General features: G+C 39.1%; 2 protein-coding genes, 3 non-coding genes and 1 pseudogene across 5 annotated transcripts; 4 read left to right on the forward strand and 2 right to left on the reverse strand.

Annotated features, from left to right (window-relative positions):
* Positions 1-11,001: 11,001 nt before the first annotated feature.
* On the reverse strand, positions 11,002-63,257 carry LOC147347620 (placental prolactin-related protein 3-like). The gene is made up of 5 exons (XM_086370798.1): positions 63,203-63,257; positions 58,961-59,142; positions 56,671-56,775; positions 54,737-54,916; positions 11,002-11,193 (listed from the first exon to the last, which is right to left on the reverse strand). Exons 1-5 carry the CDS (start codon positions 63,255-63,257, stop codon positions 11,002-11,004), a joined length of 714 nt encoding a protein of 237 aa, XP_086226924.1.
* On the forward strand, positions 18,203-18,311 carry LOC147347621 (U6 spliceosomal RNA). Its single transcript, XR_015153319.1, has one exon. It is a non-coding gene; the product is annotated as a U6 spliceosomal RNA (small nuclear RNA).
* On the forward strand, positions 61,416-61,524 carry LOC147347622 (U6 spliceosomal RNA). Its single transcript, XR_015153321.1, has one exon. It is a non-coding gene; the product is annotated as a U6 spliceosomal RNA (small nuclear RNA).
* A 38,886-nt stretch (positions 63,258-102,143) lies between the features above and the next one.
* On the reverse strand, positions 102,144-114,674 carry LOC147347623 (placental prolactin-related protein 3-like). Its single transcript, XM_086370799.1, has 5 exons — positions 114,620-114,674; positions 107,863-108,044; positions 105,573-105,680; positions 102,957-103,136; positions 102,144-102,332 (listed from the first exon to the last, which is right to left on the reverse strand). The coding sequence occupies exons 1-5, from the start codon at positions 114,672-114,674 to the stop codon at positions 102,144-102,146; spliced, it is 714 nt and encodes a 237-aa protein (XP_086226925.1).
* LOC147347624 (U6 spliceosomal RNA) lies at positions 110,030-110,121 on the forward strand (annotated as a pseudogene).
* Positions 114,675-133,030: 18,356 nt separating the features above from the next.
* LOC147347625 (U6 spliceosomal RNA) lies at positions 133,031-133,139 on the forward strand. Its single transcript, XR_015153320.1, has one exon. It is a non-coding gene; the product is annotated as a U6 spliceosomal RNA (small nuclear RNA).
* Positions 133,140-144,179: the final 11,040 nt, after the last annotated feature.

A 144,179-nucleotide genomic window follows, 5' to 3' on the forward strand; every position in this document is an offset into this window, starting at 1 on the left:
GAGGAGGACATGGGAATCCGTATTCTTGCCTGGAGAATTCTATGGACAGAGGAACCTGGTGGGCTACAGTCCATGGGGTCACACAGAGTCAGGCACAGCTTAACAACTAAAGCACCACCTGGTGTTCCTTCACATGTATCCCTTGGGAGGAACAGCCCTACTCAGGCTGCCTTCTCATGCTAGGCTGGAGGTCAGGAATGCTGGGCCTGGCTTGTCCTCTCTTAGGTGCTGCTGTGTTGCTCTTCCATTCTTCAGGCACTTATCTAGTTCACCTTCTTCTTGCCAAATACACAAGGTCTCCTTTGGTGGTCTCTTTTTCCAGAACTGACAGAGGAGTGGGCACAAAGGGATCAATGTCATCTTGTCTGAACCAGAAGCCCAAGGTGTGTTTTATTATCTAGGGAAGAGATTTCATGGAGGGAAGCGGAGGAGGAAAATGGAAAGGAGTCCACAGTAGGCTGGAGATGAAAGTCTTGGAGTCCCCTTCTTTAGACGTCATCAGAAGCTGAGAAAGTATTTTTTCTAGGTGATATGTATATTCATCTCTGAGTGAGTACACTTTCTGTTTCAGCAAACTGTAAGTCTTCTGATTGTTTTCATTAATTTTCTTTACAAATGCATATATATGATAATATCCATGTGACATTTTATTCATTCTTCTAGGCCATTGCTCCACCTTTATTATGACTTGAGATTTAAACCCTGAAAAAAAGATATCTATTGTAGAGTTTGGATTACTTACTAGTAGATGAATTGACGGAATAACAAAAGAACTAAAGGTGATTACTTAATTGAGCTCACACAATTTTATATATGCATATGAAGAGAGTTATTCACATATAATTGTATTCTTGGCCCCTTGTGGTATTCCGAGAACTTTGATTGAAACTATATGTAAAAGAAATTACTTTATTATGATAGTTAACTCGTATAAACATGTGTGTACATTCAGAATCCATTAGTCCAGTGGCCATAAAGATGAGTGTCCTCATCCCCTGGGGAAGAAAATGTTAGTATTTCCATTTCCATTTATTTTTATCTCACTGTCATTTAATTTATATTTTGTATATATTTGTTAAATGTCATAATATATTAGAATAGCAATGCATATATAATATTTTTACATAATATAATTAGGTCACTGACACTGTGTTGAAAAATGGAAAAAAAATTGGAGATTAGCTATTCAGGAAACAGAAAATTATCAAAATTTGCTGCATAAAATGTTACTTAATTTGGGGGAGTTTACCAACAATTTTTTATGAAACCAGTTCAACTGAAGAGAGGCAGAATGTTCAGAACATCCATGTTTACATGAGTTTGCATAGAGCCTGAGAGATGGAAACAATTTTGAAGTTGGGTAGAAGACCAAGAGACCTGCCTGGACAGGGGAAAACTTGACTCTTGAATGAAAGAAAGCATGTTTGCTCCCCTCAGTGTGGTCTAAGTTGTATTTTTTTAAATCACCTCCCTTTCTTCACCTTTATTCCCTAAACCCCATCCTCTGCTTTACTAGTTCTTTTCCAATAGTACAGATCACCTGTTAAGATACCATATAATGTACTTGGATTCATGTTTATTGCAGATTATTTGAAGATAATGTTTTAGACCAAATATGATTGCCAACATGCACATTTGAAAAAAAAAAAAAACTATACAAGTTGATTTGTTTTCTTTATCCAAAATATAATTATATTCCTTTTCAAAAACTGTTCCTTACATAGGTGTGAGTACATATATGTTTATATATATAAATAAATTTCCATCTAGTCAAACCTATGGTTTTCCCAGTAATCAGTATGGATGTGAGAGCTGGATCATAAGGAAACTGAGGACTGAGAAATTGATGCTTTTGAACTGCGATGTTGGAGAAGACTCTTGATAGTCCCTTGGACTGCAAGGAGAGCAAACCAGTCAATACTAAAGGAAATCGGCCTTGAATATTCATTGAAAGGATTGATACTGAAGCTGGAAATCCAATATTTTGGCCACGTGATGATGCAAAGAACTCACTCATTGGCAAAGATCATGATGCTGGGAAAGATTGATGGCAGGAGGAGAAGGAGAAGGCAGAGGATGAAATAATTGGATGGCATCACCAACTCCATGGACATGAGTTTAAGCAAGCTCCAGGAGATGGTGAAGGACAGGGGAGCCTGATGTGCTGCAGTCTGTGGGGTCTCAAAGAGTTGGATATGACTGAGTGACTGAACTTAACTGAAGGTATACATATGTGTTATGTATATATCATAATGATTATATGATCATTATACATAGGTCACATTGACAAATATGCTATTTCAGTTTCAGGTATCATTATACATAAATAATATTGACATATAATGTTATTTTGGTTTCAGGTGTACAACATAATTGTTTGAAATATATTGCAAAATGATCACCTCAATAAGTCTGGTGAAAATCTGTCACTAGAAATAGTTATAATTTTCTTCTTGCAATGAGAACTTTTATAATCTCTTAGCAGTGTTCAAATAGGCAATGAGTATATTCCCTTTTTGAATTAGTGCAGTTAAATGAGACAAGTGGCTTTGAGTCTTAGAATCAAAGAATAATGTTGAAACAGTTGAGTTGAATCAAATTTCTCAGTGCCAACTCACATAGAGCTTTCTTGACAAATCCATTCCTGATTAGACCCACCTGGCTCCATCACACATGGTATGGTGTGCAGGCATAGATCAGTGTTTAAGGCTTGTGCTATCTTTTGCACTTGTCCATGCATTTTTTTCTCAACATCTTTCAGTGCTTCATCTGTCTCCTGTCTTCACTATCCAAACAGGTTATAATTATGGCAGAACACATCTAAGTAGCTAGACTCGCAATTGCTGCCCACTGGGCATTTTGGAAAGACACTGGAGAGGAGTCCTTCCAGTATTATGGTTTACTTTCAGGGGATTAGAAAGCTCTTCAGTTTGTAGAGTCCATCAATACAAATATATCTCAGGAGTGAATACTGTTTCTTTATTTGATTAGTGATTAGCTGATCATCTGCTGAGAGTAAGGCAATGAAGGGTTAGTAATCAAGGGAGGATTCAGGCAAAAGGAATGAGAAACTCTTGGAGAAAGTTGACACATGATTAAGGAGACTATTACCTCTATTTTATTTAGGTTTTAGGTTTTGTTTAGGCTGGCTCTGTAAAGGTATGGGTTGTTTCCATTATATTTCCATTCATCCTCCATGCTTTACAGTGTATGTCTAATTTAGGTATTGAAAGTGACTAGTGACTTACTGCTTGTTTTCACTGGGTAGTCGTGCTTTGGTTCTGGTATTCCATAGGGTCTAGCAGAGGCTCCGTAGAGTACTTATTTCTATCATTTGCTGCAGAACCTTAACATTTTTTGGTGATTTCTGGTACTAAGATGATGAAATACAGATAAATACAGCTCAGGTGCTTTTGGATAAAACCTTAATTTATCTCCTCCCTTCCCTCTGACTTTTCAGTCATTTATTGACTCAACTGGTCCCGTATTGTGGATGCCTTTTTTGACTCTAATATCTGCCTCATTCCTTGCATGTGGTCAAGGTCTATTTCATTTCCTGTATCTCTCACATCCTTTGCTACTTTTCACTTGGCAGAGCCCTCTTTGATTTTTAGTGTCTTAATATTCTTTCTGGTCTCTTTCTCTTTCTCTACCAGCCCCAACAGCCACAACTCCTCAATCCACATTGAAGTTTCTCTTTTCTAATTCTGGACATTCTGGTCTCTTGGACTAAATGTTCTTGGTTTTCTGTTGCTTTGTAGAATAAAGACAAACTCTCCAAATTGACATATATGATTCTCCCTAATGCATAAAAATCCATACAAGTATTTCTCCACTCTAACCCTACAATAATACATACAGTATATCATGGGAACATAGTCATGAGAGATACAACATGTATGGTAAAACATGAACATTTCTTGTGTTTTTGTCAGACTTGATTATTCACTAATACCTTATAATGCTATACATATTAATATCTCAGTTTCCTTGATCTAAGATGTCAGAGATCCTTTTTCATAAGATGATCCTAAATGAATTGACAGATATACCGCTTTCCTATTTTTCCACTCAATATCCCATCAAACTTTCAAAACTGTATCATAAAGCCATCCCATTTGTGTCACTCCTATGACACACTTAGATGGCTCCTAGCTTTACTTCAATCCACTGCAGCACCGTGTTCACATCACATCTTATTGTTTTTCACCCTACAATGTAATGTAGCAATTTGTGTGTTTATATCACCCTCTGCTTTTTCACAACTTGCGGGTCTACTACTGAAAAAAATAAATGTTTTTAAACCTCAGTTTAAGTCTCACTGTATCCATGACATGTGACTTACTAATCTATAAGGTCAGTGAACTTCAGAAGTTCTTCATTTATTTGTTTCCATTCGGTAACCACTGCTACTGAATTTAATATAGCAGGGCCATTTCTTCAAATGTAATCTTACATGGAAATCTGTAAAAGAGGGGGAAATCAATGCTTTCTGGATGGCAAGGGAGTGATTGTTAAATTCTGTCCAAATATCCCCTCTTTGGCTATTCCTGACTGACTCTATAGAGTATCTATGGATCTGTTAAATATTGTCTGAAATCTACAGTATTCACTTTAATTGTCACTGTCAAGCAAGCATAGAGCTCTCAATGTCACCACCTCTGTACTTGATGTAAAGTCCTAAATTTATGCTTGAAATAAATTTTATAAGAGACAAATACATGAAGATGTATGGTCTATTGGTGAGTGTATGTTTCCTCCAATTGCACTGTCCCCCTTATTGCCAAATTTTCCCTGTAATAAACACCATCCACTCTGCTGGAAATATCTAACACTGAAGGAAAGAAAGTTAAGCAAGTAACAAAATAGAATTAGATGTTTTGGGCAGTAAATGACTTAGAAAGTGCTTACAGGGCTTTTTCATGGTCTTTTACCTTTTGAAAAAAGAAAGTGAAAGTACAAGAAAGCTGACACTTTACATGCATGAAGGGGTCTAAGGAGGGATTGATAGATTGCTTTGGGGCAGAGTATTCTGTCATGTTCTAAAAGGTTTGGGTCATCCCAGGTAGAGGCAGGGGCAGGACTCAGGCAAGAATAACCCTGCCTATGAGAGAAGAGGTTGGTTTTGCTGGACAGTGTTCCTGTATGTAGGTGAAAGGTGTCTTCGCCTAAAAGAAGATAATTTGGCTGGATTCTGCCCTGAAGAGTTGCCAAGCTTTGCTCATTTCTAGAACTGTGGCCTTTAGTAACAACAAAAGAATACTCCTAATATAAAGAACAATTTCAGAAAAAAAGGAGAGAAGAGAAAATGGAAATAAAAGGGAATATGTATGAGATATTTGCTCCTAGGATATTAAAGCATATATATTTGGGTCTTTAAAAATAAAGTGTTCTAACAGCATTTCTGTGATTATGGTTTCATTGTGTCTGCCCTCTGGTGCCTCTCGCAACACCTACTATCTTACTTGGTTTTCTCTTACCTTGGACGTGGGGTATCTCTTCACGGCTGCTCCAGAAAAGCCCAGCACTTGCTCCTAACCTTGGACGAGGGGTATCTCCTCGGCCGCCCCTCCTGACCTTGAACGTGGAGTAGCTCCTCTCGGCCCTCCTGTGCCCACGCAGCCTCCACTCCTTGGACATGGGGTTGCTCCTCTAGGCCGCTGCCCCTGACCTTGGACGTGGGGTAGCTCCTCTCAGCCGCTCCTGTGCCACCGCCCCTGACCTCAGACGTGGGGTAGCTCCTCTCCGCCATGCTTCTGTGTGACCACAGCCGGCACGCTTCTGGGGGGTCTGCACATAAAATTACTCAATCTAATCAGACGGACCGCAGCCTTGTCTAACTCAGTGAAACTAAGCCATGCCGTGTGTGGCCAGCCAAGACAGACGTGTCATGGTGGAGAGGTCTGACTGTGGTCCACTGGAGAAGGGAATGGCAAACCACTTCAGTATTCTTGCCTTGAGAACCCCATGAACAGTATGAAAAAGGCAAAATGATAGAATACTGAAAGACGAACTCCCCAGGTTGGTGAGAGCCCAATATGCTACTGGAGATCAGTAGAGAAATATCTCTAGAAAGAATGAAGGCATGGAGCTAAAGCAAAAACAATACCCAGTTGTGGATGTGACTGGTGATAGAAGCAGGGTCCGATGCTGTAAAGAGCAATATTGCATAGGAACCTGGAATGTTAGGTCCATGAATCAAGGCAAATTGGAATTGGTCAAACAGGAGATGGCAAGAGTGAACATCGACATTCTAGGAATCAGTGAACTAAAATGGACTGGAATGGGTGAATTTAACTCAGATGACCATTATATCTACTAATGTGGGCAGGAATCCCTTAGAAGAAATGGAGTAGCCATCATGGTCAACAAAAGAGTCCAAAATGCAGTACTTGGATGCAATCTCAAAAATGACAGAAAGATCTCTGTTCATTTCCAGGGCAAACCATTCAATATCACAGTAATCCAAGTCTATGCCCCAACTAGTAATGCTGAAGAAGCTGAAGTTGAACAGTTCTATGAAGACCTACAAGATCTTTTAGAACTAACACCCTAAAAAGATGTCCTTTTCATTATAGGGGAGTGGAATGGAAAAGTAAAAAGTCAAGAAACACCTGGGGTAACAGGTTAACTTTGGCCTTGGAATACAGAATGAAGCAGGGCAAAGGCTAAAAGAGTTTTGCCAAGAGAATGCACTGGTTATACAAACACCGTCTTCCAACAACACAAGAGAAGACTCTACACATGGACATCACCAGATGGTCAACACTGAAATCAGATTGATTACATTCTTTGCAGCCAAAGATGGAGAAGCTCTTTACAGTCAGCAAAAACAAGCCTGGGAGCTGACTGTGGCTCAGATCATGAAATTCTTATTGCCAAATTCAGACTTAAAGTGAAGACAGTAGGGAAAACCACTAGACCATTCAGGTATGACCGAAATCAAATTCCTTATGATATACAGTGAAAGTGAGAAATAGATTTAAGGGACTAGATCTGATATATAGAGTGCCTGATGAACTATGGATGGAGGTTCATGACACAGTACAGGAGACAGGGATCAAGACCATCCCCATGGAAAAGAAATGCAAAAAAGCAAAATGGCTGTTTGGGGAGGCTTACAAATAGCTGTGAAAAGAATAGAAGTGAGAAGTAAAGGAGAAAAGGAAAGATATAAGCATCTAAATGAAGAGTTCCAAAGAATAGCAAGAAGAGATAAGAAAGCCTTCCTCAGCAATCAATGCAAAGAAATAGAGGAAAACAACGGAATAGGGAAGACTAGAGATCTCTTCAAGAAAATTAGAGATACCAAGGGAATATTTCATGCAAAGAAGGGCTCGATAAAGGATAGAAATGGTATAGACTTAACAGAAGCAGAAGATATTAAGAAGAGGTGGCAAGAATACACAGAAAAACTATGCAAAAAAGATCTTCATGACCCAGATAATCATGATGGTGTGATCACTCACCTAGAGCCAGATATCCTGGAATGTGAAGTCAAGTGGGCCTTAGAAAGCATCACTATGAACAAAGCTAGTAGAGGTGATGGAATTCCAGTTGAGCTATTTCAAATCCTGAAGGATGATGCTGTGAAAGTGCTGCACTCAATATGCCAGCAAATTTGGAAAACTCAGCAGTGGCCACAGGACTGGAAAAGTTCAGTTTTCATTCCAATCCCAAAGAAAGGCAATGCCAAAGAATGCTCAAACTACTGCACAATTGCACTCATCTCACATGCTAGTAAAGTAATGCTCAAAATTCTCCAAGCCAGGCTTCAGTAATACGTGAACCATGAAATTCCAGATGTTCAATTTGGTTTTAGAAAAGGCAGAGGAACCAGAGACCAAATTGCCAACATCCACTGGATCATGGAAAAAGGAAGAGAGTTTCAGAAAAACATCAATTTCTGCTTTATTGTCTATGCCAAAGCCTTTGACTGTGTGGATCACAATAAACTGTGGAAAATTCTGAAAGAGATGGAAATACCAGACCACCTGACCTGCCTCTTAGGAAACCTATATGCAGGTCAGGAAGCAACAGTTAAAACTGGACATGGAACAACAGACTGGTTCCAATTGGAAAAGGAGTACGTCAAGGATGTTTATTGTCACCCTGCTTATTTAACTTATATACAGAGTACATTATGAGAAATGCTGGGCTGGAAGAATCACAAGCTGGAATCAAGATTGCTAGGAGAAAATCAATAACCTCAGATATGCAGATGACACCACCCTTATGGCAGAAAGTGAAGAGGAACTAAAATGCCTCTTGATGAAAGTGAAACAGGAGAGTGAAAAAGTTGGCTTAAAGCTCAACATTCAGAAAACGAAGATCATGGCATCTGGATCCATCACTTCATGGGAAATAGATAGGGAAACAGTGGAAACAGTGTCAGACTTTATTTTTTGGGACTCCAAAATCACTGCTGATGGTGATTGCAGTCATGAAATTTAAAGATGCTTACTCCTTGGAAGGAAAGTTATGACCAACCTAGATAGCATATTCAAAAGCAGAGACATTACTTTGCCAACAAAGGTCCGTCTAGTCAAGGCTATGGTTTTTCCTGTGGTCATGTATGGATGTGAGAGTTGGACTCTGAAGATAACTGAGCACCGAAGAATTGATGCTTTTGAACTGTGGTGTTGGAGAAGACTCTTGAGAGTCCCTTGGACTGCAAGGAGATCCAACCAGTCCATTCTGAAGGAGATCAGCCCTGGGTATTCTTTGGAAGGACTGATCCTAAAGCTGAAACTCCAGTACTTTGGCCACCTCATGCGAAGAGTTGACTCTTTGGAAAAGACTCTGATGCTGGGAGGGATTGGGGGCAGGAGGAGAAGGGGACAACAGAGGATGAGATGGCTGGATGGCATCACTGACTTGATGGACGTGAGTCTGGGTGAACTCCAGGAGTTGATGATGGACAGGAGGCCTGGCATGCTGAAATTCATAGGTTCGCAGAGTCAGACATGACTGAGCAACTGAACTGAACTGAACAGCATTTCATCTTTTACTACCCAAGTCCTTGACTCACTTTCCCTTTGCTGCTCTTCCTTCCTTCTGTCTCTCTCTTCCTTCCCTCTTATTCATCCCACTTTTCCTTATACTTTTTGATTTCCCATTTTCTGTTTACTAAAAATTACTGCTAAAGCCCTAAAAATGCTGCAACATCAGTCCAGCAACATCACTGACTTCTTAGCAGAGCCAGTCAAGAAATTGGCCCTCATCCCAGGTTGTTTGGAGGCTGTTGAAGAGGCTGAGAAATGCTAATCCAGTCACACTGATCCAGTCTTAGTAGAGAATCACTCTATTTGGAGGATTTTATAATTCAGGGACCTTCTAGGGCAGGTATGTAAGGCCAAATAATTAATGACAAGGATAGTTACTCTAAAAGAAAGAGAGAATGGCATCTCACTTCTCAGATAAATGTGTTTTTAAATCCAGCGTTCTGATCTACTTGGTGTCTATGTGACCAGTTGGACAATTGTCCAGAGGCTCCTGGCAGTGGACAGATGCACACCAGTATCTGCCATTCAATTGTTCAGAGTGTTTATGATACATGAGTTTCTGTGGGTCAGTTAGTAGGTATCTAACTGTGGGCTACTTAATTTTCTCCAGATGGTGCTTGCAGAGTGAGGGAAACAGAGAGGCTCTGGTGAATACTGCAGGTGGGGAGTTGTGGGTTCCAGAATATATACCCTAATTAAAAAAGAAATATGAAGTTGGGGATCACCAACTTGTGAATGTCCTGGAAAATCAAAGGGATACACCAGAAGAGAAACACTTGTCAGTCAGGGGGAATTTCAGATCAGTCTATCTGGACCAAGAGAAGGCTACAACAGCACCATGTAAGTCAGTGATGTCAGAACTTTCCCATCTTGTTACCATTTACCCTGTTTCAACATGGCCCAAGGAAGAAGATCCAGAGAGGGAGAGAGAAGGAACCTTGCAAAAATGGACACATCTGCACTTCCTGGTAGGTCCCCTGGGCCTCAGCAGGGGAGAGGGAGGCATTGAATAGGCTGAATATGAGATGGAGATGACACTTGACTGACCTGGACTTGTGAAACCCAGAGTGATAGAATGTATGGAATGGCTGCAAGGTGATGCTGGAAATGAGGATGCAATGGAGTGTGGGTGACGACAGCCAGTGCAGGAGGATGAGCCAGTTCACCTTTGTATCCGCTATGGTCTCAGCCTTTGTGTCCCCCAGAAATATCATATGATGAAATCCTGAGTCCCATCCATAGGTGGTGCCTTTGTGAGGTGATGGAGTTATAAGGATGGAGCCTCTTCACTGAGATGACCACTTATATATATAAGAGACATACAGAGCTCCCAAGCCCTCTGCCATGTGAGGATATAGTAAGAAGTGTGTGACCAGAATGGACCCTGCATGACCACGCTGTGGAAATCCATTTTATTGTTTTAAAGCCTGTGATATTTTGTTATAGCAACCCAGAAGGACTACGACAGCATCCTAACAATCTTTAGACAGTTCAGTAAAGCTCATGCTATTTATACAAAGGTGCCAAGCATTTATATTGTCTGGTATAACACTGTGATAGTTGGCTGACAGATCATGGCTGGGTTTCATAAAGAATCCTGAGAATTCAGTCTTCTTGGTAGCATGACCAGAACCATGAACAATTGTCTAATTCTTTGATTCTAATAACTTGACCCACTTGAAGTGGCTGTGATTCTTAAGTAATTTTTAATGGTCTTCTTTGTAATGCCAGCTTCCTCTATTTGTAACTAATTTTAATAGGAGCTTCATTCTTTCAATTGTAGGCGTGGATTTTCTTTTGATTTTCTATTAAATGAAGATAGGAAATGTCAACAAATTGCCCTCTTAGATTTTGACATCTCTACAGAGTCTGTGTTTATTTTTTAAGAGAAGACCCATTTCACAGAGCATGCATTAAAGAGCTGTAAATTTCAAAGAAGCTTGCTATGGGATAGATCATTATGACCATCTCAGAGCTGGATGGGATGGATGTGGATTTAGCATGTTTTGTGGGTTCGGCACGCCAGGATCTTGGTGTACATGTCAACTTTATGTGAATCCCTGTGCAGGCACTGGGATAGGTTATAAAATTCAGAATGATGCCTATCTTCATCGCTGGACGTCAGGGATGGGAGTCCTGACCAGTAAATACGAGCCTTGTACATCTTCCACCTGACTGGAAAAATAATCTGGACACCCAAAAGATAATGGCATCTTATGCATTTTATTAGTTGCTTATTTTGTCCCTTCTAATTATCTAATTGTGATCTGGGGAAGACATACAAATATAAAACTCTCTAGATATGGATTTTGGAGCCAGCCTATGAGAAAACTATTAAGAATCTAAAAAGTAGAAACATAACTCAAGTTGTTTTAACTTTCTCTTTCCTTCCTTCCCACTCTCTTCCTTTGATTTGAGGAGAACAGAGAAAGAAGACAAGTGGAATTTGAATAGCAGATGTCCTGGGTTACTTTGAAGAAAATGCTGATCTTGGAAATTCTGTACTCTAGTTCTCTTACTCTTGAAAATATTTCAACCACCTGTGCCCAGGAAGAGGCAAGCTTTTGGTGGAATTGTATGCAATACAGGGAAGGCTGCACATGTCAAAAATTGCAGTGAAATTCTGATTCCTTTACAGTAGAATTTATCACTATGAATGACTAGGCTCCTGCTTTATGTAGTAGGAGTCTAGAATATAGAAGTCATGAATCTTTTTCTTACAAAATGAGATATTTCCAAACTCCTTACGCATTACAGAGGTCACTCTTTTATTCATGAAGAAAGCAAGAAAACCCTCTGCAGGACGCTCACCTGGCTGAATTGCCTCTCTATGAATCCTTGTAGTTTGTCTGAATTTTTCTCATTGTCTATGGCACTTGTAGGATAGCATCTCAGACTTCTTTCAAACTCAGCAGCTCTTTGACTAGATGGTACAGAGGTCTATTCCAGGAGTACAGTAACATGAGTGTCCACTTACTAAGGTCTTCATTCTAAGCAACCATAAGAAACAATCTCATTAAAATAATCACAATTCACTGGTTTTGGTAACATGTGATCTTTGCTCAGAGCAGCTGACCTAAAAAACTTTTGGTTATTCCTATGTGTATGCAGAGATTTTTGAAGGTAGTAAAAGTTGCAAAAGTATAAAATGTAAGCTATTAGTTCACACTTGGCTGAACTTTTAAACATCTAGGTTATTTTAGGAACTGATTCCTCTGATGTGTTCTAATTTATAACATAAAGAATTTTCCTTTTTCCTCTGAAATTCTACCACCACTCAGTGAGTTCTTTTGTGTTTGTATATTTCCGTGAGAGAATCTAAGTATTTACGCAAGTGAGTATGTGCTGCAGTGCCTGACCCAGGAAAGAGGGATTCCACCTGTGCCCACATCATTGTCATCCAGTGATTCATTCGTATTAATGAATCAGATGAGTCTTTCATATTGATTTTTGATCGATAATTGTTGTATGATATTAAAACAAAGAAACAATGAGGAAGACATGACATTCCTAAACAGGCTTCTCTCCTCAGCTGATCCGAACACCAGCCCCCTGCTGAAATCAGAACAGTCTGTTTTGTTGACATGTGTCCGGGCAGAAAATGGCACAGCGTTGTCTTTAGTAACAGCATCAGTGGGATTCACAGTGGAGGGTCCCCCCTAGTTCACTACTACTAGCAGAATTGAGCCTGAAAATCCCAGGGGCTGAAGATCTCTAGTTAATATGCTTGATTTCTTTACAGCCATGAACTGTTTTACTGGTAAAGAACAGAGAACTGAATAGGATTAAATATAGTAATGCACATAAAGTGCTTATAAAATGTATGTCCATGTAGTAACTCTCAATAAACTTTAAATTTAACCTTATTGAAAAATCCCTCCTCCTCCTCCACTTTGACATTTTTCCTTTACTTGATCATCCTCTTTATTAGTGAGCTTAACAGAGGAAAAGAATTTTGGTATCATTAAGAAAGTTGTAGAGAGAGAAGATAGTATTTTAAGGGGGGATGCATGTGAAAATATATTAAATAATGTTAGGATGAAGGATAATGCAGGAAATCAGAAAGGAGAGATTATAACAGTGAAAATTTGGAGCTGCCATAAATGATTGAGGCTTGACATGTAAACTGTGTTGTCCTCAGAACAGAGGCGATTGTTGTGGCCATGAGAAGCAAGGCAATGTTTATAGGCCATTTGGGGGAGACTTACAAATTAAGAATAAAAGGTGACAGAAGAGTCATTGAGAATGATGAGTGAAGGAGGTGTCAGAGAAGTAGAAGCAGAATCAGGAGAGCCTTGAAAGGAAGACGCGATGGCTCAGATGGTGCCATATAGGACCCCACGTAGCAGTCACTAGTAACATGGAGTACTCAAAACTGGGTGTGTTTCTTACATTTCATGAATTTTGCAATCTTATATTTTATACATGAAAATTCCCATTCATTTCCTGTTTTCATACAGTATAATAGCTGTAATCCTGTGTCTCATGCATTGTTTGAACTAAACATGTCTGCATGGACAATTTATAGATCTGTTATTTATGTTGCTTCTACATATCTTTAGTCATCCCTTGTTTCTGCTTATGCTTCATTAATTGCATAATGTAATTTATCTTCAGTTGCTTACAATTCCTTCAGCTTTTTCTGTATGTACACTTACCATTACCTCTGATAATCTGAAGCCTGGTAAGCTACATACTGTCTCATTTGATCTGGTAAAAAAAAACCCAGGTGAAAGACTCATGTTCATCTGTTGGGCTTTTTCTCTTTCTTCAGGAGTATGAAGGGAATTGGTGTGGCAGCTCTTGGTGGCATTGATATCATACTGTTTGCCCTGGGCATATTTTTCATCCTGAAAGTGATCATGCAATTAGTTAGTATTGTTGGGCATTCAGTAGATGAACCCATTAACAGAACACTAACATGCGTGATAGATGTGTAATTTTTTTAATAGGGGGGCATCACAAAATTTGAAAGTCATTCCTTTCCTACTTTTTCTATACATTGTCTCTATACATATGATTTACATAAAACTTTTCTAAGTTTAAACTTTCCCCTTCTCTGTTTTATCATTATCTTTTTTTTTTCTTAGTATTTGAACCAACTATAGTACATAAGTACCAATAATTGGTGCCCCCCAGGTGACGGTAGTGGGAAAGAACATTCCTGCCAATGCAGGAGATATAAGAAGACTCAGGTTTGATCCCTAGGTGAAGTGCATTCCTTGCAAGAGGGCACAGCAGCATACTCCAGTATTCTTGCCTGGCCAATCCTATGGACAGAGGAGCCTGTTGGGCTACAGTCAGTAGGGCCGCAAAGAGTTGGACACAACTGAAGTGGCTTAGAATGCATGCATGCACCTATATTTTACCATTTAACCTCTTGTTTACTGTGGGTTAGAACCAATATATTCCCTTATACGGTGTTATACAGTTATGACTCTGACTTATCTCTGAATCCGCACACCAAAAGCTTAGTGTTCATTCCAGGTGCAGAATACAATCTTTTTTATGCTGACAAAATAGTACGTCAGAAAAACATGGCATAAAGTAACAGGAAATACTAAGCAATGGACTAAGAATAATAAGAGTAGAAAAATCTAGCTAACATATTGATAGAGAAAAAGTAATCTTTAGTGAAAGTTATGAACATTTCAAGAGATTACTTGGAAGAGTTGGGAAAAAAAATGGACAGTCAAAAATGGAGGATGAAGCAAAAAGTAGTGAGAAAAAAGGACTACATGAACTTAGTAGAAACCTTTAACACCGCTTTTTATTAGCTGTCTGCTCTACTGTGTGCTCCTTGATTGACTAAAAGAATTAACACACAACTTTCAAATACCTTCCTCAGAAAGAGAATAATTGTTTCCAATTGTAAACTCTCCTTCTACTGTAGCTCTAAAGCTATTCACTGTAAATCTTAAAACAATAATTTGTAGCATTAAAAAAAACTACCAGTATTCGTTTTTGTGACCGGGATTCAGCTTTGTTTAACATGCTCCATCCACCCAGTTCACTGCAGAGCAGTTCTCATTTATTGGCTATTTACTCTGAGCCTGGATAAGAAAGCCCAGAGAGACACTGAAGGACCAGAAAATCAACACGCTTCCTTTTCCCCAGTCCCACCTGAAAGTGCTTTGTGTCAGGTAGTACTGTGGGCTGAATCTGTGTTCTTCAAATTCATGTGTTAGAGCCCTAAATGCCAAAGTACTGTGTTTTGAAAAAAGTTCTGACTTTTTGGGATCCATGGACTGTAGCCCACCAGACTCCTCTGTCCATGGGAGTTCTCAGGCAAGAATACTGGAGTGGCTTGCCGTTCCCTTCTCCAGGGAATCTTCCAGACCCAGGGATAGAACCCAAGTCTCTCACATTGCAGACAGATTCATTACCATCTGAGCCACCAGAGAAGTCCATTAACGTTAACTGAGCTCTTAGGGTGGAACACTGATCCAATAGGTTTAGTGTCTTCATGAAGCGAAACACCAGAGAATTTTCTCTGTGTCTCTGTGACTTTTCCTCTCTCTCTCTTCCCCACCCACCACTCAGTGTGAGGACTAACGGAGAAGCCAGCCTGGGAGGAAAGAGTTCTTATCAGAACCTCACCTTGCTGGCACCCTTATCTGGTACTTCTAGCCCCTAGAACTGTGAGGAAATAAATTTCTGTTGTTTATTTCACTGAGTTTATTGCATTATTTTATGGCATTCCTAGCTGACAAATACAAAATCATTTATTTTGGAAATTTAAAAAAGAAAATGAATAAAAGGAAATTGAAAAAGTTATTGCACTTCTTATGAATCTTTGAGATTTCACAAAACCGATCCTTTCTTCTATTTCCACATCTTATCAGCAGACAGCTTCTTTGACATAAAGACTGTGTTATTTGAAGTTTGCCTGATGCAGCCTTCTTGTTTAAAGGACAGTATAGCCCAGTCACTTATGCCAGGTTCCATCTCAGAGCCTGGTGGGCTACAGTCCATGGGGTTGCAAGAGTCGGACACGACTTAGCATCTAAACCACCACCACCACAGTACTTAAAACTCATTGAGCATTATGGTGGAAAGGTTATGGATATCATGGGACAGCCTGGCGGTATCAATAAACATCTGTAAGTGTTTTCAGGGGGAAGTCAAACACGTCATGATTGCAGGATAGGCATAAGTTGCCTTGGCACAAGAGCAGATTAGACATGACCAGCAGATGGAGCAAGCAGGACCCTGCTTAAATAAAAACATGAGCCATTCTGAGATGATATAGTCACCTTAGTTTATCAAACCCCTCCTGTGGAGGGAAGCCTTCTCCTTCCCTGTTGCTCTGAGCAAGAGTTGGTGCTGCAGTACCTGGGGTGGGGAAGAAGGAGTCCCTTCTGTGTAAATTTACATGGATGATGATATTTGCACAGATAGAGAGTTGGAGAATAGGTTACTCCCTGCATTTTTGTATTGCTCCCAGAAGTACTTCTGTGCTCTCCAAACATTTGGAACTTAATTCTGAGCCAGAGTTTTTAGGCCATTTTTTTTAAGACAGTTTAGTGTTGGGACTCTGCAGACTCTGAGCAGTGAGGCCCTCTAGGAGTGTGTAATTTTTTCACTCTACATTGACTAATGCCTGCATTTTAGACACTGAAATGACAAGAAAAGTCCAGTTGATCTGTGTGGTTTACCATCATGCTGGGGTAAGAGTAAACACATGACTGACTGATCGCTACTACAGAGTACAGAGAGAATATTAAGAGAATAAGGATATTGTACCTTGGATCTGCTCACTCACCTTAAACCCCATGCATGTCTTTGATACTTTCCCAAAAGCTTTAAAACATCTTAAAATTTGTGTTTCACAGTAACCCTGTGAGATAGCCTTAATCTTCACTATGATCATCAAGTTATGTTAATGAAGATGCAATGACTTAGAGAGGGCAAGTAATTTTCCCCAGGTCCCATTATTAGCATATGCAGGTGACTGGGCACCAATACACTCATCTATTCACTTCCTGATGTCACATCACACATGCCTGTGGCCCTCGGTCTGCATGTGTGTAACCAGGAACACATCAGGAGCTGTGATGACTCTGCTTAAAGAGAAAAATATTTTGTCTTTGACTGCAAAACAGCAGTGACCCTAGAACATTGGTTTTATCCACTTGTTCTGCTCTGTGTATAAAATACGCACTGTTACAGTCTTTGACAATTATCAGTGTGGGGGCCTGGTTCTCCTGGCTAGCCTTTCTTCTAGGCACCTTGACAGCTCTTCTACTTTTATGCATCTTTAATCTTCTCATTACATTTGTTTTTTTGAGAAAACAGAAAATAAATCTCCAAATGGTAATACAAGACTATTACCTGGTCAGCACCCAAGACAACGTCATTGGCTCTGCGAATAAGGCCTGCCCTTTCCTGACTTTTGACTATTTAGGGACAAAATTTATCAGTCTGGTCTGGAGTACATCCTGACAACCCATGGGGCTTAGTTTTTGAACCGGCTTCAAACATCTCCTCTTTGACAGTAGAACTAGACCTTCATGCTTTCACGATGTATTGTAATATTTCAGAAATTATTCCTGTCCCTACCTTTGGCCAACAGAAGCATAAAATCATAGACTCTTGCAAGCATGATTTTAATATTACTTTTCCTGTCTGACCTTTTTAAGTAAGCAGAATTTAAGACTAAAGTGAGCAAGAATTGAGTTTGGAAAAGATAACTGATAAAATAAAGATTTTATCATCCTGAATGAGATTTGAACATGATTCTTTTTTCAATTTACCAGAAGAGTGATCATTTAATTAAGGATAAGATATCAGCATTTACTAGGTTTTCTCTGCTCTTAGTTAGTTTAAAGGGGCATGGTATCTAATAATAAACTGGTCATTTAAAATTGGGTGATGAAAATAAAAGAAGTGGTTCTCAAAAAGGAGACATATAAGTTGGAGGAACTTGGGGCTACCTATCTCATCAACTAAAGAGCTTATTGTGACAGGTAAGGAGAATAATACCTTGTATAAAATAGACGTATTTGTATGCACATATTTCTGTGCATGTATACATGTGTTATATGCTTAATTTCTTCATGGAACTTTGAACCTCATAAAATTCGATTTTATAAGAGGCAGCAAATGTAGCAGAATACCCTAATTCCTAATGTAATTGATCATTTATTGGTAGATGACTAACTATATGATTTTTTTTCTGTTAAAATGTTAGATCTGTGTTTGCTTTGGTAGCACATATATTACATAATTGGAATAATACTGAGAAGATTAGCATAGCTCCTGCCCAAGGATGAAACACAAATTTGTGAAGCCTTCCATATTTTTCTGTTACAATTTTGAGGGGTGGGACAGGAAGCAAGGTGGAAAGGAGGTTGAAATTTGGGGGGACATAGGTATACCTATGGCTGATTCATGCTGATGTTTGGCCAAAAGCAGTACAGTATTGTAAAGCAATTCCCCTTCAGTTAAACATCTATAAATTTAATTATTAAAACTGTTACTGGGGATCATATAACAGGTTCAGATATCCACTGTATGATTAAAGAGGGTCTGACTGGAAACTGATAATTGATGGCATCAATTATCATTGGTTAGTAATTCATTAACTTTATAGTTGAATGAGAAAAATAAACTGACATACACTATTGTCTGTGATTCAGTGTCATAGCAAGCTATAATCCTTGTCTGCATTCACTTTTAGGTGGTATAGTGCCCAAACTTTGAAACAGGCTGTTCCCAGAAGCGCACAGTTGTGAGTCCTGCCCAGGGTTTTTGTTCCTGATGCTGGAGGCTTCTGTTCGCTGGTCACTAAGGCCAAAATTTTCTCTGCTGAGCATTCTCTGGGTCTATCACGTGCACAAGTCTTTATATTTTGGTTTTCTAATTTGATTCTCTTTTTCTTTTGATCAGACTACTAAGTCTCTTTGCGATTTATTTTTCAGACTGTTTTGTGCTTCAATTTTTCTGATGCTCATTAGTGTATTTGCTTCCATGTCTACCTCTCTGAGTAGTTTTCAACATCTACATAAAACCTACCCTATTCTCTTACTGTCTGGATTTTGGTGTTTAGCATCAGCATATTTTTATAAACTTCATTTTCCTTCTGTTGCAATTTCTCGTATACAGCTTAAGCTGGTTGGCCCACATCTGGCTTCTTCGCGTTTTCTCCAAAAATTAGAGAACTCTGCTTTCTTTCTAGGCAGTACTGCCACTTGTTTTGATACCATTGCTAATTTTCTGTGATTTCACTTCCTGCCTAATAAGCTCTGTCTTCTACTGTAACTGGAGTACTATGTGCCTCTATGTTGGTATTACTATTTTAAATAAATACCAACCTAGTATAGCAGAGAATTAAAGGGAATAAAATTACAGTAGTATTAGTAATAATACATTCCCCCAAATTATAATTAAGTAATGCTCCCAGTTTTAAATGACTTTCTATCCATGTATTGTTGAGGTCCCTACTCATTTTTCCTTACTAGATGTTTCAATTTTGAAACAGAATGTAGAAAACAATGGAGTGGAAAATTCTGAAAATCACCTTGGATTTTAGATGCTTCAAGATTAAGTATGTAATTGTTAGTTTTTTATACTTAGTAGGGCTATTCTTAGCACATACATCTCAGTGTACGGTGATTGCTAGTGAGTGAAGGATGTATACTGTGAACTGCAGTCACCGAACAGGTGATTGGAGATAAAGAAAGCAATGCCAGGAAGACACAGGCTTCCGCTGTGGAAGGGAAAACTTACAGTGTCTGTCATCTACAGTCTACTCTTCAGATTTTTCCAAAACACTTACTCTTCCTTTGCTCATTTAATAATTTGGGTTGTTTGATTTCTTTTCCTATGAGTTGCATGAGTCTCTTATATATATGTGGATATGAAGTCCTTATCAAATATGTGATTTGCAAATATTTTTTTTTAATTCCATAGGTTGCCATTTCATTTTACTGATGGCTTCTTTTACTATGCAGAAAGTTTTGAGTTTGATGTGGTCTCACTAGTTTATCTTTGCAGTTCTTGCCTTGTCTTTTGATGACTGAGTTGTTTGAGCAGCTTGTATTTTAGAAAGCAATCCTTTTTTAGTTGTTTTTTTGCTATTATCTTCTCCCATTCTTACCAAAAGACACAGACTGGCTTAATGGATACAAAAACAAAACCACTATATATGCTGTCTACAAGAGACCCACTTCAGTCCTTGAGACACATACAGACTGAAAGTGAGAGGATGGAAAAAGATATTCCATGCAAATGGAAAAAGAAAGAAAGCCGGATTGGCAATTCTCATATCAGAAAAAATAGACCTTAAAATAAAAACTGTTATAAGAGATAAAGAAGGACACTAACAAAGGGTCAAGGAATCAGTCCAAGAAAAAGACATAACAATTTTCAATATCCATGTACCCAACATAAGAACACCTCAATACATAAGGTAAACACTAACTGACATAAAAGGTGAAATTGACCATAACACAATAATAGTAGGCATGTTGACACCACATCTACACCAATGGACAGGTCAACAGAACAGAAAATTAATAAGGAAACATAAGCCTAAAAGGAAATATTAGAGCAAACAGACCTAACTGATATCTTCAGCACACTCCATCCAAACGCAGAAGAATACACTTTCTTCTCAAGTGCACATGGAACATTTTCCTCATCTTGGGTCACAAATCAAACCTCAGTAAATTTAAGGAAATTGAAATTATATCAAGCATTTTCTCTGACCTCAACACTATGAGACTAGATATCGATCATAGGAAAAAGACAACAACTGTAAAGAACACAAACACATGGAGATTAAGCAACACATTTCTAAATAATGAGCAGTTTACTGAAGAAATAAGGGAAATCAAAACATACCTAGAAACAAAGAACAATGAAAACACGATGATTTAAAACCTAGAGGATGCAACACAAGCAGTTCTAAGAAGGAAGTTTATAGAAATACAAATCCTACCTCAAGAAACACATTGAATAGACAACCTAACTTTATGTATCTTTTAACTCTTTTTAAATTTCTCTTATCAATTTCTTTAAGTTTTTGCATAAAACCTTTCAACACCTTGCTTAAGTTTATTTCTAAGTGTTTTATCTTTTTGTGATGCAATGGTAAATGGGATTGTTTTCTTTATTCCACTTTCTGATGGTTTGTTGTTGATATATAGGTCAGCAACTGAGTTTCGTATATTGGAATATAGTAAACATAATGTATGCTCCATCTTTAAAGAATAGACATTTTCCCACAAATAAGACATCTAGATGATCAAGAGGTATATGACAAGATGCTCAGCATCACTAATAAGCAAAGGAAATGCAGATCAAAAGCACAACAGGTATCACCTCATACCTTTTTGAAAGGCTAGTACCAAAAGGTAAGAAATGACAAATGTTATTGAGGCTGAGGAGAAAAAGGAGTGCTTATGCACTGTTGGCAGGGATGTATACCAGAGCAACTCCCATGGAAACTTATTGTGGAGGTTCCTCAAGAAATTTAAGAGAACTCTTATGTGATCCATTATCCCACTTCTGGATATATAGTCAAAGGAAATGAAGTCATTGTCTCAAAGAGAGATCTGTATTCCCATGTTTACTGAAGCATTATTCACAGTAGCCTTGGTATAGGAACAACCTGAGTATCTTTCAACAGGAGAATGGATTAAAACAATGTGATGTGACATATATAGGTAAATATTATTTAGCCATTAGAAAAAGAACGAAATCCTTCTATTTGTGGCAACATGGATGAAACTGAAGGGCATCACCCCAAGTGAACTAAGTCAGAGAAAGGCAAATACCATATGATCTCAATTACAAGGAATCTCAGTAGAAAAAAAAAAGATGGAAGTTGGAGTAGAAAAAATGATTGCCAAAGACTGGAGGGTAGGACAAATAAGGAGAGATTTTTAAAGGTTGCATATTTTCATGTATAAGAAATTAATAAAGTCTGAGGATCTAAGCTTGAGCTTCATGATCTAATCATGAGGTCTAATCATGAGATTGAACAAGCTCTGGGAGTTGGTTATAGACAGCAAAGCCTGTGTTGCCACAGTCCCTGGGGTCACAAAGAGTCGGACACCACTGAATAACTGACTGAACTGAAGAGAGTGGAACTTACCTGTGTTCTCCTCAAAATGCAAAAGTTAAACATGTGTGGTGATGACAGTGTTACTTAATAGAAAGGGAAACTCGTTTCTAATCCATGCACGAATGGGAGTGGACAAGATGAGGAGGGGTAGGTGGAAGTGGGGTACACGTCTCTCCACCGATGCATCAAGAACGTCTAAAGACGCAGCAGTTCCCACAGAAGACCGGGTGAATCCTGGCAGGACTCCCTGACTACTGAAGGAATATCCGGATTCATACAGAACTCAGTAGGACAAAGGAAAGAAGGGACAAGGAGGAAGGGGAAAGAAGGAGCAGAGCAAGTGGGACCAGCCTGCACCTGGGGATGAGGGAGCTGAAGCACAGGGGAGAGATCCCCGCGTCCATGGCCATCCACTGGGATGAGGGAGGCATTTAAAGCAGTTGGGGAGTGAACTCACTAATCTGTGACAGTCTGAACGGAGTGAGAACCACATAGACACGCCATGCTGCAGCCTCTCATACCTTGGACAGGGTTGTAAGTCCACTGGTGTCCATGGAAGCTGGGAGCTGGAGCCATGGGGATTGTGGAATGATCCCAAGGAGAGGACTCCTGTTGACCGTGGGGAGTCAGCCGGATGGAATGGGGTGGAGGAAATCTGCTGCATGGAATGCTTCTTAAGGAAAGCCATGAGGCCATAAAAGAGGGTTCAACTGCCTGTGGAGTAGAGCTATCTCTTTCTTCATGCTGGTACCTGTAGGGTGAGCAATAGAGAAAGACTTTAGGGAGGGTGGTCCTTGAGTGCCTGATGCACTAAGCAATGGAGATTTTTGAATGTCTATATACCCTACCCTACCCTATTCTCTGTCTAAATTTTGGTTTTAGCATAGTAATGTTCTTATGAATTTAAATTTCTTCTGGTAGAGCTTCTTGTTTACAAATTAAGCCAATTCATCACATCTGGCTCATTATAGGTGTTTCAAGAAACTTTGAGAACCTTCCTTCTTTCCTCAAGGCCATACTGCCCTTAACTATCATTGCTGACTTCCCATACTTTCACTATTTGCCTAATATATTCTATGTTTTTCTCTATTCACTATAACTTTAATAGTATGTGTCCCTGTGTTGCTATTAATATTTATAATATATTATTTATGGATGCAATAGAGAATCAAAAGGACTACAGTTAAAACAGTAGTAATAAATTACCCCCAAATTATAATCCATTAATGCTCCCATTTAAAACTGATTTTCTATCTATATATATATTATTGAGGTCTCTTAACTCATTTTCCTTACTAGGTGGCTCAATTTAGAAATGAAACATAGAAAACAATGGAGTGGTAAACTCTGGAAATTACCTTCCTTTTGATATTCCTCGTTAGTAAGTATGCAAACGTTAGTCCCCCCCCACCACCAGTGGGGCTGTTCTTAGTACACATTATAGCTCACTGTGGGGTGATTGCTATTGACTGGAGAACATACACTGTGAACTGTAATTGTCAAACAAGTGAGTGGAGATGAAGAAAGTAATGCCAGGAAGGCACAGGCTTTTGTTGTTCTAGAAGGAAAACTTTGCTGTGTCTCTCATCCACAGTATAATCTTTATTTATTTATTTTTAATTTTATTTTATTTTTAAACTTTACATAATTATATTAGTTTTGATTTACTGAAACTCTTACTTTTCTTATACTCCATTAAAAATTTGGGGTTTTTTGCCCTTGAGTTGTATGTCTCATGTATTTTGGATATTAAGCCCTTATCAAATATATGTTTTGGAAATATCTTCTGTCAATCTGTGAATTGCCATTTGATTTTGCTGATGTTCCTTTCTTTGGAGTTTAATGTGGCTCCACTTGTTTGTTTTTGCAGTTGTTGCCTTTGCTTTTGGTGTGAAACCCAAAAGTCGTTGCAAATACTGATGGCAAGAAGATTACCTCAGTGTTTTCTAGGGGTTTAGTCACTTCAAGTTTTATGTTCAACTTTTTAATCCCTTTTTAGTTGATTTTTGTACGGTAAAAGACAGGCATACAGTTTCATTTTTTCACAGGACTATCCAGTTTTCCCAGTGCCATTTTGTAAAGCTTGTCCTTCCCCACTGGATATTCTTGGCTCCTTTTTCATAAGCTAACCGACAATATACGGGTGTGTGTTTCTTTCTGGCTTCGCTGTTCTGCTCTGTTGATCTATGTGTCTGTGTTTGTGCCAGAAGCAAATCATTCTGTTTTGATTACTATAGTTTTCTAATACAATTTGAAATCAGCAACCATAGTCTTGTATTTTGTTCTTCTTTCTCAAGATCACTTTGACACTTTGGTATTTTGTGATTTAATACAGCAGAATAGACCAAGAAGAAATGGAAAAAGTACACAGAAGAAATATACAAAAAATAACTTAATGACCCAGATAATCACAATGGTGTAGTTTCTCACTCAGAGCCAGACATTCTAGAATGTAAAGTCAAGTGAGTCTTAAGAAGCACTGCTGCCATAAAGCTATTGGAGGTGATGGAATTCCAGCAGAGCTATTTAAAACCCTAAAAGGTGATGCTATTAAAGTGTCCCATTCAATGTGTCAGAAAATTTGGAAAAGCCAGCAGTGGCCAGAGGACAGGAAAAGGTCAATCCTCATCCCAGTTCCCAAGAAGGGCAGTACTAAAGAATGTTCAAGCCACTGAACAGGTGCAATCATCTCCACTGCTAGTAAGGTTATGCTCAAAATCCTCCAGGCTAGGCTTCAGCATTATGTGAACCTAGAACGTCCAGATGTTCAAGCTGGGTTTAGAAAAGGCAGAAGAACCAGAGATTAAACTGCCAACATTTGCTGGAACATAGAGAAAGCAAGGGAATTCCAGAAAAACATCTGCTTCATTGACCTCACCAGACTGTGTGGATCACAACAAAGTGGAAAATTCTTTAGGAGATGGGCATACCAGACCAACCTTACCCGTCTTATGAGAAACCTGTATGCTTTTAAAAAAAACCAGCAGTTAGAAGCAGACAAGGAACAATAAACTGATTCAAAATGAGTGAAGGAGTCCGACAAGGCTGAATATTGTCACCCTGCTGATTTAACTTATATGCAGTGCATGTCATGTGAAATGCTGGACTGGATGAGTCCTAAAAGCTGGAATCAAGATTGCTGGGATAAATATCAACAACCTCAGATATGTGGATGATACAATTCTAATTGCAGAAAGCGAAGAGGAACTAAAGAGCTTCTGATGAGGGTGAAAGAGGAGAGTGAAAAAGTTGGCTTAAAATTCAATATCAAAAAAGCTAAGATCATGGCATCTGGCCCCATCACTTACATGCAAATAGAAGGGGAAAAGGTGGAAGCAGTGACAGATTTCCACTTCCTGGGCTCTAAAATCACTGTGGATGGTGACTGAAGCCACGAAATTAGAAGACGATTGCTTCTTGGCAGCAAAGTTCTGAAAAACCTAGACAGTGTGTTAAAAGCAAAAACATCACTTTGCTGACAGAGGTCTGTATAGTCAAGGCTATGCTCTTTCCAGTAGTCATGTGCACATGTAAGAGCTGGACAGATAATAAAGAAGGCAGAGTGCTGAAGAACTGATCTTTTCAAACTGTGGTGCTGTAGAAGCCTCTTGAGAGTCCCTTGGGCACCAAGGAGATCAAAACCAGTCAACCTTAAAGGAAATCAACCCCAAATACTCTTCGGAAGGACTGATGCTGATGCTGAAGCTCCAATACATTGGCCACCTAATGTGAATGGCTGACTCATTGGAAAAGACCCTGATGCTGGGAAAGATTGAAGGAAGAAGAAAAAGAGGGTGATAGAGGATGAGATGGTTGGATGGCATCACCAATTCAAAGGGCATGAACTTGGGCAAATTCTAGGAGATGGTAAGGGACAGGGAAGTCTGGCGTGTTGCAGGCTGTGGAGTCACAAAGAGTCAGACATGACCTGGCAACTGAACAACAACAACAGTTTTATACAAGTTGTAGAATTTTTTTTTTCTGTTTTGTGAAAAATGCCTTGGAATTTTGAAAGAAACTGCAGTGAATATGTAGATAGCCTTGGGTAATATGGATTTATGAACAATATTATTTCTTTCAGTCAATAAATATGAAATATGTTTCCTTTACATAGATCTTTCAACACCCAGCTTTATTTATTTCTAAGTATTTTATTTTTTTGATGCAATTGTAAATGGGATTATTTGTATTTCTGTAATTTGTTTTGGTGTATGGATAGGTAACTGAGTTTTATATATTCAAATACAGTACGCAAAATTCATGTTATTTTTTTACAGAATAGACAATTTTCCCCCCAAATAAGACATACAGAATGCCCAGGAAGTATATGACAAGATGCTCAACATTACTATCAGGGAAGTGCAAATCAAAAGTACAACATACACCACCTTGTTCCTGTTTAAATGGCTTTTACCAAAAAGTAAGAAATAAGTGTGGTTGAGAATGTGTAGGAAATGGAGGTCTTGTATATTATTTGTAGGAATCTATATTGGTGCAACTCCCATGGAATACCTTCTGGAAGTTTCTCATGAAATTTCATAAAGAACTGTTATATGGCCATTAATCCCACTTCTGGATATATATTTATTTCTGAATATATATTCAAAGGAAATGAAATAATCATCTCAAAGAGAAATCTGTACTCCCATGTTCATTGCCTCAATATTCACAGTAGCCTCGCTCACTCACTCTCTTAGTCACTTCAGTCATGTCCGACTCTGTGCAACCCCATAGACAGAAGCCCACCAGGCTCCCCCGTCCCTGGGATTCTCCAGGCAAGAACACTGGAGTGGGTTGCCATTTCCTTCTCCAATGCATGAACATGAAAAGTGAAAGGGAAGTCCCTCAGTCATGTCCGCTTCTTAGCGACCCCAGGGACTATAGCCTACCAGGCTCCTCCGTCCATGGGATTTTCCAGGCAAGAGTACTGGAGTGGGGTGCCATTGCCTTCTCTGTCACAGTAGCCAAGAAACAACCTATTATGGGAACAATCTAAGTATCTGTCAGGAGGTGAAGAGATTAAGACATGTGAATTTTATTTAGCCATTTAAAAAGAAAGAAATTCTTCCATTTGTGGCAGCATGGTTGAATTTGGAGAGCCTTATGCTAAGTAAAATAAGTTAGAGAAAGACAGATACTGTATGATCTCAACTGTAAGGAATCTGAAAAAAAAAAAAAAATTGGAAGTCAGAAACCGAGTAGGAGAGTGATTGCCAAAGCTTGGAGAGTGGAGGAAATAGGGACGGGTTTGTAAAAGGTTATACATTTTAACATGTGAAAATGTTAAGGTCTGAGGATCTAATGTATAGCATGATTATTATAACTGATAAAATTGTGTTGTATAATTGATGCTAAGAGAGTGGAACTTACCTGTGTTCTCTTCAAAAAATAAAAGGTAAACAGGTCAGATGACAGCTAAGATACTTAAGTTAATAGAAAGGGCAAATCTTTTATAATACATATGTAAATGAAGGTCAGCATTATGGCAGAGGGGTAGGTGGAAATGGCAAGTATAGTGGAGTGGGTTGCCATTTCCTCCTCCAGAGGAGCTTCCTGACCTAGGGATTGAACCATCTCCTGTTACGCCTGCATTGCAGGCAGATTCTTTACCTGCTGAGCCATCAGGGAAGTTCTAACAAACCTACCATATGTCCTAGAAATTCCACTATTGGACATATACCCCGAGAAAACCATAATTCAAAAAGACACTTGTACCTCAAAATTCATTGCAACAGTGTTTACAATAGCCAGGACATGGAAGCAATCTAGATGTGCACTGAGAGAGGAATGGATAAAGAAATTGTGGTACATCTATATAAAGAAATTTTAATTAATGTTAAAAAGAAGTTAATTGGGTCACTTGAGCTGAGGTGGATGAACCTACAGCCTGTCATGTAGAGTGAAGTAAGTCAAAAAGAGAAAACCAAATATTGTATATTAATGCGTGCATATGGAATCTAGAAAAATGGCACTGGTTAACCTATTTTCAGGGCAGGAAGAGAGACAGAGAACATGCTTGTGGATACAATGGGGGAAGGAGAGGGCAAGTTGAATTGAGAGTAGCGTTGACACGTAGTACATTACCATATGTAAAATGTTAATAGATGCCAATGGGAAGTGGCTGTGACACAGGAAGCTTACCCAGTGCTCTGTGACAACCTGGAGAAGTGGGATGGGGTGCAGGTGGGGGATTCAAGAGGGAGGGGATATATGTATACTTACTGCTGATTCACATCGTTGTACAGAAGAAACCAACACATTGTAAAGAAATTATACTCCAATTAAAAGTATTTGGCAAAACTAATACAATATTGTAAAGTTTAAAAATAAAATAAAATTTTTAAAAAGTAAAAAAATAAATAAATAAATAAATGTTTACATAACAGCACACAGTATCTAGGAATTAATAAAATTTAAACCATTAACATCAAAAATAAATAAATAAAAGTAAATTTAAAAAATAATATATACATATATCAAATTATCATGTCCTTGGAAGGAAAGTTATGACCAACATAGATAGCACATTAAAAAGCAGAGACATTACTTTGCCAACAAAAGTCCATCTAGTCAAGGCTATGGTTTTCCCAGTGGTCATGTATGGATGTGAGAGTTGGACTGTGAAGAAAGCTGAGCGCCGAAGAAATGATGCTTTTGAACTGTGGTGTTGCAGAAGACTCTTGAGAGTCCTTTGGACTGCAAGGAGATGCAACCAGTCCATTTTAAAGGAGATCAGTCCTGGGTGTTCATTGGAACGACTGATGCTAAAGCTGAAACTCCAATACTTGGCCACCTCATGAGAAGATTTGACTCATTGGAAAAGACTCTGATGCTGGGAGGAATTGGGGGCAGGAGGAGAAGGGGACGACACAGAATGAGATGGATGGCATCACCAACTCAATGGGCATGAGTTTGAGTGAACTCCGGGAGTTGGTGATGGACAGGGAGGCCTGGTGTGCTGCAATTCATGGGGTCGCGAAGAGTTGGACATGACTGAGTGACTGAACTGAACTGATATTTTAAATATCTTATAGTTTTATTTGCCAATTCTGTCTCAAAAAATACTCTGCTTACTAGTCACTGTTCATGACATTTGATTTATATATGTTGGCTTCTACATAGTATGAAGAAAAAAAAAGAACTACAGTATCTACTGCTGCTGCTGCTGCTAAGTCGCTCAGTCGTGTCCAACTCTTACCGCCCCCATAGACTGCAGCCCACCAGGCTCCTCCGTCCATGGGATTTTCCAGGCAAGAGTACTGGAGTGGGGTGCCATTGCCTTCTCTGACAGTATCTACTAAGGCAAAATGGAGACTTTTGATGTTTAAATATCACTTAAGCAAAAGTATTAATAATTAAGTAGTTATCAGTGGATGAATAGCCCTTCAGCCTCTGGAATCACTTTTTTAAATTTAAATTTATTTATTTTAATTGGAGGATAATTATTTTACAATATTGTGTTGGTTTTGCCATACATCAACATGAATCTGCCACAGGTGAACACGTGTTCCCCATCCTGAACCCCCCTCCCACCTCCCTCCCCGTACCATCTCTCTGGGTCATCCCAGTGCACCAGCCCCAAGTATCCTGTATCCTGCATCAAACCTGGACTGGCACTTCATTTCTTATATGTTATTATACATGTTTCAATGCCATTCTCCTAAATCATCCCACCCTCTCCCTCTCCCACAGAGTCCAAAAGTGAAATCACTTTGAACTGGACCCTGCTTCTCCTCTTTCTAATGCTTTAGTGGGTTCCTTATCTTTGAGGGAAATTTTAACAAGTCCGTTTCCATACAAATGTTATAACTGGGTGCTTAGTCCCCAGAGGTGACAAAGTCCCTTATACTTGAACCTGCTTGTGTGAAATAAAAGCCTCCCCTGTATCATTCATGTTTTGAAGGAGATCCAAGAGGCTGAGGGTAGCACTGAAGGGGGAGGTTCTGTTTCCCAAGCTGAATACTCTTGTCAGGACTAGATTGGGGATGTGTGAAATTTTTCAGGCTGCTTGAGCAGCAGTGGCTGCCTTATGCTTGCATCCATATGCCCATCACACACACACACACACACACACACACACACACACAATAAATGACTGGCATGCAAAGGAAACTCAGGTTCCCATTTTCCAGTGACTGAAGATAAAAACTTTAGACTGATCTTGTTGCCCTAATTCTCTTTTTCAAAGTAAAATGTGAATGAAAAGAGTAAAAAATCCCACACTAAACCTTCAAATCAGAAGAGAATTTTAACATTCCTCCTTGATTTTCTTAAAAGAAAAATATTCAAAAAAATATAAATATATAGACATCAATATATTCATACTGATACACATAAAGGGTAGCTGAAGGATCTTCTAACAAAGAGGTCATTAACTTTGGTGTAGAAGGTCTGTGACAGTGTTATGATGACCAGTCATTGAAAGGTTAGACATTTTTCATGTGGCTGAAATATATTTTTTATTCTGGACACTTCAGATCATAAAGCCTTTGTGGGGCTACACACAAAAACCGAGAAACTTGCTGCATATTCTACCGGGTAGGATGTGGGAAATGGGTAGCTCAAAAGATGCTCAACATCACTCATTATCAGAGAAATGCAAATCAAAACCACTATGAGGTACCATTTCACACCAGTCAGAATGGCTGCGATCCAAAAGTCTACAAATAATAAATGCTGGAGAGGGTGTGGAGAAAAGGGAACCCTCTTACACTCTTGGTGGGAATGCAAACTAGTACAGCCACTATGGAGAACAGTGTGGAGATTCCTTAAAAAACTGGAAATAGAACTGCCTTATGATCCAGCAATTCCACTGCTGGGCATACACACTGAGGAAACCAGAAGGGAAAGAGACACGTGTACCCCAATGTTCATCGCAGCACTGTTTATAATAGCCAGGACATGGAAGCAACCTAGATGTCCATCAGCAGATGAATGGATAAGAAAGCAGTGGTACATATACACAATGGAGTATTACTCAGCCATTAAAAAGAATACATTTGAATCAATTCTAATGAGGTGGATGAAACTGGAGCCTATTATACAGAGTGAAGTAAGCCAGAAGGAAAAACACCAATACAGTATACTAACGCATATATATGGAATTTAGAAAGATGGTAACAATAACCCTGTGTACGAGACAGCAAAAGAGACACTGATGTGTAGAACAGTCTTATGGACTCTGTGGGAGAGGGAGAGGGTGGGAAGATTTGGGAGAAGGGCATTGAAACATGTAAAATATCATGTATGAAACGAGATGCCAGTCCAGGTTCGATGCACCATACTGGATGCTTGGGGCTGGTGCACTGGGACGACCCAGAGGGATGGTATGGGGAGGGAGAAGGGAGGAGGGTTCAGGATGGGGAACACATGTATACCTGTGGTGGATTCATTTTGATATTTGGCAAAACTAATACAATTATGTAAAGTTTAAAAATAAAATAAAATTAATTAAAAAAAAAGAAAAAAAAATAAAATAAAATTAATTAAAAAAAAAAGTTGTAGGGATAAAGTTGACTCCATTATGAATTACAGTTACACTGATGGTTCAGCAGTAAAGAACTCACCTGCCAATGCAGGAGACCTGGGTTCGAGTTCCTGAGTAGTGAAGAACCCCTGGACAAGGAAATGATGCCAGGGAAATCCCATGGACAGAGGAGCCTGGTTGGTTAAGGTCCAAGGGATTGCAAAAGAATAAGGCACAAATTAGTGACTAAATAACAAAGTCAGGGAAGTCTTTTCCCCATTATTTCCTCTTTCTGGCCACTGCTGAATATGATTTAAAAACTGGTGATTTGGAGATGTAATTGAAAATCAGAAATAGATACTAATTTTCCAATTGAAGGAAGAATCTGTGAACTCAGTCCATGAATGTTTAAAATCTTAGAACTTAACATTAAGTTGTGATGACTACAGTGAGACAGTCAAGGTTGAGGAAGCACTGCATAATTTAGGTTTTGTTCTAGCCGTTTGACCCCTCTCAGTAAACTGTTTAGACTGAGGAGGACTGAAAGAGCTTCTAGATGGGATATTTCCAACCTCTTCCAAGCTAGAGTAGTCTTCTTCTCGGCATAGCAAAGCCTGATATAGAAATGGTTTCCAGCCTCTGTAGAGTGTTCTGGTGGAGCAGCTCAGATCAAAGGCTTGATATTTGAAAAATGCACATTCACATTGCAGAGCAAAAAAAAAAAAATGTTATGCAAGTCAATAATATCACTTCAGAGTGACTCAAGTGTGTTCTTAATTTCAAAATAAAATGGAGAAAATGAGAACAGGGTGTATAAGTTTTCTCTGCCTAATTCTATTTGTAACAGATTAAATCTCAACTATGCCTTTACTGCTAGTGATGGGTCCCCAAGGACTCTGGGTGTAGGGCAATCTGCTTATTAATTGCCTGTACCTGTGATAATCTTGTACACTTAGATTAAAAGAGTGACAAACTTTTATCCACCTCACACTTTTGGAATGCAAATTAGTTGCACTTTATTAAAGGAATAGCATTTTAAGGAAGAATATAAAATGAGAAACAGATAATGTGGATTATTAGCCCTTTAGATAACTTTAGTCCCAGAAAATTAGTGGTAGTCATAGGATTTTTTTCTGTTGTTTTATAGTATTTGTGGATTACCCATTTTATGGGTGTCTGTCATTCTTCTACGTACTGTATAATTGTATCTTTAGATTACACAACAATTTAGGGATAGGGCTGTTTATTTTTTTTCTTTGCATGTTCAACATACTTTATGATAACATTAGAAAAAGTCTTACGTTCGCATCTATGCATGCAAATATTTTAGCGTATTATATCGGTACTTACTTGACATATATCTAGCACAAATTATCTGATTTGCTAGAAACTAAATATTAACCATATTGTGATAAAAATTAACTCTCCTGACAATTCTTTCTTTCCCCGTGTTCTTTCCTGAAATGATGATGGTGAACTATAATATTGTGGAAGTCTATGTTAAGAGTGTAAAGCTCAAAACATGAGACTCAGAGATTGAATCTTGAGGTCTGATCTGTTCCTTAACTTTGCCTCAGCCTGTTAGACATTATGTCAGTGGTTAGGCAACGCAATATTTTTCCTTCTACAACAGTAGCTCTTATTTTGCTTCTCAACCTCTGATAAATCTATTTGTTTGCATCCTCTTTCCAACACAGTGCTAACATGTCAAAGTTCATATGTAGACTGAGATGAAAACTGAACTGTGGATCTTAAATGATACTATACAGTCATTTGTTTGGAAAATGGGGAGACTCCAGATTGAACAGATACAATACAGAGATATTTTTCTAAAGTGGTACTGGTTCTGACTCATCTGTGACTGCATCTTGGTTACCAGACCTGCATTTCATTTCTACTTAAACTCCAAAAGTGCTTCAGAGATTTTGATCAGGTTCTTTTGAATTTACTTTTAGTTAATCTCTTAGACACAGTTTATAGACTAAGGGGAACCTCCCAAAATTTTACAGAATGAAATTGCATCCCCTAAAATGGTTACTTCTTGTATTGCTCAGTGACTAATTGGTGTAAGAAAGCAGGCTGACTTGGGCTGTTTTCTATCCTACTGTAAGATCCAGATGTGCTACAATTAAGACACAATGCAGCCAAGTAAATAAAAATGCTAAAAAAAGAAGTGCTGGGATCTTCGCCACATAGTGGCTTTAAGTATGAACCTTGGAGTCCTGTAGCCCTTGTACATACTCCCACTCCACCACTCACTAGCTCTGAATCTTCAGGCTAGCTTTAATTTACTTCTCTCCATAATCCCATTCAAACTAGTGTCTACTTCATGGAGTTGCATAAGAATTAATGAAGATAACGCAAGAAAAACATTTCAGAGAAAGACCAGAAGAAGATAAATGCTTGACCAATGTTTGTCACTTCACATTTTCTTATTGTGAAGTTACAACGAGGAAGCCTTGTCAAGCAAAACCAGCCACCGGGCTCTGTAGTGAAGGGCTCAGCCTCATCCAAAGGGAAGTCTGGACTTTGCCCTTGTTTCCTGGGAGCTCCTCTCTCAACCCTTAGGTTGTTTCCTCTGGGGAAGGGTGACTAAAGGTGTCAAAGGTTGACACTGAGAAAAGTGCTATTGTTTATGTGAGGGTCTTGGGCCAGCCTGATAGGGATGTAAACAGTGTGATTTAGAGTAAAAACTTTGGGCCACAAGAATGATGTGATTCAGGATGGGGGTTTTGGTCATGCAGTATCAGCTGCACCTCTAGAGAGGTTAGAGCCTGAGATCAGCTGTATGGAGCGTCAGTCATGCCTACAAGATGGAGCCCCAGTAAAAGCTCTGGACATGGAGCCTGGAGTGAGCTCCTGTGTCTGCAAGTGCTCACTGCTGGCACATCGGTGCTGGGAACACAAAGCTGCCCATGACACCCTGGGAAGAGGAAACCAAAGTTTCATGTTTCACACTTGCTTTTACTCTGCCCTATATGCCTACAATCCATGGGGTCGCAAGTAGTTGGACACGACTGAGTGAATAAGCACAGCAGTGTTCTTTGCAGCACTGTTCACAATAGCAAGAACATGGAAGCAACCTAAATGTCCATCAACAGAGAAATGGACAAAGAAGATGTAGTGCAAATATACAATGCAATGTTACTCAGCTATAAGAAGGAACAAAATAATGCTATCAGAAGCCATATGGATGGACCTGGATATTGTCATACCAAGTGAAGTAAGAGAGAGAAAGACAAATGCATCTGATATCACTGATATGTGGAATATTAAAAAATGGTGCAAAGGAACTTATTTACAAACAGAAAGAGAGTCACAATGTAGAAAATAATCTTACGGTTCCAGGGGGAAGAAGGGAGGGATGAATTGTGACATTGGGATTAATGTATACACACTAATATATATTTGTGTGTATATATATAAGGTATAATATATATAAGGTAGATAACTAATAAGGACCTACTATATAGAACAGGAAACTCTACTCAACTCTCTGTAATGAGCTACTGAGTTCAGTTCAGTTCAGTCTCTCAGTCGTGTCCCGCTCTTTGCAACCCCATGAACCGCCAGGCCTCCTTGTTCATCACCAACTCCTGGAGTCTACACAAACTCATGTCCATTGAGTCAGTGATGCCACCTAACAATATCATCCTCTGTTGTCCCCTTCTTCTCCTGCCTTCAATCTTTCCCATCATCAGAGTCTTTTCAAATGAGTCAGCTCTCGCATCAGGTGGCCAAAATATTGGAGTATCAGCTTCAACATTAGTCCTTCCAATGAACACCCAGGACTGATCTCCTTTAGGATGGACTTGTTGGATCTCCTTGCAGTCCAAGGGACTCTCAAGAGTCTTTTCCACTTGTTAAAGAGATTGTCTTTAATCCATTGTATATTCTTGCCTCCCTTGTCAAAGATAAGGTGTCCATATGTGCGTGGATTTATCTCTGGGCTTTCTATTTTGTTCCATGGATCTATATTTCTGTCTTTGTGCCAGTACCATACTGTCTTGATAACTGTGGCTTTGTAGTAGAGCCTGAAGTCAGGTAGGTTGATTCCTCCAGTTCCATTCTTCTTTCTCAAGATTGCTTTGGCTATTCGAGGTTTTTTGTATTTCCATACAAATTGTGAAATTATTTGTTCTAGCTCTGTGAAGAATACTGTTGGTAGCTTGATAGGGATTGCATTGAATCTATAAATTGTTTTGGGTAGTATACTCATTTTCACTATATTGATTCTTCCAATCCATGAACATGGTACATTTCTCCATCTATTAGTGTCCTCTTTGATTTCTTTCACCAGCGTTTTATAGTTTTCTATATATAGGTCTTTAGTTTCTTTAGGTAGATATATTCCTAAGTATTTTATTCTTTCTGTTGAAATGGTGAATGGAATTGTTTACTTAATTTCTCTTTCTGTTTTCTCATTCTTAGTGTATAGGAATGCAAGGGATTTCTGTGTGTTGATTTTATATCCTGCAACTTTACTATATTCATTGATTAGTTCTAGTAATTTTCTAGTGGAGTTTTTAGGGTTTTCTATGTAGAGGATCATGTCATCTGCAAATAGTGAGAGTTTTACTTCTTCTTTTCCAATTTGGATTCCTTTTATTTCTTTTTCTGCTCTGATTGCTGTGGCCAAAACTTCCAAAACTATGTTGAATAGTAATGGTGAAAGTGGGCATCCTTGTCTTGTCCCTGACTTTAGAGGAAATGCTTTCAATTTTTCACCATTGAGGATAATGTTTACTGTGGGTTTGTCATATATAGCTTTTATTATGTTGAGGTATGTTCCTTCTATTCCTGCTTTCTGGAGAGTTTTTATCATAAATGGGTGTTGAATTTTGTCAAAGGCTTTCTCTGCATCTATTGAGATAATCATATGGTTTTTATTTTTCAATTTGTTAATGTGGTGTATTACATTGATTGATTTGCGGATATTGAAGAATTCTTGCATCCCTGGGATAAAGCCCACTTGGTCATGGTGTATGATCTTTTTAATGTGTTGTTGGATTCTGATTGCTAGAATTTCTTTAACAAGTGGTGCTGGGAAATCTGGTCAACCACTTGTAAAAGAATGAAACTAGAACACTTTCTAACACCATACACAAAAATAAACTCAAAATGGATTAAAGATCTAAACGTAAGACCAGAAACTATAAAACTCCTAGAGGAGAACATAGGCAAAACACTCTCTGACATACATCACAGCAGGATCCTCTATGACCCACCTCCCAGAATATTGGAAATAAAAGCAAAAATAAACAAATGGGACCTAATTAACCTTAAAAGCTTCTGCACATCAAAGGAAACTATTAGCAAGGTGAAAAGACAGCCTTCAGAATGGGAGAAAATAATAGCAAATGAAGCAACTGACAAACAACTAATCTCAAAAATATACAAGCAACTCCTACAGCTCAACTCCAGAAAAATAAATGACCCAATCAAAAAATGGGCCAAAGAACTAAATAGACATTTCTCCAAAGAAGACATACAGATGGCTAGCAAACACATGAAAAGATGCTCAACATCACTCATTATCAGAGAAATGCAAATCAAAACCACTATGAGGTACCATTTCACACCAGTCAGAATGGCTGCGATCCAAAAGTCTACAAATAATAAATGCTGGAGAGGGTGTGGAGAAAAGGGAACCCTCTTACACTCTTGGTGGGAATGCAAACTAGTACAGCCACTATGGAGAACAGTGTGGATATTCCTTAAAAAACTGGAAATAGAACTGCCTTATGATCCAGCAATCCCACTGCTAGGCATACACACTGAGGAAACCAGAAGGGAAAGAGACACGTGTTCATCGCAGCACTGTTTATAATAGCCAGGACATGGAAGCAACCTAGATGTCCATCAGCAGATGAATGGATAAGAAAGCAGTGGTACATATACACAACGGAGTATTACTCAGCCATTAAAAAGAATACATTTGAATCAGTTCTAATGAGGTGGATGAAACTGGAGCCTATTATACAGAGTGAAGTAAGCCAGAAGGAAAAACTCAATACAGTATACTAACGCATATATATGGAATTTAGAAAGATGGTAACAATAACCCTGTGTACGAGACAGCAGAAGAGACACTGATGTATAAAACAGTCTTATGGACTCTGTGGGAAAGGGAGAGGGTGGGAAGATTTGGGAGAATGGCATTGAAACATGTAAAATATCATGTAAGAAACGAGTTGCCAGTCCAGGTTCCATGCACGATAATGGATGCTTGGGGCTAGTGCACTGGGACGACCCAGAGGGATGGTATGGGGAGGGAGGAGGGAGGAGGGTTCAGGATGGGGAACACATGTATACCTGTGGCGGATTCATTTTGATATTTGGCAAAACTAATACAATTATGTAAAGTTAAAAAAAAAAAAAAAGAGTCTTTTCCAACACCACAATTCAAAAACATCAATTCTTAGGCACTCAACTTTCTTTATAGTCCAGGTCTCACATCCACACAAGACTACTGAAAAAAATCATAGCTTTGGCTAGATGGACCTTTATTGACAAAGTAATGTCTCTGCTTTTTAATATGCTTTCTAGGTCGATCATAACTTTCCTTCCATGGAGTAAGCGTCTTTTAATTTCATGGCTGCAGTCACCATCTATAGTGATTTTGGAGCCCCAAAAAATAAAGTCAGCCACTGTTTCCACTGTTTCCCCATCTATTTGCCATGAAGTGATGGGACTGGATGCCATGATCTTAGTTTTCTGAATGTTGAGCTTTAAGCCAACTTTTTGCTCTCCTTTTTCACTTTCATCAAGAGGCTGTTTAGTTCTTCTTCACTTTATGCCATAAGTGTGGTGTCATCTGCATATCTGTGGTTATTGTTATTTTTCCCAGCAATCTTGATTCCAGCTTGTGCTTCATCCAACCCAGCGTTTCTCATGATGTACTCTGCATATAAGTTAAATAAGCAGGGTGACAATATACAACCTTGACATACTCCTTTTCCTTTTTGGAACCTGTCTGTTTCTCCATGAGAAAAGATTTTAAATAAGAGTGGATATACATATATGTATAACTTATTCACTGTTCAACAAAAACTGACATTTATAGCATTGTAAATCAATTTTACTGCACTAAAAACAAAAAAAATGAATTAAAAATAAATCAAAGATCTGGAATAAACTACAACCACATGTATAACAGGTTTCAGTTATATCATCAGAGTCTTTTCAAATGAGTCAGCTCAGTGAGCTCTTGCAGTTCTAGCTGATGATGGAACCCAAGAATGGTCTTGGGAGATCCCCAAACGTGTAATTGCTATCTGAAGTGAATAAAGTCTTGAGGACTTTCCACACTGAAATTTGTATCTGTCAAAAGCCCTTTTCTTCATATGCGTGGTCATGATGTTTCCATGTTGGTCTACTGGTACTTTATCTAAGAACTCAGTAATTAACTCATATTTCAAATAGGAACATGTATAGGAGGGGGTGGATTGCTCAATGACTTATAACCAAGGAAGACCCTGGAGACACTCTTATATTGTTGGGAAATCCATCAAGGAGTTTGCCATCTCAGAACTTCCACCTGGGGCTACTGGTCCTCATTCAGCTTCCTTAGTCCTTGGCTTCCTATCAGCACCACAGAGCATTCAGTATGGATGAGGCATTGGGTTACTTTAGTCAAGTCAGTCTCCTCATTGGGTACCATGGTCTAAATGCTTGTGTTCTCCCAAAATTCATATGTTGAAAACCTAATCACCAAGTGACGATTTTAGGAGGTGGGACCATTGGAAAATGATTAGGTCATGAGGGCAGAGGCCACATGAGGGGACTAGGGCTCTTGTGAAAGAGGCCTGAAATACTTGCTCATCCCTTCTATTTAGGGATATGTCCTGGAAGAGGCCCTCACTCAACCATGCTGGTACCCTGATCTTGGACTTCTAGCCTCCAGAACTGTGATAAATAACGTGGTTTATAAACCACCCAACCTCTGGCATTTTGTAACAGCATCCTGCATGCACTAAAACACTGGACATGATTAAATGGGGGAAAAAATCTGTGTCTCTCTTGCTGTCTCGCATACAGGGTTATCATTACCATCTTTCTAAATTAAGGAAACCTGGTTTATATTGCTACCATTGCATCGAGTTTTATAAGTTTAGATAAGTGACTTAATCATTCTTGGATTTACCTATATATCCTTAATATGAGAGGATTTTCTAGATAATTTCCAAGGTTTCTTCCTTTTCTGAATATCCAGTGAATCTCACTGGTTATTATCTGGAATAAAAAAAAAAAAAACAAAAAAAAAACCCTTTCACATACCAAAAGTAATGGCTGAAATATCTATAATATGATATGAAAAGTATTGAAATTCTTGTTTTTCTTCTTTTTTCAGGTTTTTAAAATATGATTTCCAGATAAAATGGGAAGATTTTTAAAGTATACATTACAATTTAAATAGGTATACATGATTAATGGAGTCCCTCATTAATTTAATTACCATGTCTATTAATATCGCCTCACATATTTATTTTTCAAGATATTTTTGGTGAGAACTTTTAAGTTTAACTCTCTTACATGTGTGCTAACTGACTTCAGTCATGTCCAACTCTTTGTGACCCCATGGACTATATAGCCTGCTAGGCTCCTCTGTCCATGGGGATTCTCCAGGAAAGAATACTAGAGTGGGTTGCCATGCCCTCCTCCAGGGGATCTTCCTGACCCAGGGATTCAACCCACATCTCTTATGCATCCTGCACTGACAGGAGGGGTCTTTACCACTAAGACCACCTGGGAAGCCCCACAAATGTCAATAACACTTTACAAACCTTAGTCACCATGTTACACATTAGATCCTCAGACCTTATTCATCATCTTACAGCTTAAAGTTTGTGCACTTTGACCAAATTCATTCTTAAATCATTGATTTCTCAGCACTTACTTTTACATGACCTGTGACACATTCTTGTATTTATGATTTTGGAGTCAGGGAAAAAGATGTCTCCCTCCTGTTGTAAGCAGTTTAGCATTAGATCTTTGAGGGACCATCTTTAATTAGCAGCTCTATAGCCACCCCTATCATTGTCAGAAATCAAGAAGATTTAAACAGATAAGGAAAATAAAGAAATCTGGCTTCCCTGGTGACTCAAAATGTATAGAATCTACCTGCCAAGTGGGAGACCTGGGTTGCACCCCTGGGGTAGGGAAGATCCACGCAGAAGGGAATGGTTACCCACTTTAGAATTCTTGTCTGAATAAGCCTTTGGACAGAGAAATCTTGTAGGCTACAGTCCATGGGGATCACAAAAAGTCAGACATGCCTGAGCGACTAACACACAATGAATTTTAAGGATTTGGAAGTTGTATCAGAGCTAAGGATAGCTTAAAAGGAAAAGCAAAACTCTTTGAGACAGGCAAGAACATAGATTCACAAACACTTATAAGCCAACAGGGCAAAGGAAGAGAATGGATATTGCAGTCTCTAAAGAGTCTTGTACATAGCTGCAGCTAAAAGTGAGGTTCTCTGACCAGAGCTCTGGGCTTTAGTGGAGAAATTTGGCCACTTCCCAGCAAGAAAGGAGTCAGAGGAAAGAATCAATCCATTAATTTTTCTCCACTGACTCATGAAACTCTTTTGTCCACCTCTAGCCAAACTCAAGTAGAAGTTAGAGGCAAAGAGAGCTAGAGGGATGAAGTCTGGTCTTCTCAGCCTCCAAAGGTTCATAACATAATAGAAAATGATCAACAGGTTTCCCCAGTTCAGTTCAGTTCAGTCGCTCAGTCGTGTCTGACTGTTTACCAGCCCATGAATGGCAGAGCGCCAGGCCTCCCTGTCCATCACCAACTCCCGGAGTTCACTTAAACTCATGTCCATCGAGTCGGTGATGCCATCCTGCCATCTCATCCTCTGTCTTTCCCTTCTCCTCCTGCCCCCAATCCCTCCCAGCATCAGAGTCTTTTCCAATGAGTCAACTCTTTGCATGAGGTGGTCAAACTATTAGAGTTTCAGCTTTAGCATCATTCCTTCCAAAGAACACCCAGGACTGATCTCCTTTAGAATGGACTAGTTGGATCTCCTGGAGAAGGCAATGGCAAGCCACTCCAGTACTCTTGCCTGGAAAATCCCATGGAAGGAGGAGCCTGGTAGGCTGCAGTCCATGGGGTCGCTACGAGTTGGACATGACTGAAAGACTTCACAGCATCATCTTCCAGGGTTTGAAATAGCTCAACTGGAGTTCCATCACCTCCACTAGCTTTGTTCATAGTGATGCTTTCTAAGGCCCACTTGACTTCACATTCCAGGATATCTGGCTCTAGGTCAGTGATCACACCATCGTGATTATCTTGTTCGTGAAGATCTTTTTTGTACAGTTCTTCTGTGTATTCTTGCCACCTCTTCTTAATATCTTCTGCTTCTGTTAGGTCCATACCATTTCTGTCCTTTATTGAGCCCATCTTTGCATGAAATGTTCCCTTGGTATCTCTGATTTTCTTGAAGACATCTCTAGTCTTTCCCATTCTGTTGTTTTCCTCTATTTCTTTGCATTGATTGCTGAGGAAGTCTTTCTTATCTCTTCTTGCTATTCTTTGGAACTCTGCATTCAGATGCTTATATTTTTCCTTTTTCTCCTTTCCTTTTCACTTCTCTTCTTTTCACAAAAATTTGTAAGGCCTCACAAGACAGCCATTTTGCTTTTTTGCATTTCTTTTCCATGGAGATGGTCTTGATCCCAGTCTCCTGTACAATGTCATGAACCTCATTTCATAGTTCATCAGGCACTCTATCTATCAGATCTAGTCCCCTAAATCTAGTTCTCACTTCCACTGTATAATCATAAGGGATTTGATTTAGGTCATACCTGAAAAGTCTAGTGGTTTTCCCTACTTTCTTCAATTTCAGTCTGAATTTGGCAATAAGGAGTTTATGATCTGAGCCACAGTCAGCTCCGGGTCTCGTTTTTGCTGATTGTATATAGCTTCTCTATCTTCGGCTGCAAAAAGTATAATCAATCTGATTTCGGTGTTGACCATCCAGTGATGTCCATGTGTAGAGTCTTCTCTTGTGTTGTTGGAAAAGTGTGTTTCCTATGACCAGTGCATTCTCTTGGCAATACTCTATTAGCCAGGGTTCTCCAGGGGCATTTAAAGAATATCAAACACACCCACCATTTCTATATAGTAGCTATGTTTTCTTTATCTTATGAATCTAGTTGTAGTTATTTTTGCTAGAAATTTAGGATGACTGGGTAGGGTTAACTTTAATGGGAGAAGTCAGTTTCTGATTTGACCTAGAGTATTTGTCGCTGTATTTCTGGTATCATAATATTATTACTGGGCCCCTAACTGACTGTATCCTTGGTTCACTTAAACCCTTTGAAGAGATAAGTAATGTGACCAGACTTAGGTAGGGACCAGAAACTATCAAGAGATGTTTTTATACATTGTTGAATTCATTTGGTTGATTTGTATGTGTGAGAGTGAAAACTTTTAATTCCAAATTTGTGATAGATGTTAGTCTGAAATTTCCTTTTTGTACTGCCTTTGTCTGATTTTCATACAGAGCGATATCAGCCCCATCTAATTAGTTGGGAATGGTTTCCTACCCTTTAATTTTTTTAAAGAGGTTATGTCAAACTGATCTTAATTTTTAAAATATAGGTGGGATGATTTGGGAGAATGGCATTGAAACATGTATAATATCATATATGAAATGAGTCACCAGTCCAGGTTCAATGCATGATACTGGATGCTTGGGGCTGGTGCACTGGGACGACCCAGAGGGATGGTATGGGGAGGGAGGAGGGAGGAGGGTTCAGGATGGGGAACACATGTATACCTGTGGTGGGTTCATGTTGATATATGGCAAAACCAATACAATATTGTAAAGTTAAAAATACCTGTGATGGATTCATTTTGATATTTGGCAAAACTAATACAATTATGTAAAGTTTAAAAATAAAATAAAATTAAAAAAAATAAAATAAATTAAAAAAAATGAAAAAAAAATTCTCTGGTCAAACTATCTTGGATTGATGATTTCTTTTACAAAAGTTTTATGTCACAGTTTCAATCTCATTAAAGTTTATAGGAGTATTCAGATGATGTATCTATTTTTGCTTCAAGTATATTGAGATTATGTTGTTTGGTATATACATATTTAGTATTATTATGTATCCTGCTGCATTGACTCTTTTTTCCTTATATAATGTCCTTGTATTCCTTTGTCCTTAGATATTTCCTTTGTTCTAAAGTCTACTTTATCTAATATTAACACATGTTTTTATCCTTTTATTTTCCAAATATCCATGTGATTATTGAGTTTCTTGGTCTTTCCTGGTGGCTCAGACAATAAGGAATCCACTTGCCTTGTGAAGACCTGGATTCAATCCCTGGGTTGGGAAGATGCCCTGGAGGAGGACATGGGAATCCGTATTCTTACCTGGAGAATTCCATGGACAGAGGAACCTGGTGAGCTACATTCCACGGATCACAAAGAGTCAGGCATAGCTTAGCAACTAAACCACCACCTGGTGTTCCTTCACATGTATTCCTTGGGAGGAACAGCCCTACTCAGGCTGCCTTCTGAGGCTAGGCTGGAGGTAGGAATGCTGGGCCTGGCTTGTCCTCTCTTAGGTGCTGCTGTGTTGCTCTTCCATTCTTCAGGCCCTAATCTAGTTCACCTTCTTCTTGCCAAATACACAAGGTCTCTTTTAGTGGTCTCTTCTTATTTCCAGAACAAACAGAGGAGTTGGCACAAAGAGATCAAGGTCATCTTCTCTGAACCAGAAGCCTAAGATGTGTTTTATAACTTAGGAAAGAGATTTTATGGAGGGAAGTTGAGGAGGAAAGTGGAAAGGGGTCCACAGCAGACTGGAGATAAAAGTCATGGAGTCCCCTTCTTTAGAAATCATCAGAAGCTGAGAAAGTATCTTTTCTAGGTTATATATATATTCAGCTCTGAGGGAGTACACTTTCTGTTTCAGCAAACTGTGAGTCTTCTGTATTTTTTCATTAATTTTCTTTACAAATGCATATATATATATATATATATATATATATCCATACGACATTTTATTTATTCTTCTAGGCCATTTCAGTTCAGTTCTGATCAGTCGCTTAGTCTAGTCTGACTCTTTGTGACCCCATGAACTGCAGCACGCCAGGCCTCCCTGTCCATTACCAACTCTCGGAGTTCACCTAAACCCATGTCCGTTGAGTTGGTGACGCCATTCATCTCATCCTCTGTCATCCCCTTCTCCTCATGCCCTCAATCTTTCCCAGCACCAGGGTCTTTTCAAATGAGTCAGCTCTTCGCATCAGGTGGCCAAAGTATTGAAGTTTCAGCTTCAACATCAGTCCTTCCAATGAACACCCAGGACTGATCTCCTTTAGGATGGACTGGTTGGATCTCCTTGCAGTCCAAGGGACTCAAGAGTCTTTTCCAAAACCACAGTTCAAGAGCATCAATTCTTCGGTGCTCAGCTTTCTTTGTAGTCCAACTCTCACATCCATACATGACCACTGGAAAAAGCATAGCCTTGACTAGACAGACATTTTTGACAAAGAAATGTCTCTGCTTTTTACTAGGTTGGTCATAACTTTCTTTTCAAGGAGTAAGCATCTTTTATTTCATGGCTGCAATCACCATCTGCAGTGATTTTGGAGCCCAGAAAAATAAAGTCAGCCACTGTTTCCACTGTTTCCACTGTTTCCCCATCTATTTGCCATGAAGTGATGGGACCAGATGCCATGATCTTACTTTTCTGAATGTTGAGCTTAAGCCAACTTTTTTCACCAGGCCATTTTTTTCAGGGTCATTGCTCTGCTTTTATTATGATTTGAGATTTAAATCCTGAAAAAAAGAAATCTATTGTAGAGTTTGGATTATTTACCAGTAGATGAATTGATGGAATAACAAAACAATTAAAGAGGATTCCTTAATTGAGCTCACAATATTTTATGTATGCATATGAAGAGAGTTATTGACATATAATTTTATTCTTGACCCCTTGTGGTATTCTGAGAACTTTGATTGAAGGTATATATAAAAGAAATTACTTTATTATGATAGTTAAACTACTGGTATAATTATGTGTGTACATTCAGAATCCATTAGTCCAGTGGCCATAAAGATGAGTATCCTCATCCCCCGGGGAAGAAAATGTTAGCATTTCCATTTCCATTTATTTTTATCTCACTGTCATTTAATTTGTATTTTGTGTATATTTTTAAATGTCATAATATATTAGAATGGCAGCACATATATAAAATATTTTTACATAATATAATTAGGTCACTGACAGTGTGTTGTAAAATGGAAAGTAATTTGGGGATTAGTTCTTCAGGAAACAGAAAATTATCAAAATTTGCTGCATAAAATGTTACTTAATTTGGGGGAGTTTACCAACAATTTTTTATGAAACCAGTTCAACTGAAGAGAGGCAGAATGTTCAGAACATCCATGTTTGCATGAGTTTACACAGAGCCTCAGAGATGGAAACATTTTTGCAGTTGGGTAGAAGACCAAGAGACCTGCCTGGACAGGGGAAAACCTGAATCTTGAATGAAAGAGAGCATGTTTGCTCCCCTCAGTGTGGTCTAAGTTGTTTTTCTTTAAATCACCTCCCTTTCTTCACCTTTATTCCCTAAACCCCATCCTCTGCTTTACTAGTTCTTTTCCCAGTGTACAGATTTCCTGTTAAGATACCATATAATGTACTTGGATTCATGTTTATTGCAGATTATCTGTTTTCCACCAGCTGTAATATTAGTTCCATGAGGACAAGTGTCTGCCTGCTTTTTTTTATTGATGTGAACTAAGCACCTATACGGAGAAGGCAATGGCACCCCACTCCAGTACTTTAGCCTGGAAAATCCCATGGACAGAGGAGCCTGGTAGGCTGCAGGCCATGGGGTCCCTAGAGTCGGACACGACTGAGCGACTTCACTTTTCACTTTCATGCATTGGAGAAGGAAATGGCAACCGACTCCAGTGTTCTTGCCTGGAGAATCCCACGGATGGGGAAGCCTGGTGGGATGCTGCCTATGGGGTCGCACAGAGTCGGACACGACTGAAGCGACTTAGCAGCAGCAGCAGCAAGCACCTATAAGAGTTTCTGAGTCAAGGAGAAATTAAGTCATTGATCAATTGGTTAAATCAATAGCAGAGTACTGGGCAGGCCTATAGATTTCAAAATTTTTTGGTTTTGATTAGCTATTGTAAATAAGCTGTTCTGCAGTTAATGTTATAGGTTAAGAAACGTTTTTTTTCTTTTATCAGCATAAACATAAACTACATTTGAAGATAAGGTTTTAGATCCAACATGATAACTAAAATGCAGGTTTAAAAAATATATATATACTAGTTGATTTGTTTTCTTTATCCAAAATATAATTTTATTTCTTTTCAAAAACATTTCCTTACCTAGGTGTGTCTATATATATGTTTATACATATAAATAAAATTCCATCTCGTCAAAGCTCTGGTTTTTGAGTAGTCAGTATGGATGTGAGAGCTGGACCATAAGGAAACTGAGCACCGAGGAACTGATGTTTTTGAACTGTGGTGTTGGAGAAGACTCTTGAGAGTCCCTTGGACTGCAAGGAGATCAATCAGGTCAATACTAAAGGAAATCAGCCCTGAATATCCATTGAAAGGACTGATACTGAAGCTGAAGCTCCAATACTTTTTCCACCTGATACAAAAAACTGATTCATTGGAAAAGACCCTGATGCTAGGAAAGACTGATGGCAGGAGGAGAAGGAGATGGCAGAGGATGAGATGGTTGGATGGCATCACCGAGTCAATGGACATGAGTTTGAGCAAGCTCCAGGAGATGGTGGAGGACAAGGGGAGCCTGATGTGCTGCAGTCCATGGGGTCTCAAAGAGTTGGATATGACTGAGTGACTGAACTTAACTGAAGGTATGCATTTGTGTTATGTATATAACATAATGATTATATGATCATTATACATAGGTCACATTGACAATAATGTTTCAGGTTAGTTTCAGGCATTAAGCTGGTTTTAGAAAAGGCAGAGGAACCAGAGATCAAATTGCCAACATCCGCTGGATCATGGAAAAAGCAAGAGAGTTCCAGAAAAACATCTATTTCTGCTTTATTGACTATGCCAAAGACTTTGACTGTGTGGATCACAAACAACTGTGGAAAATTCTGAAAGAGATGGGAATACCAGACCACCTGATCTGCCTCTTGAGAAATCTGTATGCAGGTCAGGAAGCAACAGTTAGAACTGGACATGGAACAACAGACTGGTTCCAAATAGGAAAAGGAGTACGTCAAGGCTGTATATTTAACTTATTTAATTTATATGCAGAGTACATCATGAGAAACGCTGGACTGGAAGAATCACAAGCTGGAATCAAGATTGCCAGGAGAAATATCAATAACCTCAGATATGCAGATGACACCACCCTTATGGCAGAAAGTGAAGAGGAACTCAAAAGCCTCTTGATGAAAGTGAAAGTGGAAAGTGAAAAAGTTGGCTTAAAGCTCAACATTCAGAAAATGAAAATCATGGCTTCTTGTCCCATCACTTCATGGGAAATAGATGGGGAAACAGTGGAAACAGTGTCAGACTTTATTTTTCTGGGCTCCAAAATCACTGCAGATGGTGACTGCAGCCATGAAATTAAAAGACGCTTACTCCTTGGAAGGAAAGTTATGACCAACCTAGATAGCATATTCAAAAGCAGAGACATTACTTTGCCAACAAAGGTCTGTCTAGTCAAGGCTATGGTTTTTCCTGTGGTCATATATGGATATGAGAGTTGGACTGTGAAGAAGGCTGAGCGCCGAAGAATTGATGCTTTTGAACTGTGGTGTTGGAGAAGACTCTTGAGAGTCCCTTGGACTGCAAGGAGGTCCAACCAGTCCATTCTAGAGGACATCAGCCCTGGCATTTCTTTGGAAGGAATGATGCTAAAGCTGAAACTCCAGTATGTTGGCCACCTCATGCGAAGAGTTGACTCATTGGAAAAGACTCTGATGCTGGGAGGGATTTGGGATAAGAGGAGAAGGGGACGACAGAGGATGAAATGGCTGGATGACATCACTGACTCGATGGATGTGAGTCTCAGTGAACTCCAGGATTTGGTGATGGACAGGGAGGCCTGGCGTGATGCGATTCATGGGGTCGCGAAGAGTCGGACACAACTGAGCTACTGATCTGATCTGATCATTATACGTAGATAATATTGACATACAATGTTATTTTCGGTTCAGGTATAGAACATAATTATTTGATATATATATTGCAAAAGGATCACCTCAGTACGTCTGGTGAATATCTGTAACTAGAAATAGTTACAATTTTCTTCTTGCAATGAGAACTTTTAAGATCTCTTGCTGTTGCTGCTAAGTCACTTCAGTCGTGTCCGACTTTGTGTGACCCCATAGACGGCAGCCCACCAGGCTCCCCCGTCCCTGGGATTCTCCAGGCAAGAACTCTTAACAATGTTCAAATAGCCAATAAGCATATTTCCTTTTTGACTTAGTGCAGTTAAATACGAAATTGGCTAGAGTCTTAAAATCAAAGAATTATGTTGCAACAGTTGAGTTGAATCAGGTTTCTCAGTGCCAACTCATGTAGAGCTTTCTTGAAAAATCCATCCCTCATTAGGCCCACCTGGCTCCCATCACACATGGTATGGTGTGCTGGCATAGATCGGTGTTTAAGGCTTGTGCTATCTTTTCCACTTGTCCATGCATTTCTTTCTCCACATCTTTCAGTGCTTCATCTGTCTTCTGTCTTCACTGTCCAAACAGGTTGTAATAATGGCAGAAGACATCTAAGTAGCTAGACTAGCAATTGCTGCCCACTGGGCATTTTGGAAAGAGGCTGGGAAGGAGTCCTTCCAGTTTTAGAGTTTTACGTTCAGAGGATTAGAAAACTTTCCAGTTTGAAGTGTCCATCAATACAAATATATCTCAGGAGTGAACACTGTTTAATTATTTATTTGATTAGTGATTAGCTGATCATCTGCTGAGAGTAAGGTAATGAAGCGTTAGTAAACAAGGGAGGATTCAGGCAAAAGGATGAGAACCTCTTGGAGAAAGTGGGCACATGATTAAGGAGACCATTACCTCTATTTGGTTTAGGTTTTAGGTTCTGTTTAGGCTGGCTCTGTAAAGGTATGGGTTGTTTCCATTTGATTTCTATTCATCCTCTATGCTTTACAATGTATGTCTTATTTAAGTGTTGAAAGTGACTAGTGACTTACTGCTTGTTATCACTGGGTGGTCCTGCTTTGGTTCTGGTATTCCAGAGTGTCTAGCAAAGCTTCATAGTGTGCTTATTTCTACCATTTGCTCAGAACCTTAACATTCTTTTTTGGTGATTCCTGGTACTAAGATGATGAAATACAGGAAAATAGAGCTAAGACAATTTTGGATAAAACCTTAGTTTATCTCCTCCCTTCTCTCGAACTTTTCAGTCATTGATAGACTCAACTAGTCCCATATTGCTGGATGTCTTTTTTGACTCTTATGTCTGCTTCATCCCTTCCATGTGGTCAAGGTCTCTTTCATTTCCTGTATCTCTCACATCCATTGCGTCTTTTCACTTGGCAGAGCCCTCTTTGATTTTTAGTGTCATAATATTCCCAGCTCTTTCTGGTCTCTTTCTTTTTCTCTACCAGCCCCAACGGCCACAACTCCTCAATCCACATTAAAGTTTCTCTTTTCTAATTCGGAACATTTTGCTCTCTTGGACTTAATGTTCTTGGTTTCCTGTTGCTTTGTAGAATAAAGACAAACTCTCCTAATTGGCATATATGATTCTCCCTAACACATAAAAATGCATACAAGTATTTCTCCATTCTAACCCTACAATAATATATACAGTATATCATGGGAGCATAATCATGAGAGATACAAATGTATGGTAAAAAATGAACATTTCTTGTGTTTTTGTCAGACTTGATTATTCACTGATACCTTTTAAGGCTATATGTATTAATATATCAGTTGCCTTGATCTAGGATGTCAGAGATCCTTACTTCATAAGATGATCCTAAATGAATTGACAGATATACTGTTTTCCTATTTTTCCACATCAATATCCCATCAACCTTTCAAAACTCCATCATAAAGCCATCCCATCTGCGTCACTCCTATGCCACACTCAGATGGCTCCTAGCTTTACTTCAATCCAGTGTAGCACCATGTTGGCATCACATCTTATTCTTCACTCTACCATGCAATAAAGCAATTTGTGTGTTTATATTACCCTTTCCATCTCCACAAGTGTGGGCCTGCTTCTGGAAAATAGAGACTTTTTTAAACCTCAGTTAAGTCTCACTGTATCCATGACATGTGACTTACTAATCTATAAGATCAGTGAACTTCAGTTCTTCATTTGTTTGTTTCCATTCGGAAACCACTGCTACTATTCTTGATATAGCAGGGCCATTTCTTCAAATGTAATCTTATATGGAAATCTGTAAAAGAGAGAAAAATTGATGCTTTCTGGATGGCAAGGGAATGATTGTTAAATCCTGTCCAAATATCCCTTCTTTGGCTATTCCTGACTGACTCTATAGAATATCTATGGCTCTGTTCAATATTGTCTGAAATCTACATTATTCACTTTATATGTCACAGTCAGCAAGTGGAGCACTCTCAGTGTTACCACCTCTGGGCTTGATGTAAAGTCCTAAATTTATGCTTGAAATAAATTTTATAACAGACAAATACATGAAGATGTGCGTGGTCTCTTGGTGAGTATAGGTTTCCTCAAATTGCATTGTCCCCTTTATTGCTGATTTTTCCCTCTAATAAATACCATGCTCTCTGTTGGAAAGGTCTAGACATTGAAGGAAAGAAAGTTAAGCAAGTAACAAAATAGAATTAGGTGTTTCGGGCAGTAAATGACTTAGAAAGTGCTTACAGAATTTTTTCATGGTCTTTTACCTTTGAAAGAAGAAAGTGAAAGTACAAGAAAGCTGACACTTTACATTCATGAAGGAGCCAAAGGAGGGATTGATAGTTTGCTTTGGGAGAGGGTATTCTGTCATAATTCTAAAGGTTTGGGTCATCCGAGGTAGAGGCAGGGGCAGGAATCAGGCAAGAATAACCCTGCCTATGAGGGAAGAGGTTGGTTTTGCTGGACAGTGTTCCTGTATGTGGGTGAAAGGTGTCTTTGCCTAAAAGAAGATAATTTGGCTGGATTCTGCCCTGAAGAGTTGCCAAGCTTTGTTCTCTCTAGAACTATGACCTTTAGTAACAACAAACGGATACTTCTAATATAAAGGACAATTTCAGAAAAAATAGGAGAGAAGAGAAAATGGAAATAAAAGAGAATATGAGATATTTGCTCTTAGGATATTAAAGAAGCATATATATTTGGGTCCTTAAAAATAAAGTGTTCTCACAGCACTTCATCCTTCACTACCCAAGTCCTTGACTCACTTTCCCTTTGCTGCTTTTCCTTCCTTCTGTCTTTCTCTTCCTTCTCTCTTATTCATCCCCCTTTCCCTTCTACTTTTTGATTTCCCATTTTCTGTATCAGGAATTACTGCTAAAGCCCTAAAGATGCTGTAAAACCAGACCAGGTACATCACTGAATTCTTAGGAGAGACAGTCAGAGATCGGCCCTCATCCCAGGTTGTTTGGAGGCTGTTGAACAAGCTAAGCAACCCTAATCCAGTCACACTGCTCCAGTCTCAGTAGAGACTCAGTTTATTTGGAGGATTTTATATTTCTGGAACTACTAGGTGAAATAATTAATGACTAGGATGGTTACTCTAAAAGGAAGAGAGAACGGTATCTCACTTATCAGATAAATGTGTTTTTAAATCCAGCTTTCTGATCTACTCTGTGTCTATGTGACCATTTGGACAATTGTCCAGAGGCCACAGGCGTTGGACAGATGCACACCAGTATTTCTGCCATTCAATTGTTCAGAGTGTTTATGATACATGGGTTTCCTGTGGGTCAGCTAGTAGGCAGCTCACTGTGGGCTGCTTAATTTTCTCCAGATGATGCTTGCAGATTCAGGGAAACAGAGAGGCTGTGGTGACTACTGCAGGTGGGGAGCTGTGGTTCCAGAACCTTTCCCCTTATTAAAAAGGAAACTATGAATTTGGGGATCCCCAACTTCTGAATGTCCTGGAAAATCACAAGGATACCCCACAAGGGAAACACTTGTCAGTCAGGGGGAATTTCAGATCAGTCTGCCTGGATCAAGAAAAGGCTTCAACAGCACCATGTAAGTCAGTGATATCAGAACTTTCCCATCTCGTTACCATTTCCCCTGATCCAACCTGGCCCAAGGAATGAAGATCCAGAGAGGGCGAGAGAAGGGACCTTGCAGAAATGGACATATCTGCATTTCGTGGTAGGTTCCCTGGGCCTCAGCAGGGGAGAGGGAAACACTGAATAGGCTGAATATGAGATGGAGCTGACACTTGACTGACCTGGACTTGTGAAACCCAGAGTGAATATGGAATGGCTGCATGGTGATGCAGGAAATGAGGATGCAGTGGAGTGTGGGTGACGACAGCCACTGCAAGAGGATGAGCCAGTTCACCTTTGTATCTGCTATGGTCTCAGCCTTTGTATCCCCCAGAAATTTCATATGATGAAATCCTGATTCTCATGGTTATGACATCCATAGGTGGGGCCTTTGTGAGATGATGGAGTTGTAAGGATGAAGCCTCTTCAATGAGATGAATGCTTTTATATATAAGAGACCCACAGAGCTCCCAAGCCCTCCCCCGTGTGAGGATATAGTAAGAAGTATGTGACCAGACAGGACCCTGCATGACCACGCTGTGGAAACCCATTTCCATTGTTTTTAAGCCTGAGATATATATATATATATATATTTTTTTTTTATAGCAACCCAGAAGGACTAAGACAGCATCCTAACAATCTTTAGACAGTTCAGTAAACCTCATGCTATTTATACAAAGGTGCAAAGCATTTATCTTGTCTGGTGTAACACTGTGATAGTTGGCTGAAAGTCGTGCCTGGCTTTCATAAAGAATCCTGAGAATTCAGCCTTCTTGGTAGCATGACCAGAACCACGAACAATTGTCTAATTCTTTGATTCTAATAACTTGACTCAGAAAATTGGCTGTGATTCTCACATAATCTCTTAATGGTCTTCGTTGTAATGCCAGCTTCTGCTATTTGTGACTAATTTTAATAGGAGCTTCGTTCTTTCAATTGTAGGTGTGGATTTTCTTTTGATTTTCTATTAAATGAAGATAAGAAATGTTAACAAATTGCCCTCTTAGATTTTGACATCTCTACAGAGTCTGTGTTTATTTTTTTTAGAGGAGACCCATTTCACAGAGCATGCATTAAAAAACTATAAATTTCTAAGAAGCTTGCTATGGGATAGAACATTACCACCACCTCAGAGCTGGATGGGATGCTTTGGATTTAGCACGTGTTGTTGATTCGGCACAACATGATCTTGGTGTACATGTCAACTTTATGTGAATCCCTCTGCAGGCACTTGAACAGGTTATAAAATGCAGAATGACGAATATCTTCATCGCTGGACACCAGGGATGGAAGTTCTGACCAGACTATTTCACCCTCGGTCAGCCGCCTTACTGGAAAAATAATCTGAATACCCAAAAGATAGTGACTTCTTATGTGTTTTATTAATATTTGCTCATTTTTTTTTTGGCTTCTAATTATCAAAATAAGATTTGGGGAAGATATACGAATATAAAACTCTCTAGATATGGATTTTGGAGCCAGCCTATGAGAAAACTATTAGGAATCTAAAAAGTAGAAACAGAACTCAAGTTTAGTTTTAACTTTCTCTTTTCTTCCTTCCCACTCTCATCCTTTGATTTGATGAGAACAGAGAAAGAAGACAAGTGGAATTTCAATAGCAGATGTCCTGGGTTTCTTTGAAGAAAATGCTGATCTTGGAAATTCTGTACTTTAGTTCTCTTACTCTTGAAAATATTTCAACCACCAGTGCCCAGGAAGAGGCAAGCTTTCGGTGGAATTGTGTGCAATGCAGGGAAGGCTGCACATGTCAAAAATTGCAGTGAAATTCTGATTCCTTTACAGTAGAATCTATCACTATGAATGACTAGGCTCCTGCTTTATATAGTAGCAGTCTAGAATATAGAAGTCATAAATTTTTTTCTTACAAAATGAGATATTTCAAAACACCTTACACATTACAGAAGTCACCTCTTTCATTCATGAACAAAGCAAGAAAGCCCTCTGCAGGACACTCACCTGGCTGAATTGCCTCTCTATGAATTCTTGAAGTTCTTGTACTTTTTTCAAATTTTGTCTGGCACTTGATAGGATAGTATCTGAGACTTCTTTCATATTCTGCAGCTCTGTGACTAGATGATACAGAGGTCTTTTCCAGGAGTACAGTAACATGATTATCCACTTACTCAGGTCTTCATTCTAAGCAACCAGAAGAAACAGTCTCATTAAAATAATCATAATTCAGTGGTTTTGGTAACATGTGATCTTTGCTCAGAGCAGCTGACCTAAAAAAACTTTTGGTTATTCCTATGTGCGTGCAGAGATATTTGAAGGTAGTAAAAGTTTCAAAATGATAAAATGTAAGCTATTAGTTCACACTTTTCTGAATTATTAAAAATCTAGGTTATGCTAGGAACTAATTCTTCTGATGAGTTCTAATTTATAACATGAAGAATTTTCTTTTTCCTCTGAAATTCTACCACCACTCAGTGAGTTCTTTTATCTTTGTATATTTGCCTGAGAGAATCTAAGTTTTTACGACAAGTCAGTATGTGCTGCAGTGCCTGACCCAGGAAAGAGGGATTCCACCTGTGCCCACATCATTGACACCCAGTGATTCATTCGTATTAATGAATCAGATGAGTCACTTGTATTAATTTTTGATTGGTAATTGCTTTATGATATTATAACAAAGAGATAAGGAAGAAGACATGACATTCCTAAACAGGCTTCTCTCCTCAGCTGATCCCACATCAGCCCCCTGCTGATATCAGAAGAGTCTGTTTTGTTGACATGTGTCCGGGCAGAAAATGGCACAGTCTTGTTTTTAGTAACAGCATCAGTGGGATTCACAATGGAGGGTTTTGCCCCCTACTTCACTACTATTACCAGAATTCAGCATGAAAATCCCGGGGGCTGAAGATCTCTAGTTAATATGCTTGATTTCTTTACAGCCATGAACTGTTTTACTGGTAAAGAACAGAGAACTGAATAGGATTAAATATAGTAATGCACATAAAGTGCTGAGTAAAATGTATGGCCGTGTAGTAACTCTCAATAAACTTTAAACAATAAGCTTATTGAAAAACCCCTCCTCTTCTTACTCTTTGACCTTTTCCTTTACTTGATCACCCTCATTATTAATGAGCTTAACAGGGGAAAATAATGCTGGTATCTTTAAGAAAGTTGTAGAGAGAGAAGATAGTATTTTAAGAGGGATGCATGTGAAAATATTTTGAATAATGTTAGGATGAAGGATAATGCAGGAAATCAGAAAGGAGAGATTATAACTGTGAAAATTTGGAGCTGCCATAAATGACTGAGGCTTGATATGTAAACTGTGCTGTCCTCAGAACAGAGGCAATTGTTGCGGCCATGAGAAGTAAAGCAATGTTTATAGGCCATTGTGGGGAGACTTACAAATTAAGAATAAAAGGTGACAGAGGAGTCATTGAGAATGACGAGTGAAGGAGGTGTCAGAGAAGTAGAAGCAGAATCAGGAGAGCCTTGAAAGGCAGATGCGGGGGCTCAGGTGGTGCAGTACAGGACTCCCACGTAGGAGTCACTAGTAACAGGGAGTACTCAAAACTGGGGTGTGTTCTTATATATTCATGAATTTTGCAATCTTATATTTTACACATGGAAGTTCCCATTCATTTCCTGTTTTCATACAGAATAATAGCTGCAATCCTGTGTCTAATGCATTGGTTGAGCTAAAGTTGTCTGCATGGACATTTTATAAATCTGTTATTTATTTTGCTACTACAGATCTTTAGTCATCCCTTGATTTCGCTCATGCTTAATCAAATGCATAATATAATTTCTTTTCAATTTCTTACCATTCCTCCACCTTTTTCTGCATGTACAGTTACCATAACCTCTAATAATCTGAAGTCTGGTAACATACTTCCTGTCTCATTTGACCCAGTGAAAAACCCAGGTGAAAGACTCACGTTTATCTTTAGGGCTTGTTCTCTTTCTTCGGGAGTAGGGAGGGGATCGGTATGGCAGCTCTCGTCATTGATATCGTACTGTTTGCCCTGGGCATATTTTTCATCCTGAAAGTGATCAGGCAATTAGTTACGGTTTTTGGGCATTCAGTAGATGAACCCATTACAGGAACATTAACATGTTTGACATTCGTGTAATTTTTATAACGTGGAGCATCACAAAAATTGAAAGTCATTCTTTTCCTATTTTTCTATACATTGTCTCTATAAAAATGATTTTACATCTAACTTTTCTAAATTCAACATTTTCCCCTTGTCTATTTTATTATTCTCTTTTCTTTTCATTTTTTATTATTTGACCCAAATATAGCACTTTTGTACCAATACTTGGTGCTTCCCAGGTGATGGTAGTGGTAAAGAACATTCCTGCCAATGCAGGAGATATAACAAGACTCAGGTTTGATGCCTAGGTGAGGAGCATCCCTTGCAAGAGGGCACAGCAGCCTACTCCAGTATTCTTGCCTGGCAAATCCTATGGCCAGAGGAGCCTGTTAGGCTACAGTCAGTAGGGTTGCAAAGAGTTGGACACAACTGAAGTGACTTAGAATGCATGCATGCACCTATATTTAACCATTTAATCTCTTGTTTACTGTGGGGTAGAGCCAATATATTCCCTTACAAAGAGTTATACACTTATGACTTTGACTTATCTCTGAATCCGCACACCATAAAGCTTAGTGTTCTTCCCAGGTGCAGAATACAATGTTGTTTACGGCGACAAAATGGTACTGCAGAAAAACATGGCATAAAGCTATAGGGAATACTAAGCATGGACTGAGAATAATAAGAGTAGAAAACTCTAGCTAACACATTGATAGAGAAAAACTAATCTTTAGTGAACGTTATGAACATTTAAAGAGATTACTTGGAAGAGTTGGAAAAAAAATGGACAGTCAAAAATGGAGGATGAAGCAAAACTAGTGAGTAAAAAGAACTATGTGAATTTAATAGAAATCTTCAGCACCGCTTTTTATTAGCTGTCTGCTCTACTATGTGCTCCTTTATTGACCTAAAAGAATTAACACACAACTTTGAAATACCTTCATCAAAAAGAGAATAATTGTTTCCAATTGTAAACATTCCTTCTACTGTAGTTCTACAACTGTTCACTGAAAAACTTAAAACAATAATTTGTAGCATTAAAAAAAACTACCATTATTTGTTTTTGTGACCGGATTTCAGCTTTGTTTAACATGTTCCGTCCACCCAGTTCACTGCAGAGCAGTTCTCATTTGTTGGCTATTTACTCTGAGCCTGGAGAAGAAAGCCCAGAGACACATTGAAGGACCAGAAAATCAACATGCTTCTTTTTCCCCCAGTCCCACCTAAAAGTGCTTTGTGTCAGGTAGTATTGTGGGCTGAATGTGTGTTCTTCAAATTCATGTGTTAGAGCCCTAACTGCCAAAGTGCTGTGTTTTGAAAAGGGTTCCAACATTTTGGGACCCCATGCACTCTAGCCCACCAGACTCCTCTGTCCATGGGAGTTCTCAGGCAAGAATACTTGAGTGGCTTGCCATTCCCTTCTCCAGGGAATCTTCTAGACCCAGGGATAGAACCCAGGTCTCTCACATTGAGGGCAGATTCTTTACCATCTGAGCCACCAGCGAAGCCCATTAACATTAACCAGCTCTTAGGGTGGAACACTGATCCAATAGGTTTAGTGTCTTTATGAGGCGAAACAGCAGAGAATTTTCTCTTTTCTCTCTACATCTCTGTGTCTTTCTCTTCCCCAACCCCATTATGTGTGAGCATGCATGGAGAATCCAGCCTGGGAGGAAAGAGTTCTTACCAGAACCTCACCTTGCTGGCACTCTTATCTGGTACTTCTAGCCCCCAGAACTGTGAGGAAAGAAATTTCTGTTGTTTATTCCACTGAGTCTATTGTATTTTTTTATGGCATTCTTGGCTGACAAATACAAATCATTTATTTTGGAAATTTACAAAAGAAAATGAATGAAAGGAAATTGAAAAAGTTATTGCACTTCTTAGGAATCTTTGAGATTTCACAAAACTGATCCTTTCTTCGATTTCCACATCTTATGAGCTGATGGCTACTTTGACCTAGAGACTGTGTTATATGAAGTTTGGTTGATGCAGCCTTCTTGTTGAAAGGACAGTATAGCTCAGTCACTTATGCGAAGGTTCCATCTGGGAGCCTAGCGGGCTACAGTCCATGGGGTTGCAAAACTCAGACACGACTTAGCAACTAAACCACCACCACCATAGTACTTACAAAATCAGTGAACATTATGCTGGAATGGATGGCAATGTCGCGGGACAACATGGTAGCATTGAGAAACAGGTTTCTAAGGGATTCCAAGGGGATGTCAAACACGTCAGAACAGCAGAATGGGCATGTTCGGCCTTGGCACAGGAGCAGATTTGACATGACCAGCAGCAGAAGCAGGCAGGACCCTGATTAAATAAAAACATGAGCCGTTCTGAGATGATCTAGTCATCTGAGGTTATCAAATACATCCTGTGGTGGGAAGCCTCCTCTTTCCCTGTTCCTCTGAGCAGGAGTGGTGCTGTAGTAGCCGGGATGAGGAAGAAGGAGCACCTTCAGTGTAAATTTACATGGATGATGATATTTGCACAGATAGATAGGTGGAGAAGTAGGTTACTCCCTGTAATTTTGTATTGCTGCCAGAAGGACTTCTGTGCTCTGCAAACATTTGGAACTTAGTTCTGAGCCAGAGTGTTTAGGCCATTCTTTTAAGACAGTTTAATGTTGGGACTCTGCAACTCTGAGCAGTGAGGCCATCTAGAAGTTCATAATTTTTAGACTCTACATTGACTAATGCTTGCATTTTAGACACTGAAATGACAAGAAAAGTCCAGTTGATCTGTGTGGTTTACCATCATGCTGGGGTAAGAGTAAACACATGACTGACTGATCGCTGCTATTGACTAAAAAGAAAATACCAAGAGAAAAAGGATACTGTACTTTGGATCTGCTCGCTCACCTTAGTAACCCCATGCATGTCTATGATACTTTTCCAAAAGCTTTAAAACATCTTAAAATTTGTGTTTCATGGGAACCCTGTGAGATAGCCTTAATCTTCACTAAGATCATCAAGTTATGTTAATGAAGATGTGATGACTTGGAGAGGGCAAGTAATTTTCCCCAGGTCCCACTAGAAGCAGATGCAGGTGACTGGGCACCAGTACACTCATCTGTTCACTTCCTGATGTCACATCACACATGCCTGTGGCCCTCGGTCTGCATGTGTGTAACCAGGACCACATCAGGATCTCTGATGACTGTGCTTAAAGAGAAAAATATTTTGTCTTTGACTGCAAAACAGCAGTGACCCTAGAACATTGGTTTTATCCACTGGTTCTTCTGTCTATAAAACACTCACTGTTACAGTCTTTGACAATTATCAGTGTGGGGGCCTGGTTCTGCTGGCTAGCCTTTCTTCTAGGTACCTTGACAGCTCTTCTACTTTTATCCATCTTTAATCTTCTCGTTACGTTTGTTTCTTCAAGAAAACAGCAAATAAATCTACAAATTTAATACAAGAATATTACCTGGTCAGCACCCAAGATAATGTCATTGGCTCTGCGAATAAGGCCTGCCCTTTCCTGACTTTGACTTTTTAGGGACAAAATTTATCTGTCTGGTCAGGAGTACATCCTGACAACCCATAGGGCTTAGTTTTTGAACCACCTCCAAACATCTCCTCTTTGATAGGAGAATTAGACCTTCATGCTTCCACGATGTATTGTAATATTTGAGAAATTATTCCTGGCCCTACCTTTGGCCAACAGAAGCATAAAATCATAGGCTCTTGCAAGCATGATTTTAATATTACTTTTCCTGTGCATCCTTTGTAAGCAGAATTTAAGACTGAAGAGAGTAAGAATTGAATTTGGGCAAGAGAACTGATAAAGTAGAGATTTTATCCTCCTGAATGAGGTGGGAACATGATTCTTTTTCCAATTTACCAGAAGAGTGGTAATTTAATTAAGGATAAGTTATCAGCATTTACTAGGTTTTCTCTGCTCTTTGTTAGTTTAAAGGGGGAAGGTATATAAGAATAAAATGGTCATTTAAAAATAGGTGGTGAAAATAAAAGAAGTGGTTCTCAAAAGGAAGACATATAAGTTGGAGAAATTCGGGACTATATCTCTCATCAACTAAAGAGACTTATTGTGACAGGCAAGGAGAATAATAGCTTGTATAACATAGACATTATTGTGTGCATATACTTCTGTGTAAGTATACATGTGTTATGACTAAATATATGCTTAATTCCTTCATGAAACTTTGGACCTTATAAAATTCTATTTTATAAGAGGCAGTAAATATAGCTGCTGCTGCTAAGTCGCTTCAGTTGTGTCCGATTCTGTGTGACCCCATAGATGGCAGCTCACCAGGCTCCCCCGTCCCTGGGATTCTCCAGGCAAGAATACTGGAGTGGGTTGCCATTTCCTTCCCCAATGCATGAAAGTGAAAAGTGAAAGTGAAGTCGTTCAGTCATGTCCAACTCTTCACGGCCCCATGGACTGCAGCCTACCAGGCTCCTCCATCTGTGGGATTTTCCAGGCAAGAGTACTGGAGTGGGGTGCCATTGCCTTCTCCGAGTAAATATAGCAGAATATTCTAATTCTTAATGTAATGGATCATTTATTGGTAGATGACTAACTATATGATTTTTTTTTTCTGTTAAAATGTTATTCGTGTGATTGCTTTGGTAGCACATATATTAAATAATTGGAATAATACTGAGAAGATCAGCATGACCCCTGCCCAAGGATGATGCACAAATTTGTGAAGCCTTCCATATTTTTCCGTAACAACTTTGAGGGTTGGGATTGGAAGGAAGGTGGCAAGGGGGTTAAAGAAAGAGGGGCTATAGGTATACCTACGGCAGATTCATGTTGATGTTTGGCGGAAAGCAGTACAGTATTGTAAAGCAATTACCCTTCAATTAAACATCAAGAAATTCAATTATTAAAACTGTTATTGGGGATCATGTAACAGGTTCACATATCCATTGTATGACTAAAGAGGATCTGATTGGAAACTGATGGTGTCAATTATCATTGGTTAGTGATTCATTAACTTTATAGTTGAATGAGAAAAGTAAACTAACCAACACTATTGTCTTGATTCACTGTCATAGCAGGCTATAATCCTTGTCTGCGTTTGCTTTTAGGTGGTTTAGTGCCCAAACTGTGAAACTGAGGCTGTTCTCAGAAGCACACAGTCATGAGTCCTGACCAGGGTTTCAGTTCCAGATGCTGGAGGCTTCTCTTCGCTGGTCACTAAGGCTGAAATTTTCTCTCCTGAGCATTCTCTGGGTCTATCATGTATACAAGTCTTTATATTTTGGTTTTCTAATTTGATTCTCTTATTCTTTTGACTAGACTACCAAGTCCCTTTACAATTTATTTTTCAGACTCTTTTGTGCTTTGATTTTTCAGAAGCTCATTAGTGTATTTGCTTCCATGTCTACCTCTCTGAGTAGTTTTCAGCGTCTACATAAACTCTACCCTATTCTCTTATGTCGGGATGTTGTGGTTTAGCATCAGCATAATTTTATGAACTTCATTTTCCTTCTGGTGCAGTTTCTGCTATACAGCTTAAGCTGGTTGGCTCACATCTGGCTTGTTCGTGTTGTCTCCAAATAATTGCAGAACTCTGCTTTCTTTCTAGGCAATACTGCCCCTTGTTTTGATACCATTGCTAATTTTATATGATTTCATTTCCTGCTTCATAAGCTTTGCCTTTCTCAGTCTACTGTAACTTGAATACTATGTGCCTCTATGTCGGATTTTAAAGGTTACATATTTTAATGTATAAAAAATTAATAAGGTCTGAGGATCTAACTTTGAGCTTCATGATCTAATCGTGAGATTGAAAAAGCTCTGGGAGTTGGTTATGGACAGGGGAGCCTGTGTTGCCTCAGTCAGTGGGTCACAAAGAGTTGGACACCACCGAATGACTGACTGAACTGAAGAGAGTGGAACTTACCTGTGTTCTTCTCAAAAAGCAAAAGATAAACATGTGTGATGATGGCAATGTTACTTAATAGAAAGGGAAACTCATTTCTAACACATGTACAAATGGGGGTGGACAAGATGATGGAGGGGTAGGTGGAAGTGGGGTACACTTCTCTCCACTGATGCATCAAGAACGTCTAAAGATGCAACAGTTCTCTCAGAAGAACAGGTGAATCCTGGCAGGACTCTCTGACTACTAAGAAGGAATATCCGGATCCACACAGAACTCAGTAGGACAAGGAAAAAAGGGACAAGGCAGGGGAGGGAGAAGGAGCAGAACTAGTCAGACCAGCCTGCAACTGGGGGAGAGGGAGCTGAAGCACAGGGAAAAGATCCCTACGTCCATGGCCATCCACTGGGAAGGGGGAGGCATTTGAAGCAGTTGGGGAGAGAACTCACTAATCTGTGACAGTCTGAAAGGAGTGAGAACCACATAGACAAGCCATGCTGCAGCCTTTCATACCTTGGACAGGGTTGTAAGTCCACTGGTGTCCACAGAAGCTGGGAGCTGGAGCCATGGGGATTGTGGAATGATCCCAGGGTGAGGACTCCTGTTGACCGTGGGGAGTCAGACTAATGGGTTGGGATGGAGGAAATCTGCTGCATGGAATGCTTCTTAAGGAAAGCCATGAGGTGTAAAGGTAGGGTTCTACTGCCTGTGGAGTAGTGCTATCTCTTTCTCCATGCTGGTACCTGTAGGTTGAGCAATAGAGAAAGACTTCAGTGAGGGTGGTCCTTGAGTGCCTGATGCACTAAGCAATGGAGAATTTTGAATGCCTATATACCTGACTCTACCCTATTCCCTAGCTAAATTTTGAGTTTTAGCATCATAATGTTTTTATGAACTTACATTTCTTCTGGTAGAGCTTCTGGTTTACAAATTAAACTAATTCCTCACATCTGGTTTGTTCTTGCTGTTTCAAGAAACTTTGAGAATCTTCTTTCCCCTCAAGGCAATACTGCCTTTTAGTTTGCTACCATTGCTGACTTCCCATACTTTCACTTCTTGCCTAATATGTCTTTCTCTATTCACTATAACTTTAGTAGTATGTGTCCCTGTGTTGGTATTAATATTTATAATAAATTATTAACCTGATGCAGTTGAGAATCAAAGGACTACAGTTACAACAGTAGTAATAAATTACCCCCAAATTATAATCCATTAATGCCCCCTTTAAAAACTGATTTTCTATCTATATATTATTGAGATCTCTTAACTCATTTTCCTTACTAGGTGGCTCAATTTTGAAATGAAATATAGAAAACAATGGAGTGGTAAACTCTGGAAATTACCTTCCTTTTGATATGCCTCATTAGTAAGTATGCAAATATTAGATGTTTTTTTTTTTTTTCCCCCAATGGGGCTGTTCTTAGTACATATTATAGCTCACTGTGGGGTGATTGCTATTCATTGAAGAATGTACACATTGAACTGTAATTGTCAAACACGTGAGTGCAGATGAAGAAAGTAATGCCAGGAAAGAACAAGCTTTTGTTTTTCTAGAAGGAAAACCTTTCAGTATCTCTCATCTACAGTCTAATCTTCAGATTTATTGAAACTCTTACTTTTCTTACACTCCATTAAAAATTTGGATTATTTGGGGTTTTTTTGCCCATGAGTTGTATGTCTCATGTATTCTTGGATATTAAGCCCTTATCAAATATATGTTTTGGAAATATCTTCTGTCAATCTGTAAATTGCCATTTGATTTTGTTGATGTTCCTTTGTTTGGAGTTTGATGTCGTCCCACTTGTATGTTTTTGCAGTAGTTGCCTTTGATTTTGGTGTGAAACCCAAAAACTTGTTGCAAAGACCAATGGCAAGAAGATTACCTCAATGTATTCTTCTAGGGGTTTAACTGCTTGAAGTCTTATGTTCAACTTTTATTCCCTTTTTAGTAGATTTTTGTGTATGGTAAAAGACAGGGGCACAGTTTCATTTTTTCATAGGACTATCCAGTTTTCCTAGTGCCATTTTTGAAAAGCTTGTCCTTTCCCCACTGGAAAAAACCTCTTTTTTTCATAACCTAACTAACAATATATGGGTGTGCATTTCTTTCCAGCTTTGCTGTTCTGCTCTGTTGAACTATGTGTCTATTTATGTGCCAGACGCAAGTCATTCTGCTTTGATTACTATAGCTTTCTAATACAATTTGAAATCAGCAATCTAGTCTCAAACTTTGTTCTTTTTTCTCAAGATCACTTCTATCTTTGGTGTTTTGTGATTTAATACAACAGAATAGACCAAAAAAGATGGGAAAAGTACACAGAAGAACTATACAAAAAAAAATCTTAATGACCCAGATAATCACAATGGTGTGGTTTCTCACTTAGAGCCAGACATTCTAGAATCTGAATTCAAGTGGGTCTTAAAGAAGCACTGCTGCCCATAAAGCTATTGGAGGTGATAGAATTCCAGCAAAGCTATTTAAAATCCTAAAACATGATGCTATTAAAGTGCTCCACTCAATGTCAGAAAATTTGGAAAAGCCAGAAGGGGCCAGAAGACAGGAATAGGTCAATCCTTGTCCCATTTCCCAAGAAGGGCAGTATTAAAGAATGTTCAAGCCACTGCAGGTGCACTCATCTCCAGTGCTAGTAAGGTTATGCCCCAAATCCTCCAGGCTAGGCTTCAGCATTATGTGAACCTAGAACTTCCAGATGTTCAAGCTGGGTTTAGAAAAGGCAGAGGAACCAGAGATCAAATTGGCAACATATGCTGGAACATAGAGAAATTAAGGGAATTCTAGAAAAACATTTGCTTCATTGACTTTACCAAACTGTGTGGATCACAACAAAGTGGAAAATTGTTAAGGAGATGGGCATACCAAACCAACCTTACCCCTCTTCTGAGAAACCTGTATGCAGTTCAAAAAGCAACAGTTATAAGCAGACAAGGAACAATAAACTGGTTCAAAATTGGTGAAGGAGTCCATCAAGGCAGAATATTGTCACCCTGCTGATTTAACATATATGCAGAGCATGTCATGCAAAATGTTGGACTGGATGAGTCCTAAAGCCTAGAATAAAGATTCCTGGTAGAAATACCAAAAACCTCAGACATGTGAATGATACCACTCTAATGGCAAAAAGCAAGAGGAACTAAATAGCCTCTTGATGAGGGTGAAAGAGGAGAGTGAAAAAGCTGGCTTAAAACTCAATATCAAAAAAGCTAAGATCATGGCATCTGGCCCCATCACTTACATGGCAAATAGAAGGGGAAAAGGTGGAAGCGGTGACAGATTTCCACTTCCTGGGCTCTAAAATCACTGTGGATGGTGACTGCAGCCACGAAATTAGAAGATGATTTCTTCTTGGCAGGAAAGCTGTGATAAACCTAGACAGTGTGTTAAAAGCAAAAACATCATTTTGCCGACAGAGATCTGTATAGTCAAGGCTAGGCTCTTTCCAGTAGTCATGTACACATGTAAGAGCTGGGAAGACAATAAAGAAGACAGAGTGCTGAAGAACTGATGTTTTCAAACCGTGCTGGTGTAGAAGACTCTTGAGAGTCCCTGGGCACCAAGGAGTTCAAAACCAGTCAACCTTATAGGAAATCAACCCCATATACTCTTTGGAAGGACTGATGCTGAAGCTGAAGCTCCAATACATTGGCCACCTAATGTGAATAGCTGACTTATTGGAAAAGACCCTGAAGCTGGGAAAGATTGAATACAGAAGAAAAAGAGGGTGACAGAGGATGAGATGGTTGGATGCCATCACCTATTCAATGGGCAAATTCTAAGAGATGGTAAGGGACAGGGAAGTCTGGTGTTTTGCAGGTTGTGGAGTCACAAAGAGACAGACAGAACCTGGCAACTGAACAACAACAGTGGTTTTCTACAAGTTGTAGAATTTTTTTCTTTCTGTTTTGTTGGAATTTTGAAAGAGACTGCAGAGAATATGTAGATAGCTGTGGGTAGTATGGATGTATTAATAATATTAATTCTTCCAGTCAATAAATATGAAATATGTTTCCCTTGTGTCTTTTAAATATTTCTTTCATGAGTGTCTTGAATGTTTTCATACATAAATCTTTCAACACCCAGCTTAAATTTATTTCTAAGTATTTTTTTTGGATGCAATTGTAAATGGGATTATTTGTATTTCTATAATTTGTTTTGGTGTATGGATAGGTAACTGAGTTTTATGTATTCATATACAGCATACAAAATGCATGCTATGTTTTACAGAATAGACAATTTCCCCCCCAAATAAGACATACAGAATGCCCGGGAAGTATATGACAAGATGCTCAACATCACTATCAGGGAAGTGAAATCAAAAGTACAACATACACCACCTCGTTCCTGTTGAAATGGCTTTTACCAAGAATTAAGAAATAAGTGTGATTGAGGATGTGTAGGAAATGGAGGTCTAATGGATTATTTGTAGGAATCTATATTGGTGCAACTCCCATGGCATACCTTCAGGAAATTTCTCAAGAAATTTCACAAAGAACTGTTATGCGCCCATTAATCCCACTTCTGGATATATACTCATTTCTGAATATATATTCAAAGGAAATGAAATAATCATCTCAAAGAGAAATCTGTACTGCCATGTTCATTGCATCAATATTCACAGTAGCCTAGAAACCTATTATAGGAACAATCTAAGTATCTGTCAGGAGGTGAAGAGATTAAAACAATGTGATGTAATATATATATATATATGTGTGTGTGTGTGTGTGTGTGTGTGAATTTTATTTATCCATTAAAAAAGAAAGACATTCTTCCATTTGTGGCAGCATGGATGAATTTGGAAGGCTATATGCTAAGTTAAATAAGTTAGAGAAAGACAGATACTGTATGATCTCAATTGTAAGGAATCTAAAAAAAAAAAACACAACAAAACTGGAACTCAGAAACAGAGTAGGAAAGTGATTGCCAAAGCTTGGATGGTGGGGGAAATAGGGATGGGTTTGTAAAAGGTTATATACATTAAGGGTGGCGACGAGAGGAGTTACCCGGAGCCGTGGCTGCGCGGGCGCAGGAGGGCCTAGAGCTACCCCACATTGAAGGTCAGGAATGGCGGTGGTGAGGAGATACCCCTCGTCCAAGGTAAGGAGCAATGGCTGTGCTTTGCTGGAGCAGCCGTGAAGAGATACCCCATGCCCAAGGTAAGAGAAACCCAAGTAAGACGGTAGGTATTGCAAGAGGGCATCAGAGGGCAAACACACTGAAACCATACTCACAGAAAACTAGTCAATCTAATCACACTAGGACCACAGCCTTGTCTAACTCAATGAAACTAAGCCATGCCTGTGGGGCAACCCAAGATGGGTGGGTCATGATGGAGAGATTTGACAGAATGTGGTCCACTGGAGAAGGGAATGGCAAACCACTTCAGTATTCTTGCCTTGAGAACCCCACAAACACTATGAAAAGGCAAAATGATAGGATACTGAAAGAGAAACTCCCCAGGTCAGTAGGTGCCCAATATGCTACTGGAGATCAGTGGAGAAATAACTCCAGAAATAATGAAGGGATGGAGCCAAAGAAAAACAATATCCAGCTGTGGATGTGACTGGTGATAGAAGCAAGGTCCGATGCTGTAAAGAGCAATATTGCATAGGAACCTGGAATGTCAGGTCCATGAATCAAGGCAAATTGGAAGTGGTCAAACAAGAGATGGCAAGAGTGAATGTCAACATTCTAGGAATCAGCAAACTAAAATGGACTGGAATGGGTGAATTTAACTCAGACGACCATTATATCTACTGCTGCGGGCAGGAATCCCTCAGAAGAAATGGAGTAGCCATCATGGTCAACAAAAGAGTCTGAAATGCAGTACTTGGATGCAATCTCAAAAACAACAGAATGATCTCTGTTAGTTTCCAAGGCAAACCATTCAAAATCACAGTAATCCAAGTCTATGCCCCAACCAGTAACACTGAAGAAGCTGAAGTTGAACGGTTCTATGAAGACCTACAAGACCTTTTAGAACTAACACCCAAAAGAGATGTCCTTTTCATTATAGGGGACTGGAATGCAAAAGTAGGAAGTCAAGAAACACCTGGAGTAACAGGCAAATTTGGTCTTGGAATACAGAATGAAGCAGGGCAAAGACTAATAGAGTTTTGCCAAGAATGCACTGGTCATAACAAACGCCCTCTTTCAACAACACAAGAGAAGACTCTATACATGGACATCACCAGATGGTCAACACTGAAATGAGATTGATTATATTCTTTGTAGCCAAAGATGGAGAAGCTCTATACAGTCAGCAAAAACAAGACCAGGAGCTGACTGTGGCTCAGACCATGAACTCCTTATTGCCACATTCAGACTTAAACTGAAGAAAGTAGGGAAAACCACAAGACCATTCAGGTATGACCTAAATGAAATCCCTTATGATTATACAGTAGAAGTGAGAAATAGATTTAAGGGCCTAGATCTGATAGATAGAGTGCCTGATGAACTATGGAATGAGGTTTGTGACATTGTACAGGAGACAGGGATCAAGACCATTCCCATAGGAAAGAAATGCAAAAAAGCAAAATGGCTGTCTGGGGAGGCCTTACAAATAGCTGTGAAAAGAAGAGAAGGGAAAAGGAAAGGAGAAAAGAAAAGATATAAGCATCTGAATGCAGAGTTCCAAAGAATAGCAAGAAGAGATAAGAAAGCCTTCTTCAGTGATCAATGCAAAGAAATAGAGGAAAACAACAGAATGGGAAAGACCAGGGATCACTTCAAGAAAATCAGAGATACCAAAGGAACATTTCATGCAAAGATGAACTCAATAAAGGACAGAAATGGTATGGACCTAACAGAAGCAGAAGATATTAAGAAGAGGTGGCAAGAATACACAGAAGAACTGTACAAAAAAGATCTTCATGACCCAGATAATCACGATGGTGTGATCACTGACCTAGAGCCAGACATCCTGGAATGTGAAGTCAAGTGGGCCTTAGAAAGCATCACTATGAACAAAGCTAGTGGAGGTGATGGAATTCTAGTTGAGCTATTTCAAATCCTGAAAGATGATGCTGTGAAAGTGCTGCACTCAATATGCCAGCAAATTTGGAAAGCTCAGCAGTGGCCACAGGACTGGAAAAGGTCAGTTTTCATTCCAATCCCAAAGAAAGGCAATGCCAAAGAATGCTCAACCTACCGCACAATTGCACTCATCTCGCACGCTAGTAAAGTAATGCTCAAAATTCTCCAAGCCAGGCTTCAGCAGTATGTGAACCGTGAACTTTCTGATGTTCAAGCTGGTTTTAGAAAAGGCAGAGAAACCAGAGATCAAATTGCCAACATCCGCTGGATCATAGAAAAAGCAAGAGAATTCCAGAAAAACATCCATTTCTGCTTTATTGACTATGCCAAAGCCTTTGACTGTGTGGATCACAATAAATTGTGGAAAATTCTGAAAGAGATGGGAATACCAGACCACCTGATTTGCCTCTTGAGAAATTTGTATGCAGGTTAGGAAGCAATAGTTAGAACTGGACATGGAACAAGAGACTGGTTCCAAATAGGAAAAGGAGTTCGTCAAGGCTGTATATTGTCACCCTGTTTATTTAACTTTTATGCAGGGCAGTGGTACCCCACTCCAGTACTTTTGCCTGGAGAATCCCATGGATAGAGGAGCCTGGTTGGCTGCAGTCCATGAGGTCACTAGAGTTGGACACGACTGAGCGACTTACCTTTCACTTTTCACTTTCATGCATTGGAGAAGGAAATTGCAACCCACTCCAGTGTTCTTGCCTGGAGAATCCCAGGGATGGGGGAGCCTGGTGGGCTGCCGTCTATGGGGTTGCACAGAGTCGGACATGACTGAAGTGACTTAGCAGCAACAGCAGCAGAGGAGTACATCATGAGAAACGCTGGACTGGAAGAAACACAAGCTGGAATCAAGATTGCCAGGAGAAATATCAATAACCTCAGATATGCAGATGACACCACCCTTATGGCAGAAAGTGAAGAGGAACTCAAAAGCCTCTTGATGAAAGTGAAAGTGGAGAGTGAAAAAGTTGGCTTAAAGCTCAACATTCAGAAAACGAAGATCATGGCATCCGGTCCCACCACTTCATGGGAAATAGATGGGGAAACAGTGGAAACAGTGTCAGACTTTATTTTTCTGGGCTCCAAAATCACTGCAGATGGTGACTGCAGCCATGAAATTAAAAGACACTTACTCCTTGGAAGGAAAGTTATGACCAACCTAGATAGCATATTCAAAAGCAGAGACATTACTTTGCCAACAAAGGTCTGTCTAGTCAAGGCTATGGTTTTTCTTGTGGTCATATATGGATGTGAGAGTTGGACTGTGAAGAAGGCTGAGCGCTGAAGAATTGATGCTTTTGAACTGTGGTGTTGGAGAAGACTCTTGAGAGTCCCTTGGACTGCAAGGAGATTCAACCAGTCCATTCTGAAGGAGATCAGCCCTGGCATTTCTTTGGAAGGAATGATCCTAAGCTGAAACTCCAGTACTTTGGCCACGTCATGTGGAGAGTTGACTCATTGGCAAAGACTCTGATGCTGGGAGGGATTGGGGGCAGGAGGAGAAGGGGACGACAGAGGATGAGATGGCTGGATGGCATCACTGACTCGATGGACGTGAGTCTCAGTGAACTCCTGGATTTGGTGATGGACAGGGAGGCCTGGCGTGCTGGGTTTCATGGGATCACAAAGAGTCGGACATGACTGAGCGACTGATCTGCTCTGCTCTGATCTGATACATTTTAACATATTTAAATTATAAGGTCTGAGGATCTAATGTACAGCATGATGATTATAACTGTTAAAATTGTGTTGTATAATTGATGCTGTCTAAGAGAGTGAAACTTACCTGTATTCGCTTCAAAAAGTAAAAGTAAACATGTCAGATGATACCTATGTTAAGTTCAGTTCAGTCGCTCAGTGGCGTCCGACTCTTTGACACCCAGTGAATTGCAGCAGGCCAGGCCTCCCTGTCCATCACCAATTTTCGGAGTTCACCCAGACTCAAGTCCATCAAGTCGGTGATGCCATCCAGCCATCTCATCCTCTGTCGTCCCCTTCTCCTCCTGCCCCCAATCCGTCCCAGCATCAGAGTCTTTGCCAATGAGTCAACTCTTTGCATGAGGTGGCCAACGTACTGGAGTTTCAGCTTAGGATCATTCCTTCCAAAGAAATGCCAGGGCTGATCTCCTTCAGAATGGACTGGTTGGATCTCCTTGCAGTCCAAGGGACTCTCAAGAGTCTTCTCCAACACCACAGTTCAAAAGCATCAATTCTTCGGCGCTCAGCTTTCATACATTACTTAATAGAAAGGGAAAATCTTTTCTAAAATATATGTAAATAAAGATCAGCACTATGTCAGAGGGGTAGGTGGAAATAGCAAGTATACAGGACTGGGTTGCCATTTCCTCCTCCAGAGGAGCTTCCTGATCTGGAGATTGAACCATTCCCTGTGTTGCCTCCATTGCAGGCAGATTCTTTACCTGCTGAGACATCAGGGAAGTTCTAACAAAATTACCGTATGTCCTAGAAATTCTACTATTGGGCATATACCCTGAGAAAACCATAATTCAAAGACACGTGTACCCCAAAATTCATTGCAACAGTGTTTAAAATAACCAGGACATGGAAGCAATCTGTATGTGCATTGAGAGAGCAATGGATAAAGAAGGCGTGGTACATCTATACAAGGGAATTTTAATTAAGCTTTAAAAGAAGTGAATTTGGGTCACTTGAGCTGGTGTGGATGAACCTACAGCCTGTTATGTAGAGTGAAGTAAGTCAAAAAGGGAAAACCAAGTACTGTATATTAATGTGTATATATGGAATCTAGAAAAATGGCACTGGCTAACCTATTTTCAGGGCAGAAAGAAAAACATAGACAGAGAACGTGTTTATGGACACAACAGGGGAAGGAGAGGGCAAGTTGAATTGAGAGAGTAGCATTGACACATAGTACATTACCATATGTAAAATATTAATAGATGCCAGTGGGAAGTGGCTGTGACACAGGAAGCTTACCCAGTGCTCTGTGACAACCTGGAGAAGTGGGATGGGGTGCAGGTGGGGGGATTCAAGAGGGAGGGGATATATGTACTTATGGCTGATTCATGCCATTGTACAGCAGAAACCAACACATTGTAAAGCAATTATATTCCAATTAAAATAAATTAAAAAAATAATATATACATATATCAAATTATCCTGTCTTTGGAAGGAAAGTTATGACCAACCTAGATAGCATATTGAAAAGCGGAGACATTACTTTGCCAACAAAGTTCCATCTAGTCAAGGCTATGTTTTTTCCCAGTGGTCATGTATGGATGTGAGAGTTGGACTGTGAAGAAGGCTGAGCACCGAAGAAATGATGCTTTTGAACTGTGGTGTTGGAAAAGACTCTTTGGAGTCCCTTGGACTGGAAGGAGATCCACCCAGTCCATTTAAAGGAGATCAGTCTGGGTGTTCATTGAAGGACTGATGCTAAAGCTGAAACTCCAATACCTGGCCACTTCATGCGAAGAGTTGACTCATTGGAAAAACCCTGATGCTGGGAGAGACTGGGGGCAGGAGGAGAAGGGGACGACAGAGGATGAGATGACTGGATGGCATCACTGACTCAATGGACATGAGTTTGAGTGAACTCCGAAAGTTGGTGATGGACAGGGAGGCCTGGCATGCTGCGATTCATGGGGTCACAGAGTCGGACACGACTGAGTGACTGAACTGAACTGACACTTTAAATATCTGACAGTTTTCTTTGCCAATTCTGTCTGAAAAAATACTCTGCTTATTAGTCACTATTCATGACATTTGATTTATATATGTTGGTGTCTACATAGGAAAAAGAAAAAAAAAAAGAACTGCAGTATCTACTAAGAAAGGCAAAATGGAAACTTTTTCAATGTTTAAATATCACTTAAGCAAAAGCATTAATAATTAAGTAGTTATCAGTGGATGAATAGCCCCTCAGCCTCTGGCATCACCTTTAACTGGACCCTGCTTCTCCTCTTTCTTGTGCTTTGGTAGGTTATTTATCTTTGAGGGCAAATTTAACAAGTCAGCTTCCATACAAATGTTATAACTGGGTGCTTTGTCCCCAGAGGTGACAAAGAACCTTATCAGTTGAAACTGCTTGTGTGAAATAAAAGCCTGCCCCGTATCATTCGTGTTTTTAAGGAGATCCAAAAAGCTGAGGGTAGCACTGAGAGAGAGGTTTTGTTTTCCAAGCTGGACTCCTCTTGTCAGGACTAGATTGGTGGTGTACAAAAGTTTTCAGGCTGCTTGAGCAGCCGTGGCTGTCTTGTGCTTGCATACATATGCCCATCTCACACACACACAGTCCCCACATAATAAAAGACTGGCATGAAAGGAAACTCAGCTTCCCATTTTCCAGTGATTTAAGATAAAAAATTTAGACTGATCTTGTTGCCCCAATTCTCTTCTTTTAAAAGTAAAATGTGAATGAAAACAGTGAAAATCCCACACTAAACCTTCAAATCAGAAGAGAATTCTAACATTCCTCCTTCATTTTCTTAAAATAAAAATATTCAAAAAAATATAAATACATAGACATCATATATTCATACAGATATACATAAAGGGTAGCTGAAGGATCTTCTAACCAGCATGTCATTAACTTTGGTGTGGAAGGTCTCTGACAGTGTTATGATAACCAGTCACTGAAAGGTTTGACATTTTTCATGGGGCTGAATATTCTTTTTCTTCTGGACACTTCAGATCATAAAGCCTTTGTGGGGCTACACGCAAAAACCAAGAAACTTGCTCTTGTTTTGCTATCACCACCTCTGATTTTTGAACCTTTGGGGGTGTCTTATAAACAGAAGTCTCATCTGAAATGGCTGCTGTTAAAATGTCCATGCATTGCATTTGGAAAGATACTTTTATTATTTGTTACCATAATAGCTGGAATTTTCAACTACTTTGCCATTCTGTAGGAAATTTTACATTTTTAAATGTGAGTGTTTGTATTAAAGTTATAGGGACTTTGCATAAGAGTTTTAAAAAATTAATGCTTTGATCAAATTTTGGAACTAGAAAATAGGATTGGGGTGACAGGATTTCTCTCAGTCCTTTTGCTTGGTTCCAGAGTGGGAACCACATCAGATGGTGACCATTCTGCTCCTTATACAATTCCTGGGAAGTCAGGCCACAGTCTCCTTTAATGATCCACCCCAGGACTCAACAACCCAGATTGCTGAAATTTCCTATTATATATACCTTGAAGCTTGAAGTCATTCCATGTTTTCTTTTCCATTTTCCATGGAATTTGAAACCTCTCTAGTCTAATAATTCCTAATACACTTTGATGTGATTATTAAATGATCTTGAACCTATTTTCTAAAGGTAAGCCATCTTAAGCATTTAGCATTTCTCATGTCTTCCTTTGCACTCTATCTTTTGTATACTTTGGCATATGAATAAATATTCATGATTGACATTGTTTCAAAGCTTCATAATTTCCAAAGCAATTTTTATATCCATGTTGGTCTTAGTCTCATTGTGATAAACAAGGATACAAGCGTTTCATGCACTTAAGGAAGAAAGAAATCTGGGAAGCAAGGAAGGAAGTTAAGGTGATGTGTAATGAAGGGTTGAGTAGATCAGGAAATGTAAGAACATGAAAGAACACGTAAGAACATGAAATAATGGCATGTGTATGTATTTCAGTGGCCAAACTAAGTAAGATCGATGGGTCTACCAAGAACAGTTGCCCTTTTCTGATTCACTAATTTTTGTAGCAAAATCAAAGCCTCATATTTTTTGCAGACTCTTGCCTGATTGAATCCCGTCCTGACAAAGTTGGCACACACCTCTGCACACAGGTGTGTACACAGACCTTGACAAGTGAAATGAGCCAATTTGCATTGTGCCTACCAATGGCTCTTTGGTCTGCCCCCCTTTCCCTTCAATTTTCTGTACTCTTCCTGCATATTCTACCGGGTAGGATGTGGGAAATGGGTAGCTCAAACACACACATTAAAAGTTGTAGGGATAAAGTTGACTCCATTACAAATTAAAGTTACACTGCTGGTTCAGCAGTAAAGAACTCGCCTGCCATGCAGTTGACCCGGGTTCGATTTCCTGAGTGGTGAAGATCTCCTGGACAAGGAAATGGCAACCCACTCCAGTATTCATGCCAGGGAAATCCCATGGACAAGAGGAGTCTGGTTGGTTATGGTCCACAGGATTGCAAAAGAATCAGACACAAATTAGTGACTAAATAACAAAATCAGGGAAGTCTTTCCCCATCATTCTCTCTTTCTGGCCACTGCTGAATATGATTTGAAAACTGGAGATTTGGAGTTGTAATTGAAAATCAGAAATACATATTACTTTTCCAATTGAAACAGCAATCTGTGAACTCAGTCCATGAATGTTTAAAATCTCAGAACTTCATTAAGTTGTGATGACTACAGTGAGACAGTCAAGGTTGAGAAATAGAAGCTCAGCCTTCTCTCCCCAGCAAGACAGCTGCCAGATGACGCTGTGCTCTGAGCTTGTTCTCTTGGCCTCTGTTCTGCTTGTCTCCTGCATGTAGAGCAAGAAAACTTAAAAAGCTATTAGGGTTTCGGGGGGTCAGATACCCAATGGCAAAAATTTACCCCAATGCCACAAAGAAAGCAACCCTTTTTCTTTTAAATTGGAAATTTTAAGGAAAGATTTATGGACCTACGAGTTTATAAAACCATCTGGCGCTTCATAGTTTGCAGGCTGGTTGCTTTGAGAGTTCAAAGTTTGGGCTGACCACACCACTACTACTACCACTCCCTCCTCCTTCTTGAATAGTTCAATTTAGTTTCTACATTGATACCTAAGAAGCTAGTCTTTTAAACTTATTGGACAACTTGTAAAAATCAGTAGGATTTAGAAGAATGTACCTGTTACTTTTTAAGGACATTTTTACTGTTTGACCCTTGTTGCATTAAGGATTCCAGTTGGTGACCTCTGAGTTTCCAGTTAACTTAACTTCCTTATGGAAGCACTTTGTCATTTGGGTTTTGTTCTAGCAGTTGGTGACCTTTGACCCCTCTCAGTAAAGTGTTTATGCTGAGGAGGGCTTGAAAAGATCTTTCAGATGGAATATTTCCAACCTCTTCCAAGCTGAAGTATTCTTCCTCTCAGCAAAGCAAAGCCTTATATAGAAATGGTTTCCATTCTCTATAGAGTGTTCTGGTGGAGCAACTCAGATCAAAGGCTTGATATTTGAAAAATGTACATTCACATTGCAGAGCAAAGAAAAAAAATGTTATGCAAGTCAATAATATCACTTCAGAGTGACTGAAGCATGTTCTCAATTTCAAAAGAAAATGGAGAAAATGAGAACAGGGTGTATAAATATTCTCTGCCTAATTCTATTTGTAACTGAGCTGAAATCTCTACTATCCCTTTACTGCTAGCTTTGGGTCCCCAAGGACTCGGGGTGTAGGGCAATCTGCTTATTAATTGCCTGTACCTGTGATAATCTTGTACACTTAGATTAAGGTTGACAAACTTTTATCCACCTCACACTTTTGGAATGCAAATTAGTTACACTTTATTAAAGGAATAGCATTTTAGGGAAGAATATAAAATGAGAAACAGAGATAATGTGGATTAGTGCTTTAGGTACCTTTAGCCCCAGAAAATTAGTCGTATTCATAGGACTTTTTACTATTGTTGTTATAGTATTTGTTGAGTACCCATTTTAGCGTATATGTCATTCTCCTAGGTACAGTATAACTTTTTTTTTAATTTTATTTTATTTTTAAACTTTACAGTATTGTATTTGTTTTGCCAAATATCGAAATGAATCCACCACAGGTATACCTGTGTTCCCCATCCTGAACCCTCCTCCCTCCGACCCTCCCTCTGGGTCGTCCCAGTGCACCAGCCCCAAGCATCCAGTATCGTGCATCAAACCTGGACTGGCTACTCGTTTCATACATGTATAATTTTATCTTTAGATTACACAACATTTTAGGGATAGGGCTGTTTATTTTTTCTTTGCATGTTCAACATACTTTATGGGGTGAGGTGATTGCTATTGACTGAAGAATTACACCTTGAACTGTAATTGTCAAACAAGTGAGTGGAGATGAAGAAAGTAATGCCAGGAAGGCACAGGCTTTTGGTGTTGTAGAAGGAAAACCTTGCTGTGTCTCTCATCTAAAGTCTAATCTTCAGATTTATTGAAACTCTTACTTTTATTATGCTGCATTAAATTTTTGGATTATTTGGTTTTCTTGCCCTTAAGTTGTATGTCTCATGTAGTTTTGGCTATTAAATGAAGTGAAGTCACTTCAGTCATGTCCAACTCTGTGAGACCCCATGGACGGCAGCCCAACATGCTCCCCCATCCCTGGGATTCTCCAGGCAAGAACACTGGAGTGGGTTGTCATTTCCTTCTCCAATGGGTGAAAATGAAAAGTGAAAGTAAAGTCGCTCAGTCGTGTCCGACTCTCTATGACCCCATGGACTGCAGCCTACCAGGCTCCTCCGTCCATGGGATTTTCCAGGCAAGAGTACTGGAGTGGGGTGCCATTGCCTTCTCCGAGTTTTGGATATTAAGCCCTTTTCAAATATATGATTTGGAAATATTTTCTGTCAATCTGTAAGTTGCCATTGATTTTGCTGATGTTCCTTTGTTTGTAGTTTGATGTGGTCCCACTAGTTTGTTTTTGCAGTTGTTGCCTTTGCTTTTGGTGTGAAACCCAAAAAACAATTGCAAAGGCTGATGGCAAGAAGATTATCTCAATGTCTTCTTCTAGGAGTTTAATTGTTTAAAGTCTTATGTTCAAATATTTAATCCATTTTTAGTTGATTTTTGTGTATAGTAAAAGACAGGGGCACAGTTTTGTTTTTTCATAACTATCAGGTTTTCCCAGTATTAGTTTTGGAAAGCTTGTCTTTTCCCCACTGGATATTCTTGGCTTCTTTTTCATAAGCTAACCGACAATATATGGGTGTGCGTTTCTTTCCAGCTTCGCTGTTCTGCTCTGTTGATCTATGTATCTATTTTAGTGCCAGAAGCAAATCATTGTTTTGATTACTATAGCTTTCTAATACAATTTGAAATCAGCAACCCTAGTCTCGAACTTTGTTCTTCTTTCTCAAGATCACTTTTATCTTTGGTGTTTTGTGATTTAATAGAGCAGAATAGACAAAGAAGAGATGGAAAAAACACACAGAAGAACTATACAAAAAAAATATCTTAATGACCCAGATAATCATGATGGTGTAGTTTCTCATTCAGAGGCAGAAATCCTGGAATGTGAAATCCAGTGGGTCTTAAAAAGCACTGCTGCCAACAAAGCTAGTGGAGGTGATAGAATTCCAGCAAAGCTATTTAAAACCTGAAAGATGATGGTATTAAAGTGTTCCACTCAATATGTCAGAAAATTTGGAAAAGCCAGCAGTGACCAGAGGACAGGAAAAGGTCAATCCTCATCCCAGTTCCCAAGAAAGACAGTATTAAAGAATGTTCAAGCCACTGAACAATTTCAATCATCTCCAGTGCTAGTAAGGTTATGCTCAAAATCCTTCAGGCTAGGCTTCAGCATTATGTGAACCTAGAACTTTCAGATGTTCAAGCTGGGTTTAGAAAAGGCAGAGGAACCAGAGATCAAATTGGCAACATTTGCTGGAACATAGAGAAAGCAAGTGAATTCCAGAAAAACATCTGCTTCATTAACCTCACCAGACTGTGTGGACCACAACAAAGTGGAAACTTTTTAAGGAGATGGGAATACCAGACGAACCTTACTTGTCCTCTGAGAAACCTGTATGCAGTTCAAACAGCAACAGTTAGAAGCAGAAAAGGGACAATAAACTGGGTAAAAATTGGTGAAGGAGTCTGTCAAGGATGAACATTGTCACCCTGCTGATTTAACTTATATGCAGAGCATGTCATGTGAAATGTTGGACTGGATGAATCCTAAAGGCTAGAATCAAGATTTCTGGGAGAAATATCAACAACCTCAGATATGTGAATGATACTGCAATAATGGCAGGAAGCAAAGGGGAACTAAAAAGCCCCTGATGAGTTTGAAAGAGGAGAGTGAAAAAGCTGGCTTAAAACTCAATATCAAAAAAGCTAAGATCATGGCATCTTGTCCCATCACTTACATGGCAAATAGAAGGGGAAAAGGTGGAAGCAGTGACAGACTTCTGCTTCCCGGGCTCTAAGCAGTCCTAAGGGGAAAGTTCATAGCAATACAGGCATATCTCAAGAAACAAGAAAAAAGTCAAATAAATAACCTAACTCTACACCTAAAGCAACTAGAAAATGAAGAAATGAAGAAGCCCAGGGTTAGTAGAAGGAAAGAAATCTTAAAAATTAGGGCAGAAATAAATGCAAAAGAAACAAAAGAGACCATAGCAAAAATCAACAAAGCCAAAAGCTGGTTCTTTGAAAGGATAAATAAAATTGACAAACCATTAGCCAGACTCATCAAGAAACAAAGGGAGAAAAATCAAATCAATAAAATTAGAAATGAAAATGGAGAGATCACAACAGACAACATAGAAATACAAAGGATCATAAGAGACTACTATCAACAATTATATGCCAATAAAATGGACAACGAGGAAGAAATGGACAAATTCTTACAAAAGTACAACTTTCCAAAACTGGACCAGGAAGAAATAGAAAATCTTAACAGACCCATCACAAGCACGGAAATTGAAACTGTAATCAAAAATCTTCCAGCAAACAAAAGCCCAGGTCCAGAAGGCTTCACAGCTGAATTCTACCAAAAATTTAGAGAAGAGCTAACACCTATCCTACTCAAACTCTTCCAGAAAATTGCAGAGGAAGGTAAACTTCCAAACTCATTCTATGAGGCCACCATCACCCTAATACCAAAATCTGACAAAGATGCCACAAAAAAAAGAAAACTTCAGGCCAATATCACTGATGAACATAGATGCAAAAATCCTTAACAAAATTCTATCAATCAGAATCCAACAACACATTAAAAAGATCATACACCATGACCAAGTGGGCTTTATCCCAGGGATGCAAGGATTCTTCAATATCCACAAATCAATCAATGTAATACACCACATTAACAAATTGAAAAATAAAAACCATATGATTATCTCAATAGATGCAGAGAAAGCCTTTGACAAAATTCAACATCCCTTTATGATAAAAACTCTCCAGAAAGCAGGAATAGAAGGAACATACCTCAACATAATAAAAGCTATATATGACAAACCTACAGCAAACATTATCCTCAATGGTGAAAAATTGAAAGCATTTCCTCTGAAGTCAGGAACAAGACAAGGGTGCCCACTTTCATCATTTCTATTCAACATAGTTTGGGAAGTTTTGGCCACAGCAATCAGAGCAGAAAAAGAAATAAAAGTAATCCAAATTGGAAAAGAAGAAGTAAAACTCTCACTATTTGCAGATGACATGATCCTCTACATAGAAAACCCTAAAGATTCCACCAGAAAATTACTAGAACTAATCAATGATTATAGTAAAGTTGCAGGATATAAAATCAACATACAGAAATCCCTTGCACTCCTATACACTAAGAATGAGAAAATAGAAAGAGAAATTAAGGAAACAATTCCATTCACCATTGCAATGAAAAGAATAAAATACTTAGGAATATATCTACCTAAAGAAACTAAAGACCTATATATAGAAAACTATAAAACGCTGGTGAAAGAAATCAAAGAGGACACTAATAGATGGAGAAATATATCATGTTCATGGATTGGAAGAATCAATATAGTGAAAATGAGTATACTACCCAAAGCAATTTATAGATTCAATGCAATCCCTATCAAGCTACCAATGGTATTCTTCACAGAGCTAGAACAAATAGAAAAAATCACGATTTGTATGGAAATACAAAAAACCTCGAATAGCCAAAGCGATCTTGAGAAAGAAGACTGGAACTGGAGGAATCAACCTGCCTGACTTCAGGCTCTACTACAAAGCCACAGTCATCAAGACAGTATGGTACTGGCACAAAGACAGAAATATAGATCAATGAAACAAAATAGAAAGCCCAGAGATAAATCCACACACATATGGACACCTTATCTTTGACAAAGGAGGCAAGAATATACAATGAATTAAAGACAATCTCTTTAACAAGTGGTGCTGGGAAAACTGGTCAACCACTTGTAAAAGAATGAAACTAGAACACTTTCTAACATCATACACAAAAATAAACTCAAAATGGATTAAAGATCTCAACGTAAGACCAGAAACTATAAAACTCCTAGAGGAGAACATAGGCAAAACACTCTCCGACATACAGCACAGCAGGATCCTCTATGATCCACCTCCCAGAATATTGGAAATAAAAGCAAAAATAAACAAATGGGACCTATTTAACTTAAAAGCTTCTGTACAACAAAGGAAACTATAAGCAAGGTGAAAAGACAGAATGGGAGAAAATAATAACAAATGAAGCAACTGACAAACAACTAATCTCAAAAATATACAAGCAACTCCTACAGCTCAATTCCAGAAAAATAAATGACCCAATCAAAAAATGGGCCAAAGATCTAAATAGACATTTCTCCAAAGAAGACATACAGATGGCTAACAAACACATGAAAAGATGCTCAACATCACTCATTATCAGAGGAATGCAAATCAAAACCACTATGAGGTACCATTTCACACCAGTCAGAATGGCTGCGATCCAAAAGTCTACAAATAATAAATGCTGGAGAGGGTGTGCAGAAAAGGGAACCCTCTTACACTGTTGGTGGGAATGCTAACAAGTACAGACACTATGGAGAACAGTGTGGAGATTCCTTAAAAAACTGGAAATAGAACTGCCTTATGATCCAGCAATCCCACTGCTGGGCATACACACTGAGGAAACCAGAATTGAAAGAGACATGTGTACCCCAAAGTTCATCGTTGTTTATAATAGCCAGGACATGGAAGCAACCTAGATGTCCATCAGCAGATGAATGGATAAGAAAGCAGTGGTACATATACACAATGGAGTATTACTCAGCCTTCAAAAAGAATACATTTGAATCCATTCTAATGAGGTGGATGAAACTGGAGCCTACTATACAGAGTGCAGTAAGCCAGAAAGAAAAACACCAATACAGTTTAGTAAGATGGTAACAATAACCTTGTATACGAGACAGCAAAAGAGACACTGATGTATAGAACAGTCTTTTGGACTCTGTGGGAGAGGAAGAGGGTGGGATGATTTGGGAGAAGGGCATTGAAACATGTGTAATATCATATATGAAATGAGTTGCCAGTCCAGGTTCGATGCACAATACTGGATGCTTGGGGCTGGTGCAATGGGATGACCCAGAGGGATGGTATGGGGAGGGAGGAGGGAGGAGGGTTCAGGATGGGGAACACATGTATACCTGAGGCAGATTCATTTTGATATATGGCAAAACCAATACAGTATTATAAAGTTAAAAAATAACATTAAATTAAAAAAAATAAATAAAATAAAATCACTGTGGATGGTGACTGCAGCCACAAAATTAGAAGATGATTGCTTCTTGGCAGGAAAGCTATGACAAACCTAGACAGTGTGTTAAAAGCAAAAACATCACTTTGCTGACAGAGGTCTGTATAGTCAAGGCTAGGCTCTTTCCAGTAGTCATGTCCACATGTAAGAGCTGGGCAGACAATAAAGAAAACAGAGCGGTGAAGAATTGATGTTTTCGAACTGTGGTGCTGTGGAAGACTCTTGAGAGTCCCTTGGGCACCAAGGAGTTGAAAACCAGTCAACCTTAAAGGAAATCAACCCCATATACTCTTCAGAAGGACTGATGCTGAAGCTGAATATCCAATACTTTGGCCACCTAATGTGAATAGTTGACTCATTGGAAAAGACCCTGATGCTTGGAAAGATTGAAGACAGAAGAAAAAGAGGGTGATAGAGGATGAGATGGTTGGATGACATCACCAATTCAATGGGCACGAACTTGGGCAAATTCTAGGAAATGTAAGGGAGAGGGAAGTCTGGTGTGTTGCAGGCTGTGGAGTCACAAAGAGTCAGACATGACCTGGCAACTGAACAACAACAACAGTTTTAAATGAGTTGTACAATTTTTTTCTTTCTGTTTTATGAAAAATGCCTTGGAATTTTGAAAGAGACTGCAGTGAATATGTAGATAGCTGTGGGTAGTATGAATGTATTAATAATATTAATTCTTCTAGTCAATAAATATGAAATATGTTTCCCTTGTGTCTTTTAAATATTTCTTTCATGAGTGTCTTGAATGTTTTCATACATAGATCTTTCAACACCTTGCTTAACATTATTTCTAAATATTTTATTTTATTGATGCAATTGTAAATGGGATTATTTGTATTTCTGTAATGTATTTTGGTGTATGGACAGGTAACTGAGTTTTATGTATTCATATACAGCATACAAAATGCTGCTATTTTTTACGGAATAGAAAAATTTTCCCCCAAATAAAACAGTGTTTTATCTGGGCAGTTTTTTATCTGTTTCTTTCAAAACTCTGCAATCCCCTTGGTATATACCAGGAGAAATCTCTAATTCCTTAGTCCTTGGCTTCATATCAGCACCAGAGCATTCAGTATGGATGAGGCTTTGGGTTACCTTAGACAAGTCAGTCTCCTCGTTGGGTGCCATGGTCTAATGCTTGTGTTCTCCCAAAATTCATATGTTGAAAACCTAATCCCTAAAGTGACAATTTTAGATGGTGGGACCATTTGAAAATAATTAGGTCATGAGTTTGGAACCCACATGAGGGCAGAGCCCATATGAATGGGATTAGGGCTCTTGTGAAAGAGGCCTGAAATAATTGCTCATCCCTTCTATTTAGGGATATGTCCTGGAAGAGGCCCTCACTCAGGCGACCATGCTGGCATCCTGATCTTGGACTTCTAGCCTCCAAAACTGTGATAAATAACATGGTTTATAAACCACTCAACCTCTGGCATTTTGTAATCACAGCCTGCATGCACTAAAACTCTGGACATGATTAAGTGGGGAAAAAAAAAAATTGTCAATCCTGTTTTCCCTTCCTAGGTCATAAGTGTGGAACAGGTAGCAAAGATATTAAATTCCAGTGGCACGTGGTAACATACTCCATAGAACTGTACATTTCTTTCAAATTGTAGTTCTTTGACATGCTCCCATGGGAAGATATTTTCTTTTTTCTTTTTGATAGTTCAATAAAACTTTATTTAAAAAAACAAGCAGGGAGCCAGATTTGGCCTCAGCCATAGTTTGATAACCCTTGGTCTTACATCAGGTGGTCAGTTCCCTTTGTTTTCTTAAAGATATTGCTCCTAGGCATTTTAATATTCTTGCTTTAATCTGGACATGCTTCTTTCTATATCTGCTGCACAGGCATCATCGTCATATTCCCTTGTACTTCTCTCCTAGGCTGAATTCTTTCCTTCCTGAATCCCATGTTTTTCTTGCTTTATACCATCCTTTCCATAGTTTGCCTAGAAAGAGTGCATTGAATGTAAATTTTTTTATATCACATAGGTTCTTCAAATGACTTTATTCGATCCACTTCTTTGGTATTTTAACTGTGTATAGAATTCTAAATTAGAAATAATTTTCTCCTCAGAATTGTGAACTGTATCTTCATTTCTTTTGAGCTCCTAATTATCATTGAGAAATATGACTATTTTGATTCCTAGTCTTTGCCATGTGACTTGTGTTATTCTTGCTGATGGCTTTTCAAATTTTTTCCTCAATACCAGAAATTCTGCGAATTCTATGATGATGCATCTTGTTGCTGTTTTTATTTCCACCAAAATTTTAGAGACAATATTTTAATGAGTCTTTTCAATATAGAAATGCATATTTATCATTTGTGGGAAATTTTTGAATAGTTTTTTGGATAGTTATATCCAATAAAGGTTTCCTTTCTGAAATTTCTGCCAGTCAAGAACTTCATAATTCATCTTATCTTTTCACTCCCTCTTTCCCACTTCTGAGCATTTTGGTTCTGTTTTTTTTTTTTTTTTTAATTTTGTTTTATTTTTAAACTTTACATAATTGTATTAGTTTTGCCAAATATCAAAATGAATCCGCCACAGGTATACATGTGTTCCCCATCCTGAACCCTCCTCCCTCCTCCCTCCCCATACCATCCCTCTGGGTCGTCCCAGTGCACTAGCCCCAAGCATCCAGTATCATGCATCGAACCTGGACTGGCAACTCGTTTCATACATGATATTTTACATGTTTCAATGCCACTCTCCCAAATCTTCCCACCCTCTCCCTCTCCCACAGAGTCCATAAGACTGTTCTATACATCAGTGTCTCTTTTGCTATCTCGTACACAGGGTTATTGTTACAATCTTTCTAAATTCCATATATATGCGTTAGTATACTGTATTGGTGTTTTTCTTTCTGGCTTACTTCACTGTGTATAATAGGCTCCAGTTTCATCCACCTCATTAGAACTGATTCAAATGTATTCTTTTTGAAGGCTGAGTAATACTCCATTGTGTATATGTACCACAGCTTTCTTATCCATTCATCTGCTGATGGACATCTAGGTTGCTTCCATGTCCTGGCTATTATAAACAGTGCTGCGATGAACATTGGGGTACACATGTCTTTCCCTTCTGGTTTCCTCAGTGTGTATGCCCGGCAGTGGGATTGCTGGATCATAAGGCAGTTCTATTTCCAGTTTTTTAAGGAATCTCCACACTGTTCTCCATAGTGGCTGTACTAGTTTGCATTCCCACCAACAGTGTAAGAGGTTTCCCTTTTCTCCACACCCTCTCTGAAGACTTCTAGCCTCCAGAACTGTGATAAATAACATGGTTTATAAACCACTCAACCTCTGGCATTTTGTAATCACAGCCTGCATGCACTAAAACTCTGGACATGATTAAGTGGGGGAAAAAAAAAATTGTCAATCTTGTTTTCCCTTCCTAGGTCATAAGTGTGGAACATGTAGCAAAGATATTAAATTCCAGTGGTACGTGGTAACATACTCCATAGAATTGTACATTTCTTTCAAATTGTAGTTCTTTGACATGTTCCCATGGGAAGATATTTTCTTAGATGTAAATAACATTTAAACATATAGATTTTGGATTTTATGGGATCAGTTGAGGGTGTTAAGAGCAAAGATAGGGGTTTCCCAAACTAAAGCAATTCAGCCTGAAGACTGCACCATTACTGGTACCCCAATCTCCAGCATATCAGCCCAAAGATGAAGCAAATGAACTCTAATGCGTGTCACTGGGCTCTCATCAGAATCCTAACTTAACTGCTCTTTGACTTAGTAAACTTATCTTCACTTCTCTAGGCTTTGGTTTTCTCAACTAAACAAGGAAATTAGAGTAGAGAATCCTTTACATTTCTAAGATTATGCAAATCTCTGTATAAAATATGATCCCAAAGTGAGGTTTTACTCTTTTTCCTGAAAAGAAAATTATCCATTGGTTATGCAGCTTCTGTGTTTGGATCTCTTCTACTTCTAATTATCTGCTCTATCTCACAGTGTATTCTCTAGCTTAGCTTTAAGAAAAATTCCTTGATATAAATAATTACTTGATTATTATGGAATAGTACTTTTATCTTTTGTCTTTCATTGAAAAGCAGGAGTTGTAGTTAAGCACAAGTGTGAGAGAAACTGTTTCCAAATGTCAGTATGTCACTTGAGGAATTTTCCTATGCGTAGTTGCTCAGTTGAGTCTAATGCTTTACGACTCCATGATCTGACAACCCCATGGACTGCAACCCACCAGGCTACTCTGTCCATGGGGATTCTCTAGGCAAGAATACTAGAGTGGTTTGACATGCCCTGTTCAAGTGATCTTCCTAACTAGAGATGGAATTCAGGTCTCCTGTACTGCAGGGGGACTCTTTACTGTCTGAGCCAACAGCTCCCAATAAAATGAGTCTTGATGTATACAGAAGATGTGTGATTTGTCTACTTTTGTTTCCTGCAATGGTGGCTTTTTTTCCAGTTAACATATCAGTCCCATTTCCATTCACCTGAAAGCTGTCCATAATAGAAGTTCTTTCTGAAAGAAAATAAATAAATAAATAACACAAAAGGAAGTTTTATCTGGAATAGCAGTTAAGATTTTGTCCAGTTGTGAGTTTATTTAAAATACAAGAGCCTGAGTATTTGCTTTTAATGGTAATATTTACCTCAAAAGGAACAAATAAGCTGGTCTGTGAAAAATACCAGTTTCTGGCATGGTTGATAAACAGTAAGTGGTGAATAGTAAGTTCAGGGTAGTTGGTGCAACCTTTGTAAACCCAAGGGAACTGAATTAAAGCAGTGGGAATTGGTGTTGTTCAGATAATTAACTATAAGAAAGAATGTGGTCAGTGAGATAAAATTGGTGAGAATGAAATTAGGAAACCATAAGGAGGAAGATGGTACTTTCATCTGGGAAATGTAGGAAACAATTCATCAAAGAGGTGAATTTCTTTTCTACCTTCGAAGAGAGAGTAGGTGTTTGTGTACAATGTAGGAACATTTGATTTGTAGACTCTCCTTAAAGTATTTTCATCTGTCATGATCAGAGAGCACAGCTAAGAAACTGAACTCCTCTAGTGAAGCTGAGAATCCTATGGTAAAAAGTAGACTCAAGTGGCAGGTTCAGAGCACTGTCTCTAGTTATGTCCTATTCAGCCTTTTAGTCAGTGATTGGATTATCACATTATCTTAGGACATGAAACTGTGAGGGCTAGTGTATGTGGAATAAAAGACTGAACATCCAGTGCTTTCCATCTAATAGGGTAGCAATTAAAAGCAAATGCATCCACAGTTCTGTGAAAGTAAAAGTCACTCAGTTGTGTCTGACTCTTTGTGATCCCATGGACTATACAGTCCATGGAATTCTCCAGGCCAGAATACTGGAATGGGTAGTCTTTCCCTTCTCCAGGGAATCTTCCCAACCCAGGGATCAAACCCAGGTATCCCACATTGCAGGCAGATTTTTTACCAGCTGAGCCACAAGGGAAGCCCCCCCAGTTCTAGTTCTATAATTATGTCCAAATAATCAGGTTATGAGGGTTTGGTTGGGGAGAAAAGACCTCAATGGTTTTAGTTCACTGTATGCTGTGAGAGCAACATCAATAATTCATTGGAATTTTACTCTGTACAAATAAAAATGTTTCATTGAACAAACACACAATGAAGGCCTGCTGGATGCAAAGAATGGACAACAGTGAAGAACATACATGTGGACTTTGTGAATTAGACTTAAATTTTAATAGAAAAACAGAAAGAGGTAAATTTCAAAGTTAAATGTTGCACCACAATTGGGACACGTGCCGAGAGGGAAAAGCACAGAATGCCGTATGTCCACATTGAACCTTCAAGGAATTTAATTTACTTGGTAAAACTTATGCTAACTGGACAATGAATACAAGGTGGAATATGATCAGTTCTATGAAAGAGATAAGAATCAGGTTTTGCAGAGCATAGGAGATATTTTCATTTGACAGGTAATTCAGTAAAGATTCACTTAAACCTAGGAAACCTGGTTTCTATTGCTACTTTGCATCGAGTTTTATAAGTTTAGATAAGTGACATAATCATTCTTGGATTTACTTATAAATTCTTAATATGGGAAGATTGTCTAGATAATTTCCAAGGTTTCTTCTCTTTCTGAATATCCAGTGAATCCCACTGGTTATTATCTGGAATAAAAAAAAAAAAAAAAAACCTTTTACTTACCAAGTGTAATGTCTGAAATACCTACAAAATTACATAAAAAGCATTGAAATTCTTGCTATTTTTCTTTTTAAAGTTTTTTTAAAATATATTTTCCAGTCAAAATGGCAAGATATATAAAGAATACATGACAATTTAAAGAGGTTGTCTTTAATCCATTGTATATTCTTGCCTCCTTTGTCAAAGATAAGGTGTCCATATGTGCGTGGATTTATCTCTGGGCTTTCTATTTTGTTCCATTGATCTATGTTTCTGTCTTTGTGCCAGTTCCATACTGTCTTGATAACTGTGGCTTTGTAGTAGAGCCTGAAGTCAGGCAGGTTGATTCCTCCAGTTCCATTCTTCTTTCTCAAGATCGCTTTGGCTATTCGAGGATTTTTGTATTTCCATACAAATTGTGAAATTATTTGTTCTAGCTCTGTGAAGAATACTGTTGGTAGCTTGATAGGGATTGCATTGAATCTATAAATTGCTTTGGGTAGTGTACTCATTTTCACTATATTGATTCTTCCAATCCATGAACATGGTATATCTCTCCATCTATTAGTGTCCTCTTTGATTTCTTTCACCAGCGTTTTATAGTTTTCTATATATAGGTCTTTAGTTTCTTTAGGTAGATATATTCCTAAGTATTTTATTCTTTCCGTTGCAATGGTGAATGGAATTGTTTCCTTAATTTCTCTTTCTGTTTTCTCATTATTAGTGTATAGGAATGCAAGGGATTTCTGTGTGTTAATTTTATATCCTGCATTATTAATGGATCCCCTCATTGATTTAATTAACATATCTATTAATATCACCTCACATATTTACCTTTCTAGATCTTTTTGGTGAGGACTTTAAGTTTTCCTCTCTTAACATGTGTACTAAGTGACTTCGGTCATGTCCAACACTTTGTGACCGCATGGACTATATAGCCTGCCAGGCTCCTCTGTCCATGGAGATTCCCCAGGAAAGAATGTTAAGGTGGGTTGCCATGGCCTCCTGCAGGGGATCTTCTGACCCAGGGATTAAACTCTTTTTTCTATGTGTAATGTCCTTTTCCTTTGTCTTTGGAAATTTTTTTGCTCTAAAGTCTACTTTATTTAATATTAACATATGCTTTTATCCTTTTATTTTCCAAATATCCATGTGATTATTGAGTTTCTTGGGCTTTCCTGGTGGCTCAGACAGTAAGGAATCCACTTGCCTTGTGAAGACCTGGATTCAACCCCTGGGTTGTGAAGATCCCCTGGAGGAGGACATGGGAATCCATATTCTTGCCTGGAGAATTCCATGGACAGTCCAACCTGATGGGTTACTGTCCATGGGGTCACACAGAGTCAGGCACAGCTTAGCAACTAAACCACCACCTGGTGTTTCTTCACATTTGTTCCTTGGGAGGAACAGCCCTACTCAGGCTGCCTTTTGACACTAGGTTGGAGGTCAGGAATGCTGGGCCTGGCTTGTCTTCTCAGGTGCTGCTGTGTTTCTCTTCCATTCTTCAGGCCCTAATCTAGTTCACCTTCTTCTTGCCAAATATAAAAGGTCTCCTTTAGTGGTCTCTTCTTTTTTCCAGAACAGACAGAGGAGTGGGCACAAAGAGATCAATGTCATCTTGTCTGAACCAGAAGCCCAAGGTGTGTTTTATAACCTAGGGAAGAGATTTCATGGAGGGAAGTTGAGGAGGAAAGTGGAAAGGAGTCCACAGTAGGCTGGAGATGAAAGTCATGGAGTCCCTTTCTTTAGAAGTCATCAGAAGCTGAGAAAGTATTTTTTCTAGGTGAGTGTATATTCAGCTCTGAGTGAGTACACTTTATGTTTCAGCAAACTGTAAGTCTTCTGTATTTTTTCATTAATTTTCTTTACAAATGCATATATATGATGATATCCATATGACATTTTATTCATTCTAGGCCATTGCTCTGCTTTTATTATGACTTGAGATTTAAACCCTGAAAATGAGATATCTATTGTAGAGTTTGGATTATTTACCAGTAGATGAATTGATGGAATAACAAAAGAACTAAAGATGATTACTTAATTGAGCTCACAAAATTTTACATATGCATATGAAGAGAGTTATTCACATATAATTGTATTCTTGGCCCCTTGTGTTATTCTGAGAACTTTGAATGAAGCTATATGTAAAGGAAGTTACTTTTTTATGATAGTTAAATAACTGGTATAATTATGTGTGTACCTTCAGAATCCATTAGTCCAGTGGCCATAAAAATGAGTGTCCTCATCCCCTGGGAAAGAAAATGTTAGCATTTCCATTTCTATTTTTATCTCAGTGTCATTTAGTTTATATTTTGTGTATATTTTTAAATGTCATAATATATAGAATAGCAATGCATATATAATATTTTTACATAATACAATTAGGTTACTGACAGTGTGTTGTAAAATGGAAAATAATTTGGGGATTAGTTCTTCAGGAAACAGAAAATTATCAAAATTTGCTGCATAAAATGTTATTTAATTTGGGGGAGTTTACCAACAATTTTTTATGAAACCAGTTCAACTGAAGAGAGGCAAAATGTTCACAACATCCATGTTTGCATGAGTTTGCATAGAGCCTCAGAGATGGAAACAATTTTGAAGTTGGGTAAAAGACCGAGACCTGACTGGGTTGACTCTTGAATGCAAGAGAGCATGTTTGCTCCCCTCAGTGTGGTCTAAGTTGTTTTTCTTTAAATCACTTCCCTTTTTTCACTTTTATTCCCTAAACCCCATCCTCTGCTTTACTAGTTATTTTCCAATAGTACAGATCACCTGTTAACATACCATATAATATACTTGGATTCATGTTTATTGCAGATTATCTGTCTTCCCCCAGCTAGAATATCAGTTCCATGAGGATACGTGTCTGCCTGCTTTGTTTATTGATGTAAACTAAGCACCTATGAGGGCTTCCCTGGTGGCTCAGAGGTTAAAGTGTCTGCCTGCAATGCAGGAGACCTGGGTTCAATCCCTGGGTCGGGAAGATCCCCTGGAGAAGGAAATGGCAGCCCACTGTAGTATTCTTGCCTGGAGATTCCCACGGACAGAGGAGCCTGGTGGGCTACAGTCCACGGGGTCGCAAAGAGTTAGAAAAGACTGAGTGACTTTACTTTCAGTTTCACTTCAAGCACCTATAAGAGTTTCTGAGTCAAGGAAGAATTAAGTCAATGGTCATTTGGTTAAATGACCAATAGCAGAGTACTGGGCAGGACTATAGGTTTCAAAATTTTATGATTTTGGTTAGCTATTGTAAATAAACTGTTCCACAGTTACTGTTACAAGATTAAGATACATTTATGTTCTTTTATCATCATAAACATAAACTATATTTGAAGAAAAGTCTTTAGACTAAACATGATAGTCAAAATGCACATTTGAAAAAACAATTATACTAGTTTATTTGTTTTCTTTATCGGAAATATAATTATATTCCTTTTCAAAACCTTTTACTTACATAGATGTGTATACATATATGTTTATATATATAAATAAAATTCCATCTAGTCAAAGGTATGGTTTTCCCAGTAGTCAGTATGGACGTGAGAGCTGGACCATAAGGAAACTGAGAACTGAGAAATTGATGCTTCTGAACTGCAGTGTTGGAGAAGACTCTTGAGAGCCCCCTGGACTGCAAGGAGATCAAACCAGTCAATACTAAAGGAAATCAGCCCTGAATATTCATTGAAAGGACTGATACAGAAGCTGAAGCTCCAATACTTTGGCCACCTGATGCAAAGAATTGACTCATTGGAAAAGACCCTGGTGCTAGGAAAGATTGATGACAGGAGGAGAATGAGAAGGCAGAGGATGAGATGGTTGGATGGCATCACTGAGTCGATGGGCGTGAGTTTGAGCAAGCTCCAGGAGGTGGTGAAGGAAATGGGACCCTAATGTGCTGCAGTCCGTGGGGTCTCAAAGAGTTGTATATGACTGAGTGACTGAAGTTAATTGAAGGTATGATATATGTTATGTATATAACATAATGATTATATGATCAGTATACATAAGTCACATTGACAAATATGCTATTTTAGGTTCAGGTATCATTTTACATAGATCATATTGACTTATAATGTTATTTTGGTTTCAGGTGTACAACATAATTATTTCACATATATTGCAAAATGATCACCACAATAAGTCTGGTGAACATCCCTCATTAGAAATAGTTACAATTTTCTCCTTGTGATGAAAACTTTTATGATCTCTTGTCAGTGTTCAAATAGGCAATAAGTATATTCCCTTTTTGAATTAGTGCAGTTAAATGAGACAAGTGGCTCTAGTTTAGAATCAAAAAATCATGTTGAAACAGTTGAGTTGAATCAAACGTCTCAGTGCCAACTCATATACAGCTTTCTTGAAAAATCCATCCCTCATTAGGCCCACCTGGCTCCCATCACACATGGCATGGTGTGCAGGCATAGATCGGTGTTTAAGGCTTATGGTATCTTTTCCACTTGTCCATGCATTTCTTTCTCAACATCATTCAGTGCTTCATCTGTCTCCTATCTTGACTATCCAAACAGGTTATAATTACAGCAGAAGATGTCTAAGTAGCTAGACTCACAATTGCTGCCCACTGGGCATTTTGGAAAGAGGCTGGGAAGGAGTCCTTCCAGTATTAGCATTTTACTTTCAGGGGATTAGGAAGCTTTTCAGTTTGAAGAGTCCATCAATACAACTATGTCTCAGGAGTGAACACTGTTTAATTATTTACTTGATTAGTGATTAGCTGACCGTCTACTGAGAGTAAGGCAATGAAGCATTAGGAAACTAGGGAGAATTCAGGCAAAAGGAATGAGAAACTCTGGGAGAAAGTGGACACAAGATTAAGGAGACCATTACCTCTATTTGGTTTAGGTTTTAGGTTTTGTTTAGACTGACTCTGTAAAGGTATGGGTTGTTTCCATTTGATTTCCATTCATCCTCTATGCTTTACAGTGTATGTCTTATTTACTTGTTGAAAGTGACTAGTGACTTACTGCTTGTTATCACTGGGTAGTCCTGCTTTGGTTCTGGTATTCCATAGGGTCTAGCAGAGGCACCTTAGAGTACTTATTTCTATCATTTTCTGCAGAACCTTAACATTTTTTGGTGATTTCTGGTACTAAGATATGAAATACAGGAAAATATAGCTCAGGTGCTTTTGGATAAAACCTTAATTTATCTCCCCCCTTCTATCTGACTTTTCAGTCATTTATTGACTCAACTAGCCCCATATTGCTGGATGCCTTTTTTGGCTCTTCTGTCTGCCTCATTCCTTGCATGTGGTCAAGGTCTATTTCATTTCCTGTATCTCTCACATGCTTTGTGTCTTTTCATTTGGCAGAGCCCTCTTTGATTTTTAGTGTCATAATATTCCCACGTCTTTCTCATCTTTCTTTTCTCTACCAGCCACAACTCCTCAATCCACATTAAAGTTTCTCTTTTCTAATTCTGGACATACTGCTCTCTTGGACTGAATTTTCTTGGTTTCCTGCTGCATTGTAGAATAAAGGCAAACTCTCCATTTTGCAATATATGATATTGCAAAAAATGCAATATCTAATGCATAAAAATGCATACAAGTATTTCTCCATTCTAACCCTACAATAATATATGCAGTATATCACGGGAGCATAATCATGAGAGATACAACATGAATGGTAAAAAATGAACATTTCTTGTGTTTTTGTCAGACTTGATTATTCACTGATACCTTATAATGCTATGTGTATTAATATCTCAGTTGCTTTGATCTAGGATGTTGGAGATCGTTACTTCCTAAGATGATCCTAAATGAATTGACAGATATACTGTTTTCTTATTTTTGCACATCAATATCCCATCAACTTTTCAAAACTCCATCATAAAGCCATCCCATTAGCGTCACTCCTATGACACACTTAGATGGTTCCTAGCTTTACTTTAATATACTGTAGCACCATGTTGATGTCACATTTATTCTTCTTCAATCTATCATGTAATATAGCAGTTTGTGTGTTTATATCAACCTCTCTTTCTCCACAACTTGAGGGCCTGCTTCTGGAAAATAGAGATTTGTTAAAGCCTCTGTTTAAGTATCCATGTATCCATGACATGTGATTTACTAATCTATAAATGTCAGTGAACTTCGAAGATTTTTCATTTGTTGGTTTCCATTTGGTAAGCACTGCTACTATTCTTGATATACCAGGGCCATTTCTTCAAATGTAATCTTAATTGGAAATCTGTAAAAGAGGGGAAAATCAACACTTTCTCGATAGCAAGGGGGTGACTCAAATCCTGTCCAAATATCCCTGCTTCGGCTATTCCTGACTGACTCTATAATATATCTATGGCCCTGTTCAATATTGTCTGAAATCTACAGTATTCACTTTATATGTCACAGTCAAGCAAGGAGAGTGCTCTTAATGTCACCACCTCTGTTCTTGATGTAAAGTCCTAAATTTATGTTTGAAATACATTTTATAAGAGACAAATACATGAAGATGTGTGTGGTCTATTGGTGAGTGTATGTTTCCTCCAATTACATTGTTCCCCTTATTGCGAAATTTTCCCTCTAATTAATACCATGTTCTCTGCTGGAAATATCTAGACATTGAAGGAAAGAAAGTTAAGCAAGTAACAAAATAGAATTAGATGTTTTTGGCAGTAAATGACTTACAAAGTACTTACAGGGTGTTTGATGGTCTTTCAACTTTTGAAAGCAGAAAGTGAAAAAACAAGAAAGCTGACACTTTACATGCATGAAGGAGCCAAAGGAGGGATTGATAGATTGCTTTGGGGGCGAGTATTCTGTCATGTTCTGAAAGGTTTGGGTCATCCCAGGTAGAGTCAGGGGCAGGACTCAGACAAGAATAACCCTGGCTATGAGGGAAGAAGTTGGTTTTTCTGGACAGTGTTCCTGTATGTGGTTGAAAGGTGTCTTTGCCTAAAAGAAGATGATTTGGCTGGATTGTGCCCTAAAGATTGCCAAGCATTGTTCATCTCTAGAACTTTGGCCTTTAGTAACAACAAAAGAATACTCCTAATATAAAGGACAGTTCAGTTCAGTTCAGTTCAGTCGCTCAGTCCTGTCTGACTCTTTGCGACCCCATGAATCGCAGCATGCCATGCCTCCCGGTCCATCGCCAACTCCCGGAGTTCACTCAGACTCACATCCATCGATTCAGTGATGCCATCCAGCCATCTCATCCTCTGTTGTCCCCTTCTCCTCCTGCCCCAAATCCCTCACAGCCTCAGAGTCTTTTCCAATGAGTCAATTCTTCGCATGAGGTGGCCAAAGTACCGGAGTTTCAGCTTTAGCATCATCCCGTCCAAAGAAATCCCAGGGCTGATCTCCTTCAGAATGGACTGGATGGGTCCCCTTGCAGTCCAAGGGGCTCTCAAGAGTTTTCTCCAACACCACAGTTCAAAAGCATCAATGCTTCCATGCTCAGCCTTCTTCACGGTCCAACTCTCACATCCATACATGACCACTGGAAAACCATAGCCTTGACTAGATGGACCTTTGTTGGCAAAGTAATGTCTCTGCTTTTCAATATGCTATTTAGGTTGGTCATAACTTTCCTTCCAAGGAGTAAGCGTCTTTTAATTTCATGGCTGCAATCACCATCTGCAGTGATTTTGGACCCCCCAAAAATAAAGTCTGACACTGTTTCCACTGTTTCCCCATCTATTTCCCATGAAGTGATGGGACCGGATGCCATGATCTTCGTTTTCTGAATGTTGAGTTTTAAGCCAATTTTTTCACTCTCTTCTTTCACCATCATCAAGAGGCTTTTGAGTTCCTCTTCACTTTCTGCCATAAGTGTGGAGTCATCCGCATATCTGAGGTTATTGATATTTCTCCCGACAATCTTGATGCCAGCTTGTGCTTCTTCCAGCCCAGCATTTCTCATGATGGACTCTGCATGTAAGTTAAATAAGCAGGACGACAATATACAGCCTTGCCATAGTCCTTTTCCTATTTGGAACCAGTCTGTTGTTCCATGTCCAGTTCTAACTGTTGCTTCCTGACCTGTATATAAATTTCTCAAGAAGCAGGTGAGGTGGTCTGGTATTCCCATCTCTTTCAGAATTTTCCACAGTTTACTGTGATCCACACAGTCAAAGGCTTTGGCATAGTCAATAAAGCAGAAATAGATGTTTTTCTGGAACTCTCTGCTTTTTCCATGATCCAGTGGATGTTGGAAATTTGATCTCTGGTTCCTCTGCCTTTTATAAAACCAGCTTGAACATCTGGAAGTTCACGGTTCACGTATTGCTGAAGCCTGGCTTGGAGAATGTTGAGCATTACTTTACCAGCATGTGAGATGAGTGCAATTCTGTGGTAGTTTGAACATTCTTTGGCATTGCCTTTCTCTGGGATTGGAATGAAGGCTGACCTTTTCCAGTCCTGTGGCCACTGCTGAGTTTTCCAAATTTGCTGGCATACTGACTGCAGCACTTTCACAGCATCATCTTTCAGGATTTGAAATAGCTCAACTGGAATTCCATCACCTCCACTAGCTTTGTTCGTAGTGATGCTTTCTAAGGCCCACTTGACTTTACATTCCAGGATGTCTGGCTCTAGGTGAGTGATCACACCATCATGATTATCTGGGTCATGAAGATCTTTTTTATACAGTTCTTCTGTGTATTTTTGCCACCTCTTCTTAATATCTTCTGCTTCTGTTAGGTCTATACCATTTCTGTCCTTTATCAAGCCCATCTTTGCATGAAATGTTCCCTTGGTATTTCTAATTTTCTTGAAAAGACTTCTAGTCTTTCCCATTCTGTTGTTTTCCTTGATTTCCTTGAATTGATTGCTGAGGAAGGCTTTCTTATCTCTTCTTGCTATTCTTTGGAACTCTGCATTCAGATGTTTATATGTTTCCTTTTCTCCTTTGATTTTCACTTCTCTTCTTTTCACAGCTATTTGTAAGGCCCCCCCAGACAGCCATTTTGCTTTTTTGCATTTCTTTTCCATGGCGATGGTCTTGATCCCTGTCTCCTGTACAATGTCACAAACTCAGTCCATAGTTTATCAAGCCTTCTATCTATCAGATCTAGTCCCTTAAATCTATTTCTCACTTCCACTGTATAATCATAAGGGATTTCATTTAGGTCATACCTGAATGACCTAGTGGTTTTCCCTACTTTCTTCAATTTCAGTCTGAATTTGGCAATAAGGAGTTCATGATCTGAGCCACAGTTTGCTCCTGGAATTGTTTTTGCTGACTGTATAGAGCTTTTCCATCTTTGGCTGCAAAGAATATAATCAATCTGATTTCAGTGTTGACCATCCAGTGATGTCCATGTGTAGATTCTTCTCTTGTGGCTGCGGTGAGGAGCAGTGGGTGCGCAGGTGCAGGAGGGCCTAGAGAATCTATTCCATGTTCAAGGTCAGAAGGGGCAGCAGTGAGGAGATACCCATCATCCAAGGTAAGGAGCAGCGGCTGCACTTTGCTGGAGCAGGCTTAAAGAGATACCCCACGCCCAATTAAGAGAAAACCAAGTAAGACAGTAGGTGTTGTAAGAAGGCATCAGAGGGCAGACACACTGAAACCATACTTACAGAAAACTAGTCAATCTAATCACACTAAGACCACAGCCTTGTTTAACTCAGTGAAACTAAGCCATGCCCGTGGGGCAACCCAAGACAGACAGGTCATGGTGGAGCGATTTGACAGAATGTGGTCCACTGGAGAAGGGAATGGCAAACCACTTCAGTATTCTTGCCTTGAGAACCCGATGAACTGTATGAAATGGCAAAATGATAGGATACTGAAAGAGGAACTCCCCAGGTCAGTAGGGGCCCAATATGCTACTGGAGATCAGTGGAGAAATAACTCCAGAAAGAATGAAGGGATGGAGCCAAAGCAAAAACAATACCCAGTTGTGGATGTGACTGGTGATAGAAGTAAGATCCGATGCTGTAAAGAGCAATATTACATAGGAACCTGGAATGTCAGGTCAATGAATCAAGGCAAATTGGAAGTGGTCAAACAGGAGATGGCAAGAGTGAAGGTTGACATTCTAGGAATCAGCAAACTAAAATGGACTGGAATGGGTGAATTTAACTCAGACGACCATTATATCTACTGCTGCGGGCAGGAATCCCTCAGAAGAAATGGAGTAGCCATCATGGTCAACAAAAGAGTCCAAAAGGCAGTACTTGGATGCAGTCTCAAAAACGACAGGAAAACCATTCAATATCACAGTAATCCAAGTCTATGCTCCAACTAGTAATGCTGAAGAAGCTGAAGTTGAATGGTTCTATGAAGACCTACAAGACGTTTTAGAACTAACACCCAAAAAAGATGTCCTTTTCATTATAGGTGACTGGAATGCAAAAGTAGGAAGTCAAGAAACACCTGGAGTAACAGGCAAATTTGGCCTTGGAATACAGAATGAAGCAGGGCAAAGATTAACAGAGTTTTGCCAAGAAAATGCACTGGTCATAGCAAACAACCTTTTCCAACAGCACAAGAGAAGACTCTACACATGGACATCACCAGATGGTCAACACCGAAATCAGATTGATTATATAAAGGACAATTTCAGAAAAAAGAGGAGAGAGGAGAAAATGGAAATAAAAGGGAATATGAGATATTTGCTCTTAGGATATTAAAAAAAAACTTATATATTTGTGTCCTTAAAAATAAAATGTTCTAACAGCATTTCATCCTTCACTACCCAAGTACTAGACTCACTTTCCCTTTGCTGCTTTTCCTTCCTTCTGTCTTTCTCTTCCTTCTCTTTTTTTCATGCCCCTTTTCCTTCTACCTTTTGATTTCCCATTTTCTTTACCAGGAATTACTGCTAAAGCCCGAAAGATGCTGCAACACCAGCCCAGCAACTTCACTGGCTTCCTAGGAGAGCCAGTAAAGAGATTGGCCTTCATCCCAGGTTGTTTGGAGGCTGTTGAACAAGCTGAGCATCCCTAATCCAGTCACATTGCTCCAGTCTCAGTAGAGACTCAGTCTATTTGGAGAATTTTATAATTTAGGGACCTACTAAGGCCTGTTTTTGGAGAAGGAAATGGCAACCCACTCCAGTACTCTTGCCTGGAGAATCACAGGGATGGGGGAGCCTGGTAGGCTGCCATCTATGGGGTCACACAGAGTCGGACACGACTGAAGCGACTTAGCAGATGCAGCAGCAGCAGGGCATGTTTGTAAGGCCAAATAATTAATGACAAGTATAGTTACTCTAAAAGGAAGAGAGAATGGTATCTCACTTATCAGATAAATGTGTTTTTGAATCCAGCTTTCTGATCTACTCTGTGTCTATGTGACCAGTTGGACAATCGTCCAGAGGCCTCAGTAGTGGGCAGATGCATACCAGTATTTCTTCCATTCAAGTTCAGAGTGTTTATGATACATGGGTTTCCTGTGGGTCAGCTAGTAGGCAGCTCACTGTGGGCTGCTTAATTTTCTCCAGATGGTGCTTGCAGAATGAGGGAATCAGTGAGGCTGTGGTGACTACTGCAGGTGGGGAGCTGTGGTTCCAGAACATTTCCCCTGATTACAAAGGAAACTATGAATTTGGGGATCCCCAACTCTGAATGTCCTGGAAAATCACAAGGATACCCCACAAGGGAAACGCTTGTCAGTCAGGGGGATTTCAGATCAGTCTGTCTGAACCAAGAGAAGGCTTCAACAGCACCATGTAAGTCAGTGATGTCAGAACCTTCCCATTTCATTACCATCTACCTTGTTTGAATATGGCCCAAGGAAGAAGATCCAGAGAGGGAGAGAGAAGGAACCTTGCAAAAATGGACACATCCACATTTCCTGGTAGGTTCCCTGGGCCTCAGCAGGGGAGAGGGAAACATTGAATAGGCTGAATATGAGATGGAGCTGACCCTTGACTGACCTGGACTTGTGAAACCCAGAGTGATAGAATGTATGGAATGGCTGCAAGGTGATGCTAGAAATGAGGATGCAGTGGAGTGTGGGTGACGACAGCCACTGCAGGAGGATGAGCCAGTTCACCTTTGTATCTGCTATGGTCTCAGTCTTTGTGTCCCCCAGAAATTTCATATGATGAAATCCTGATTCTCATGGTTATGGTAATCCTAGGTTGGGCCTTTGTGTGGTGATGGAGTTGTAAGGATGGAGTCTCTTCAATGAGATGAGTGCTTTTATATATAAGAGACACACAGAGCTCCCGAGCCCTCCCCTGTGTGAGGATACCCTAAGAAGTGAGTGACCAGAATGGACCCTGCATGACCACGCTGTGGAAATCCATTTCCATTGTTTTTAAGCCTCTGATATTTTGTTATGGCAACCCAGAAGAACTAATACAGCATCCTAACAATCTTTAGACAGTTCAGTAAAGCTCATGCTATTTATACAAAGGTGCAAAGCACTTATATTTTCTGGTGTAACACTGTGATAGTTGGCTGACAGTTCATGGCTGGGTTTCATAAAGAATCCTGAGAATTCAGTCTTCTTGGTAGCATGACCAGAACCATGAACAATTGTCTAATTCTTTGATTCTAATAACATGACCCAGCATAACTGGCTGTGATTCTTACGTAATCTCTTAATGATCTTCTTTGTAATGCCAGCTTCTGTTATTTGTGCCTAATTTTAGTAGGAGCTTCATTCTCTGAATTGTAGGGGTAGATTTTCTTTTGATTTTCTATTAAGTGAAAATAAGAAATGTTGACAAATTGCCCTCATAGAGTTTGACATCTCTACAGAGTCTGTGTTTATTTTTTTAAGAGGAGACCCATTTCACAGAACATGCATTAAAACGCTGTAAATTTCAAATAAGCTTGCTATGGGATAGATGATTCTGATAATCTCAGACCTGGATGGCATGGATGTGGATTTAGCACTAGGTGTTGATCATTCGGCGTGCCAGGATCTTGGTGTAAATGTCAATTTCAAGTGTGTCCCTGTGCAGGCAGTGGAACAGGCTATAAAATGCAGAATGGCGCACATCTTCATCGCTGGACAACAGGGATGGGAGTCCCGACCAGTAAATATTATTCTCCAACATCTTCCGCATTACTGGAATAATAATCTGAATACCCAAAAGATAATGAGTTCTTATGTGCTTTATGAGGATTCGTTTTGTTCCTTCTAATTATCAAATTAAGATCTGGGGAAGACATATGAATATAAAACTATCTAGATATGGATTTTGGAGCCAGCCTATGAGAAAACTACTATGAATCTAAAAAGTAGAAACATAACTCGAGTTTAGTTTTACCTTTCTCTTTTCTTCCTTCTTACTCTCATCCTTTGATTTGATGAGAACAGAGAAAGAAGACAAGTGGAACTTCAATAGCATATCTCCTGGATTACTTTGAAGAAAATTCTGATCTTGGAAATTCTGTTCTCTAGTTCTCATACTCTTGAAAATATTTCAACCACCAGTGCCCAGGAAGAGGCAAGCTTTTGATGGAATTGTGTGCAATTCAGGGAAGACTGCACATGTCAAAAATTGCAGTGAAATTCTGATTCCTTTACAGTAGAATCTATCACTATGAATGACTAGGCTCCTGCTTTATGTAGTAGCAGTCTAGAATATACTAGTCATGAACTTTTTCTTGCAAAATGAGATATTTTAAAACACCTTATGCATTACAGAGGTGACCTCTTTCATTCATGAACAAAGCAAGAAAGCCCTCTGCAGGATGCTCACCTGGCAGAATTGCCTCTCTATGAATGCTTGAAGTTCTTCTACTTTTTTCACGTTCTCTTTGGCATTTGATAGGATAGTGTCTGAGACTTCGATCATACCCCGCATGTCAGTGACTAGATGATTCAGAGGTCTATGCCAGGAGTACAGTAACATGAGTATCCACTTACTAAGGTCTTCATTCTAAGCAACCAGAAGAAACATTCTCATTAAAATAATCATAATTAAGTGGTTTTGGTAACATGTGATCTTTGCTTAGAGCAGCTGACCTAAAAAACTTTTGGTTATTCCTATGTGTATGCAGAGATTTTAGAGGGTAGTGAAAGTTAGAAAAGTATAAAATGTAAGCTATTAGTTCACACTTTGCTGAATTATTAAAAATCTAGGCTATGCTAGGAACTAATTCTTCTGATGCATTCTAATGTATACCATGAAGAATTTTCTTTTGTCCCCTGAAATTCTACCACCACTCGGTGAGTTCTTTTATGTTGTGTATTTTCTCGAGAGAAATCTAAGTATTTACGCAAGTCAGTATGTGCTGCAGTGCCTGACCCAGGAAAGAGGGATTCCACCTGTGCCCACATCATTGACACCCAGTGATTCATTCGTATTAATGAATCAGGTGGGTCCTCCATATTGATTTTTTATTGGTAATTGTTTTATGATATTACAACAAAGAGACAAGGAAGAAGACATGACATTCCTAAACAGGCTTCTCTCCTCAGCTGATCCCAACACCAGCCCCCTGCTGATATCAGAACAGTCTGTTTTGTTGACATGTGTCCGGGCAGAAAATGGCATAGCGTTGTCTTTAGTAACAGCATCAGTGGGATTCACAATGGAGGGTTTTTCCCCCTACTTCACTACTATTACCAGAATTCAGCATGAAAATCCTGGGGGCTGAAAATTTCTAGTTAATATGCTTGATTTCTTTACAGTCATGAACTGTTTTACTGGTAAAGAACAGAGAACTGAATAGGATTAAATATAGTTATGCACCTAAGGTGCTGAGTAAAATGTAAGACCATGTAGTGAACTCTCAATAAACTTTAAATTTAAGATTATTGAAAAATCCCTCCTCTTTTTTCTCTTTGACTTTTTCCTTTACTTGATCATCTTCTTTATTAATAAGCTTAACAGAGGAAAAGAATGCTGGTATCATTAAGAAAGTTGTAGAGAGAGAAGTTAGTATTTTAAGGGGGGATGCATGTGAAAATATTTTAAATAGTGTTAGGACGAAGGATAATGCAGGAAATCAGAAAGGAGGGATCATAAGGGTAAAAATTTGGAGCTGCCATATGATTGAGGCTTGATATGTAAACTGTGCTGTGCTCAGAACAGATGCAATTGTGGCCATGAAAAGCAAGGCAATATGTTATAGGCCATTGTAGGGGAGACTTACAAATTAAGAATAAAAGGTGATGGAGGATTCATTGAGAATGACGAATGAAGGAGGTGTCAGAGAAGTAGAAGCAGTATCAGGAGAGCCTTGAAAGGCAGATGCGAGAGCTCGGGTGGTGCAATATAGCATTCCCAAGTAGCACTCACTAGTAACAGGGAGCACTCAAAACTGGAGTGTGTTTCTTACATATTCATGAATTTTGCAATCTTATATTTTACTCATGGAAGTTCCCATTCATTTCCTGTTTTTGTACAGTACAATAGCTGCAATCCTGTGTCTAATCCATTGGTTGAACTAAAGTTGTCTGCATGGACAATTTATGGATCTGTTATTTATCTTGCTACTACAGATCTTTAGTCATCCCTTGATTTTGCTCATGCTTCATCAACTGCATAATATAATTTCCTTCAATTATCTTAACAGAGGAAAAGAATGCTGGTATCATTAAGAAAGTTGTAGAGAGAGAAGTTAGTATTTTAAGGGGGGATGCATGTGAAAATATTTTAAATAGTGTTAGGACGAAGGATAATGCAGGAAATCAGAAAGGAGGGATCATAAGGGTAAAAATTTGGAGCTGCCATATGATTGAGGCTTGATATGTAAACTGTGCTGTGCTCAGAACAGATGCAATTGTGGCCATGAAAAGCAAGGCAATATGTTATAGGCCATTGTAGGGGAGACTTACAAATTAAGAATAAAAGGTGATGGAGGATTCATTGAGAATGACGAATGAAGGAGGTGTCAGAGAAGTAGAAGCAGTATCAGGAGAGCCTTGAAAGGCAGATGCGAGAGCTCGGGTGGTGCAATATAGCATTCCCAAGTAGCACTCACTAGTAACAGGGAGCACTCAAAACTGGAGTGTGTTTCTTACATATTCATGAATTTTGCAATCTTATATTTTACTCATGGAAGTTCCCATTCATTTCCTGTTTTTGTACAGTACAATAGCTGCAATCCTGTGTCTAATCCATTGGTTGAACTAAAGTTGTCTGCATGGACAATTTATGGATCTGTTATTTATCTTGCTACTACAGATCTTTAGTCATCCCTTGATTTTGCTCATGCTTCATCAACTGCATAATATAATTTCCTTCAATTGCTTATGGTTCCTCCACCTTTTTCTGCATGTACAGTTACCATTACCTCTTATAATCTGAAGCCTGGTAACCTACAACTGTCTCATATGATCTTGTGAAAAACCCAGGTGAAAGACTCACGTCTATCTTTTCGGCTTTGTCCATGTCTTCGGTAGTATGGAGGGAATTGGTATGGCAGCTCTTGGTGGCAGTGAGATAGTACAGTTTGCCCTGGGCATACTTTTCATCCTGAAAGTGATCAGGCAATTAGTTAGGGTTTTGGGGTATTAAATAGATGAACCCACTACCAAAACATTAACATGTTTGACAGTCCTGTAATTTTCTTAACGGGGGGCATCACAAAATTTGAAAGTCATTCTTTTCCTACTTTTTCTATATGTTGTCTCTATAAAATGATTTTACATGTAAATTTTCTAAGTTCAACCTTTTCCCTTCTCTATTTTATTATTATTATTATTTATTTTTTAGTATTTGAACCATATATAGCACTTTTGTACCAATACTTGATGCTTCCCAGGTGAAGGTAGTAGTAAACAACATTCCTGCCAGTGCAGGAGATATAAGAAGACTCAGGTTTGATTGCTAGCTGAGGAGCATCCCTTGCAAGAGTGTACAGCAGCCTACTCCAGTATTCTTGCCTGGCAAACCCATTGGACTGAGGAGCCTGTTGGGCTACAGTCAGTAGGGTTGCAAAGAGGTGGACACAACTGAAGTGACTTAGAATGCATGCATGCACCTCTTTTTAACCATTTAATCTCTTGTTTACTGTGGGTTAGAGCCAATATATTCCCTTGCAAGGAGTAATAAGTTATGACTCTGACTTATCTCTGATCCGCACACCAAGAAGCTTAGTGTTCATCCCAGGTGCAGAATACAGTGTTGTTTATGGGGACAAAATGGTACGGCAGAAAAACGTGGCATAAAGCTATAGGAAATAGTAAGCATGGATAGAATAATAAGAGTAGAGAAATCTAGCTAACACATTGATAGAGAAAAACTAATCTTTAGAGAAGCTTATGAACATTTCAAGAGATTACTTGGAAGAGTTGGGGGAAAAATGGACAGTCAAAAATGGAGGATGAAGCAAAAACTAGTGTGTAAAAAGAACTACGTGAATTTAATAGAAACCTTTAGCACAGCCTTTTATTAGCTGTCTGCTCTAATGTGTGCTCCTTGATTGACCTAAAAGAATTAACATACAACTTTCAAAGACCTTCATCAAAAAGAGAATAATTGTTTCCAATTGTAAACTCCCCTTCTATTGTAGTTCAAAACCTATACGCTGCAAATCTTAAAACAATAATTTGTAGCATTAAAAAAACTACCAGTATTTGTTTTTGTGACCAACATTCAGCTTTGTTTAATATGTTCCATCCACCAAGTTCACTGCAGAGCAGTTTTCATTCGTCGGCTATTTACTCTGAGCCTGGAGAAAAAAGCCCAGAGAGACACTGAAGCACCAGAAAATCAACATGCTTCCTTTTCCCCAGTCCCACCTAAAAGTGCTTTATGTCAGGTAGTATTATGGACTAAATGTGTATTCTTCAAATTCATGTGTTTGAGTCCTAACTGCCAAAGTACTGTGTTTTGAAAAGGGTTCTGACTTTTTGGGATCCCATAGACTGTAGCCCACCAGACTCCTCTGTCCATGGGATTGCTCAGGCAAGAATACTGGAGTGACTTGCCGCTCCCTTCTCCAGGGAATCTTCCAGACCCAGGGATAGAACCCAGGTCTCTTTCTCACATTGAGAGCAGATTCTTTACCATCTGAGCAACCACAGACGCCCATTAAGGTTAAATGAGCTCTTAGGGTGGAACACTGACCCAATAGGTTTAGTGTCTTCATGAAGTGAAACACCAGAGAATTACCTCTGTGTCTCTTTGTCTTTTCCTCTATCTCTCTTCCCCACCCACCACCCTGTCTGAGGATGCACCAAGAATCTAGCCTGGGAAAAAAGAGTTCTTACCAGAACCTCACCTTGCTAGCACCCTGATCTGGAACTTCTAGACCCAAGAACTGTGAGGAAATAAATTTCTGTTGTTTATTCCACTGAGTGTATTGTATTCTTTTATGGCAGTCCTGGCTGACAAATACAAAATCATTTATTTTGGAAATTTACAAAAGAAAATGAATGAAAGGAAATTGAAAAAGTTATTGCACTTCTAGGAATCTTTGAGATTTCACAAAAAGGATCCTTTATTCGTATTCCACATCTTATGAGCTGATGGCTTCTTTGACCTAGACACTGTGTTATTTGAAGTTTGGCTGATGCAGCCTTCTTGTTGAAAGGACAGTATAGCCCAGTCACTTACGCGAAGGTTCCATCTGGAATCCTGGCAGGTTAGAGTCCATGGGGTCACAAGAGTTAGACAGGACTAGCAACTAAACCACCAACACCACAGTACTTACAAACTCATTCAACATTATTCTGGAATGCTTAAGGATGCTTTGGGACAGCAAGGTGGCATTGAGAAACAGTTCTCTAAGTAAATCCAGGGGGATGTCAGACACGTCAGGACAGCAGGACGGGCATGAGTTGCCTTGGCACAGGAGCAGATTTGACATGACCAGCAGCAGCAGCAGGCAGGACCCTATTTAAATAAAAACATGAACCATTCTGAGATGATCTAGTCACCTGAGGTTATCAAATCCATCCTGTGGAGGGAAGCCTTCTCTTTCCCAGTTGCTCTGAGCAGGAGTTGGTGCTGTAGTACCTGGGGTAGGGAAGAAGGAGTGCCTTCTGTGTAAATTTACATGGATGATGGTATTTGCACGGATAGATAGTGGGAGAAGTAGGTTACTCCCTGAATTTTTGTATTGCTCTCAGAAGTACTTCTGTGCTCTGCCAACATTTGGAACTTAATTCTGAGCCAGAGTGTTTAGGCCATTCTTTTAACACAGTTTAATGTTCGGACTCTGCAGACTCTGGCAGGGAGGCCCTCAAGGAGTTTGTAATTTTTTCACTCTGCATTGACTAACGCTTGCATTTTAGACACTGAAATGACAAGAAAAGTCCAGTTGATCTGTGTGGTTTACCATCACGCTGGGGTAAGAGTAAACACATGACTGACTGATCGCTACTGTTGAGTAAAAAGAGAATACCAAGAGAATAAGGATACTGTACCTTGGATCTGCTCACTCACCTTAGTAACCCCATGCATGTCTTTGATACTTTCCCCAAAGCTTTAGAACATCTTAAAATTTGTGTTTCACAGTAACCCTGTGGGATAGCTTTTAATCTCACCATGATCATCAATTTATGTTAATGAAGATGCAATGACTTGGAGAGGGCAAGTAATTTTCCCCAGGTCCCATTATTAGCAGATGCAGGTGACTGGGCACCAGTACATCTGTTCACTTCCTGATGTCACATCACACATGCCTGTGGCTCTCGGTCTGCATGTGTGTAACCAGGAGCCACAGCAGGATCTATGATGACTCTGCTTAATGAGAAAAATATTTTGTCTTTGACTGCAAAACAGCAGTGACCCTAGAACATTGGTTTTATCCATTTGTTCTGCTCTGTCTATAAAACACCCACTGTTAAAGTCTTTGAAAATTATCAGTGTGGGGGCCTGGTTCTCCTGGCTAGCCTTTCTTCTAGGTACCTTGACAGCTCTTCTACTTTTATGCATCTTTAATCCTCTCATTACGTTTGTTTCTTCGAGAAAATAGCAAATAAATCTCCAAATGATAATACAAGAATATTACCTGGTCAGCACCCAAGACAACATCATTGGCTCTGGGAACAAGGCCTGCCCTTTCCTGACTTTGACTTTTTAGGGACAAAATTTATCTGTCTGGTCGGGAGTACATCCTGACAACCCATGGTGCTTAGTTTTTGAACCATCTCCAAACATCTCCTCTTTGATGGTAGAACTAGACCTTCATGTTTCAATGATGTGTTGTAAAATTTCAGATATTATTCATGGCCCCTACCTTTGACCAACAGAAGCATAAAATCACAGACTCTTGCAAGCGTGATTTTAATATTACTTTTCCTGTTCATCCATCAAAGTAAGCATAATTTAAGACTGAAGTGAGCAAGAACTGAGTTTGGACAAGAGAACTGGTAAAATAGGGATTATATCCTCCTGAATGAGATCTTAACATGATTCTTTTTCCAATTTACCAGAAAAATGGTGACATAATTAATGATAAGATATCAACATTTACTAGGTTTTTGTGCTCCTAGTTTAAAGGGGCATGGTACCTAAGAATAAAATGGTTATTTAAAATTAGGTGATAAAAATAAAAGTAGTTCTCAAAAGGAAGACATATAAGTTGGAAAAATTTGAAACTATATCTTTTATCAACTAAAGAGCTTATTGTGACAGCCAAGGAGAATAATAGCTTGTATAACATAGACGAATTTGTGTGCATATATTTCTGTGCATGTATACATGTGTTATGCCTAAATATATGCTTAATTCCTTCATGGAACTTTGGACCTTATAAAATTCGATTTTATAAGAGATGGTAAATATAGCAGAATACCCTAATTCCTAATGTAATTGGTCATTTACTTGTAGGTGACTATGTGGTTTGTTTTTCTGTTAAATTGTTATTCGTGCGTTTGCTTTGGTAGCACATATATTAATAAATTGGAGATTAGCATGGCCCCTGCCCAAGGATGACACACACATTTCTGAAGCCTTCCATATTTTTCTGTAACAGCTTCAAGGGGTGGGACGGGAAGGAAGGTGGGAATGAGGTTCAACAGCGGGGGGACACAGGTATCCCTATGGCTGATTCATGCTGATGTTTGGCCGAAAGCAGTACAGTATTGTAAAGCAATTTCCCTTCAATTAAACATCAAGAAATTCAATTATTAAAACTGTTATTGGGGATCATATAACAGGTTCACATATCCATTGTATGACTAAAGAGGGTCTGACTAGAAAATGATGGTGTCAATTATCATCGGTTAGTGATTCATTAACTTTATAGTTGAATGAGAAATGTAAACTGACAAACACTACTGTCTGTGATTCAGTGCAATAGCAAGCTATAATCCTTGCTGCGTTCGCTTTTTGCTGGTATAGTGCCCAAACTTTGAAACTGAGGCTGTTCCCAGAAGCGCACAGTCGTGAGTCCTGCCCAGGGTTTTTGTTCCTGATGCTGGAGGCTTCCGTTCGCTGGTCACTAAGGCTGAAATTTTCTCTGCTGAGCATTCTCTGGGTCTATCACGTGCACACGTTTTTATATTTTGGTTTTCTAATTTGATTCTCTTATTCTTTTGAACAGACTACGAAGTCCCTTTACAATTTATTTTTCAGACCCTTTTGTGCTTTGATCTTCATGATGCTCATTAGTGTATTTCCTTCCATGTCTACCTCTCTGAGTAGTTTTCAGCATCTACATAAACCCTACCCTATTCTCTTACTGTCTGGATTTTGGCGTTTAGCATCAGCATATTTTTATGAACTTCATTTTCCTTCTGGTGCAGTTTTTGGTACACAGTTTAAGCTGGTTGGCTCACGTCTGGCTTGTTCATGTTGTCTCCAAATAATTACAGAACTCTGCTTTCTTTCTAGGCAACACTGCCCCTTGTTCTGATACGATTACTAATTTTCTGTGATTTCACTGCCTGCCCCACAAGCTTTGTCTTTCTCAACCTACTATAACTTGAGTACTATGCGCTCTATGTTGTTATTACTATTTTAAATCAATATCTACTAGTATAGCAGAGAATTAAAGGGAATAAAATTGCAATAGCATTAGTAATAATACATTCCCCCAAAATAAAATCCAGTAATGCTCCCAGTTTTAAATTACTTTCTATGCATGTATTGTTGAGGTCCCTTACTCATTTTTCCATACTAGGTGTTTCAATTTTGAAATAGAATGTAGAAAACAATGGACTGGAAAATTATGAAAATCACATTGGATTTTAGATGCCTCAAGGTTAAGTATGTAATTATTAGTTTGTTATAGTTAATAAGGCTATTCTGAGCACATATAGCTCAGTGTTCAGTGATTGCTATTGGGTAAAGGATGTATACTGTGAACTGCATCACCAAACAGATGACTGGAGATAAAGAAAGCAATGCCAGGAAGACACAGGCTTTTGTTCTGGAAGGAAAAACTTACAGGGTCTGTCATCTACAGTCTACTCTTCAGATTTTTCAAAACACTTACTCTTCCTTTGCTCATTTAATAATTTGGGTTGTTTGATTTCTTTCAATAATGAGTTGCATGAGTCTCTTATATATACTTGGATACTAAGCCCTTACCAAATAGGTGATTTACAAATTTTTTTTTCGTTCCATAGGTTGTCATTTCATTTTACTGATGGCTTCTTTTACTATGCAGAAGGTTTTGAGTTTGATGTGATCTCACTAGTTTATTTTTGCAGTTCTTGCCTTTGCTTTTGATGACTGAGTTGTTTGAGCTGCTTGTAGTTTGGAAAGCAATCCTTTATCAGTTGTTTTATTTGCTATTATCTTCTTCCATTCTTACCAAAAGACACAGACTGGCTGAATGGATACAAAAACAAGACCCATATATATGCTGTCTACAAGAGACCCACTTCAGTCCTAGAGACACGTACAGACTGAAAGTGAGTGGATGGAAAAAGATATTCCATGCAAATGGAAATCAAAAGAAAGCCAGATTGTCAATTGTCATATCAGAAAAAATAGACCTTAAAATAAAAACTATTATAAGAGATAAAGAAGAACACTACCAAATGATCAAGGGATCAGTCCAAGAAAAAGACAACAATTTTAACTATGTGCCCTACATAAGAGCACCTCAATACATAAGGTAAACACTAACTGACACAAAAGGAGAAATTGACAGTAACACAATAATAGTAGGCATGTTAACACCGCACCTACACCAGTGGACAGATCAACACAACAGAAAAGTAATAAGGAAACATAAACCTAGAAGGAAATATTAGAGCAAACAGACCTAATTGATATCTTCAGCACACTCCATCCAAATGCAGAAGAGTATACTTTCTTCTCAAGTGCATATGGAACATTCTCCTCATCTTGGGTCACAAATCAAACCTCAGTAAATTTAAGGAAATTGAAATTGTATCAAGAATTTTCTCTGACTGCAACACTATGACACTGCTACTATTACTGTTGTTAAGTCACTTCAGCCGTGTCTGACTCTGTGCGAGCCCATAGGCAGCAGCCCACCAGGCTCCCCGTCCCTGGGATTCTCCAGGCAAGAACACTGGAGTGGGTTGCCATTTCTTTCTCTAATGCATGAAAGTGAAAGTGAAAGTGAAGTCCCTCAGTTGTGTCTGACTCTTGGCAACCCCATGGACTGCAGCCTACCAGGCTCCTACATCCAGGGGATTTTCCAGGCAAGAGTACTATCATACTAGATATCGATTATAGGAAAAAAAACTTTAAGGAACACAAACCCATGGTGATTAAACAACACATTTCTAAATAGTGAACAGTTTACTGAAGAAATAAGGGAAATCAAAACATTCCTAGAAACAAAGAACAATGAAAACATGATGATCAAAAACCTAGAGGATGGACCAAAGCAGTTCTAAGAGGGAAGTTTATAGTAATACAAATCCTACCTCAAGAAACACATTGAATAGGTGACCTAACTTTACATATCTTTAACTCTTTAAAAATTTCTCTTATCAATGTCTTAATGGTTTTGCATAAAACCTTTCAACACCTGGCTTAAGTTTATTTCTAAGTGTTTTATCTTTTTGTGATGCAATAGTAAATGGAATTGTTTCTTTATTCCACTATCTGATAGTTTGCTGTTGATACATAGGTAGACAACTGAATTTCATATATTGGAATATAGTAAACATAATGTATGCTACATCTTTAAAGAATAGACATTTTTCCCATGAATAAGACATATAGATGATCACAAGGTATATGACAGGATGCTCAGCATCACTAATAATCAAAGGAAATGCAGATCAAAAGCACAAGAGATATCACCTCTTACCTGTTTGAATGGCTAGTACCAAAAATGTAAGAAAGGACAAATGTTATTGAGGATGAGGAGAAAAAGGAGTGCTTATGCACTATTGGTAGGGATGTATACCAGTGCACCTCCATTGGAATCATAGTGTGGAAGTTATTCGAGAAATTTAAAAGAGAACGTTTATGTGATCCATTATCCCACTTCTGGATATACAGTCAAAGGAAATGAAGTCATTGTCTCAAAGAGAGATCTGTATTCCTATGTTCATTGCAGCATTATTCACAGTAGCCTTGTTATAGAAACAATCTTTCAACAGGTGAATGGTGATGTGATATATATAGGTAAATATTATTTAGCCATTAGAATTAGAAATCCTTCCATTTGTGGCAACAAGGATGAAACTGGAGGGCATTACACTAAGTAAACTAAGTCAGAGAAGGACAAATACCATAGGATCTCAACTATAAGGAATTTCCAAAAAAAAAAAAAAAAAAAAGGAACTCAGAGTAGCAAAATGATTGCCAAAGACTGGAGGGTAGGAAAATTGGGAGAGATTTTTAAAGGTTATATATTTTTATGTATAAAAAATTATTAAGATGAAGATCTAAGTTTGAGCTTTGGGTCTAATCATGAGATTGAACAAGCTCTGGGTGTCGGGATATACAGGGAAGCCTGGCGTGCTGCAGTCCCTGGGGTCACACAGAGTGGGACACGACTGAATGACAGACTGAACTGAAGAGAGTGGGAATTACCTGTGTTCTCCTCAAAAAGCAAAAGTTAAATGTGTGTGGTGATGGCAATGTTACTTAATAGAAAAGGAAACTCGTTTCTAATCCATGCACAAATGGGGGTGGACAAGATGACGGAGGGGTAGGTGGAAGTGGGGTACACCTCTCTCCACTGATGCATCAAGAACATCTAAAGACGCAGCAGTTCTCACAGAAGACCAGGTGAATCCTGGCAGGACTCCCTGACTACTGAGAAGGAACATCCGGATCCATACAGAACTTGGTAGGACAAAGGAGAGAAGGGACAAGGAGGAAGGGGAAAGAAGGAGGAGAGCAAGTGGGACCAGCCTGCACCTGGGGGAGAGGGAGCTGAAGCGCAGGGGAGAGATCCCCGCACCCATGGCCGTCCACTGGGACAGGGGAGGCATTTGAAGCAGTTGGGGAGTGAACTCACTAATCTGTCACAGTCTGAACAGAGTGAGAACCACATAGACAAGCCATGCTGCAGCCTTTCATACCTCGGACAGGGTTGTAAGTCCACTGGTGTCCACGGAAACTGGGAGCTGGAGCCATGGGGATTGTAGAACGATCCCAGGGTGAGGACTCCTATTGACCGTGGGGAGTCAGCCAGATGGGATGGGATGGAGGAAATCTGCTGCATGGAATGCTTCTTAAGGAAAGCCATGAGGCGTAAAGGTAGGGTTCTACTGCCTGTGGAGTAGTGCTGTCTCTTTCTCCATGCTGGTACCTGTAGGTTGAGCAATAAAGAAAGACTTCAGTGAGGGTGGTCCTTGAGTGCCTGATGCACTAATCAATGGAGAATTTTGAATGTCTGTATACCCGACCCTACCTAATTCTCCGGAGAAGGCAATGGCAACCCACTTCAGTACTCTTGCCTGGAAAATCCCATGGGCGCAGCAGCCTCGTAGGCTGCAGTCCATGAGGTCCCTGAGGGTCTGACCACCACTGAGCGACTTCACTTTCACTTTTCACTTTCATGCATTGGAGAAGGAAATGGCAACCCACTGCAGTGTTCTTGCCTGGAGAATCCCAGGGACAGGGGAGCCTGGTGGGCTGCCACCTTTGGGGTCATACAGAGTCAGACACAACTGAAGCAACTTAGCAGCAGCAGCAGCAGCAGTCCCTGTGTTGGTATTAATATTTATAAAAATTATTAATGGATGCAGTAGAGAACCAAAAGGACTATAGTTACAACAGTAGTAATAAATTACCCCCAAATTATAATCCATTAATGCTCCCTTTTAAAACTGATTTTCTATCTATATATTATTGAAGTCTCTTAACTCATTTTCCTTACTAGGCAGCTCAATTTTGAAATGAAATATAGAAAACAATGGAGTGGTAAACTCTGGAAATTACCTACCTTTTGATATGCCTCATTAGTAAGGATGCAAATATTAGGATTTTTTTTCCCCAGTGGGGCTATTCTTAGTACATATTATAGCTCACTGTGGGGTGATTAGTATTGACTAAAGAATGTACACATTGAACTGTAATTGTCAAACAAGTGAGTGGAGATGAAGAAAGTAATGCCAGGAAGGCACAGGCTTTTATTGTTCTAGACGGAAAACCTTGCTGTGTCTCTCATCTACAGTATAATCTTCAGATTTATTGAAACTCTTACTTTCCTTACACTCCATTAAAAATTTGGATTATTTGGGGTTTTTTGCCATTGAGTTGTAGCTCCCATGTATTTTTGGATATTAAGCCCTTAACCAATATATGATTTGGAATATCTTCTGTGAATCTGTAAATTGCCATTGATTTTGTTGATGTTCCTTTCTTTGGAGTCTGATGTGGTTCCACTTGTTTGTTTTGGCAATTGTTGCCTTTGCTTCTGCTGTGAAACCTGAAACCTCATTGCAAAGACCTATGGCAAGAAGATTACCCCAATGTATTGTTCTAGGGGTTTAATCCCTTAAAGTCTTACGTTCAACTTTTAATCCCTTTTTAGCTGATTTTTGTGTATGGTAAAAGAGAGGGACACAGTTCCGTTTTTTCATAGGACTATCCAGTTTTCCCAGTGCCATTTTGTAAAGCTTGTCCTTCCCCACTGGATATTCTTGGCTCCTATTTCATAAGCTAACCGACAATATACGGGTGTGCGTTTCTTTCCGGCTTTGCTGTTCTGCTCTGTTGATCTATGTGTCTGTTTTTGTGCCAGAAGCAAAGCATTCTGTTTTGATTACTACAGCTTTCTAATATATTTGACATCAGCAGCCATGGTCTCAAGCTTTGTTCTTCTTTCTCAAGGTCACTTTGACTCTTTGGTATTTTGTGATTTAATACAGCAGAATAGACCAAGAAGAGATAGGAGAAGAACACAGAAGAATTATACAAAAAAATATCTTAATGACCCAGATAATCACAATGGTGTAGTTTCTCACTCTGAGCCCCACGTTCTAGAATGTGAAGTCAAGTGGGTCTTAAGAAGCACTGCTGCCAATAAAGCTACTGGAGGTGATGGAATTCCAGCAAAGCTATTTAAAATCCTAAAAGATGATGCTAATAAAGGCTCCATTCAATATATCATAAAATTTGGAAAAGCCAGCAGTGGCGTAAGGACAGGAAGAGGTCAACCTTGTCCCAGTTCCCAAGAAGGGCAGTATTAAAGACTGTTCAAGCCACTGAACAGTTGCAATCATCTCCAGTGCTAGTAAGGTTATGCTCAAAATCCTCCAGGCTAGGCTTCAGCATTATTCAAACCTAGAACTTCAGATGTTCAATCTCAGTTTAGAAAAGGGAGACGAACCAGAGATCAAATTGTCAACATTTTCTGGAACACAGAGAAAGCAAGGCAGTTCCAGAACAACATCTGCTTCATTGACCTCACCAGATCGTGTGGACAACAACAAAGTGGAAAATTCTTAAGAAGATGGGCATACCAGACCAACCTTACCCATCTTATGAGAAACCTGTGTGCAGTTCAAAAAGCAGCAGTTAGAAGCAGACAAGGAACAATAAACTGGTTCAAAATTAGTGAAGGAGTCCTTCAAGGCCTTCACCATGCTGATTTAATATATATGCAGAACATGTCATGGAAATTGCTGGACTGGATGAGTCCTAAAAGCTGGAATCAAGATTGCTGGGAGAAATATCAACAACCTCAGATATGTGAGTGTTACAACTCTAATGGCAGAAAGCAAAGAGGACCTAAAGAAACTCTGATGAGGTTCAAAGAGGAGAATGAAAAAGCCGGCTTAAATCTCAATATCCAAAAAGCTAAGATCATGTCATCTGGTCCCATCAGTTCAGTTCAGTTCAGTCGCTCAGTTGTGTCTGACACTTTGCAACCCCATGAATTGCAGCACACCAGTCCTCCCTGTCCATCACCAACTCCAGGGGTTCAGTCAAACTAATGTCCATCGAGTTGTTGATGCCATCCAGCCATCTCATCCTCTGTCATCCACTTCTCTTCCTGCCCCGAATCCCTCCCAGCATGAGGATCTTTCCAATGAGTCAACTCTTGGCATGAGGTGGCCAAAGTATTGGAGTTTCAGCTTTAGCATCAGTCCTTCCAAAGAACACCCAGGACTGATCTCCTTTAGGATGGACTGGTTGGATCTCCTTGTAGTCCAAGGGACTCTCAAGAGTTCTCTCCTATACCACAGTTCAAAAACATCAATTCTTCAGCACTCAGCTTTCTTTAAAGTACAAATCTCACATCCACACATGACTACTGAAAAAAACTTAGGCTTGGCTTGACACACCTTTGTTGAAAAAGTAATGTCTTGACTTTTTAATATGCTGTCTACGTTGGTCATAACTTTCCTTCCAAGGAGTATGCGTCTTTTAATTTCATGGCTGCAGTCACCATCTGCAGTGATTTTGGAGCCCCCCAAAATAAAGTCAGCCACTGTTTCCAGTTTCCCCATCTATTTGCCGTGAAGTGATGGGACCAGATGCCATGATCTTAGTTTTTTGAATGTTGAGCTTTAAGCCAACTTTTTCCCTCTCCTTTTTCACTTTCACCAAGAGGCTCTTTAGTTCTTCTTCACTTTCTGCCATAAGGGTGGTGTCATCTGCATATATGTGGTTATCGATATTTCTCCTGGCAATCTTGATTCCAGCTTGTGTTTCATCCAGCCCAGTGTTTCTCATGAGGTACTCTGCATATAAGTTAAACAAGCCTGGTGACAATGTACAACCTTGACGTTCTCCTTTTCCTATTTGGAACCCATCTGTGCTCCATGAGAAAAGAATCTGAATAAGATTGTATATAACATATATATATGTTATACATATATGTATAACTTATTCACTGTTCAACAAAAACTGACATTTATAGCATTGCAAATCAATTATACTGCACTAAAAATAAAAAAAATGAATTAAAAATAAATCAAAGATCTGGAATAAACCATAACCACATGTATAACAGCTTTAAGTGAGCTCTTGGTGTCCTAGCTGATTAGGAATCCAAGAATGATCTTGGGAGATCCCCAAACTTGTAATTGCTATTTGAAGTGAATAAAGTCTTAAGGACTTTCCACACTGAAATTTGTATCTGTCAAAGGCCCTTTTCCTCATGTGCGTAGTCGTGATGTTTCCATGTTGATCAACAGGTACTTTGTCTAAGAACTCAGTAATTAACTCATATTTGAAATTGGAACATGTATAGGAGGAGCGGGGGATTGCTCAATGACTGATAACCAAGGAAGACCCTGGAAACACTCTTACATTGTTGTGAAATCCATCAAGGAGTTTGCCATCTCAGACCCTCCACCTGGGGCTGCTGGTCCTGATTCAGCTTCCTTAGTCCTTGGCTTCCTATCAGCACCACAGAGCATTCAGTATGGATGAGGCACTGGGTTACCTTAGACAAGTCAGTCTCCTCATTGGGTGCCATGGTCTAAATGCTTGTGTTCTCCCAAAATTCATATGTTGAAAACCTAATCCCCAAAGTAACGATATTAGGAAGTGGGATGATTGGAAAACAATTAGGTCATGAGGCAGAGCCCACATGAAGGGGATTAGGGCTCTTGTGAAAGAGGCCTGAAATACTTGCTCATCCCTTCTATTTAGGGATATGTCCTGGAAGAGCCCTCACTCACTCAACCATGCTGGCACCCTGATCTTGGACTTCTAGCCTCCAGAACTGTGATACATAACGTGGTTTATAAACCACCCAGACGCTGGCATTCTGTAAAGGCAGCCTGCGTGCACTAAAACACTGAACGTGATTAAATGGGGGGGGGGGGCAGGGAATGAAACTCTTGTTTTCCCTTCCAAGGTGATAAATGTGGAACAGGTAGCATAGATATTCAATTCCTGAGGCCCATGGTGACCTATTCCATAGAATTGTACATTTCTTTCAAATTGTAGTTCTTTGACATGCTCACCTATTTTCTTGACATGCTAACATATTTTCTTAGAGGTAATTAATATTTAAATCAATAGATTGTGGATTTTATGCGATCAGTTGAGGGTGTTAAGAGCAAAGATAGAGGTTTCCCAAATAAAAGCAATTCAGCCTGAAGACGGCACCATTACTGGTACCCCAATCAGCAGCCCGTCAGCCTAACGATGAAGCAAATGGACACTGAGGCCTGTATCTGGGCTCTCATCAGAATCCTAACTTACTTGCTCTTTGACTTGGAAAACTTATCTTCAATTTTCTAGGGCTTGGTTTTCTCAACTGGAAAAGGAAAATTAGAGTAGAAAATCCTTTACATTTCCAAAGATTATGCAAATCTCTGTATAAAACATGATTCCAAACTGAGGTTTTATTCTTTTTCCCAAAAAGAAAATTATCGATTGGTTGTGCAGCTTCTGTATTTGGGTCTCTTATACTTCTCATTATCTGCTTTATCCTACAGTGTATTTCTCTAGAGTAGCTTTCAGAAAGTACCTTGATAGAAATAATTACTTGACTGTTATGGAATATTACTTTTATCTGTGATCTTCCACTGAAAAGCAGGAGTTGTAGTTAAGCACATTGTGAGAGAAACTGTTTCTAAATGTCAGGATGTCAATGTGAGAAGTTTGCGGTGCGTAGTTGCTCAGTCGTGTCAAACACTTTACGACCCCCTGGACTGACAACCCCTTGGACTGCAGCCCACCAGGTTCCTTTGTCCATGGGGATTCTCTACACAAGAATACTGGAGTGGTTTGACATGCCCTCTTCCAGGGATCTTCCTGACCAGGGATGGAACCCAGATTTCCTGTATGCATGGGGACTCTCTTTCCTGTCTGAGCTGCCAGCTCCTAATAAAATAGGTCTTGAAGTATACAGAAGATGTGTGATTTGTCTACTTTTGTTTCCTGCAACCGTGGGTTTTTCCAGCTAATGTATCAGTCCAATTTCTATTTACCTGAATGCTATCTAGAATGCAAGTTCTCTCTAAAAGAAAAAAAGTCCACACAAAAGGAACTTTTATCTGGAATAGCAGTTAAGATTTTGTCCAGTTGTCAGTTTGTCCAAAATACCAGAGGCTGGGTATTTTCTTTTAATTATAATATTTACCTCAGAAAGAACAAATGGCTGGCCAGTTTCTGCCATGTTTGATACTCAATAAATACTAACGTCAGGGCAGTTGGCGTACCCTTATAGCTCCAGGGGAACTGAACTAAAGGAGTGGGGTTTGGAGTTGTTCAGATAATTAACTATAATATAGGTCAAAATGTGGTCAGTGAGACAAAAATTGTGAGAATGAAATCAGGAGGCCATAAGGAGGAAGGTGGTACTTTCATCTGGGAAAAGTAGGTAACAATTCATCAAGGAGGTGACTTTCTTTTGTACCTTCCAAGAGAGATTAAATGTTTGTGTACAATGTAGGAATATTTGATTTGAAGGCTCTCCTTAAAGTATTTTTATCTGTCATCATCAGAGAGTACAGCTAAGAAACTGAACTCCTCTAGTGAAGCTGAGAATCCTATGGTAAAAAGTAGACTCAAGCGGCAGGTTCAGAGCACTGTCTCTAGTTCTGTCCTATTCAGGCTTTTGGTCCGTGAGTGGATTATCACATTATCTTAGGACATGAACTGCAAGGGCTAGTGTATGTGGAATAACAGACTGCAAATCAAGTGATTTCTATCTAGTAAGGTGATGATTAAAAACAAATGCATCCACAGTTTTGTGAAAGTAAAAGTCGCTCAGTCATGTCCAAATCTTTGTGACCCCATGGACTATACAGTCCATGGAATTCTCCAGGCCAGAAAACTGGAGTGGGTAGCCTCTCCCTTCTCCAGGGAATCTTCACATCCCAGGGATCAAAACCAGACCTCCCACACTGCAGGCAGATATATCACCAGTGAGCCACCAGGGAAATCCCCACAGTTCTAGTTCTGTAATTATGTCCAAATAATCAGGGTATGAGGGCTTGGGTGGGGAGAAAAGACCTCCATGGTTGTAGTTCAGTGTATGCTTTGAGCAGAATCAAAAATTCATTGGAATTTTACTCTGCACAAATAAAAGTGTTTCATTGAATGAGCACCTAAGGAAGGCCTGCAGGATGCAAAGAATGAACAGCAGGGAAGAACACATGTGGACTTTGTGAATTAGGACTTAAATTTTAATAGAAAAACAGAAACAGATAAATTTCAAAGTTACATGTTGCACCACAATTGGGACACGTGTTGAGAGGGAAAAGCACACAATGCCATATGTGCACATAACAAGGAGCCCTGAGCTGTGTCAGAATCAGGAACGGCTGCTTTGGGGAAGTGGTCTTTACTGAGATCTGAAAGATGTCGGGGAAGTCATGAGGTAAAAGAGACAGGGTCTTCCAGGTAGTAGGAATGGCACTGATAAAGAGTTAGCCATATGTGAGAATATAGAGTGAGAACAGACATGCCAGGATTGAACCTTCAAGGAATTTAATATACTTGGTAAAACAGGCTAACTGGACAATAACATGAGGTGGAATATGATCAGTTCTGTGAAAGAGATAACAATCAAGTTTTGCAGAGCATACGAGATATTTCCATTTGTTGGGTAATTCGGTAAAGAGTCACCTAAACCTACAAAATCTGGTTTCTATTGCTACTTTTGCATCGAGTTTTGTAAGTTTAGATAAGTGACCTAATCATTCTTGGATTCCCTTATATGTCCTTAATATGAGAGAATTTTCTAGATAATTTCCAAGGCTTCTTCCTTTTCTGAATGTCCAATGAATCCCACCGGTTATTATCTGGAATAAAAAAAAATAAAACACTTTACATACCAAGAGTAATGGCTGAAATATCTATAATATGATATAAAAAGTATTGAAATTCTTGTTTTTTTTTTCTTTTTTCAGTCTTTTAAAATATAATTTCCAGATAAAATGGCAAGATATTTGAAGCATATGTTATAATTTAAATAAGTATACATGATGAATGGATTCCCTCATTGATTTAATTAACATATCTATTAATATCACCTCACATATTTACTTTTCAAGATCTTTTTGGTGAGAACTTTTAAGTTTAACTCTCTTACATGTGTGCTAACTGACTTCAATCATGTCCAACTCTTTGTGACCCCTGGACTATATACACTGCCAAGCTTCTCTGTCCATGGGGATTCTCCAGGAAAGAATACTAGAGTGGGATGCCACGCCCTCCTCCAGGGGATCTTCCTGATCCAGGGATTCAACCCATGTCTCTTATGCAAACTGCACTGGCAGGAGGGGTCTTTATCACGACCACCACCTGGGAAGCCCCACAAATGTCAATAACACTTTACAAACCATAGTCACCATGTTACACATTAGATCCTCAGACCTTATGCATCATCTTACAGCTTAAAGTTTGTGCACTTTGACCAAATCCATTCTTAAATCATTGATTTCTCAGCACTTATTTTTACATGACCTGTGACATGTTCTTGTATTTATGGTTTTGGAGTCAGGAAAAAAGATTTCCCGCTCCTATTGGAAGCAGTTTAGCATTAGATCTTTGAGGGACCATCTTTATCTAGCAGCTCCATAGCCAACCCTATCATTGTCGGAAATCAAGATGATTTACACAGGTAAGGAAAATAAAGAAAACTGGCTTCCCTGGTGGCTCAGATGGTAGAGAATCTGCCTGCAATGTGGGGGACCTGGGTTGGACCCCTGGGGCAGGGAAGATCCATGCAGAAGGGAATGGTTACCCACACCAGCATTCTTGTCCGCAGAATCCTATGGACAGAGAAGCCTTGTAGGCTACAGTCCATGGGGATCACAAAAAGTCAGACATGCCTGAGCAACTAACACACAATGAACTTTAAGGATTTGGAAGATGTATCAGAGATAAGGATAGCTTAAAAGGAAAAGGGAAACTCTTTGAGACAGGCAAGAACATAGATTCACAAACACTTATAAGCCAACAGGGCAAAGGAAGAGAATGGATAGTGCAGTCTCTAAAGAGTCTTGTACATAGCTGCTGCTAAAAGCGATGGCCTCTGACCAGATCTCTGGGCTTCAGTGGAGAAACTTGGCCACTTTCCAGCAAAAAGGAGTCAGAGGAAACAATCAATCCACTAATCTCTTTCTCCACTGACTCACCAATCTCTTTTGTCCACCCCTGGCCAACTCAAGTAGAAGTCAGATGCAAGGAGAGCTAGAGAGATAAAGTCTAGTCTTCTCAGCCTCCAAAGGTTCAAAACATAATAGAAAATGATCAACAGGGTTCCCAAGGGGCATATAAAGAATATCAAACACACACACCATGTCTATACAGTTGCTATGTTTTCTTTATCTTATGATTCTAGTTGTAGTTAATTTTGCTAGACATTTAGGATTACTGGGTAGGATTAACTTTAATGGGAGAAGTCAGTTTCTGATTTGACCTAGACTTGAGTATTTGTCACTGTATTTCTGGTATCATAATATTATTACTGGGTCCCTAACTGACTATATCCTTGATTCACTTAAACCCTTAGAAGAGATAGGTAATGTGACCAGACTTAGGAAGGGACCAGAAACTATCAAGAGATGATATATACATTGTTGAATTCATTTTTTTGATTTGTATGTGTGAGAGTGAAAACTTTTAATTCCAAATTTGTGAGACAGGTTAGTCTGAAATTTCCTTTTTGTACTGCCTTTGTCTCATTTTGATATAGATCAATATTGGCCCCATCTCATTAGTTGGGAATGGTTTCCTACTCTTTCATTTTCTTGAAGGGATTATATCAAATTGATCTTAATAGTTAAAATATTTATTAGAATTCTCTGATCAAACTATCTTGGATTAATGATTTCTTTTTCAAAAGTTTTATGTCACAGTTTCAATCTCATTATAATTTATAGGAGTATTCAGATGATATATCTATTTTTGCTTCAAGTACTTTGAGATTATGTTGCTTGGTGTATACATATTTAGGAGTATTATGAATTCCTGCTGAATTGACTCTTTTTCACTTATGTAAAGTCCTTGTATTCCTTTGTTCGTAGATATTTTCTTTTCTCTAAAGTCTACTTTATCTAATATTAACATCTGTTTTTATCCTTTTATTTTCCAAATATCCATGTGATTATTGAGTTTCTTGGGCTTTCCTGGTGCCTCAGACAGTAAGGAATCCACTTGCCTTGAGAAGACTCGGATTCAGTCCCTGAGTTGGGAAGATCCCCTGGAAGAGGACATGGGAATCCGTATTCTTGCCTGCATAATTCCATGGACAGAGGAACCTGGTGGGCTATATTCCATGGATCACACAGAGTCAGGCACAGCTTAGCAACTAAACCACCACCTGCTGTTCCTTCACATTTATTCCTTGGGAGGAACAGCCCTACTCAGGCTGCCTTCTGAGGCTAGGCTGGAGGTAGGAATGCTGGGCCTGGCTTGTCCTCTCTCAGGTGCTGCTGTGTTGCTCTTCCATTCTTCAGGCCCTAATCTAGTTCACCGTCTTCTTGCCAAATACACAAGGTCTCCTTTAGTGGTCTCCTTTTTCCAGAACAAACAGAGTAGTGGTCACAAAAAGATCAATGTCCTCTGGTCTGAACCAGAAGCTCAAGGTGTATTTTATAACCTAGGGAAGAGTTTTCATGGAGGGAAGTTGTGGAGGAAAGTGGAAAGGAGTCCACAGTAGGCTGGAGATGAAAGCTGTGGAGTCCCTTTCTTTAGAAGTCATCATAAGCTGAGAAAGTATTTTTTCTAGGTGATATGTATATTCAGCTCTGAGGTGGTACACTTTCTGTTTCAGCAAATTGTAAGTCTTCTGCATGTTCTCATTAATTTTCTTTACAAATGAATATATATAATGATATCCATATGACATTTTATTTATTCTTCTAGGCCATTTCAGTTCAGTTCAGTTAAGTCTCTTGGTCATGTCCTACTCTTTGCAACCCCATGAACTGCAGCAAGCCAGGCCTCCCTGTCCATCACCAACTCTCGGAGTCCACCCAAACCCATGTCCATTGAGTCCGTGATGTCTTTAAGCATCTCATCATCTGTCATCCCCTTCTCCTCTTGCCCTCAATCTTTCCCAGCATCAGGGTCTTTTCAAATGAGTCAGCTCTTCACATCAGGTGGCCAAAGTATTGAAGTTTCAGCTTCATCATCAGTCCTTCCAATGAACAAGAGATTAACCATTAATCTCTTGTTTACTGTGGGTTAGAGCCAATATATTCCCTTATAAGGTGTTATACAGTTATGACGTTGACTTATCTCTGATCCGCACACCAAGAAGCTTAGTGTTCATCCCAGGTGCAGAATACAGTGTTGTTTATGGGGACAAAATGGTACTGCAGAAAAACATGGCATAAAGTTATAGGAAATAGTAAGAAATGGACTGAGAATAATAAGAGTAGAGAAATCAAGCTAACACATTGATAGAGGAAAACTAATCTTTAGCAAAAGTTATGAAGATTTCAATAGATTACTTGGAAGATATGGAAAAAATGGGTAGTCAAAAATGGAGGATGAAACAAAAACTAGTGAGTAAAAAGAACAATGTGAATTTAATAGAAACCTTTAGCACTGCTTTTTATTAGCTGTCTGCTCTACTGTGTGCTCCTTGATTGACCTAAAAGAATTAACATACAACTTTCAAATACCTTCATCAGAAAGAGAATAATTGTTTCCAGTTCTAAACTCCATTCTACTGTAGCTCTAAATCTATTCACTGCAAATCTGAAAACAATAACTTTTAGCATGAAAAAAAAACAGTATTCGTTTTTGTGACCGGGATACAGCTTTGTTTAACATGTTCCATCCACCCAGTTCACTGCAGAGAAATTCTCATTTATTGGCTATTTATTCTGAGCCTGGAGAAGAAAGCCCAGAGAGACACTGAAGGACCAGAAAATCAACATGCTTCCCTTTCCCCAGTTCAGTTCAGTTCAGTTGCTCAGTCGTGTCCGACACTTTGTGACCCCATGAATCACAGCACTTCAGGTCCCCCTAACCAACACCAACTCCCAGAGTTCACTCAAACTCACGTCCATCTAGTCAGTGATGCCATCCAGCCATCTCATCCTCTGTTGTCTCCTTCTCCTACTGCTCCCAATCCCTCCCAGCATAAGAGTCTTTTCCAATGAGACAACTCTTTGCATGAGGTGGCCAAAGTACTGGAGTTTCAGCTTTAGCATACTTTCTTCCAAAGAACACCCATGGCTGATCTCCTTTAGAATGGACTGGTTGGATCTCTTTGCAGTCCAAGGGACTCTCATGAATCTTCTCCAATACCACAGTTCAAAAGCATGAATTCTTAGGCACTCAGCTTTATCCACAGTCCAACTCTCACATCAATACATGACCACTGGAAAAACCGTAGCCTTGACTAGATGGACCTTTGTTGACAAAGTAATGTCTCTGCTTTTTAATATGCTGTCTATATTGGTCATAACCTTCTTTCCAAGGAGTAAGTGTCTTTTAATTTCATGGCTGCAGTCACCATCTGCAGTGATTTTGGAGCCCAAAAAATAAAGTTTGAAACTGTTTGCACTGTTCCCCATCTATTTCCCATGAAGTGATGAGAACAGATGCCATGATCTTAGTTTTTTGAATGTTGAGCTTTAAACAACTTTTTCACTCTCCTCTTTCACTTTAGTGCTTTATGTCAGGTAGTATTATGGACTGAAAGTGTTTTCTTCAAATCTGAGTGTTAGGCCTTAACTGCCAAAGTACTGTGTTTTGGAAAGGGTTTGACTCTTTGGGACCCCATGGACTGTAGCCCACCAGGCTCCTCTCTCCATGGGATTTCTCAAGCAAGAATACTGGAGTGGCTTGCCATTCCCCTTTCCAGGGAATCTTCTAGACCCAGGGATAGAACCCCGGTCTCTTACATTGTGGGCAGTTTCTTTACCCTCTGAGCCTCTAGAAAGCCCAAAAGGTTAAATGAGCTCTTAAGGTGGAACACTGATTCAATAGGTTTAGTTTCTTCATGAAGCAAAACACCAGAGAATTTTCAGTGCCTCTGTGTCTTTTCCTCTATCTCTCTTCCCCACCCACCACCTTGTGTGAGGACACACAGAGAAGCCAGCCTGGGAAGAAAGAGTTCTTACCAGGACCTCACCATGCTGGCACCCTGATCTGAGACTTCTAGACCCCAGAATTGTGAAGAAATAAATTTCTGTTGATTATTCCTGAGTCTATTTTATTCTTTTATGGCACTCTTGGCTGACAAATACAAAATCATTTACTTTGGAAATTTACAAAAATAAATGAATGAAAGGAAATTTAAAAAGTTATTGCACTTCTTAGGAATCTTTGAGATTTCACAAAACTGATCCTCTCTTTGATTTCCACATCTTATAAGCTGACGACTTCTTTGACCTAGACACTGTGTTATTTGAAGTCTGGCTGATGCAGCCTTCTTGTTGAAAGGACAGTATAGCTCAGTCACTTACACCAAGGTTCATCTGGGTGCCTGGCGGGCTACAGTCCATGGGGTTGCAAAACTCAGACATGGTTTAGCAACTAAACCATCACCAGCACAGTACTTACAAACTCAGTGAACATTATCCAGGAAAGGCCAAAAATGTCATGGGACAGCCTGGTGGCATTGAGAAATGGATCTGTAAAGGAGATCAGGGGGATGTCAAACATGTCAGGAAAGCAGGACGGGCATGAGTTACCTTGGCACAGAGCAGATTTGACATGACCAGCAGCAGCAGCAGGCAGGACCTGTTTAAATAAAAACATGAGCCGTTCTGAGATGATCTATTCACCTGAGGTTATCAAATCCATCTTTGGAGAGAAGCCTTCTATTTCCCAGTTGCTCTGAGTGCCCAGGTGCTGTAGTACCTGGGGTGGGGAAGAAGGAGCGCCTTCTGTGTAAATTTAGGTATATGATGATATTTGCACAGATAGATAGTTGGAGAAGTAGATTACTCCCTGAATTTTTGTATTGCTCTCAGAAGTACTTCTGTGCTCTGCCAACATTTGGAACTTAATTCTGAGCCAGAGTGTTTAGGCCATTCTTTTAAGACAGTTTAGTGTTGGGACTCTGCAGACTCTGGCAGGGAGGCCCTCAAGGAGTTTGTAATTTTTCATTCTACATTGACTAATGCTTGCATTTTAGACATTGAAATGACAAGAAAAGTCCAGTTGATCTGTGTGGTTTACCATCACGCTGGGATAAGAGTAAACACATGACTGACTGATCGCTACTGTTGAGTACAAAGAGAATACCAAGAGAAAAAGGATACTGTACCTTGGATCTGCTCACTCACCTTAGTAACCCCATGCATGTCTTTGATACTTTCCCAAAAGCTTTAAAAATTTTTAAATTTGTGTTTCACAGTAACCCTGTGAGATAGCGTTAATCTCACTATGATCATCGAGTTATGGTAATGAAGATGTAATGACTTGGAGAGGGCAAGTAATTTTCCCCAGGTCCCATTATTAGCAGATGCAGGTCACTGGACACCAATACACTCATCTGTTCACTTCCTGATGTCACATCACACATGCCTGTGGCTCTCGGTCTGCATGTGTGTAACCGGGACCACATTGGGAGCTGTGATGACTCTGCTTAAATAGAAAAATATTTTGTCTTTGACTACAAAACAGCAGTGCCCTAGAACATTGGTTTTATCCATTTGTTCTTCTCTGTCTATAACACTCACTGTTACAGTCTTTGACAATTATCAGTGTGGGGGCCTGGTTCTCCTGGCTAGCCTTTCTCTAGGCACCTTGACAGCTCTTTTACTTTTATGCATCTTTAATATTCTCGTTACATTTGTATCTTTGAGAAAATTTCTAATAAATATCCAAATGGTAATATCAGAATATTACATGGTCAGCACCAACACAAAGTCATCGGCTCTGTGAAAAAGACCTGTCTTTTCCTGACTTTGATTTTTTAGTGACCAAATTTATCTGTCTGGTCTGGAGTACATCCTGACAACCCATGGAGCTTAGTTTTTGAACCACCTCCAAACATCTCCTCTTTGATACTAAAACTAGACCTTCATGCTTCCATGATGTAATGTAATATTTGAGAAATTATTCCTGGCCCTACCTTTGGCCAACAGAAGCATAAAATACTGACACTTGCAAGCATGATTTTAATATTACTTTTCCTGTCCATTCTTTGTAAGTAAGCAGAATTTAAGACTGAAGTGAGCAAGAATTGAGTTTGGACAAGAGAACTGATGAAATAGAGATTTTATCCTCCTGAATGAGATCTGAACATGATTCTTTTTCCAATTTACCAGAAGAGTGCTAATTTAATTAAGGATAAGATATAAGCCTTTACTAGGTTTTCTCTGCTCGTAGTTAGTTTAAAGGGGCATGGTATCTAAGAATAAAATGGTTAATTAAAATTAGGTGATGGAAATACACTTTTTAACACCATACAAAAAATAAATTCAAAATGGACTAACGATCTAAACGTAAGACCAGAAACTATAAAACTCCTAGAGGAGAACATAGGCAAAACATTCTCCGACATAAATCACAGCAGAATCCTCTATGACCCACCTCCCAGAATATTGGAAATAAAAGCAAAAATAAACAAATGGGACCTAATCAAAATTAAAAGCTTCTGCACAACAAATGAAATATAAGCAACATGAAAAGACAGTCTTCAAAATGGGAGAAAATAATAGCAAATGAAGCAACTGACAAAAAATTAATCTCAAAAATATACAAGCAATTTCTGCAGCTCGATTCCAGAAAAATAAATGACCCAATAAAAAAATGGACCAAAGAACTAAACAGACATTTCTCCAAAAAAGACATACGTATGGCTAACAAACACATGAAAAGATGCTCAACATTACTCATTATCAGAGAAATGCAAATCAAAACCACAATGAGGTACCATTTCACACCCATCAGAATGGCTACTATCCAAAACTCTACAAGCAATAAATGCTGGAGAGTGTGTGCAGAAAAGGGAACCCTCTTACACTGTTGGTGGGAATGCAAACTAGTACAGCCACTAGGGAGAACAGTGTGGAGATTCCTTAAAAAACTGGAAATAGAACTGCCATATGACCCAGCAATCCCACAGTGGGCATACACACTGAGGAAACCAGAATTGAAAGAGACATGTGTACCCCAATATTCATCACAGCACTGTTATAATAGCCAGGACATGGAAGCAACCTAGATGTCCATCAGCAGATGAACGGATAAGAAATCTGTGGTACATATACACAATGGAGTATTACTCAGCCATTAAAAAGAATACATTTGAATCAGTTCTAATGAGGTGGATGAAACTGGAGCCTATTATACAGAATGAAGTAAGCCAGAAAGGAAAACACCAATACAGTATACTAACACATATATATGGAATTTAGAAAGAAGGTAACGATAACCCTGTATGCGAGACAGCAAAAGACACAGATGTATAGAACAGTCTTTTGGACTCTGTGGGAGAGGGAGAGGGTGGGATGATTTGGGAGAATGGCATTGAAACATGTATAATATCATATGTGAAATGGATCGCCAGTCCAGGTTCAATGCATGATACAGGATGCTCGGGGCTGGTGCACTGGGATGACCTAGAGGGATGGGATGGGGAGGGAGGTGGGAGGGGGGTTCAAGATGGGGAACACGTGTACACCCGTGGTGGATTCATGTTGATGTATGGTAAAATCAATACAATATTGTAAAGGAATTAGCCTCCAATTAAAATAAATACATTTATATTAAAAAGTAAAAATCAATAGATTGATACAGCCAAAAAAAAAAGGATGCAGGAAGGAAATGATGACTCTATTAAGTGGTAAATATTAATAAATAGTTACATATAAACAACAAAAAAAGAAGATGTGGTACATGTATACAGCAGAATACTACTCATTCATTGAAAAGAATGAAATAATTCCATTTGCAGCAACATAGATTGCTGCATATGCTAGGACCATAGATGGACCTAGAGAGTCATGCTGAGTAGACTAAGTCAGACAGAGAAGGAGAAATATCATACAATATTCCTTACAGTTCAGTCCAGTTCAGTTGCTCAGTCACGTCCAACTCTTTGCGACCCCATGAATCGCAGCATCCCAGGCCTCCCTGTCCATCACCAACTCCTGGAGCTCACTCGGACTCACGTCCATCGAGTCAGTGATGACATCCAGCCATCTCATCCTCTGTTGTCCCCTTCTCCTCCTGCCCCCAATCCCTCCCAGCTGCAGAGTCTTTTCCAATGAGTCAACTCTTTGCATGAAGTGGCCAAAGTACTGGAGTTTCAGCTTTAGCATCATTCCTTCCAAATAACACCCAGGACTGAGCTCCTTTAGAATGGACTGGTTGGATCTCCTTGCAGTCCAAGGGACTCGCAAGAGTCTTCTCCAACACCACAGTTCAAAAGCATCAATTCTTCGATGCTCAGCTTTCTTCACAGTCCAACTCTCACATCCATACATGAGTACTGGAAACACCATAGCCTTGACTAGATGGAACTTTGTTGGCAAAGTAATGTCTCTGCTTTTCAATATGCTATCTAGGTTGGTCATAACTTTCCTTCCAAGGAGTAAGCGTCTTTTAATTTCATGCCTGCAATCACCATTTGCAGTGATTTTGGAGCCCGAAAAAATAAAGTCTAACACTGTTTCCACTGTTTCCCCATCTATTTCCCATGAAGTGATGAGACCAGATGCCATGATCTTAGTTTTCTGAATGTTGATCTTTAAGCCACCTTTTTCACTCTTCTCTTACACTGCTACATTTAAAATGTATAACATCAAGGACCTATTGTATAGCATATGAAACTCTGTTCAATTATGTGGCTGCCTGGATGGGAGGGGAATTTGTGGGAGAATGGATACATATATATGTATAGCTGAGTCCCTTCAACATTCACCTGAAACTATGAAAATATTGTTAATCAGCTGTACCCCAATACAAAATAATAAGTTCAAAGTGTGGGGAGAAAATAACCCTGTATATGAGACAGCAAAAGAGACAGTGATGTATAGAACAGTCTTTTGGACTCTGTGGGAGAGGGAGAGGGTGGGATGATTTGGGAGAATGGCATTGAAATATGTATAAAATCATATATGAAATGAGTCGCCAGTCCAGGTTCGATGCACGATACTGGATGCTTGGGGCTGGTGCACTGGGACGACCCAGAGGGATGGCATGGGGAGGGAGGAGGGAGGAGGGTTCAGGATGGGGAACACATGTATGCCTGTGGCGGATTCATTTCGATATTTGGCAGAACCAATACAATATTGTAAAGTTTAAAAATAAAATAAAAGAAATAAATAAAAGAAAAATAAATGGTTCTCAAAAGGAAGACATATAAGTTGGAGAAATTTGGTACTATTATTCTCATCAACTAAAGAGCTTGTTGTGACAGGCAAGGAAGATAATAGCCTGTATAACATAGACGTATATGTGTGCATATATTTCTCTGCATGTATACATGTGTTATGCATAAATATATGCTTAATTCATTCATGGAACTTTGGACATTATAAAATTCAATTTTATAAGAGCCGGTAAAAATAGCAGAATACCTTAATTCCTAATGTAATTGGTCATTTATTGGTAGATGACTAACTATATGATTTTTTTTCTGTTAAATTGTTATTCGTGTGTTTTCTTTGGTAGCATATATATTAAATAATTGGAATAATACTGAGAAGATTAGCATGGCCTCTGCCCAAGGATGACACACAAATTTGTGAAGACTTCCATATATTTCTAAAACAGCTTCGAGGGGTGGGATGGGAAGGAAGGTGGGAAGGAGGTTCAAGAGTGAGGGGACATAGGTATCCCTATGGCTGATTCATGCTGATGTTTGGCCGAAAGCAGTACAGTATTGTAAAGCAATTCCCCTTCAATTAAACATCAATAAATACAATTATAAAACTGTTATTGGGGATCATATAACAGGTTCACATATCCATTGTATGACTAAAGAGGGTCTGACTCTAAACTGATGGTGTCAATTATCATTGGTTAGTGATTCATTAACTTTATAGTTGAATGAGAAAAGCAAACTAACAAACACTACTGTCTGTGATTCAGTGTCATAGCAAGCTATAATCCTTGTCTGCGTTCACTTTTCAGTGGTATAGTGCCCAAACTTTGAAACTGAGGCTGTTCCTGGAAGTGCACAGTCGTGAGTCCTGCCCAGGGTTTTTGTTCCTGATGCTGGAGGCTTCTGTTCACTGGTCCATTGAGGCTGAAATTTTCTCTGCTGAGCATTCTCTGGGTCTATCATGTGCACAAGTCTTTATATTTTGGTTTTCTAATTTGATTCTCTTATTCTTTTGATCAGACTACCGAGTCCCTTTACGATTTATTTTTCAGACCCTTTTGTGCTTTGATCTTTCTGATGCTCATTAGTGTATTTGCTTCCATGTCTACCTCTCTGAGTAGTTTTCAGCATCTACATAAACCCTACCCTATTCTCTTACTGTCTGGATTTTGGCGTTTAGCATTAGCATATTTTTATGAACTTCATTTTCCTTCTGGTGCGGTTTCTGGTACACAGCTTAAGCTGGTTGGCTCACATCTGCAATCTACTGTAACTTGAGTACTATGTGCCTCTATGTTGGTATTACTATTTTAAATCAATATCAACCTAGTATAGCAGAGAATTAAAGGGAATAAAATTATAGTAGTATTAGTAATAATACATTCCCCCAAATTATAACCCAGTAATGCTCCCAGTTTTAAATGACTTTCTATCCATGTATTGTTGAGGTCCCCTACTCATTTTTCCTTACTAGGAGTTTCAATTTTGAAATAGAATGTTGAAAATGATGGTGTGAACATTCTGAAAATCACCTTGGATTTTAGATGTCTCAGATTAAGTATGTAATTATTAGTTTTTTTATAATTAGTAGGGCTATTCTTAGCACATATAGCTCAGTATAGGGTGATTGCTATAGAATGAAGGATGGATACTGTGAACTGCATCACCAAACAGGTGATTGAAGACAAAGAAAGCAATGTCAGGAAGACACAGGCTTCTTTTTTGGAAGGAAAAACTTACAGTGTCTGTCATCTACAGTCTACTCTTCAGATTTTTCAAAACACTTACTCTTCCTTTGCTCATTTAATAATTTGGGTTCTTTGATGTTTTTTCCTTCTGAGTTGCATGAGTCTTTTATATATACTTGGATATGAAGCCATTACCAAATATGTGATTTGCAAATACTATTTTTTCATTCCATAGGTTGTCATTTCATTTTACTGATGGCTTCTTTTACTATGCACAAGGTATTGAGTTTCATGCAGTCCCACTAGTCTATTTTTGCAGCTCTTGTTTTTGCTTTGATGACTGAGTTGTTTGAGTTGTTTATATTTTGGAAAGCAATCCATTAACAGTTGTTTTATTTGCTGTTATCTTCTCCCATCCTTACCAAAAGACTCAGACTGGCTGAATGGATACAAAAATAAGACCCATATATGTGCTGTCTACAAGAGACCCACTTCAGTCCTAGAGACACATACAGACTGAAAGTGAGTGGATGGAAAAAGATATTCCATGCAAATGGAAATCAAAAGAAAGCCGGATTGGCAATTGTCATATCAGAAAAAAATAGACCTTAAAATAAAAACTATTATAAGAGATAAAGAAAGACACTAACAATGATTAAGGGATCAGTCCAAGAAAAGACATAGCAATTTTAAATATTTATTTACCCACAATAGAGCACCTCAATACATAAGGTAAACACTTACTGACATAAAAGTGGAAATTGACAGTAACACAATAATAGTAGGCATGTTTTCACTGCACCTATACCAATGGACAGATCAACAGAACAGAAAATTAATAAGGAAACATAAGCCTAAAAGGAAATATTAGAGCCAACAGACCTAATTGATATCTCAGCACATTCCATCCAAATGCAGAAGAATACACTTTCTTCTCAAGTGCACATGGAACATTTTCTTCATCTTGGGTCACAAATCAAACCTCAGTAAATTTAAGGAAACTGAAATTATATCAACTATTTTCTCTGACCACACTATGAGACCAGATATCAATTATATGTGAAAAAAACCTGCAAAGAACACAAATACGTGGAGATTAAGCAACACATTTCTAAATAATGAACAGGTTACTGAAGAAATAAGGGAAATCAAAACATACCTAGAAACAAGGAACAATGAAAACATGATGATCTAAAACCTAGAGGATGCAACAAAAGCAGTTCTAAGAGGGAGGTTTATAGAAATACAAATCCTACCTCAAGAAACACATTGAATTGACAATGTAACTTTACATATCTTTAACTCTTTTTAAATTTCTCTTATCAATGTCTTAAAGGTTTTGCATAAAATCTTTCAACACCTTGCTTGTCTATTTCTAAGTGTTTTATCTTTTTTTGATGTAATAGTAAATGGAATTGTTTTCTTCATTCCACTTTCTGATAGTTCATTGTTGATATATAGGTCAACAACTGAGTTATGTATATTGGAATATAGTAAACATAATGTATGCTACATCTTTAAAGAATAGACATTTTCCCACAAATAAGGCATATAGATGATCAAGAGGTTATATGACTAGATGCTCAGCATCACTAGTAATCAAAGGAAATGCAGATCAAAAGCACAACAGGTATCACCTCATACCTGTTTGAATGGCTAGTACCAAAATGTAAGAAATGACAAATGTTATTGAGGCTGAGGAGAAAAATGAGTGCTTTTGCACTGTTGGTAGGGATGTATACCAGAGCAACTCCCATGGAATCATAGTGTGGAGGTTCCTCAAGAAATTTAAGGGAACTGTTATGTGATGCATTATCCCACTTCTGGATATATAGTCAAAGGAAATGAAATAATTGCCTCAGAGAGAGATCTGTATTCCCATGTTCATTGCAGCATTATTCACAGTAGCCTTGGTATAGGCACAACCTGAGTATTTTTCAACAGGTGAATGGATTAAAACACTGTGATATGACACATATAGATAAATATTATTTAGCCATTAGAAAAAGAAAGAAATCCTCACATTTGTGCAACATGGATGAAACTGGAGGGCATTATGCTAAGTGGACTAAGTCAGAGAAAGACAAATACCATATGATCTCAATTATAAAGAATCTCAAAAAAGAAAAAAAAGATGGAACTCAGAGTAGAAAATGATTGCCAAAGTCTGGAGGGTAGGGCAAATTGGGAGAGAATTTTAAAGGTTACACACTTCCATATATAAAAAATTAATAAGATCTGAAGATCTAAATTTGAGCTTCATGATCTAATCACAACATCTAATCATGAGTTTGAGAGATCTCTGGGAGTTAGTGATGGACAGGGAAGCCTGGCAAGCTGCAATTCATGGGGTCCCAAAGAGTTGGACACGACTGAGCAACTGATCTGATCTGATCTGAGGGAAGCCTGTGTTTCTGCAGTCCACGGGGTCACAAGGGTCGGAAATGAATGAGCAACTGAACTGAACTGAGGATCTGATGTATAGCATGGTTACTGTAACTAATAAGATTGTGTTGTATTTTTGAAATTGTCTGAGGGTAGACATAATCAAGGGGCATCACGGACTGGATGGACATGAGTTTGAATAAGCTCTGGGAGTCAGGGATGTATGGAAGCCTGGCATGCTTCAGTCCATGGGGTCTCAAATAGTCGGCCACGACTGGATGACTGACTCAACTGAAGAGAGTGGAACTTACCTGTGTTCTCTTCAAAAATCAGAAGTTAAACATGTGTGGTGATGGCAATGTTATTTAATAGAAAGGGAAACTTGTTCCTAATATTTCACAAATGGGGGTGGACAAGATGATGGAGGGGTAGGTGGAAGTGGGGTACACCTCTCTCCACTGATGCATCAAGAACGTCTAAAGACGCAGCAGTTCTCACAGAAGACCAGGTGAATCCTGCCAGGACTCCCTGACTACTGAGAAGGAACATCCGGATCCATACAAAATTTGGTAGGAAAAGGAGAGAAGGGACAAGGAGGAAGGGGAAAGAAAGAGGAGAGCAAGTGGGACATGCCTGCACCTGGGGGAGAGGGAGCTGAAGCGCAGGGGAGAGATCCCCGCATCCATGGCCATCCACTGGGACGGGGGAGGCAGTTGAAGCAGTTGGGGAGTGAACTCGCTAATCTGTGACAGTCTGAACGGAGTGAGAACCACAGACCAGCCATGCTGCATCCTTTCATACCTCAGACAGGGTTGTAAGTCCACTGGTGTCCATGGAAGCTGGGAGCTGGAGCCATGGGGATTGTGGAATGACCCCAGGGTGAGGACTCCTGTTGACCGTGGGGAGTCAGCCTGATGAGATAGGATAGAGAAAATCTGCTGCATGGAATGCTTCTTAAGGAAAGCCATGAGGCGATAAAAGTAGGGTTCTACTGCATGTGGAGTAGAGCTATCTCTTTCTTCAGGCTGGTACCTGTAGGGTGAGCAACAGAGAAAGATTTCAGTGAGGGTGGTCTTTGAGTGTTTGATGCACTAAGCAATGGAGAATTTTGAATATCTATGTACATGACCCTACCCTATTCTCTGTTTAAATTTTGGGTTTTAGCATCATAATATTTTTATGAACTTAAATTTCTTCTGGTAGAGTTTCTGGTTTATAAATTAAGCTAGTTCCTCACATCTGACTCCTTGGTGTTTCAAGAAACTTTGAGAACCTTCCTTCCTCTCAAGGCCATACTGACCTTTACTTTACTGGCAATGCTGATTTCCCATACTTTCACTTCTTGCCTAATATATTCTTTCTTTCTCTACTCACTGTAAATTTAGCAGTAGGTGTCCCTATTACTTATAAATTATTAACCTTTGATTATTAGAGAATCAAAAGGAATAGAGTTACAGTAATAATAAATTACCCCCAAATCATAATCCATTGCTGCTGCTGCTGGTAAGTCGCTTCAGTCGTGTCCGACTCTGTGCGACCCCATAGACAGCAGCCCACCAGGCTCCGCCGTCCCTGGGATTCTCCAGGCAAGAACACTGGAGTGGGTTGCCATTTCCTTCTCCGATGCATGAAAATGAAAAGTGAAAGTGAAGTTGCTCAGTCGGGTCCAACTCTTAGCGACCCCATGGACTGCAGCCTACCAGGCTCCTCCGTCCATGGGATTTTCCAGGCAAGAGTACTGGAGTGGGGTGCCATTGCCTTTAATGCTCCCAATTAAAACTGATTTTCTATCTAAATGTTATTGAGGTCTCTTAACTAATTCTCCTTACTAGGTGGCTCAACTTTGAAATAAAATATAGAAAACAATGGAGTGGTAAACCCGAAATTACTTTCCTTTTGATATGCCTCATTCGTAAGGATGCAAATGTTAGTTGTTTTTTTTTTTCCCAGTGGGGCTGTTCTTAGTACATATTATAGCTCACTGTGTGATGATTGCTATTGACTGAAGAATGTACACTGTGAACTGTAATTGTCAAACAAGTGAGTGGAGATGAGGACAGTAATGCCAGGAATGCACAGGCTTTTGTTGATCTAGAAGGAAAGCCTTGCTGAGTCTCTCATCTAAAATCTAATCTTCAAATTTATTGAAACTCTTACTTTTATTATGCTCCATTAAATTTTTGGATTATTTGGGGGTTTTTTGCCCTTGAGTTGAATGTCTCATGTATTTTTGGATGTTAAGCCCTTATCAAATATATGATTGGGAAATATTTTCTGTCAATGTGAAAGTTGCCATTTGATTTTGCTGATGTTCCTTTGTTTGGAGTTTGATGTGGTCCCACTAGTTTGTTTTTGCAGCTGTTGCCTTTGCTTTTGGTGTGAAACCCAAAAAACAGTTGCAAAGGCTGATGGCAAGAAGATTTCCTCAATGTCTTCTTCTAGGAGTTTAATCGCTTAAAGTTTTATGTTCAAATTTTTAATCCATTTTTATTTTATTTTTGTGCCTGGAAAAGACAGGGGTAGACTTCCATTTTTTCGTAGGAATATCCAGTTTTCCCAGTGCCATTTTTGACAAGCTTGTCCTTTTCCCACTGGATAGTCTTAGCTCCTTTTTCATAAGCTAACCGACAATATACGGGTGTGCATTTCTTTCCGGCTTCGCTGTTCTGCTCTGTTGATCTATGTGTCTGTGTTTGTGCCAGAAGCAAGTCATTCTGTTTTGATTACTACAGCTTTCTAATACAATTTGAAATCAACAACCCTAGTCTTGAACTTTGTTGTTCTTTCTCAAGATCACTTTTATCTTTGGTGCTTTGTGACTTAATACAGCAGAATAGACCAAGAAGAGATGGAAAAAGTACACAGAAGAACTATACAAAAAAATATCTTAATGACCCAGATAATCACAATGGTATAGTTTCTCACTCAGAGCCAGAAATTCTGGAATGTGAACTCCAGTGGGTCTTAAAAAGCACTGCTGCCAACAAAGCTAGTGGAGGTGATAGAATTCCAGCAAAGCTATTTAAAATCCTGGAAGATGGTGCTATTAAATTTTTCCACTCAATATGTTAGAAAATTTGGAAAAGCCAGCAGTGACCAGAGGACTGGAAAATGTCAATCCTCATCCCAATTCCCAAGAAGGACAGTATTAAAGAATGTTCAAGCCACTGAACAGGTGCACTCATCTCCAGTGCTCCTAAGGTTATGATCAAAATCTTCCAGGCTAGGCTTAAGCATTATGTGAACCCAGAACTTCCAGATGTTCAACCTGGCCTTAGAAAAGGCAGAGGAACCAGAGATCAAATTGGCAACATTTGGTGGAACATAGAGATAGCAAGGGAATTCCAGAAAAACATCTGCTTCATTGATCTCACCAAACTGTGTGGATCACAACACAGTGGAAAATTCTTTAGGAGATGGGCATACCAGAACATTACCTGTCTTCTGACAAACCTGTATGCACTTCAAAAAGCAACAGTTAGAAGCCGACAAGGAACAATAAACTGGTTCAAAATTGGTGAAGGAGTCCGTCAAGGCTGAATATTGTCACCCTGCTGATTTAACTTATATGCACAGCATGTCATATGAAATGTTGGTCTGAATGAGTCCTAAAGGCTGGAATTAAGATTGCTGGGAGAAATATCAACAACCTCTGATACGTGAACGATACCACTCTAGTAGCAGAAAGTGAAGGGGAACTAAAGAGCCTCTGATGGGGATGAAAAAGGAGAGTGAAAAAGCTGGCCTAAAACTCAATACCAAAAAAGTAATATCATGGTATCTGATCCTGTCATTTACATGGCAACTAGAAGGGGAAAAGGTAGAAGCAGTGACAGATTTCCTCTTCCTGGCCTCTCAAATCACTGTGGATGGTGACTGCAGCCATGAAATTAGAAGACGGTTGCTTCTTGGTAGGAAAGTTGTGACAAACCTAGACAGTGTGTTAAAAGCAAAAACATCACGTTGATGACAGAGGTCTGTATAGTCAAGGCTGATGCTCTTTCCAGTAGTCATGTACACGTGTAAGAGCTGGATAGACAGTAAAGAAGACAGAGTGCTAAAGAACTGATGTTTTCAAACTGTGCTGGTATAGAAGACTTTTGAGAGTCCCTTGGGCACCAAGGAGATCAAACAAGTCAACCTTAAAGGAAATCAACCCCAAATACTCTTCGGAAGGACTGATGATGAAGCTGAATCTCCAATACTTTGGCCACCTAATGTGAATAGCTGACTCATTGGAAAAGACCCTGATGCTGGGAAAGATTGAAGGCAGAAGAAAAAGAGGGTGACAGAGGATGAGATGGTTGGATGGCATCACCATTTAAAAAGGCATGGACTTGGGCAAATTCTAGGAGATGGTAAGGGACAGGGAAGTCTGGCGTGCTGCAGTCTATGGCATCAGTAAGAGTCAGACAGGACCTGGCAACTGAACAACAACAACAGTTTTATACAAGTTGTAGAATTTTTTTTCTTTTTATGAAAAATGCCTTGGAATTTTGAAAGAGACTGCAGTGAATATGTAGATAGCCGTGGGTAGAATGGATGTATTAACAGTATTAATTCTTCCAGTCAATAAATACAAAATATGCTCCTTTTGTCTCTTTTAAACATTTCCTTCATGAGTGTCTTGAATGTTTTCATACATAGATCTTTCAACACCTTGCTTAAATTTATTTCTACGTATTTTATTTTTTTGATGCAATTGTAAATGGGATAATTTGTATTTCTGTAATGTGTTTGATGTATGGGTAGGTAACTGAGATTTATATATTCAAATACAGTGTACAAAATGCCCGCTATTTTTTACAGAATAGACAATTTTCCCCCCAAATAAGACAATTTTTTATCTGGGCAGTTTTTTATCTGTATCTTTCAAAACTCTGCAATCCCCTTGGTATATACTAGGAGAAATCTATATTTCCTTAGTCCTTGGCTGCATATCAGCACCAGAGCATTCAGTATGGATGAGGCTTTGGGTTACCTTAGACAAGTCAGTCTCCTCGTTGGGTGCCATGGTCTAATACTTGTGTTCTCCCAAAATTCTTATGTTGAAAACCTAATCCCCAAAGTAACAATTTTAGATGGTGGGACCATTTGAAAATAATTAGGTCATGAGTTCAGAACCCACATGTGGGCAGAGCCCACATGAATGGGATTAGGGCTCTTGTGAAAGAGTCCTGAAATACTTGCTCATCACTTCTATTTAGGGATATGTCCAGGAAGAGGACCTCACTCACTCAACCATGCTGACATCCTGATCTTGGACTTCTAGCCTCCAGAATTGTGATAAATAATGTGGTTTATAAACGACCCAGCCTCGCATTTTGTAATAGCAGCCTGCATGCACTAAAACACTGGACATGATTAAGTCGGGAAAAAAAAAATTGTCAATCTTGTTTTCCCTTCCTAGGTCATGAGTGTAGAACAGGTAGCATAGATATTCAATTCCAGTGGCACGTGGTAACATACTCCATAGAATTGTACATTTTTTTCAAATTGTAGTTCTTTGACATGCTCACCTGGGAAGATACTTTCTTAGATGTAATTAACATTTAAACCAATAGATTTTTGGATTTTAAGGGATCAGTTGAGGGTGTTAAGAGCAAAGATAGGGGTTTCCCAAAGTAAAAGCAATTAAGCCTGAAGACGGCACCATTACCGGTACCCAATCAGCAGCCAGTCAGCCTAAAGATGAAGCAACTGCACCCTAAGGCTTGTCACTGAACTCTCATCAGAATCCTAATTTAACTGCACTTTGACTTGGAAAACTTATCATTAATTCCCTAGGCCTTGGTTTTCTCAACTAAACAAGGAAATTAGAGTAGAAAATTTTTACATTTCCAAAGAGTATGCAAATCTCTGTATAAAACATGATCCCAAACTGAGGTTTTATTCTTTTTCCTGAAAAAGATTGGTCATTAAGCTTCCTTGTTTGGATCTCTTCTTCTTCGCATTACTGCTCTATCCCACAGCATATTTCTTTAGCTTAGCTTTAAGAAAAACTCCTTGGTAGAAATAATTACTTGATTGTTATAGAATACTACTTTTATCTTTTATCTTTGGTCTTTCATTGAAAAGCAGGAGTTGTAGTTAAGCACACTAGTGAGACAAACTGTTTCTAAATGTCAGTATGTCACCTTGAGGAATTTTTCTATGCGTAGTTGTTCAGTCAGGACCAACGCTTTCCCACCAGGCTCTTCAGTCCATGGGGATTCTCTAGGCAAGAATACTAGAGTGGTTTGACATGCCCTCTTCCAGGGATCTTCCTGAATAGGCATGAAATCCAGGTCTCCTGTACTGCAGGGGGACTCTACTGTCTGAGCCAATAGCTTCCAAAAAAATGAGTATTGACGTATACAGAAGATGTGTGATTTGTCTACTTTTGTTTACTGCAACAGTGGTTTTTTTCCAGTTAACGTATCAGTCCCGTTTCTATTCACCTGAAAGCAATCTAGAAAGCAAGTTCTTTCTGAAAGAAAAAAAAATAAATAAACACAAAAGGAACTTTAATCTGGAAGAACAGTTAAGATTCTGTCCATTTCAGCCTTTTTGTCAGTGGTCGATTATCACATTATCTTAGGACATTAAACAGTGAGGGCTAGTGTACGTGGAATAAAGGACTGAACAGGTTTTAGTTCACTGTATGCTGTGAGAGCAGCATCAAAAATTAATTGAAATTTTATTCTGCACGAATAAAAGTGTTTCATTGAACAAACACCTAATGAAGGCCTGTTGGATGAAAGAATGGACAGCAGTGAAGGGCACACATGTGGACTTTGTGAATTAGGACTTATTTTAACAGAAAAATGGAAATGAGGTGAATTTCAAAGTTAAATGTTGTTCCACAATTGGGACACGTGTTGAGAGGGAAAAGCACAGAATGCCATACGTCCACAAAACAAGGCAACCTGAGCTGTATCAGAGTCAGGAAACGCTGTTTGGAGGAACTGGTTTTTACTGAGATCTGAAAGATGTCGAGGAGGTAATCATGTAAGAGAGAGAGGGTATTCCAAGAGAGAAAAAGGCATTTATAAAAAGCTTTAGCCATATGTGAGAATATAGAGTGAGAAGAACCGACATGCCAGGATTGAGCCTTCAAGGAATTTAATTTGCTTGGTAAAAATTATGCCAACTGGACAATGAATACAAGGTGGAATATGATCAGTTCTGTGAAAGAGATGTTTTACCAAGTAAATTAAATTCCTTGAAGGTTCAATCCTGGCATGTCTGTTCTTCTCACTCTATATTCTCACATAGGGCTAAAGCTCTTTATAAATGCCTTCTTCTCCCTGGAACACCTTCTCTCTCTTACATGATTACCTCCTAGACATCTTTCAGATCTCAGGAAAAACCACTTGCTCCAAACAGCATTTCCTGACCTGATACAGCTCAGGTCACCTTGTTTTT

Source organism: Bos grunniens, chromosome 23 (assembly GCF_055505025.1).
Source record: "Bos grunniens cultivar Pamir isolate PY7600 chromosome 23, Bosgru_T2T1.0, whole genome shotgun sequence".
NCBI lineage: Eukaryota > Metazoa > Chordata > Mammalia > Artiodactyla > Bovidae > Bos > Bos grunniens.

What these genes read in the sequence shown, in the direction of transcription:
- LOC147347623 (XM_086370799.1), bottom strand. Translation starts at nt 114,674, where the DNA reads ATGGCTCCAGCTCCCAGTTTCCGTGGACACCAGTGGACTTACAACCCT. An exon ending in GAATAATGTTGAATGAGTTT is followed by an intron (nt 105,681 to 107,862) that starts GTAAGTACTGTG and finishes GATCACTTTCAG; the next exon opens with GATGAAAAGTATGCCCAGGG. An exon ending in TAGAGAGGCAATTCTGCCAG is followed by an intron (nt 102,333 to 102,956) that starts GTGAGCATCCTG and finishes TTGGGTATTCAG; the next exon opens with ATTATTATTCCAGTAATGCG.
- LOC147347620 (XM_086370798.1), bottom strand. Translation starts at nt 63,257, where the DNA reads ATGGCTCCAGCTCCCAGCTTCTGTGGACACCAGTGGACTTACAACCCT. An exon ending in GACTTACAACCCTGTCCAAG is followed by an intron (nt 59,143 to 63,202) that starts GTATGAAAGGCT and finishes TTATTTAATCAG; the next exon opens with GGTCCTGCCTGCTTCTGCTG. An exon ending in TAGAGAGGCAATTCAGCCAG is followed by an intron (nt 11,194 to 54,736) that starts GTGAGTGTCCTG and finishes TTGGGTGTCCAG; the next exon opens with ATTATTTTTCCAGTCAGGTG.